Source organism: Fundulus heteroclitus, unplaced genomic scaffold, assembly GCF_011125445.2.
Source record: "Fundulus heteroclitus isolate FHET01 unplaced genomic scaffold, MU-UCD_Fhet_4.1 scaffold_54, whole genome shotgun sequence".
Classification (NCBI taxonomy): domain Eukaryota; kingdom Metazoa; phylum Chordata; class Actinopteri; order Cyprinodontiformes; family Fundulidae; genus Fundulus; species Fundulus heteroclitus.
Window position 1 is genome coordinate 1,472,593 of NW_023396967.1, and position 122,615 is coordinate 1,595,207.

Genomic DNA, 122,615 nt, shown 5'->3' on the forward strand with positions numbered 1-122,615 from the left:
CATTAAACATGTATTATTCCAACAATATCTGTCATGATTTTCATGCTCTTATAATATGTTTCTCACATTTATCATGTTATATTTGTCATGTTATAACAAACATTTGCAATAAAGTAAATAAGTATTTTTGAATTCTGGTAAGTATAAACCTGAAAAATACCCTGTAATATTGTTCAAAGTGATTCTGATACGTACCATTTTGTTTAATCTCATTAAGCATTTAAAAAAAATAATTTATGTTAGCGCTTCTTGCACGTCTTTGCAAGGGGTGCAAAAAAATAAAAAAAATAATAATAATAATAATACATCCGACACCAAATGTCTTCCATTCAGGTTTATTTTTCTTTACTGTCACATTACATCACACAGATCACATTATAAGCATCATACATGTCCATCCATCTTTTCAAGCACTAGTCAAAGGCTTGACATTCACACAAGTACTCATTGAGTGCACCACTGCTCAGAAAGTGTTTTCTCCCTGTGTGTGGGGGGGAAGCAGGGCCCACCCAAATACAGGAGAAACCTTGGCCTCCAGTGAAGACCCAAAGACTGAAGTCACCTTTCCACCAAAAACTCTTCTCAGCACTGAGTGCAGTCAGGCTTTGCTTCCATCATCAGCCTTGAGTTCCTGGATACAGATAGGGGAAATCTAACACATAAAACCCTTCAGTGTTGTATCTCCTAACATACACACAATAATAAAAATAAAGAATATGAAAAGCATGAGCAATGCTAGACATGCACAACAACATCAAACTCAATCAGAAAAATCAATCGACGGGAGAAAAATAAAAGCGTAAGGCTCAGTAAAAACACAACAGCACTGAAAAAAAAAAAAAAAAGGTCATTATAGGATAGGGTTTGACGAAACGCCGGGACAGACAATACAAGCACAAGAGAAGGAGGTGTGGAGCTGCCATTGCAATGCAATACACGGGATTTTGAAGAAAATATATCTTATTTGTTTTGCTGCTGCTGTTTAGTGAACAAAATGAAAAAAAAAAACGGACATTCAAGAAAGCAGCACACCAATTTTAATGTATTTGGAAAGAAAACAAAACGTTTTTATGTTGCACATTTCAAGGGTTTAGTTTAGCTTAATGTACTGGCTAAAGGCCTGGGTGGAACCACAGTGAAGCTGGATAGCACACGAATAGAGAAAGTGATGGGAGACGAATTGCTGCGGTGAAAGAAGAAGCGAGAGGGAAAAGTCACGCTGTCTGTTGGAATGTGCAGGGCAGGATAATAAAAAAATGCCCCAAAAGGTAACAATTTCCATTGTGACCAAAAGGTAGAAAGCTATCCTGACTGAGAACAGCTTCTTTTCACAACCGCAAACAACAGCCATGACAACGAAAAAGTACAAAAACTCAAATGAAACGCCCAAGTTGGCCAAATAAAGAGGACAAATTGGTAAGAGTGGGAACACAAATGTCACCAGAAAGGCATGAAAAAAAATAAAATATGTTGTTCCGCTTTATATATCGTCATTGCACAAAGATAGTAAAGCAATACTGCATGGTTGTGTTATTCCATATGATTTATCAGTGTGGCGACAGATGTTTGTAGGCGTTCAGAAATAAGACAACAAATAAGGACGCACGAAAATCTCTCAAAATGGCTAAACTAGCCAGCCACTACAAGAAAACAACAAAATGAAGTTTTATACGTTGTACATTCAACAGGTTGTCATTTTTTTCTCCCCTTTGCCACTAAGCTACAATATACACTGAATCAGTTCACTATAGTTTCGCAATTGCCTTTAAAGATGAAAAAAAAACATATATTCTGAGCAACAGTAACGTAAAAAAAATTTGAAAAAAATTTCCTTTTCATATAACAGAGATACAACAAAACAACATGTGACAAAGCCTCACAGATCTCTTTATCGTGCTTTATGTACAACAAGGCCCTGAAACTGCAAATCTTATATTGTCACTGCCTGTTGTGTGTGTGCACTTTGCTGTTTCCCCGCACACCCGTCAGCAGTTAGTGTCGATCTCCATCCACCGCTTCACAAGGCAAATGTGTTGGAAGTTTAAACAAGAGGTGCACCGATCAGGCTTTTTCCTGGGCAACGCCGATGGCCAATTATCATTATTATTATTTTTTTTAACTACCTGCTGTGACGTAAAAAGAAAAATGCTGGAGGTTCTTTGATTGTAGTTGTTTTTATTCAATGGAAAAATCAAAGAATTAGCCGGTCATCTCCATTTATGCATCAAAGAATGCTCCAAAGCTTTATTTGAATTTCTTGGTAAACTTCAAAAAGCATTGGTTTATAGTTGTATACATTAAAAATGGAGGGAGTTCTTAGTTTTGATGCATTACAAGTAAAGAAAAAAAAAATGGTTTTCAGTATTTCTTTGATCACAGCCAATCAGAGAAAATTCTTAGCTCTGTCTGTTTGATTGGTGCATCTCTTGTTTAAAAGACAATGATCTCTGCAGAAGTTTTTTCTTTTTTTTTTCTTGGGCCAGGGGCCCAAGCGACACTGTAAATAAAAAAATAATAATAAAAAAACAGTCCTGAAGGGGGGCTTGAGGACCCGATAACCAAGTTCCAATTTGAACAGTGGCGGTTTTTGCTTAAATGGCACCCAGCTACATCCTAAGGAGGTCCTAGTGTCAAAGCGGCATTAAGAATTTATTTTGTTGTGCTTTACCAAACAGAATAAAGTATTGATAAATCTCAGTATATAGTTTTTAAGAACGCCTGTGCAGTTTAGCATAATTCAGTCCAGGTTTTACTCCTCTGAGAATTTCCAATATCAAACCAGGCATGATAAAATAAATGCACACCCAATTCCTTCAAGAAGTGTGAAATAGCCTTTTACTACAGCACCACATTAGAAGTTCTGAATCAGATGGCAACTTCAATCTGCCGCTGTGTACGATCAAAATTACAACTCTGAAAGCAACTAACAAAACTTGTTTTGGGTGCAGCTGAAAAAAAAAAGAAAACAAAATCTGAAAAACTTCCGACCAGCCCCGAGCTGTGGTGCTCTGGGCGGTGAGCTATATTGCCCCCCAGAACGAAAGCCGCCATAAAGAGGAACAGTGTGGCGTAAAGGCCCCATTTCCTCTAAATAGGTTTAATTCTCTGCCAAATGAAGCTCTCGGCACATAAACCTGCTGGTGTTTACTCGGGATGGAGAGACCTAATGGGTGGCTTTGGATACTCTTTAACAACCAAACCAAATGTACTGAAGAAAAAGTGGTATCCAGCACTAACAGTATGTACATGCATGTAATACATCACCATAGTAAAATGTCAAGAAGCAGGAGCCTTTTTAAAATGAAGGAAATAGCACATTTGCAGCAGTGTGTTTAAAAAGCGCATGAACATTGTTGAAAGAAAAAAAAAAAAAACTCCAGGCAATGAACACTTTAAAGCATCTTCTGTTACCGGGATGATAACGTGTAGCTACGTACTGAAGCTGGTGTTTCCCCATCACTGCAACAGGGCTGGGGACTGCTTCCAGTCCTCAGCACTCACAAAGGTAAAGAGACCGACAACTGCCGAGTACCACACTGTACTTCCAGTACCACGCGCCCTCCACCTGCCAGCGCCGCAGTGTTTAGTACAACATCTGACACCGAGCGCGAGACTTTATCCGTTAAGATTGCATGCCGTTAGTGGGGAAACCTCTCGGCGGGAATACTCGACCCCCTTTTTTTTTCTATCCCATCGGACTGTGACTGGATCCCTCCCGACTCATCGAAACAAAAACGAGAAAAAAAACCCTTTCACTTAGAAAAAAAAAAAAAAAAAAATCTGTAAATACAAAAACGTCCATGTATAAAAACATGTCTATGCGCAGTACAGCGTAGTGCAATTTCTTTAAAAAGGTCAGAATACCTTTTCCTTTATGTCTTAACTTTTATTGGCACTTGGTGAATTTGGTGGCTGGAAGAGGCCTGCTGACCTAGCTTATCTGGAACACCACTGATATATAAAGGTTTTACACGGAGCATCAGGAATTCTTAAACTGTGACAATTTCTGCCTAATGTTTGCTTCAGCTCTCACCGACAAAAAAAAGATTACTTTTTTTCCCCTCTTTTCCCTGCAGCTCATCTGACTTGCCGATACTAGGAAACGACACAGGGTTGTTGTTTTTTTTTTATGGCGACAAGAGGTTTGACGTTGCACTTCGCTGTCAGTCAAGACGCCGACTCAAAGACGTGCCAAACAAATAAACACGTCATCTGTGATACTCTGCTGCTGAGCTCTGCTTAGGTGACTGTCTGGAGCACTTGACGAATAAAACACATGCGGCAAAATCTGCGATAGGAAGGCTGCTAATGTACAGCATAAATGTCTCTATAAATTTACATCTACTGTCACGGCCGCGTCTCGGCAAACAACTTGAAAAAAAAAATAAAATAAAATAAAAATCACACAAAGAGAGGGTTTGTTTTGATCTGTTCATGCCTAAATCAAAGATCTAATGCGGGGTGGGGGTATTCATTTTTACAGACTTTAGATTAAGGGCTATAGGAATAAATAGTTCAGGCGGCTATCTTTTTAAAATCAGAACTAGAGTATCATTTGAAATACATGAAAAACAAAAAGTAGACAGTTTTCTTAAACAAATTGAAAAGCTGATTTTGTCAACTCTGAGAAAACTTACACAATTTACTAAGAAGGAATCTGTACAGATAAAACTACTCTGTAGAGAATTGAATGGCAGCTTACTTCTATTTTTGATTTCTCTGTGTTATTAAAAGATAGTTTTTGTTTTAATCCATGTGAACATGGCAATCATAAGTGCTTTTTTAAATTTTACTTTGGACAAGCACGATAAAAAACACACATTTTAAAGAGGTGGACAGCATTTTAGTTTTAATATTAGAAAATATTTTTTTCTTTCCTCTGTATTTCTATTTAACAAAAAAATAATCAGGTGTCAAAATGGGCTCTAAAGTCAACAAATTTTAAGGTACTTCCACCATCTGTAGTTTATCTACAGCTTGTAAACCCTGCCCTTATTTTCATGGTCTCAGTCTGACCTCAGAACTTTTATTCTAAATAAGTAAGACTCCATTTGATAATAATTTAAAAAAATCTAAATTCCTGCTCACTTCCACATAAAACAGGAGATTCCTGCTTTGAGTTAGATTCTTTGTACTTGTTTTCTATTAAAACACAGGACAGCCTGTGAAGTGCAGTCTGATGTTTCCAATGGATCTATAGCTGGTTAACGGTTATTATTAGAGATGCACCGAGAAAGCAGCTGGAGGCCGCAACTGAACGATCTTCAGCTTGACCAGGCCCGACTTCAAAAATCCCATTTAATTACGACCAGTGAACACACCATATGTAAGCGTGACAGGGTTGCTCTGATGACAACACACTTCAGTGTGGAAGTTCTAACTGTGTGAAAAAGATTTAATGTTTGTTGTTTTTTGGTTTGGAGAGGTGTTTAAAAGTGAAGTCAGAGGAATCACAAAAGCTGCTATAACGGAGATTCAGTCTTCGCCAGAAGCCGGTCAGTTTATGATTTGGGCAATTTGTACTTTTACAGACGGTCTTTGTACCCATCTTCTTCATGTATGAAGCACGTCAATCTGTACCTGCCTTGTCAAACTAGCAAAGAACATCTCACAGGAAAGTGTCTCTCTTATACTTCTGAGCTTTCAACCCATGTCTGTTATGAAACATGATGAGTTTGGATATTTTAGAAATCACAGAGTTAAGGTTACAGTCTCCATTCTCCTGGGAATACCCACAATGAGACTACTTATCACCAAGATAAGATGCTAAAATACGTATAAAAAGTCAACTCCAAATCATTTTGATTTTGTTTGAAGTTAGTAAAACTCTGCTAATATAAAAATCTATGACAGCAGCTTTTTGTTTAGAAATACAGTTCTTTCCATTTTTCTTAATTTTTTTTTCCAAAAGAACTAAAATCTGTGTTGACAGGTCAAAGCTTTACAAAAATTGGGGTTTAGAAAGCGGCAACAAAGCCTGACATCGGTGCATCTCTAGTTATTATTCTAAAACTTACAAAGCAACTTATTGTAGAAAACCGTATAAGAAATATATATATATTTAAGTCAATATGATTGGACTACAATCTATGTGTTCTTCCTGCATTCACAATTATAATCAATCAGACTGTTGAGTTAAAAATGTCAAAGGGCTGTTACAGTTTGCATACTGTGGTAAACAATGTCTTCAAGAACATCAGCTGTTAAAGAATGAGCCTCTGTGCATCGGCTAGCGACTGATAACCACAACGCAGGAAAAATGCTTAAATGCTGTCATTCCTCTGATTGCACAATGCAAAATGTGAGTAGATTCAGCAGCTTACTGCTGAATATAAACTATACAGGAAATATATATATATCAACTCTCAGGCAAACTCAGGTTACAGTGATACTTTAAAAGACAACTGATCTCTGAGGGATGCATATATAACAGGATAGGGGCATATATAGTTTATAAACTGTGTGCATATTTCGGAAAAAAAAATATTTCGGGACGTCAAACGAGAACTCTTTGTACCACTTGTTGTGAATGATTTAGTGCAGTATTGCAGATCTAAAAAAGTGTAGAAGGCTGTTATAAATCAGCTTAATGAAAGAAGTCGTTTGATACTAAACTATATTTGGGGTCTATATTTCCAGTAAAAAGGCAGAACACAGTGTTGTTACATCTTACTCTAAAACTGATGACTGTAGGTTGAGAATTTGGCAGATTTGATGAGGACCCTTAAAAAGGGTGACAAAGAGAAACAGATCTGCTACAGTGATTTCACTGAGCGCATTCGGTGTTAACCGTTTAACCTCGGAGAAGAGCCACAGCCCACCAAACAAAAGTAGCTTACAATTAACAACAGAGTATAACAAAAAAAGCTTATTTGTACTCTTCAAACTTTGCTTTGAGTTGAAGAAAGATGGGGAATAAAAGAATCGGATAAACAGCTAACTTGTTTTGTTTTCCTTATTTAACTGTGAGTGAAAATGTCTGAGTCTTAGAAAATGTCTCCAGGTCTGCATAAAGTTGTGATTTTCTCTTTATGTTTTGTTTTTGTATTCTCGTTGTGTTTGGAAACAGAAAAGAGATAAGGCAACCCATTCCCCCTGCTGGCCCACCAGAAGTAGCACTGAGAACTTTGCCCTCATCTTCTCCGTGGAAATAAAAAAAAAAAGTCAACCTCGCCGTCACTCCGACAGCGAGGAGGATCTCGTCTCCCAGAACCAGGGGAAGGCAACTGGATTAGTCGGTGAATCTCTGACAGGCTTTTTTCCATCGACAGGCTGTGCACCACATGTCTCTCTTCTCCATGCCGTACACTTTCCGGCACTTCTTAGCTTCCCCCCGGGGTTTCCTTGGAAACAGCAGATGTGACAGTGTAAGGACATGCACACAGACATCATCCAGCTTCTCGCCCTGACAATAAAGAAAGAAATAACCCCAAACACATCTATATGCAGTGTTCTCAAATACAACTACATCTACATAATTCTGAAAAGCAGAAACTAGTTCTCTTCCAAAACAAGCCAGCATATTTGTGATTTAGTGCGGGAAATCCATTTTCAACAAACTTAAATGTTTTTAACAACTCCGCCTATCAGTGATCTATGAACCCAATTTAACTTTGATTTTTAGCTCATATTTGGCTAATTGTGGATCCTTGACATTATTTTCTTATTCATAAAAATCTGTATTTTTCCCAACAATCAAAGTGTTTTCACCTACATTTTAAGACGTTCGATGCAAAGCTCTGAGTTTTTTCGCACACATATCTCAGAGGAACTATTATCTATCAATAAGTCATATCGAAACAGATTGAACATCAAAGTGTTGGTCTGGCAGTTCTGCAGATAAATCTTAAATATATCGCTGTCCATCCTGCAGAAAATCCTTTTGAGTCAAAATACATGTTGCTGGCTGTCAAGAGAAAATGTCAACCGCTTCGTCCAAAAAAGCAAAGAAACAATCGCAATATTGGTCTGAATTATTCATACTCTGATAATGACAATAAACTAATCTGTTCGGTTTGCAGACCAACAGTGTGATCAGGATTTTATTTAGGTGTCCAAACTAGTTTTCCTCCCGATTGGATCAATGAGAGAATCAATAAATGCTGCATTTACAAAATCAAACATAAAATTGAATGCTTTATTTGGAACTGTTTAGCAGTATCCTTTTAATAAGGAGAAAGTTTTGTTTTTTCTTGGAGTAGTATTTAAAGGAAAAAATACTTTGTCAATGAAATGGAAGATACAATAAGTTCAAATTGTCTAACCTTACTTTATAGCTATTTTTTAAGCATATATAAGGCGATACTTTTAATAACGCATTAGACTTCCTGACTGGGACAACTGTACGAAGAATTGTAAGCTTAACATAAATTGTTATGACAAATTATACTATAATGATTAAATAAACCTTTCTAAACAATCTTATTTTAAATACCATTAACAATGCTCTAAACAATTATAAGAAACTACAACAAATCTAATTGCATCAACTGTAATACCGTAAAAGTCATAACCGTAAACTTAAATTGAGCAATTAAAGCCAAAAAGAATATTAGCTGTTAAACGTGAACATTTCAAACCAGTGGGGTCATTGTAGGAAAGTGTAATAGAAACCCTATAGTATCGGTTTTTCGCAGTAACGATACTACATCTAGAAACGGAGCGTGTGTGGCGGCTGGTGGGAACATACCTGGTTCCTGGTGCTGATTTAGTTGCCGGCGTTGTTAAAGTGTGGCTCTTGGTAACCGCGGTGTGTGTGCTGGCTGCCGGCTGCCGCTTTTCACCGATGCTAACAGTGCGAACATGTGTCACGGGGCCCTGGACAAATGGCAAAACATTAGAAACTTAATGATGCACTGACACAAAGAAGTCTCACGGAGTCTGGCTGAATGGGAAACAAAGCTGAAAAAAAGAATAATTGCGATAAAAATTTTAGGATCTGAAGTCTGTGCTGCAACCATAAACATGGATAATCACAACCTGAAACTGGGCTTGTCAAAGTTATTTCCTGACTTGTAAAATTATCTGTGACAATAAAATTGTGATTTTTAAAACTTGTCAACATTCCCTTGATGAATAATGATATCACACATTTAGCTGTTGCATAAAAGTAGGGCTGTACGATTTTGCCAAAAATAAAAATTTTCTTTCAACCATAATTGCGATTGCAATTTAATTTTGACTTTTCTCTGCATTAACAACAAGCAACAAAAATGGCCTGTAGATAAAGATGTCTGTAAACAAGGACTATTTAAACCAAGAAATGCAACTATTTTTATTCATTAGAATATTATTATTAATCAAGAGAATAGCAGGTCGAGTTGGACATCAATCCTTGTTGAACATAAAGTGCAACCAACAAACAAGTCTATGTATTAAACAGTTTGACTAGTACTTAATGCTATGGTGAGATTCCTGAAGGTTTCTGATAAAAACAGTGTGATTATATAAACTCTAAGACAAATAATAAAATAAGATTATCTCACTGCAGCAACTCTCTTCCCTTCCATGTGGAGCAAACCCACTTTAATCATATCACTGACATCTAAAGGACGCGACTTATCCATTAATTGTTACGTAGCCAAAAATTGCTGACCTCTGCGATTTGGAAACTGCGTTTTTTTTTATTGCAATTATATTACAAATGTGATTAATTGTCCAGGCCAACATAAAAGTTTGAATAAAACAGAAATGTTATTTATTTCTGAGGTTAAAATGATTAAAAACGATAACCCTATTTTACAAGGTGCCTGGGCCATAAACTTTAATTTCATCAACTTTACTTAAACCTTTATTAATTATTTAAAAATGTATTAACTGGGGTTTTGCCATCTCACTGATAATTAAAAAAATTTATATAAAAAATATATATATAACCTTGTGGGGCTGTGAAATGTGCAACTTCTACAAGCGTCTTCTGCAGCCACCTGTTAGCAAGTTAGCACATTTACACACATGCCATCCAACTTTGCAGCGCTGCTGTTCTGAATGCAGCTCATTGTTTGCCCTCCAGTTCCCTGTAGAACTAACATGTTTAACCTAAGTGTAATCTTAATTAAAAATCAAAAGATGTGTGTGTTTTGGAACGGTTTCTTTGTGTTTTCGCAGATCTAAAAACAAAAGGTTTGTGCCTGAGGATATTCAATATGCAATATGTTGTCATACATTTCATTTTTCTATGACTGCCTCATGAGCACAAGATGCAGTTTCAGTGTAAGCCTGCCTTCAGTTCAATAAAACTGAGATGTTTTAAAAACATTTCACATAAAAAAATGGGGTCTTATGAGACGTTTCAATTTCTGAATAACTACAAACCTTTAAAAGATGAAGGGTACAAAAAAACGAATGTTTAATAAGTACGCAGATCTAGCTACTTTAGGGCAGCAAGAACCGATAAAAAAAAACAACCATGTTGTAAAAAAAGAATTTCAAATGGCTGCGAGTGAAAACCGCAGGGAGGCAGTGAAGATTGAGATAAAAAGGTGTGAGACAAAGCCTCACTCACCGGGGCGCCTTTAAAAATGACAGGAGGGGGCTGCCAAGACACACTGATGCCATTCCCAGTCCCAGTCCCAGTTCCAGGCCCGATCCCATTACCACTGTCTATCCCAGCCAGCTCAGCACCCACTGGGATACTCACTGGAGCGGCGGCCTGGAACATGGACAACCACCCCACACAGCCAGGACGGGAACACAAAAGAAACAAGGAGGGACAGGAAATGTGTGGGGAAAAACAGATGAGAGAAGAACAAAGTGGAAACAGATTGTACAGTTATTAGGGAATGCGTTTATTCCAGATTTACTCTTTACTTGTGCTGTTTAGGATGGCTCAAAAAAGCATTACAATGCATCAGAAGACAATGCACAAAATCTGTAATGTAGGGAAAACATTGTAAGTAGAGAGAAGCAGTTAGATAACTACTTTAAAGCAATAAATATGTATAATTTTTTGTTCTCACTGAAACCGAAAGCTCATTCCTGAATGAAACTACTGAAAAGGACTGAGTTCCACTAATGTAGCTTAAAGCGGAGAGGTGTGGAGAAGAAGAGGAAAGGGGGTACAAAAACTCAGATCCCACAAGTACGAATTTGAGCATTACCAGATTTTTTTTTCTGACTTCAAACCTAACATAAAACTCAAAAAATATACTCTTACTTCTCTTTTAAAGTGAATTTTTTTTTCTTCTGTCACCGCTAAACTCCCACATGCTGGAGCAGATAATCTTTCATGGTCTTAGCCACTGATGTCTAAAACTGTCTCTGAGCTCTAAAACTGTATTTCCATATGAAAGACAATCAAATCTGCTGACTGGAGCTGCAGCAGCGATCACACCCCCGAATCTAAACTTTTAAACTCGTGTTGTACGGCGCGTGGCGGGAGTCACCTGGTAGGCATGGTCAGTGCGGATGTGGCAGAGCGCGGAGGGAGCCGACTGACTGAGCAGCGACGAGAGGTGGCTCTGTAAACCGTTCACGCCGATGAGCTCAGAGCGGGACATGTCGCTCAACGGCGGGGGGAAGATGGGCGGAGGGCCGGCTGTGGTGGGGGAGGTAGGTGTAAGGCTGGACAAGCCCTCCGTCAGGCTGTCCATGTTGACTTCAATCTCTGAGTAGTAAAAATCCTCCTCTCCATCGCTGTAATCTGAGTCGCTGTTTCGCCTGCAGATAAAAGTAGTAAGGACGTCTTAAAACATAAAACTCATACTGCTAATGAGTTTTAGTAGTAAAACTCAAAACAAAAATCAAAAAATGTGTTCTCTTACCACCAGGGGGCAGTAAAATTACACAATCCTGTCCGTTTCCTTAATCATACAACCTGGGATTGAAGGAAAAAACCTTTAGCCCTGACCTCCGAGTGTTATCCTAAAATATGTACCGGAACAGCAAAACTGTTTCCTATTGCTTTCAGCAGAAGACAAACATTGTTACAAAACGTATGCATCTTCAAGATTCTGAACAGCGATGTATTTGGGAATAATATTTTTCACTGGTTGTCTTTAACCATTATTGCGTTTCCTTACGCTTTTTCAACTATGCTTCCAGCGCTCTAAGTCACCTTTAAGTGTCTTTGGGCCTGTGATCCGTGTCAGACTCCATCCAACAGGTCAGAAATCTGAGCTACGTTCACACAACAGGCAAACCTGAGCCACATCCGATATTTTTGCCCATATGTGAACCATATGCAACCATTTCATGGCAGTGTGACTGGCCCTATTCTGATCTTTTCACCTGTTCAGACAGAAGTCTGATGGTGGTCACATTTATTTAGTAGTATGAACAACCCAATCCAGTAAAAGATCTGATCTGAGTGTCAAAACCTGCAGGGGTGAACGTAGCCTTATTGATATGCAAAATGTGAACCTGTGAGACTTGAAATACATTAGAAAAAAATAATTGCATGTCAAATGGTATTTTGCAATATTAATACTGTATTAATATTGTTTACACTGATATTGTGATAACAATATATCTGATATATATTGTGCAGCCTTGGTTAGGGACTTATATTTTGATTAAAAAGATGTTAATGACGCTGTACTTTTAAAATTTTGTTGATTTAAACTAATACCTTTATCAAAGATTCTGCAGTAGATTTTCCTCTTTTATTGTCATTAGATTAAAAAGTTAGAATGGGTGGGTCGTGCCACATATAAAACCTCTGGTTTTATTTGTATTTTCCAAGCCTGATTTGTTTGTCTCAGGTTGGGGCTGGACAATAATTCATTAACAATAATTGAATAACAATATATATCGATCGATAGACGTATATCAATGATAGAAAAAAAGAGGATCAATAAAAAGTTCAATAGAACAGTTTTCCTTCCTTTTGCATTCTAGCCTACCATGTAGATTAATTACAGTCATTATATTCTCGTAACCAATCACAAATACTCAGGACTCAGGAACGCTCCGTCACCAGGCTCCGCCCCTTCAAAAAGTTCAGAGAGCATGCATTCTTTTTAAAAAACCTTAAGTTTTGGTAAAAAGTTGAATTAAGGGTTGAGCTTGAGTGTTTGTGTGTTCTTTATCTAAAAATAGGTCTCTAAGCAACAGCATAAAATAGTCAGGGCTGCACTTAAAATACATGTTTTGAATTTGTTGATAATTATCGATGACTTCTATTTTATCAATATGCTGTTTTTCTGCATCGTCCAGCCCTACTCCCAACAAATCTGTTTCCACAAAGATGGACACACCGCACAATTTTTCACAGTCTTTACAGATTTTGAAAAGACTTGAAGCACAGACTGACAGATTTCAGCTGTTTTTTTAACAGCAAATGATGAGGGATCACACGCTACATGATTTGTCAGACCAACCAAACCAACATCACACTCTTGGGAGGGTGACAGACAAAGCCAATCATGTGAAGATAAACAAACACTCCGGTCGGTAGCGGTAATGCACCAGTTTGCTGTTTGTTGACCATTAATAAAACTTTAAGGGAGACGAAAAAGATGAAAAATGAGTCAATAGAGGTGAATGCTTAGATGTATGGATGTACACTCTTTTTAATTAGCTGTTGGAAGCACAGTTCAGACTAGTTCAGAACGGTGCAGACCTCGCCCAACGTGAAATCATGGGTAAAACCAGCAGGCATATCCTGCATTGTGCTCTCAGTTTAAGCAGGCTTTTACAGTCGGGACTGCAAAATGATCCCTAACACTCAATGCTAAATGCCAGACTTAGTAATGATTTGTAGGAAATTTCACAAAAGCAATTTAATTTTGGTATTTAAATTTCCATAAACCGAGATGGTCACTTAGCCATTGTTACAGAGGAATTTTCTCAGTATTATTTGCTTTTCAGACCATAAAGATTCTCATTTAAAATGGCATTTATTCTGAAATATATTTTGATGAATACGAGGCTTATATTCTCAAGAGAAAAAACAGATGCAGTTCACTCTCAACATAAAGAACAACTTTCTACTTCTTTAGTTTAGTCTGTTTGTCATCTTTGCTTCACAGCTTTAATCCCCACGCACATACATCTAAATATTCTAAAGAATTTCTGCAGTAAACCTTCACATGCACAACAAGTCATTTTGACAGCAAATTTACATAAATATGCCGCGGTATGCATAAAACAATAGTTAACTGAGTGTTTGTCTGGATTTGGTGGCATGCAGCTCAACCGCATTCACATTGTGTCGGCCTATTTTATTCAGACTTTAGACATGTGTGCGATCTCCAGGAAGCAGAGAAAGTAGAAATGAAATAGAACCTTGCAAATCAAATGTCTTTTAAAAGCAAATGACAGCGCTTGAAGTCCTGTCAGATATAAAAATGGTCATGTTTACATAGCAAAACTGTTTACGGTAATGACAAAAAAGCAACAACAAAGCTTACTTGTGTGACCCATAGAGGTTATATTACTGTCTTGTGTGTGTGTGTGTGTGTGTGTGTGTGGGTGTGTGTGTGTGTGTGTTTAGGAATGCAGTAAGGATGAAAACTGCAGTGCAATATATACTTATCTTAAGGTAAGGAAAAGAAAAAATATTTAAACCTATTATCTAATGCAGGGGTTCCCAAAGTGGGGGTCGGGAACCTCTTGGGGGTCCTGAGATGATTTGTTGCCAATGTGCTTAAAAGACTTGGTATCTTATACAAAAAATATATACTTTATTCTCATAATTTTATGACTTTAATCTCATAATCCCCCCCACCCAAATACATTTTTTTTTTTTTAAATAACCAGTCGCCATAAGGGGTCACCGGTCTCCAGCACTGTAATTTTGGGGGTCGCAGGCTTAAAAGTTTGGGAACCCCTGATCTAATGTATAATAAAACACTTTATAAAATAGATTTGGTGTTGCTGGTTTAAATAACTTAAGAGTTAAAGGAGACAAGAACTCTCAGCATTCCTGTGATGATTATAAAAACTCACCCCAGGTGGACGGTGCGGATATGTCGCTGGATCCCTGAGGATGTGCTGAGGACCTTTTCACAGTTCTTCCACAAGCACTTAAACATCACCTTCATGGAGTTCTGAAGATAAGAATTAAACACAAGCATACAGTAAGTGTTTATTGGATTAATGAGAGGATGCCAATAGATTAAGATAATAATAACATTTGCAATGTTAAAAAAAGGGCCCTGTGGCATCTGCACATCATACTGGATAAGAGAAAAAAGGTGTGTAGCAACATCTGGCAGAAATGAGCAAAACCATAGAACCAAACAATATTTTTGCAAATCAATAAGGTGTACTTTAGTGAAACTGGACTTTTAAGTGGACTGATGAAGTCCACTTAAAAGATCCACTACACGTCAAAAATCAATTCATAGATTTTAAAAATTTCCCTTGATTTAATCTGATTAGTGATAGGCAGGTAAAATACTAAAAAACATGTTTCCCCCATTACTAAATGCATCAAAACTAAGAACGTCCCATTATTTTTTGTCTCTAAACCCAGCAACCAAGAGTAAGTGCTTTTTTAAATGTACTAAAAATCTGATAAAAATTAGGGATTTATGCTCAGGTGCATAATTGGGAATAATCATCTTTTCTTTCATTTTCTGTTGAATGCAAAACTACTACCTCTTTCAAAGAACATTCAGCACAGTTTTTCCCTTTGCATGTTACAGTTCCAAGATAAAAGTATTTGAGTCGGCCAAAGATGGAACCTCAGACCACAAAGAATATAATCTGAATATAGGCACTGGCCAAGAGATGCCTGATCGGTGCAACGCTGCTTCTGGGGTGATAAGACAATTAAGAGAGAAGTCTAACGTAACAATTTCAGACACATAAAAGGTAAATGGAGAGCAGAGAGATTACCAAACATTAATATGTTTGAAATGCTTTTAGACTGCCTACACTGGAAAATATTTGCTGATAAATGAAATGTCTATTTTGTTAAAGAGGCCATTAAAGACCTCCCTCAGAAATGAATCAAGTCCACTCCTCCTCACATCAGATGTATCCCAAAATACCCAATACTCTGACTTGACTCGTAGGCAAACTGATACGGAGATGGAATACGTGTGGTCTGATTTCAATTAATTTTCCTATCCACATGCCAGCGCTGGCAAAGGTCCCTGGAGCAGATTCAGACCTGCATCTCTGCTGATGAAAGGTGGTGGGTGTGCACACTTTTCATTGCCCTCAAACAGTCCATGAAAAAGAAAATAAAAAGAGCAGAAAAAGAAAGCGTAACAGAACATGTTGCCAATTAATACTCATGTTAAAATTTAACCTAAAATGTTTTCCTCTCCTGTCTAACAAGACAAGCTCTTTAGAGTGCTGAGTAGTGTTTTCTAACTGCTGCTACTCTACCCTGCTGTTTTAAAGGGGAAAAAGGAAATGGCAAAGCTTGTTTTTAATCCCAATAACAATCCCAAATCACCTAATTCCTTTAGAGGTTTTCCTTTTCATGTGGTATTTTAACTAATTTACAATAAGACTTGTCATTGCGATGTTAATCTATCCCCTTAAATCACTGCAAATGCAGATCAGTTAAGAAGCTGATTCAATAAACCCCTGAACCCCACAACATCTTCTACACTGCCTTTATTCACTCCGTCCTACGTTCGTCCATCACTGTGTGGTTTGGTTCATTCAAAAAAAAGGACAGTTCCAAACTACAACAATATATTAGGTAAAAAGAGGGTTGTCAGGCTGACCTTCCCTCCATCCAGGACTCTTATCTATTTATATTTATACTGAGAGCAGAGTTGAACCAAAGTCAAATTCCTTGTTTGTGTGCACAAGCTTGGCAAATAAAGCTGATTCTGATTCTTCTCTTAACAAGGATGTCTAGAATAGGAAAAGATGTTTCTACAGAGCAATGATTAAACTGAACTAATTATTTATGCCATTCAATTTCAAAAAGTGCACAATAAATATGAAAATATTGATATTGTTAATGATGCAACAATAAATTACTTAAAAAGTCATAATTTATTGCACGTTTGTTAAAGGTCTAATGTTTTCATTTGCTCAATATGAGTTTGTGAAGCTAACTTTTTGGTTAGCTACAAGATTAGGGCTCCTTTACATCTTTCTTTTTGCAACCTCGCTGGGTATTGCTAACTCGTTCGGCTCCATCATAGACATATAGACACGGACGGCTTGTTGGGCGCGGAATCGCACGTCGACATAGATGCCTTATTGGAATTGGCATAGTGGAGTGATTCAGAGAAGATGCCTCATTCATTATTACAAGGAATTGTACCGACTGATTTACAGCACAAACCACTGGCATTGCATTTCATAGGTGAGAATGAACATATACTTCTGATTGTATTTATTCATTATAAAGTCATTATAACATTGTATATATATCTCTGTGGGTTCCATTGCCTCTCCTTGTTCACTCATCTTGCACATGCGCAATATCATACTTCCACTTATGTAATCTTGTTGTTGTAAATATACACAAAAAAGTGCTTTGATTGCTAACAAATAGAGTAAAAACTAATTTTAAACACAAAAATAAAATGTATTAAGCCAACAGGGCCCGGTAATTTAACTGAGAAACCTTTGTATGCAACCATAGTGAGCTACTGGCGTAGAAATTCAGAAAGTCATAGTTCTCCTTTAATGTCTTACTGGAGAGCAGGAGAGTAAATTTGGAAACAATTAATTTGTTCCTCGTTAAACATGCCTGCAACAACAGTACAACTGTAGGAGTTGCTCAAGGATTAAATTACCAAAAAACAAAACGGATCAAAATTTCAGGCTACAATATTTACAGCTTTAAATCTCTGTGCTTCACGCTGACGACGTTGCTAGGCGACAGAAGTCAACTTCATACAACATTCATATTTAAGGTTTAAGGTTTCTTATCATCATCTAGAGATGGGTATCGTTAAGGATTTATCGATGATACTACTCCTCTTAACGATACTCCTTATTGATCTGGTATTTCATCGGTACCATTATCAATACAAGTTATTTAATCAAGCAAAAGGGTAAAAAAACAAATAATGATCACTGACTGGTTTGTTTTTTAAACATTTGGGACAGAAGCAAAGAAAATAAAAGTACAAAATAAACATCGTGTATAGAAACAGAGCAATAAAAACAAAATATAAATAACTTTAGGCATAAACAAAAGGCTAAAACACTATATCTTGAATAAAAAGTATGTTGTAGGAGATGACTATCAACACTGGTAAGACAGAAAATGAAAAACGCTCATATGCTCAAAACATAACTCTTTAAAATAATTTCATGTATTACTTTACCTGAATCTAAAGGACATTTATACATGTTTTTATATTATAAATTTTAATCAAAAGATAGCAGAGGCATACACAGTGGATGAGGTGAATAAATGACAGATGCTGCGGGTGAATCAGTTACAGGGCAGGATCTATTTAAGTGTACCCGTCTCAGAGAAAAAAAAAATTACCATTACCCATTAAAGAACATGTTTATAATATATTTACATCCCACTTTGTGATCTAGTGGAAGCTTTGCTCATGCGTGACTCATTTTCAGTGGGGGAACAGACGAGTCGGTCTCGTCTCTCTGACTTCGGCACAGCGAGGCTGACTGAGCGTCAGAGCTTTCGAAGCGTGTGGCGCTCACAGCTGCACTCGCACAGTAAACTCACAACGATCGGTGCTTTCAGTACTTTGCCAAAGTCTCAAACAAGACAGGAAAAAAATAAATAAATTGCTAGATCGATCGCTTGTCGCTTTTGAATAAAATAGTCACTAGAGCGGTCTGAAAAGTTGCTAAATATTTGGCAACAGTGTTGATGAAAGTAAGCGAGGCGAACATGCGAGAGAGCAGAACGTTGGCCCCTCCCATCAGTCCGCTCGGAGAGTGTGCCTCTTAAGGTGGAGAAGATCGGCAAAAACAGTTTTGTGGGGGTTGGAGTCTCCCTGAATAAAATTAATGTGACCTTAGAAATACCGTTGAGAGGACCGATAAGGCCGAAACTTGTCGGTTTACGAGGACCGTCCGATGTGTCCCCAGAGCCATTTTGATACCAGGTTTCGGTACACATTCCCGTTACCGTGACCTGCTGGACTGGAGGTGTAGTGTAGTTTTCTTCACAACAGCCCCATACGTCATTTGGCTGATTTAAATACATTTTCTGTGGCCTTTAAGAGCAGTGGAAACAGAAAGGCCACAAATTGTCCAGCCTTCCTTTTATATGGATATAAAAAAATCCCAGGTATTACATTTCTGGGACTCTCGATGGAAAACGTGCAGAACATACATCACTTGAAGCATCCCAGTGGTCTGGAATGGTCCGACTGCTTTAACGACCTTTACTACCCCCCCCCCCACATAATGTTCTCAGGGCTCTGCAAGCATGTGAGCAAGTAATGCTCCTGCTTTCAGGCATTCAAGTAATAGTTTTGAATGATACCATGCACTACAAAGAAGAAAATGAAGCGAGACTTAAGATAAGTCTTTAAGCTTAATCTGTTCGGGCATGCGGTAGTTTGTCTACAAAATCTGCCTTGGACTATAATCAAGCTACAGCAAAATGGAGAGATTGAGATAAGATTCTGGGTGCAGCACTGGGGCATCTGAGATACCATTTTCTGCAGTGAGCTCACCCTACGTGAAGGGTTACATGGCATGTGCTAAGAACAGGCATGGAAGTTAAGTGAATAAGACTCAAAGTGTCAAGATCTGTCTGTGGTTCCTACAGGGAGAGCGACAGAGAGAGAGTAATCATTTCCACTGATAACAGGAAGGCTATGCGTATCACAGCTTGCTAGTTGCTCTAATTTTGGGCGGCACATGGCGTAGTGGTAGAGGGAACACTCCGTATCAGAAAGGCTGACGCAACTATCTTAGGTTTGATTTTCATCCATAAGACCTTCGATGAATGTCTTCCGCCAACTCCTCTTTGCCTATTTCCTATCTCACTGGGTACATTACGCTAACCTGACCCTAGCCGGATTGATATTGCTCCGCCTAGCTTCACTCACATCCATCTGGGACATCTCCCATAGAGAGCGATTTCTCCAACCAATTTTTATTGTCCAGCCAATCAGGACGCAGGGTTGGAGTTTCATAGATGTGACGTAGTGGAGAAGCGACCGTGACGTGAGACTGTTTTGATTCAGACAACAATGGCGGCTCGCATCGAGGAAGCAAGCGTCAACATTGATGCTGCTATTTCTTCAGTGTTGTCCAATCTACCTAATATTGTTTCATTAAAAGAACATCAGAGAACGCCTCTGAAGGCTTTTGTTGGTGGAAACGATGTTTTCACCCTTCTCCCAACCGGATTTGGCTAGTTTTGTGTTCCGGGGTGCGCCCGTGGCAGAGCGGTTAGCGCGAACCATGTTAGGAGGCCTTTAGTCTTCGACGCGGTCGGCCCGGGATCGACTCCGACCCGCGGCGCTTTGACGCCTGTCTTCCACCCTCTTCCTGTCAGCTCAAGTTTTGTTTTTTCCTGCGTTGCTCTCATCAGTGTCACGGGTTAGCTTCGGTGTGAGTGGCTGAAATAGCACGTCGATAAAGATGACAGACAAGTGGCTTATCCAATCATATGCAAGGATTTTTGATAAGGCCCAGCCTTCTAAAACGCCATTCCTATGGATCCGTCCCAGATGGATGAGTGGAGCTAGGCGGAGCGAAATCCATCTGGCCAGGGTCAGGTTAACATTACGCCCCCAGTGTCATAAAACATGTGGGAAAGTGGCTCTGTTTGAACGTTTTTAGATGACAGATTTGTGTATTTGTCTTTCAATATTCACTTTGTCATGAGTAAGACAGATAGGATGAACAAAAAAATAGCTACTAGTTGCTGTATAGTGTCACGCACTAAGAACTTATTTCCTGAGATCCCCATTTGTTATTTGTACTTTTGTGCTTTACCTTTAGTCCTACAGTGAAGGAATAATTTACCATAGCATTTTTGCACTTTATCATGGCTAACAATAAAGCAAGGACTTCAGATATTCAGTAATCAGATGTGTGTAACACGTGTAATTGAGTCCACACACCGCAGACAAATGGGGACATGCTTGTTATTGGAAACTATCTTAAGTACAGTAACCTTGTGCACAATTAGGCTTGATGTGTTGCATTTAAACTTTATGGGGAAATTTAAAAACATGTGTGAAAAAAGGAAAAATGTAGAATTAAATCTGGTAATCATACGTGTATGTTATCCTCACTTAACATCAGTTGATCAGATGTTGAAGGGGGAGAGAGCCACTCCCCTCTTGTTCGACATTTGACAGCAACCTTGTTTAAATCAACATTTATGGGAAATGTGAGCACAGATTAAAACTGTCCTTGCGCAACAGTGGAGACATCACTCCATCATGTGCTGATGGTTGTAATAGGTTCTGCTTTGCAGAGTGTAGAACTCAGGCAAGCTGAAGGGAGGAGATCTATGCGTTTTAATGCACAGCTGGACCCTGTGATGAGGGACTGTGATTTCCAGATACAAGATTTCCAGATTCTCTACAGAGAATAGAAATAGAAATAGTTTTAAAGGAGCAAATTAAATAATAATTAAATCATTTATTTTAACCGCTGAATGTAGAGTGCAGAAAACCTTTTAACCTTATTTCAAGCATCATAAAAATCTTCACATGAAGCTGAATATATTGTGCATATCCTGCTTTCTTTTCATTAAAGTCAGTTTATAGGACCACACTGCCACACTTCTCCAGTTACTTAATTTACCATTTCAAAATGAATTTTGTGTAATTATTTTTGATGTTTTGTGTCTCCAAAAGGCTCCAATAACAGTAGTCATTCTGTAAACCGTTGTGTTATGTAATGATAAGCAGCGCCTTTTTTTTTTTAAATCAAGAGGTATGTTTGTGTTCATCTCTCCTAGCACCATCCTACCTAATGTCACGACTGCTTATCTAAAGAAAGACAGATTTGGCAGCATGGTCTCAGAAAACCTTACTGTATCATAAAGATATAGAAATATATTTATCAACTCAATAATCTCCATTGCTGCTTTACTCCACAGGGATTGAAAAGAGAAACTCCCACACAGACGGTATATGAACTCTTCTCTGCCAAAGTATGGTAGAAATATAGACATTAATTTCTCCTCCTGCCGCTGCCCTAAGCATAAATTCTCCTTTTCTTCATAACACACTCCATTATTGTTTTCTTAATGTAACTTCTTAAGACATGCTTGATCCCTCCACAAAATCTAAGTCTTTTCCTCCGTTCTTACTGATGCTTCCCATCTTTTCCACTCATATGCCTAGAAACAGTTGGGAAGCTTATTTATAGTTAAACACTTCCACTTTCTGGACTGTCTTGATAGAACAAAAACAAAAAGAAAGGAAGTGAAAGAGTGAAGTCAATCTATTTTTCACACAAGAGGAATGTGGCAGGCTTCATGTCAGCAGCTGTCAAACTGCACAGTGCCGACATTTCTGGAACTTAAGAGCCATTTTTAAAAACACAAAAAAAAACCTCAAAGTTCAAAGTGAAATTTGAGCTAAACTATTCTGAATCATGTCACCTGCTGATTCTAACAATTTTTTACCTTTCGCTTTCGGGGGATAGGGTCCTCAAACATAAAATGAGTGCTCTCTGAGACATCCTCGCTGGCATCATCTCCCTGGGTTGAGTGCAGAAAGCCAGGGTTGGCATCTTTGGAAAGCGGTGGGGACGGTGTGGAGGGCACTGATTGGTCACTGGCATCCCAGCTCCAGTTGCCGCTCGTTGAGCTGCTGTAACTCGCAGACAGAACATCTTTCCATGTTTTGCTGGTTGGCTCTGTGGTGTACAAAATCAAGACAAGGGTTAAAGACACTTGACCTTAGTTTTACCTCAAACTCAAACTTAATACTGATGCTGGATTAGACAGACTTATTTAGGGAAATAGAGAGAAACATGTATCCAAGTTTTGAAACATAAAATGAAATTAACTGATATAAACTGATATCTACTTCCATGGAGCTGAGTTACAGATAATGTTAATTTGTATCATGCATCGCTCCACTCTGTTGTGTTGATAATGTGTTAGCTCTTAATGAAACAAAAAAAAAGAAATACAAGAAGTTATGACTATGCACGATGTAACAGATACACTAACCGTTATATTAACCGTTTATAAAACTCCAGTAAACTGTGTAATCAACCATCATACCCCCTTCTTCTGTACAGCCGTGTGTTAGGCATGCAATTCATAAAGTGTAACTCATGCTAACTTGAACTTCCTCTGATGGGATGATAGCTGAAAACCGCAACAAAACCTTAAAGAGATAGTTCTGACTTTTTGAAAAGGTGTGTGATGGAGAGATTACAAGCTGTGCTAGGCAAGTTAATTTATATAGCACCGTTCATACACTAAGCAATTCAACCAAAGGAACAACAAAAAATTAATAACAAAGGATAAGCAGAAAAGCATTGCATAAAAAGTTTTTTTTTTTTTTTTTATCAAAAGCTGCTTTTGATTAAAAGCAGCTCAGTCCTGATTTAAAGGAAGCACCAGTCTCTGAACATATCAGGTTTTCAGGTTTTCTTGTCCAGGGAACATGGAGTAAGCAAGTCGCTGAAAAGCTGAGGGGTATACATGGTTCATACTTGAAAAGCAACACAAAAGAGTATTTTGGTCCTAGACAATTTAGAGCTTTATAGACCAATGAGAGCATTTTAAAACCTTGTCCATGATAAACAGGGAGCCAGTGCAGTGATCTAAAGGTAGAGTCAGCGATTTTTCCGGATGTTTCCCCAGGACCAAAACTCTGACCAATCCCTGCCCTGGAGGAAATATTTACCCATAAACTAATTTATATTATGGACACATTGACTCAGTCAGTGTAGTAGACTAGGGTCATGTGGTGACACAGAGATATAAAGGTGTCTGTCATCAGCATCATATATGACAGGAGATGCATCAACCTCTCCTTGCTTCATTAGGTCTAGAACCTTTATGTGCTGAATGTTCATAAATGATTTCCATTAAAAGTAAATTTGTTTCACATCATCTGTGTGTAAGGAGTTGTCAAGACAGTCCTAACGTGTGCAATGTTGCAAATTCAAAAGACTTTTTGGAGACAACACTTGGTATGTTGTTATATTTCAGGAGCCATGAATTCAAACCCTACACGGCCATAGTATACTCGGCCAGTTTGATGGACTTTTCAGTGTTTTCTGTGTCCTCACCAGATCTAAACCTTAGTGACCAAGATGCTAAATATCAAGAAGAGTGTAAATTGGGAAAAAGAAAAAAAGACAAAAGTAAGCAAAAAGTCAGATGATCTTAATAGAGATAGTCATCGTAATATTGAAAAAATTATCATATAGCATTTTTATATTTTCCTACTATTGTGCAACTCTATTTTTAATTATTATTGTAATTTGTTACATTAAATAATAGATTTTTTTTTGCCTATTTTGCTTTTATACATGTCTAAATTCTGCTTTAGGCTCTGTGTTTTTTGGTTAAAACGTTAAGTTTTGTCGTGTTTCTACTGTTCATGTGCAGCACAATGATGCACGTTTTCTCTGACAATAGCACAACTTAAAAAACAGGTTCCTGAGTGGAAGGATTCGAAAACATCCCGGTCTCCGTTTTCAGTGTACACAGGACAAACACAATCTGCCTATGTGGGAAAGCCCTGGGCTTTCATGCACGCTCCAACCATTATCAGTAGAAATGAACGTGCAAGCGCCTCAGCCTAACGGCTGCCGACCAGTTCATAAACCACAGCGGTGGTTTTGTAATTCAAAGACACCTGAAGCAACAGCTCAACCTCGTCCTCTGTCCGTATAAACGTTTGTGTCCCTGCCAGTCGCAAAGTTTATTTAGTGTTGCTGCCTTGTTGGATTTCAAAGAACATGTCGCCATTAGCAGCGCGGCATGTAAATTACAGCATTTTCAACGTTCAACTAGTGGGTTGTGCACAGAGGTCACAATTAAAACACCGAAATTTAGATGTATTCGCAGAAACGGTGCACCTTAGTTAGTTAGTTACAAAGCACGGTAAGCCTAATAGGTTCTGTTTGACATGTCACTTGAACTGAAATGAAAAGTGCGATTCCATTAATTAATACTTTCACAAGCGCTGACTATCTAGCTTCATGAGGTAAAACTAATTTTTCTTCAGCCAAACTGAAGTTGATTAATAAGTTATATACTACAGATAATGACTGCTCCGAATCTCTACACCACCTGAAAAAATCTTTAAATTGCTTGCTGTTGTTCTATTTTGTCCAAATAAAAAAATAAGAATGTGAATCTGGCCACCCTCTCCTCATAAAAAGCTACCTCCAGCCCAAAAGGACTTTCACCGTCTGGTTAAACTGGCATGATAAGGGCAACAACAGCAGTGAGAGGACCTGTGCTTAAATGGGTCAAGACTTAATAGCTAGCAATAGGTGAACATGCAACCATCAGAAGATAACAAAATAAAGCTGATAACATCACAAGGTTCTCTCTTCCCTTGGATAAATCAATATTAACATTCAGCAGCTCAACTTGATTCAGGGTAAAGTAACATCAAGCGATTTGGAACCGAGCGCTCCCCCGGCCTCTCATAGCTTAGAGTCAGCACCCCTTGGCAAGTTTTAAAGTAAAATGTCCTTGATTTATTTAACACGGAGGATGAGTCACCGTTTGATCACGCAGCTCCCACTGAGGGAGCTGCAGCTGCAGAGTTGAAAGGAAACTGAAAGGGGCTATGGCGTTACCTGTGGGTACAGAGGAAGGACCGAGCACCAAGGGGGATGTGGACAGGGAGGTCAAGACGGTGGCAGCCATCACCTCCTTATCCGCGTGACCTGAAGGATTCCTGGAAAACATGCAAACATTGACAACGTGTGAGAAAAAAAAACCGACGCATTCATTTCATGTTTGAAGAAAGAACGTTTTCGGCATTATTATGTTCCACAGCTATTTATGCAATCGTGTGTTTGAAAGCAGAGAATCCTCACTTTGTACCCTGTAAAAACTGCAAATATCAGCTGCTACCCAAAAATATCCTCCGTTACATGTTTTGGAATATTAAAGCAAAAAAAAAAAAAATAAATAAATAAAATAAAAAAACAAGAAGCAAACGCATTAACAGACATAGGATCAAGTGAGCCTTGAAAAACTTGCTGCTTGTGTGTATACATGAGGCTCTAATGGAAAGCCTCGAGGGTGAAAGTGCCTTGTGGTGTGCTTTTTTGCACTGCCTGTAAAACATTACTCTCTGAGCTAAAGAGGGATGCCTCCTCCCCTCCAGCCCACTGAGCAACCTTGCCGAGCGGTCCAGCCTCATTCTAACCCTTTATGCTGCCCAGTTGAACCAAGATAAAGGCACGTGGCTCCAACAGAGTGGAGGTTTAACATGCAGCGGTTCCAGAAAGAAAAAAAAAAAAAAAAAAGTTGCAGCGCAGTCACCGAATGCGTCTTGCAAACATGAACCAACTTATCTGCCTCACGCACACACACCGTTTCTCTCTATTGCTTCTATTTGGCAATCTCCACCGCGGTTCCTGCCGTCCTTGAAAGAGAGCTGTGGGGAAAATTGTTTAAGGCTGGGCCAAGACCTCGCCCAAACACTTGTGCACATTTGCACGCCCCCGCATACACAAACGTGCATGCGACGGCGTGCACAGGCACACTCAAACTCACACACACACATAACAGGATTTATTTTCTTAGGTTAAGTTAGGTAGAACAGCAAGATTTCACACCGAATGGAGTCAAGGGGGTGCATTTCAGAACTGCATACGCGTAATATAAACCGATAAAACAAAATGGTTAAAAATCTCAAACTCTTAAGCAAGGAGAAAGGAAGCCTGGAGCTTTAAGAGGTCCTTGTCCCGCCCCCAAACTTCTCCGCTACACAACCAGAGAAAACTGGTTTGAGGCATTCTCTCAGCCAAGCCCTAAGCCCTGGCTGAGCTCCACGGTGAGTTTTAATGCGAGCGCGTGCGCACAGACACACGCAATCAATCACAAACCTCTACAAGCATGTCCAGAAGCCCGCTTTAGGTAATCAAGCCGGTGTCTACCTGCACAAACAACACTCTGTGTGCAAAAGTTTACTTCATGGAGAATGTTACAGGAGTTAAAAAAAAAAAAAAAAAAAAGTTTGGTAAGTGGCTGAGCTCCCACGCTGATGAGAATTTGCTGGATTGGGAGCAAACAGATCCCAGCGGAATGTACCAGATATCTCTCAGAGACGAAGCCTGTGCACTCCACAACGATCCGCACGGCATAAAAGCACTGAAAGACTTTAGTTTTACATCTTAAAATAAAGTCAGAGTGTTCGTATCAAGCAGAAGGAACGCGGGGCAATTATTATACTGTAGAAAAGGACATCCAAACTGCAGCTGAAACACACAGAAATGAGTATGGTAACATATAAACAGCACAAACACACATATGAAGGTACACACACACACACACACACACACACACACACACACAGTCTGGACAAGAGATAAAGAGATAACAAGATTAGCTGTGTCCTGTTTCAGTCATTAGCCATGTTTTCAGTACTAAACAGGGCCAGCCGGGGACACGGTTATGATTTATGGAGCTCATTTCTCTGCTGTTTGTTTCCATTTCATCATCAACACAGGCAACATGTTATCAGAATGAAGAAGTGAATAAACAGGTTTTAGCCTTTAAAAGTGTAAGTAAAGCCTGCTCAAGCCTGTTTTCGGGTTCACTACAGGTCTATAAGTGAGGGGGGGGGGGGGGAATAAGGAAAATAAACAAACTAAAAAGGTTAGCTGGCCTTTTAGTTGAAACCAGAGTTAATCCAAACTATAATATTCCTCCCTCTCATACGCATACGCCTGGAATCGTAGATACCGACACACTACAGACCCCATTACCACCCACCCAGAGCCTAATTTCCTGACATTGAGCACTTTCCTTCCTTTGCTTCCCAGAACAACCGTGATCCTTCACAGTCACCACAACTTAACCACATCTGGTGCACATTTCTCCGTATGGATGCGATGAGCAAAACAACACATGGACATGTTTTAGACATCTTTTTTTTTTTTTTTTTGCACAGAGCCAACTGCTGATTGGCTTTTTTTTTTTTTTAATAAACAGACGAGCTAATTTACGGTTGCTGTTGTCCTGATTTTGATATCCGTGTTTACAGCAGATGGCTGCCACATTCTGCCATCATAAAAGCCAGCTCAGACAGATAACGGCTCAGCCATCGCTGCTTATCGCTCACTCTGGTGAACGCGTGACCGTAAATGACACGGTCCCTTCTCCTCAGCTGTCTGTGGAATAAATAAGAATTATTTAAAGCTTCGGAGTGCGGAACAGGAGGAAGGCACTGAAATAGTAACAATGTCCAAAAATATAAATAAAATGGGTTTATGTCTTCTAATAGGAGGATTTATTTTAAAGAACGTTAAACTGGGCATAGTTTTATTTAGGCCTCCTTAAGGGCTCATATGGAAAGCAGAGATTGCTTTCAACAACGGTGGTCTGTGTGTGTGGTGTCCAAACATGTTTAGGAAGGTGGTGAGGTTAGGTTTTTGGTTTTTGGAGTTCCCAAATTGGGATGTTTGCGAGCACAGTGCACTCAAAGATAATATAATAAACATGACCGTGACTTTAATGAATGTGCCGTACATATATAGTAAGTGGGTACCGTGTTGTTTTGTTGGGTGGAGTGAAATCATTCATGGAGGAAGCTGATAAACTTAACTCCATTAATGACACGAGTGTTTTATGAGGCAACAGGAGAGAAGGCTTATTCCTAATCTATATTGTGTGCGTTTGTTTAAGTGAACTACAGCACCTTCCTAATTTATTAATGCCCCTTGAACTATTTACATTTAGTCAAATTACAAAACTGATCGTGATTGTGGTTTTATGTGCTAGACCAACACAAACATTGCATGACTATAACATGGTGGGAAAAGGATACATGCTTTTATTTTTATTTCACAAATTAAGAAACTTGAAAGCTGTGGCGTGCATTTGTATTCACCTCTCTTTACTAGGATACCTTGAAATATAGCCCAGTTCAATTGCTTTTAGAAGTCTAATTAATAACAGGTAATTTAAAAAAAAAAGTGATTTAATTTCAGTATAAACCCAATGATTCTGTGAAGTCCTCTGAGGCTTGTTAGAGAACATTAGTTAAAAGCATCCTGAAGACTAAAGGGACACAGGAGACAGGTCAGAAATAAAGTTCTGGAGAAGTTTAGAGCAGCCTTAAGGTATAAAACAATATGCAGACTTCAACATTGCAAATTTTTAATCCATCATTCCAAAATGGAAAGAGCATAAGTACCAAGACATAACCGTCCACTTATCCTGACAGACTGGCCAAGGAGAGCATTATTCGCAGAAGCAGCCAAGGCTATAACTTTGGAGGAGCTGCAGAGATCTTCAGCTCAGGTGGGAGACTAAGAAAAATGTGTGGCGTTTTGGCCTGCATGGAAAACCTGAACACACATTCCCCATGGGGAAACAATGTAGTGGCAGCATGATGTTATGGGGGGGGTGTTGTTCTTCAGCAGGGACAGAGAAGCTGGTCAGTTGATATTAGATTAGATTTGATTAGATTCAACTTTATTGTCATTACACAGGTACAGGTACAAGGCAACAAAATGCAGTTTAGGTCTAACCAGAAGTGCAATAGCAGCAAGTGCAGGATAAGCAGTGGTTCCATATGTACAGGACATGGGTTATTACTGAAAAAATATAGAGATGGATACTATTATAGACAGAATTTTACTGATCGATTTGTCCTATGAGTATAATATATAGATAACTAGTATTGTGAACTAGATTTACAGCTGGATATGTACCGAATATAGTATACAAATGTATATGTAAACAATTGTGAATAAACAATTGAAGATGGACGGAGCAATCCTAGAAAAATACCTGTTAGGTGCCACATACATTTGGTTCTACAAAGTATTGATTTCCAATTATGATTTTTAAAAAGTATAATAATCCCAGTAAAATATACTGAAGAATGGGGCTGTGCTGTGGCAAAACGTGAAAAGGTTCAGGTTGTACGACAGCATTCGCAAAGCAGTGAATGTGTGACATTTGGCCCATTTAAGTGCACGAACAAACAGAACCATACAGTCGGTCTCTCACACCCACACACTCAACAGACACACTCTTACCTTCCTTCCTCCTTCAATTTGGACCGGCCTTAGCCAAGAACACACCTCTCTGGCAGCAGCGCAACACATGGGCCGGCTTGAGTCAACATGCCAGGTCCAGGCACATACAGAGACTTCTGCTCTGAGCCGAGCCAAGAAGCAAAGCAGCAGCAGCAACAACAACAACAAGCTCGGAGTTCAGGAAAGGATGAAAACAATGTCCAACCTAGCGTACACCTACGCACTGTATGCAACGGAAAGATAAGATCTGCAGACTGCAAAACCTTTTTGCAAGATTTTTTTTTTAAATATTTATTTATTTTCTCCAACAGCCTATGCAGAGCTCAGTAGAGGAATTAATCTAGCTGCAGACACGGGTGGAAATGGTTGAATTGGATGCTTCAAATAATAATTGCAATGTAATCCGATAACCGTTTGGCTGCCCCCTAAATTAAAAGATCACAAAAAGTGGATAAAGATTTAGGAATTAAAATACTTGCTCTGGATCACTTTACATACAGGGTACATAGAACAAAATGACAGATCAGACGGAGGGTTAGCCTGAGCCGCTGCGACTGAGCGCGCCGCCACTAATGGCCGACCTGACCAGCATGCCTTTTAGTGGTAGGGGAAACCAGAGCGCCCGGAGGAAACCTACATAGATACGGGGAGAACATGCAATATAGAGGGCTGAACCAACACTGTTGTGGGATTTTGACACTAAAAATTACCCTAAACCAGGGGTTTGACTTTCACAAGTGGAGCAGTGCTGCTTTTGCCATAGTGGTCTGCTTGATTTATGAATGTGAATAGTTTCATTATGATTCATGCGGGAAATATCTCAAATGATATGGACACTACAATGGAAAAGTAGGAGAGGAAAGGTAGAAGAAGAAGAAAAAAAGACAAGTGAAAGAAAGAGGAGATAAAAGGAAGAGAATGATAAAACAATTAATGAAAAAAAACATGTACTTTGTTTAATTGAAAATCTGCAGTTCCTATATTGTCCACAAGGGGCGCTGTGTTTAATCAGCAGATGGTAGCACTGAGCTTCTGATGTGGAAAATTGATTTTAATCAATTCTTAATTTTTATTTGTTTGATGTATTTTGTCATGCAGGACAGTGTTTTTAGCTTCCAAAAAATGTGAATAAATGTTTTTCAACATTGTACAATCACTGTGATCAGTTCTTATGCATAATGCACAAGTAAATATTTAACTGAACAAAAGTATTGTTGAAATTGCACATGCTTTTCTCAAAAACGCTGAGGTTATTCATGATATATTATGTAGAAGTGAAATTCATTTAATATAAAAATCAACAAGTCCACTTTTATCAGTTCTATTTAATCTTGCAATGAGTTTACTCATGTGGCTCTCTTGAAATCAGATTAAGCTGTATGCGGCCCCTAAACCAAAATGAGTTTGACACCTCCGCCCTACACCCTCAACACAGCACCTTTAAACCCTAACCTTGGCATCAAATCATATAATTTGTTACATAATGTCATGATGGGTCTTACCGATGAGAGGAAAAAGCCCTGGAATAGTTAGAGGAAGTTTGTCTGAATGGAACGTCTCACAGCCGATTAGATTATTGTGCATAACTCGGGTAACATTTAATGGAATAAAAAAAAACAAAAAAAACGTAGGCTATCCCAAAGCTGCTGAGTTTTTCCACCAAGTCCTCCACTGTTCAGTTTACTGAAGAGTTTTATACTCCTCCTGAGGATTTAAAAGCATTACAATTACACTACAGATGTTATCAAGCAGCTGGGGAAGATGTTGTTATGCATTCAGAGAGAAAGCAGAAGTTTAACCAGCCGCCCTAACGCTTTTAAGCTGTTTTCTTCTCTTTGTTAGGCTTAGATGCTGTTAAAAAAACAAAGCTAATCATTGTGGGGATGTTTGGACTGTAATGAACTCATATCCTGAAAGACCATTTCTCTGAGCACTGGGAGCTTCCTCTAGCTGCTCCACTCTAGGAACAAATTCTTTTAGCCTATACAGCTGGTACTACTAATGTTTTTTTTTTTGTTTGCTTTCCTCTTACCCTATTTACTCTTCATCTCATAAAAGACACTAATAAAATGAAAACAGTGCATTTGGATTTTCTAATCTCATTCATGCGCTTTATTTCTGTTTATAGTTACGTCTTCTGTGACTCAACAACCCCAGGTACCGCTGCTGTTGCATTCAACAACTGTTATTCTTCTACAAACATGAGTTGCATTACTTGTTTGTGGGTCGCACCTTTTTGTCGAAGCCTCTGCTCGGCTTTCCACAGCAAAGGAGTTCCAGCGGCTTGCTCTCGCAGCCTTTTCCTTTTTATGGCGCAATAAAGTTTGAAGCCGCAGACAAGACTTAGATGTGTATCTTGTTTTCCAGGAAAAAAAAGGGCTTGCATCACACAGGCCGCTTGCATGAGGGTTAGTTTAAACGTCAACAGAGAAGAAGAGACAGATGGAAGGCTGCTGGGCGGCTCTATTAGGCTTTATTGTGTGGAATATCCGCTGAACGCGACGGGTCTAGATTTCCCTGTTGTGACACACTGCCAACAATAATCCCTCTTCTTCTTATAAGCTTAGCTCTGGTTGCTTTAAATATCACTTATTCATCCTGTGTGATCATGTGATCAACGCGACCCCCACCAAAAACAACATCATAATGTAGTGTTTGTATGCCTCTCACTGTGTGTGTGTGTGTGTGTGTGTGTGTGTGTGTGTGTGTGTGTGTGTGTGTGTGTGTGTGTGTGTGTGTGTGTGTGTACACTTCCTAATATCCAAAGCAGCTGCATGTGTCTAGCGGTGGCAAGGCAGCTGGTGTTCGACCTTGATGGTTAAAGTTTAAAAACAGTCTCGCCTAAACGCCTAACTAAAAATCAACCATCAAACGCCTCTCTGTTGGAGCCACGATGGCACGTACATCCAGAGCGCTCCCTCTTTATCTATAATGAACACAAACAAAATGCAAATGCACGCCAGGCCAGAGCGCCGCAGAACTAAAAATACGGGGCGGTTTCCAGTTACACGTCGTGGCCAGGTGGAGGTTTTTCATTGTGATTTTTTAGAGACTGTTTTCATCACTTATCCCTATGCCCCCTTAAGAGTTGAAGAGGCAGACAGAAAAGCAACAGAATATTTTTGTTCTCTTATACGTCTCTCTCTCCCTCTCCCTCTCTCATCTTTTCCCTTTCAGCCCGCTCAAAGCTCTACAGATCCAGGCTGCCTGTGGCTTGTTTATAAAGATGAGTCATGATTCGTTATCTCAAATCATAACAAGCCAAAGATGAAGATGATACACGCATTTAAAAAAAGGTGCAGGAGTGGAGTGACAAAGAGCTGGGCCATTGTCAAACTGGAATAGCTCGCGTAACACGGAAATGTCGGGAGGCTACCAGACCTAACAAGGCTGGCGCAGGTGACCGTCGGCTCAGCATGCGGCCTCAAGAGTCGCCTCATTCAAACCCGGTAATTATAGAACACCCACTGCTCGAAATCCTGCGATCCCCTCTGTCTCCCCCCCCCCAATCATGCTGCCTTGACTCCATCAGTGTTATGTAATATCATCTGCTTCCCCAATCTCCAGGTCGGTGGCTAGCTGCGGGCAGATTGTGGTGATTGACAGTAAACAGTCTCCCAGCCGACTCGACACAAGCGACCGCGTCTGCAGTGGGGATCCCGTCGTCTTTCTACATAACCTTAGCTAGAACGTTTTAGAAGAACACCTGATGAATATAAACGCCATTATAAAGAGACATAAGAATTTCACTGTGTTTTGGTACTCATCCTTCACATTGCAGTCTCCACACATGTCAGGCCTTTGCGTAAGCCCATGGGCACAGAAGTCCCCCAGAGGAGGACGGGCTCTTGGGCAGGAGCCGTGTCTCTTTAATGTGGGCTCTCACTGTAGAGGCTATTCAGCCGTAACACAAAAAGGCCTCTCTTTCTCTCTCTTGATCCTCGACTGCAATCCTTTAGGACACAAACAGCTTTGTTTCTGGCAAAATAATACAGGACACACATGGAGCAATAAAGCGCGAGTTCTTCGATGGCAACATTTCTAACTGTAACGTAAAACACATACGTGCATACACACAGTTTAATGCGCAAGCAAATTCACTGGTCGCAATAAATTTGCTCGTTTTGGCCCCCAGGTTAAATAGGCTGCTAGTTCATGTCATTTCAAAAGGTGCTCTTGGCTTTTCCGCCAAAAAGAAATTGTAAATCACTCTAAAATCAACTTTTTTTGCAAATAAAATGTATAAACTGAACCTGAGGGTGCTACTTCAATGTTACTGTGCAATTTTGTTCAATTTTCATGTGAACTTGTTTAGTTCTGCAATATATGTCTTAAAACGATCTTAGTGCTGCCCTCTTAGGGTTAAAAGGAGGCTATTGCAGTGGAATTTTCCTATTGGTTCCAAGGGTACATGCTTTCGTCGCCATAGCCCCGTGTTTGGGTATAAAAGCATCTCAGTCAGACACACGACCCGTTGCCCTTGTGGGGAGTCAGACTCAGGAGTTGGAATGATGAGCATTGAGACCGTTGATCAATACTGTTTAGCATTCCTGCTTTGAATGTTAGCCCATGTAAGCCATGATGCTGCTAACATCACTGTACCTCTCAGATTCTGCACCCATTCTGTCCTCCAACTTTGGCAGTGTACGCTTCGGGCATCACTTAGTCAGAGCCTCGAGTATGAGGCTCAGACTGATAATGCTCAGAACCAGTGGGATCCACAAAGCCTCCGTCAACCTCCTGTGACAAAGGGGGTGAAAAATCCTCCATCTCAAAAGACCAATCTGTGGCAAAACCACTAGATGTTGCCTTGGTCACTTAACGTTTCAACATGTCACTTCCCTTCATCCTGACCCCCCCCCCCCCCGGCACACTTAGCCCTTGTATCTTGGAACCGCCCACTTTGGTTGCATTTTTCTAAATCTGTCTGGGGGACGAAGCTATACCTTTACACCAGGGTGAGTTACAGTTATAAGTTATAACTTTGGCTCCACAAATAAGAAAACGCCCAATGTTAAGCAAATCAAACAAAGCAACAGACCTAAAAATAATCAGCTCAGAAGACGCCTTTATTTATTATGTTGCCAGAGGGAGGACGTCTAACTTTTCCCCCTCGCAGTCAGTTTCGTGCTACAATATCAAAAAGTAGCGAATACAAACTTCCTCTCAACTTTTCGCCATTCCTTTCTACCATCATATCTATTACTAGGGGCATGCAGGGAATTTGTTTTGACCAATAGCTGTAGTTTTTCCCTTCCCAGTTTTCCCATTTATGCCTAGGGCCTGCAAATAAAATAGGCCCATCTGTGTAAAAACCTACAGCTTTCTTGTCTGACAGTCTGTCTTTCTTCCTTCCTGGAGATTCAAGCCACCGTTCCATTTTTGCATTCTTATTATGACATCCATTCAGGTTAGCTGTATCTAAACAAACCAAACTATCCTTGGTTGCATCAGCAGCGGAAAAACTGGATTCATTTATGGACATTCTCAGAGTTTATGAAGTAAATCATATCAATAATATGCCTGTTTTCTTATCTTAGAAAAGCAGAAAGTTCAGATAAAAGAAAATGAAAGCTCATTCACTTAAAAATACAACCTATAAATAAGACAGGGAGGAATAGATTGAAACAGAGAGGAATGTAAACTCTAAAAGCCCTGAATTGTGGTCAGTTGTCTTTCTGCAGCACTTGTGCTCCAATCTTTTTGCTCATTCTTCACGGCCTACTCCCACTTTTGCCTTCTCCTGAGTTTTGCCCTTCTGCCACAAGCCAGAGCAGGTTCTTGCCTGGTTTCCGGTGTTTTGTGAAAGCAAACCATTGCTGTTAGAAATTCACTCTGCTCTGCTCTCTCCCACAAAGCCAAATGTCCACAGGCAAGTGTCAGACACAGAAAGTCGAGAGTCATTAAAAAAACTGATTACAATCTTCATTTTTTTTTTATAGACAGTGAAAGTTAGAAAAAGTAGGCAGAAGAGCCCCCAGCTAAATACTTCAGAAGTAATTTATTTTTTTGATAACACAACATATGATGATGTGTATGCAGTCAGTGTAAGGAAAACAGGAGAACCGAGCACGACACAGTACACTGGAACAGAGTGTAAGTGGATGTTATTTGCTTTGTTTTCATTAAAAATAGCTCACGTGTTTAAAAAAAAAAAGTTCAAATCCAATATTGTTTTGCCTTTTTACAATATAAAGAGTATCAATATAATGACTAAAAGGGTTAAAAGAGAGTACTTGCTAGTCTAATATCATATTCAAAATACTGAGTGATCGTTATAGTTGTGCAAATTAGAATAGTTACATTTTTTGAATAGTTTATTTACTCTATTTGATTCCCACAATTTAGCTTTTGACGTCACGCGCCTGTGATGTATGTTAATGCATAACATTGTTTCCAGGAAGTAGACGACCCTTTATTTGGCACCTGACTACAATGTTTTGCTTCGACCACAAGGCGACCATAAAGCGCCAAAGGAACATTTATGAGAGAATTTGCATAAAAAGTTTTCCCCTTTTTGAATTGCTCATATCTGACTGAAACACTACAGCTAACTTGGATAAATGCATGGTGTGCCTTTTTTTTATATTAAAATGTATCTTTTTTATCTCCACATGGCAGATAGCATTATTCGTAATGTGCCTCTGTTGAACAAGCAGGAAAACAGTTGGCTGTCTGATAATATACTCCAAAACCACAGCATTTTGTCTGCATTTTTGTGGCGCCTGAAGTCTAAACCTTGTGAGATTTCCAGGTCTGTAAGAGAGAGTAACAGAATCGGGGGAAATCTAAGCAGCTGTTTCCATCAGTTAAAGTTGTATTAACCACAGTTAGTAAGTAAATAACTGCACTTCCATAACAATGCAATTAACTCAGTTCTTCAGTATTTAAAGTGATTACCAGCGGATGAGGAATTAATCTCTACGTTGGTTTCTTTAAATTATGACGTTTTTGCCATTTTATTCTTTAATATTTACTTAGTCATTTCTACCAATTGCTGATTTAGTTAAGTCAACGTTGTAGTGACATATAGTACCAGGACAGTTAAATACTTAATCACACTTTCACCTTTATATATATTTATTGTGAATATAACTATTGCTAACAGCACAAAAGGGATTGCTTAATTGTATTTTTTTTTACAATTTGACACAGAATTTCTATAAAAGTCAAATACCTTTAGCAGTTTATGCAGACCTCATGTCTCAAAATCCATTTAAATCTCAGAATGGTCCCTCCATCGGTATCACACAGAACATTCTGATTTTTGCAAATATATAAAGCACTACGTTCTCTATATCCATCCTCTGTGCCAACAAAGGGACCGTTATTAAGATGAATGGAAGCAATAAGAGCACATTATGGAAACACTATAAAGAGACAATGATCATAAAGAGGAGCATTTGTCTGCAGACAGCAGCTGAAAAGCAGAAATCTGCTTCTGCATGACTGTGAGGATATTATACCCTCACTGCTCATACACTTATTCTTAATTACAAAGAAACTGAGACATGACTACTTACTTTCACAAAATTGGAAGAGAATAACTGTGAGCTGGATGCAACTGTGGGGTGCCCTTGTAAGATTTGTGCATTTTTTTTATTTTTTTTTTGCATAGCCAAACCCAAACTGACAGGCAGATGGGAGAGCTTGCCAGACACAACTCTGGCCCAGAGAAAAAGTCGTGTCTTGTAAATGGCTGAAGTGTCCCGTCTGTTGAACAGTCAGCTCTCTCCCTGCCAAGTCTCCTCTCTTTCAGACGTAAACACATAAGCTAGATGCACTTTGATTCGGATTAAAAAGGAGCAAAATGCTTTTGTATATCTTTGCAAAAATCAGTGCATCTAGCTAAGTAGGGCAATCTTTAGTTGAGGCTGTCGTTGCAACGGCCCCTTTGAAATTCAGATATATTTTTTTTTAAATGGCATGTCTAATTTATTAACATTTGACTAGTAATAATCATACAAAATTTGACACGGACCGTCTTTAACACAGGTGAGTTTAATTTTCATCAAATCTTATTGTACTCATTAAAAGACAAAAAAGAAAGACTTATGCATGCTTTTTTTGGCATGAGAACCACCTTAGAGCTAGGAAAGTAATCCATATAATCCAACTACAAGATATATGGACTACTCAAACCCTGAATGTCACTGAAGTATTCTGCCATGATTAAAGATGATTCAAAACACAGTTTGCGATCTGTGAAACCATTTCTCTGCGAAAAGAAAAAAAAAAATTGTGATTTCTAGGTTTCTTCAAAATATAACTAAAATCCCATCTCGTCTCATTTTTTGCGTACTCATCGTTATGCATCGTCTCCTCTTGTGACCTAGATGTTCCACCCATAATCTTCCTTTTACCTCAACAGAAACGATGCAGTTAATTAAAATTATGTTAATTAGGCCGTTTTAAAAAGCAGGGTCGAGACGTTAGACCAGTAGATCCAGAAGACCTAACCCAAAATCAAACGCCAGAAATACCACCAATCGATTGAAAATCAACATAAGTGCTCACATAACTAGTTAAAGTTATAGCCACTAATCTTAATTTCTTATGACCTAAATGTAATCGCCATCAGTGGCAGGAGTTGGGGAGATCGTCCAGCAATTGGAAGGTTGCCGGTTCGATCCCCTGCTCCGACCGTCTTAGTTGTTGTGTCCTCGGGCAAGACCCTTCACCCGCATTGCCTACTGGCGGTGGTCAAAGGGTCTGGTGGTGCAGATGTACAGCAGCCTCGCTTCTGTCAGTCTGCCCCAGGGCGGCTGTGGCTGCTAACATAACTCACCACAGGGTGTGACTGTGTGGGTGAATGAATGAATGAGTGTGAAGCGCTTTGGGGTCGTCGGCCTTGATAAAGCGCTACAAAAGTGCAAGCCATTTACCATCTAGTCATATATCCATCCATTGTCTCTACCCGCCTATCTTTGTAGGATGGGGCTGCCGCCTATCTCCAGAGGTCATTGAGGCGGGTACACCTTGGAAAGGTTGTCAGTTCATCAGAGAGAAACACAGAGACACACAAGGAAAGTAACCATGCCCACACACACTCCAAGAAAGCAATTCACAGAGGCCAATTAAGCTAACATGCAAGTCTTTGGATTGTGGGAGGAAGCTGCTCTACCCCGTGAGAGCACATCTCATCTCTTGAAATTAAAATATGTATGTTTATAGAGTTTCTCATTTCTTTAAAAGGGGCTTTTCCAACAAAAGATACAATTCTCAAATTGAATGACAAATAAAGAACATGAGTAAACGGATCAAATTCAAGGATGAAATACCCATTTCTCTCTGTAGATGACATAAAACTGACGGCTAACATTTGAGGTCTATTGCTTTCCTTATTTCTGTCTCCTCCAGCTTCATTTTTTCCATCTTTTCCTCATGGTGCAATTATGGTGAGCAAAACACAGTGTAAACGCAACCAACTGAGACCGCGGTGTTGATTCTTGGTTCAAACCGGATTGGAGCAGATTGGGCAAGAACGAGGGAAGGTCGAAGCAGTTAAAACATCAGGCTGGATCGTCATCCGTGCTCCCTGATCAGTTACCGACAAGGGACATTTTATAAAACTATTCCCAGCTTGGAATGACTACAACACTCTCTATTACTGTATCAAAGCAAAACAACACACATTTGGGATTTTGTATTAAAGCCCAGTGTGGGTGGAAGTGCAGCTGGCACTTCTGTTTTCAGTATACAGTATGTGAAACCTCTCAGTATTCCTATACTGAACCGCTATGAGACTTCTAGGGGTTATTTGGACACCAATGGGTACATTACTCTGCAACTGAGTGAACGGCTTCACACACTCAAAGCTTTGTGCAGTGGCATGTTGGTGCTGGAACCCAGCACGATTTAAGATTAGGTCCAAAGTACCTTTAGACTCTCCTAGTGACAAACCTGTCTACCTTAATCAAGGCAGCAATCAGCGTCCAGATTATCAGCAATGGTCATCTTAAAAATAAACTGCATATAAATAAATGAGAATCCAGAAGTATTTGGACTATTCCGTTTTATTTTATTGCTTGTAAATTGGGTGACTGCAAAATTTCACGAGGCAAGGAATATGTAATTTCCTACATGGAAGTGTTCATTTAAAGGGTTTAACAAAACCATTTCTAACACAGTGTCTAATTTTCCTAATGAGTGTTACTAGCTGTGTGCATCTTAAAGCAGAGTAGACCATCTGTGAGTTATTTCAGGAAGGTGAATCATGAATACAGACTGCATTAAAAACGCATTTTCGCAAGATAGACTTAAGCCGTTAAAAAGACTTGACTTTGATCGATCTCACTCTGACATGACCACTACTGAAGCTTTTACTGCTTTTGAAAGATCAAAGTTAACATCTTGTACATCAGTCCGAACGGCCACAAAATACAGATCAGACTCAAGATCTAGAGAATTCATTATCTTAGTTTAGGGGATAATGATGAAGAAAATAGCATTATATATCTCCAGAAAAAAAGCTTAGAAGCCAATTGTTCAATAACCTTTTGAGTCAAAATAGACTTTCAGTATTGGAGAAAACAAGACAAACAACAGTTGACTTTGTTCGTTGGTAATATGATGCATGTGAACTTCCTTTAGTTGATTTCAGTTTTAGTAAGTTCGGAAAGTTAGGGGAAACTGAAGTATAAAGTAAGGGCAGTGAAAAATGTGAATTGTGCAATAGATCTTTTTAAAGACAGGATCAAAGTGGTTTACAACCTGGCTGGATGTCTGAATTTGTCGTCTGTACTTTGATATTTTGGCTTTTGATTTTTCCACACAAACTCAACAAAACCAATAACAGCATTCTCATAATGCATTTAAACAGATACTTTTTTTATAGCTCTGTGATTTTATACCTAACAGTGTTTAAGCATACTCAAGCATTTTTTTCTACATTAGACTTAGACTTAGTCTACATTCCTGCGTATACTAAGATATATGCACCCACTCTGAGGTCAAAAGCCTGGTAGATATAATATAAATTCCAGTTGGTGTTCAGAGGCTCAGAACACAAAGGTTGCGTATTGTCACCAAGTTAGGGAGCAACATTTTATCAAATTAACTTCCAAAAACAAGCACATTCCTCAGACTAACAGTGATGCGATTCCAAAATCCCATTGTTCACTAGAACTAAGGTGACCTTATTTTGTTTTTCTCCAGCATCTAATTTTAAATTGTTGAATTAAATAGTTTCAATGTTTAAAATGCGTGGTCAAAGCATTTGAAGACAATTTTTTAAAATGTCAAGACTCTTTATTGCCTTGACAGCTGCTTGTCCTATTGAACAAATGCTATAATTTTGTTAAACTCCTTAGCCTAAACCTGGATTAAGCCACCATCTAGAGTCAAACGTTTTGTAGTACAGAACAAACGCTATATGCTAAAGGTTGTGACGGGACCCCATATGACACAACAGGTGATCCAATGATGCAATAGCCAGAAGTTTAGAGGACAACAGCAATAGGGCATATCTGTGATAATGAAGCCCGACTATGTCAATCTGTGTTTAGATTGCCATCTATCTCATGCGCATTGCCAGATAAGACTAGGAAACACACAAGCGTTTTCATTTGTAAGACTGTCTGATTGCTTGTCTCGTCTGTCAGCGCCATTTGTTGGAGGGCACGGAGATAGGTCATTATCCCAACCAACAAAGCCCTATTGTTAATGACGTGCATGTCTAAACACACACTTGAAGAAACACCCACAAAGCGCAGCGGGTTGCTCAGAACTTACAAGTAACTGGGCTCATGGGCGTGGTGCCTTTTTATTGTGTTTTTTTTTTTTATGTTGATTCAAGCTTTAATCTTCAGAGTGGAGTTTAGGTACAGTCGTTTCAAGCACAAGTACGGAAGATATGTAATCTCTGCACTCCATTTGGGTTGTTTCTTCACCCTTTGATTTACTTACTCCCTCTCAGGCCCTGGCATTTTGACAAATCACTGTCCACAATGTTTAACTTTACCACACTGCATTGACTGAAAAGGCAGAAGTTCACCACTACTCTCTTCCGCAACCAAAGCGAAGGACAGCAATGTCAATAATGCTTCAGGTGGAACCGAGGTCACGGACAGCTGAGGTTTTTTCAGCATGCTGAAACAACGCATCTCCCTTGTCTTAAACGCTGCCCTAGTGAGGTGCAGGTAGCTGATAGGGTTCAGGGTTACCTGCAGACAATAAAAGGGAGAAGATAGATAACTCAGATTTGAAGACAACTTTATTAGACAAATAAAAACTAAATTGTAAGTCAAATCTAAACGCTCACACACTGCAGACAATACCATTCATCTTATGTACAAAGGAAAAATGGGAAATCTAGGAATTTCTTTTGTTGTTGAACTTGTTGGGTTTATTTTTTTATGTGTGTGCATTGTATGTAGATCTACAGTTACAGTTCTCTAACAAACCAATAAATAATAGCTATGGATGGCTCCTCCATAGCACACTGCGCTTATCTAAGCGAGGAGGGTTCAGGTATGTGGAAGTTCATTTCTGAGGGCCAAAGCGCCTGATTATCAAGGTGAACATTCTAAATCTACATTTCTTTAGGGCAACAGACCAAAAATGTTACAACATTTCAAATTATACTTTATTTAAACTGAACGCCGCTCAAACCGTAATCAAAACTGATGATTAACCTGAATCTCTCTGACTATTGTACTGGTAAGTACAGCAGAAACAACAAAGCAGATGTTGTCTTTAATTTACATCAGAATTTGAATCTAGCGGGTTAGAGTACAGCTACACAGTAATATGGAGGAGCTGAGTAAGTGCACACTAGAGTAGCCTTGCCTTTTTTTGTGTGCACAAACTGCGGCGCAGCAAGTTAAAAAGGTTTGTGGGGACATTATAGATGAATCTTGCTATATGGGACAACAGCAACATCTCCTGTTTTGTCTGTACCTGCAGTCAGTAGTATAGGTAGCAAGGGATTCTGGGAAACCCTTAGAGCAACGGCTTCACTGCATTGAAGTGAGGTAGCTATGAATGTCTGTGGATGAACTTAATTTGCCTTTGCTATAAGTGCCTTGGCGTTAATTGTACCCTATTTTCAGCAAGTCTGTTTTATGTCTGTTTTTTATAGATGAAGTTCATGGCTAACTAGATGTAACATGCCATCTTTCTAGACATATAATGTGCTGTGCCTGTAGGCAGTGAAGATTGTTGTTTCATCCTTTGTTTTGACTGCAGGTACGTGTCAGATTAAAAACAAATTTTTTACTGTTAATGATACATAGTGTATAAAAACTACTAGTACTCTATAAATCCCTGAACGGTTTAGCACCAAAATACGTGACAGACTTGTTATCAGTGTATCAACCCTCCAGAGTCTTCTGACTCTTATCTACTCTGCATACCCAGAACCAGAACCAAACAAGGAGAAGCAGCATTTAGTCCCTATGCTCCACTTATCTGGAACAAACTTCCAGAAAACTGTAAAAGTGATAAAACACTGAGTTCTCTTTAAATCAAGGTTAAAAACACTTTGTTAAGGATTGAATTTGACTGTTCTTGTCAAACTGTTTTACTGAAACTGTAAATTAGTTTAAGTTTGTAGTCCAACTGTTTTAAAAATCATTAATATTTGATTTTAGTTTTATTTAGTTTAATTTTTTCTACATTTCATTCCAACTTGCTTTTATTCTGTTTTTATTTTCCTATATTTTAATCATGTAAAGCACTTTGCCCTGTCTTTGTACCGAAATGTGCTTTACAAATAAGTTTGCCTTAGCCTCTGTCCTTCAGGTTCTGAGGGTATCACCTTATTTATTGGTTGTCCCACATGCCAATCATTCTGACGCGCTAACTTAGTGGTTAGCTTTGATGTTAGCCATCATTGTAGCTCCACTGCTCTCACCTTAGACAAGAAGTGAACCGTGTTCATGTTTATGAGAAGATGAGGGTAACCTCAGTAGAAAGAAATAAGACCAGGGTGTATTTTCTTTCACACAATTCCCCCGAGGAGCGGAAGAGCAGAGACGGTCTTGTGTAGGAGCAGTTCTACAAAAAGGGACTTGAAGAAATTTCTGGAAAAATCGCAGACTCTACATTAAATCATTCAGTTGTGGTCAATATACAATGGAACTGCAAGCCTTTGGTCTAAATTCTTTGTTGTTGTTGTCCCCACAGTCCGAATTTATCTCCTGTTGCTCTTTAATGGCAAATCCTAAATCTGACTAATTCTACTTTCTGACAGCTAAAGCAGCAAGATGAACTCCTATGTTTCATCTTGTCTGGATTTCAAGAGGATTTAGTCTACCTTTGAAACAAAGAGAAAACTTTAAAACTAAGTAGGATGTATAATAATGATCAAATCTGATTGCATCCGTTCTTATTGCTTGTTTACATGCATGTCACTGAATCAAAGAAAGCCGGAGTAGTCCAAAGTGCGGTGCCAGCAGCCATAAGCAAAAAATACTGTAAAAATTAGGGAAAACAAAAAAATGAGAGGCAACTGAAGCTGGTGAAAAGGAAGAGGAGGAGGAGCGGCGCACAACAGCTGCCCATTGGTATGAAGACTTTGTTGGCTAGAGGGACAGAAAGGCCCACTGAAGAGAAGGAATGACAGTTGAATGTGTCATCTCTAAACGCTGCTGTGGTAGAACAGGAGGCCTTATGTGAGTGACTATCAGTGTGGGTGCAAAAGACATGAAGCATTTTACTGCAGCAACGCCAGAACTGCTCAAAAGGAGGCTCCTCCCCTTTGATAACGTTTCCTCCTCGTTTTGTCCTTAAGAGAAAACCCCACTGAGGAAAAGATGTACATTATCAAGCATTCACTTACACTGGTGTAACAGTTTAATAGGCAATATGTCGGTGTCAAGTACGTTGTCTATTCAAAAGTACTTTTGGAACACATCAGGCTCCTGTGTGTTTACAATAATTAATTTCCTGCAAGACAGTATTCAGTTAATTTGACGACTGTGTACCTACACACACACACACACACACACACAAAGCAAAGCAAAACAGATTTTGTCACTTCCCGTCACTGTTGACGTATGCTGACTCAGGATGAGAAACCTACTTGCATTAAAAACTGGATTGAATTTGAAGGTATTTAGATGATTTAAATACACTGAATTGAACTGAACTTCTATCAGTTGGCATTCTTTAGTGTTTACTGATTTATTTAGCTACAGACCTGATTCATTGGCTGAAAATGTACTAGATACGAGCTCCTCGCTTGTCCACCCGCCTCTCAATCTGGAGATAATAAAGCTGCGGTGTTAAACGATGACCCGTCAACTTATCGTCTGCCGTTTTAAATCGCCTGCTCAGCTTTGCGACCCAGATCCTGAGCTTGACCTGCCAGACGTGCCAGATGCCTGCTCGCGTCCTGATCCGGGCCCTCCCCTCCTGCATAACTCCATTCATTGGGGGGTGACCTCTCACCCTTGCCTGTCAATGCAAAAGCTTTACCCTCCTTGCGGTTTGGAAGAGAAAAGAAGAAGGAGGGCTGATGAGACACGTGAAAACTAATCATCAAGGCGCAGAAGGAATTTTTTTTTCTCTCTCTCCAGCTAAAGATAACACTGACAAGTTCAAACTACTGAAACGTAAGTAAGCAGCGACCTTAAAAGCAGTGGGTTGCTGTTGTCAGTGATTTGAATGTGGGTTAGACATCCCAGGCTAGGGTGGGGGGTGGGTCGCTGTTTCATTGACTCTGACCTTCAACAACCAGCTGTAATGTCTCCTATGGGAGCAGAGGATTGGTCGTGTAGTGGTCATGGGGAGGTGAGCTGGAAAGGTGGTGGACTTCCCTCTCTGCTGGCCATGCAGTCTCGCTGACTTTTACGCAAACTACATGTCAGTAAATATAGAAGAAATACACCACAAATCCGACCCCCCCTACTCACTGCCGGTTGCTTTGGTGTCCTGTTTATGCCGACTCAGTGTTTTCCATTCATGTTAGCCGACCGCGTACCTGACCAAGGACAGATAAGAGAGACAAGCTCTTCTCATCAAAATAAAAGTAACCCCTCCCTTCTTCATCTGGTCAGGCCATACTGTTTTTTTTTTTTTCTTCCATGTTCATTTCAGCTAGTCTTTGTTGTGTTATCAGGGCCCTGGATCCTATGCTGATGAGTATTGACAGGTCGAAACACACTTTGCTATAGGGTGTGAACGCAAGAGAGACTTAATCAGACACAGGACTCCCGTGGAGGGGGCGCCGTTGACAAAACGGGTGGGGGTTTCACAAGATGTTTAGGAGGTTTTAGTGTTCTTAATCGAACAGGCACACATGTGGGTAGGTATATTGGCTCTTCCTCTCTCATCCTGCGAGGGCTTTGCCCGGACTTGTTGAAGGGATAGTGACCTACTTTACAGCCTTTGCAAACCAACAAGACAAGCCGTGAAGTGCAGAGTTTTTGCACAAGATACAAAAAACGCAGCAAAGCAAACCAACAGGAGACGCACAGAGGGTTGAGCAACTTATTCACAGCAAAGAGTCTCCCTAAGTGCACTTAATCCTGTCACACAAAAATAGTAGGACCTAAGCTGGTTGGAAAACAAATGAAGATGAATGGCTTTGTTGACATTATCTGAAGCAGAGTACAGAGTGCAGCAATAGCCCTGCTGGTCACACCCACAAAACGCAGAAGCAGATAAACTTCAGAAAATTTCAAGCACCACATAACAAAGAAAGAGGAAAAACAAACACCCCAACATTGAGCTGCAACTCTTTCACTGGGAGAACTCCTGTAAGTCAATTTTTCCAAAAAAGATTTCTGTGTAGTGCCTTTGCAAAACATGTCACATTCATTTTAGGGCTGTAACTAACAATGAGCCAGGAATCGGAATTAAGGCAAATTCTCCCTTAATCAGCAAAGTAGTAAGATCCAGAAGAAACAAACTAACAACTAGGACTTTCATCCATTATTTTAAATGACTAATATTAAAGGGCCTACATCATGCAAAACCCCCCTTTTTTGAGCTTTTAGTTATGTTATGATACTAATCCGTCATCAAACATCATTTTTCTGGATTCATGCATGTCAAAGTATTCCTTATGAATTCTGCTCTCTGAACAGCAGGCCTCTTCCTCTTCTAGAAAACAAGTGGTTGATTACGGTCTACATACAGTGCTGATTACCCATGCTATCCAGAAAGTACCTACCTTCACCATGCAGTCCCTGCCCAGTAAACAACACGCTCACAGGTAGCGATGTAAGGGAGAGCGCATACGCTTCTACTCAAAGTTGAGACCAAGTGGCGGACGCAACATGAAGCGGTCCAAATGGAGTGGGATTACTTTTGCACTGTTTGATGAGGATGCAAAACGCTCTTTGTGGGGTCCTGTTTTTAAATGTAAACACTCAACAAGTTCCTTAAGATGTCAGCTAAATAGAGCCGGCTGCAATACGGAGCAGTGTCGACTTCTTAACCAAAACACACTGATGTGCTCTCTGAAGGCGAGGATGTGATGACAAAAGTCGCTAAAAGTCTTAAAATGATAAATAAGACATGAGGCCAATCGATTTTGTGGGGATTATTAGTTTTTCAGATATTTTATTCTCTTCAACTTATTTCTATTCAGTAACCTAAGAGATTTCTGTTTTGTTATAGTTTATAAATATGACCGAGTTTAATAATGTGTGAGAAAACCACAACATTTGTTTATTCAGTCAGTATTTAATACAGGCAACAATAAACTGTTAAAATATAATGATGGGCCTCTTTTGAAAAAAATATATATATAAATGCCATTCATGTTATGGAAAGACTTTCTTGACATAAGAGAAAACTAGTTTTTTTAAGAAAGTGCCCGTTTATCAATTAATCGTTAGTCGGTCGATAAGATCAATCAATTTTAGATTAACTCAATCGATAACTTGCATCTCTAGTCAACACAACTAACAACCAAACATTAACCACTTGTAGCTTCGCCATTTTTGAGCTTGGACTGCAAAATTGAGGCGATAAATAAAAATGGCGGATTCGTGAAATTGGTAAGATGGAAGTCCGTTACCTTATTCAGCAGTTCTGCAGCAAATACTGTGAGGTAAATGTTCAAAAAACGTAATAGAGAATGGAGAAAACCAAGCACCAAGTGCTTGAAAAACGTGACCCAAAGAGTATTATTAAAATATCTACGCAGCACCTGGACAGACTTTAAATTCTAATTTTCAACACTCCCAGAAATTCCGAGTGCACATCAAAATGTATTTAGGTGCTAAAAAATGTATTTTGCACAATATGTCCCCTTTAAAGGCCAGCATGCTTTGATGTACACATGAGGGATAATACACAGTTTATGTGAGCATATTTTTTGAACATATTTTTAAACAATGCCCTGTTTGTGTGAAAATAATTTTGACTATTCAAATTAATGTGGATTCCCTTTGCAACAAGAGTAGTTTTTAATAGTTCAAAATGACCTCTACAGTGAAGGAGAGACTGTGTTGACTGCAGCAGCTTCCTGTCATGAGTCATGTGACCCATGCCGAGCCCCTTGTCTACACAGTAATCCGTTCAGAGAAAAGCTCCACAAGATGCTGCTAAATAAAATATTCATTACAATTGTTGATAATCAAAGCAAGTCGCTGAGTTTATGAGGCAGGATAAATGATTTTGTAAGTTCTGTATTGCTAAATGTAAGTAGTATTAAACACAAATACTAGCATTAGCTTAAGACCTAGCACAGCAAACTTCTCTGCATGAAAAAAAACTGCCAACAGGAGCAAAACATATGTTTGTTGCAGACTGTAGTTGAGTTTAATTAGGTGTATAAATTACAATCAAAAGGCTGTCCAGTTAAACACTCTTGTTGGGGCAAAATATCCATCGCATTCGAGAACAGTCAATGAGTTAATAGAAACAAATCACAGAAGAACTTTAAAGCTCCTGAGTTTTCAGACATTTATTTTTAGTAGGGTATCGGGGTCGCAGAAAATAATTATTTTCTCTAATCACTTAGATTGGTATCAAAGACAACAACTAATTTTAACTTCATACTAAATCACTTTAACAAAATGATGCCAAATGTGAGTTGTTCAGTTGGCATGAGCGCCTGCCACCGTTTTTAGAGGGAGTTAGATGGCCTACGGTAGATTTATCAGGGTTGTCGCAGTGTTTTCAGTAGTTTTAGTAAAACCTCACTACACAGAGCCTTATTAAAAGACAAACGGGTAATCCATTCATAGCAAACCTAGCTTAACGCATTTAAAGTAGGAGCAGAGATGAATCATCACCAAGACACGATTTACCCTTAAAAAAATGAAAGCAAAACAACCAGAAATCTTAGCCAGGTAAAGCCCCTGCAATATTATAAAGGTTCAACGGTGCAACATACAGACTTCCCCATTATGACCACACAGTAACATTATGCAATCTCTCTTACTGTCTGCATAGTGTCAGCGCTGATTATGTTAATGTGGTAGCAGTGTGCTGAGATTGCTAACTGCGCAGAAGGGAAAAAAAACAAAAAAAAAAAACAGCTTTGCATCTGGTCAGCACGTGGACTTAGGAGACAAAAATAGATGCTTTCTTGGCCATCGCAGGCACTATGTTAAATTCAAGAAGTACGTTCTGATTTAAGAGCAGACTCGGTGTTGGAGGCCCCCCTAGAGACTTGCCTGATCAGCGACACATGAAATTCACGTTTTCAGGAGGAAGTAAAGAAGTGTTAAAAACCCCGCTTAACCATGCACGCCCTTTTGCAACTTTCACGAGTTTGTTCAGTGCAGCAGCAATCGTTTTTTAATCATCCGGAACATATCTATTACACTGAGCTCACGGACGATTTTGTTTTTTAAAGTTATTTAGTATTTAAACTGTACATGCTCCAGGCATTCTAATAATCTGTCAGCATCATCTGACAAACAGGTAGGGACTTGACACGAAAAGCAACCAATAGCTGACTAAAAAAAAAGAAGAAAAAAAAAAGAAAAAGATTACCAGTTTTAAGGCTAAACCGGCATCCACTCCCAGTCCTATTCCATGTTACATAATCACTTATCAGTGCACTGGATGCTCGGTCTGTTTGCTCTTCGGACAATGGACTGCATGTGCATGTAGTTGACACCAAGAACACTTTGGATACAACTGGATTGGAAAAAAAAAATCAGGCGAAACAACCAAAAGAACGGCAAACATGAATGCCAACTAATCCAAGCAGAAACAACAAAGTTCATCTTGCTGTCTGAAATAAAAGAAAAAGATAACACACCAACTGGACTCTGTAGAAGAATACCATTTACAAACAGTCCATACAACCTCAGACTAATAAAAAAAAAAAAAACTTTCCCAAAAGCAGTTAACTGACTTATCAGTAGCCTGCCTCCTCCTTTTTTTTTTTTTTTTTCCTTCTGGTCAAGTGATTGAGCAATTCTGGCCTGACTGCAAACTCTGGCTCTCCAAAGGCATACTATTTCGAAACTATTCTAGATGGAGCACTAAACATGCGGTCAGTTAACCAGTACACCCCCGCACCATTCAGACCAAAACCACTGGACGGTTACAGGCAGATGGTGTATTTCACTTCTCTGGAGACCTCATGAACACAAGTCTGAGATGAATGCAAAAAAACAAAACAAAACAAAACAAAAAACTACCAGAGCCAGTTGCTTTTATAACAACAAAGTCACAGCCAAATTAGCCTCAGACGCAAGAGCTGTACACAACGAAATACCTCCGTCTGTCTTAAAGCTAAGCCTTGCGGTCCAGAAACAAAACCAAAAATAAATGAGTCCATGGCTGTTGCTGGCCTCAGTTTTCATACCTGTTTCTGGGGACTGGGATGTGGGAGGAGGGGAGGGGTTGTCTCTCCGCCTGTGGGACATTCTGCCCCTGTGCTGCCCTGAAGCTGTTGGCCAGCTCTGCCTGTTTTCCTGGGTTTCTGATGTCCAAACTTATGGAGCTGCCCGGTAACTGCCTGCCCGTGCCAAGACAGAGGGTGGGACTGGCCCTCTTCAGGATCCCGGTGGAACCAATGTCTTTTTGGTCTCTGGGGCCTGTCTGAAAAATGAAGCAAAACACACACGCTGAACTCCCCTTTCATCGATCCAAGCCGAGAGGATAACTGATTTGTAAAAGTAGAAAGTTCGATTGTCAACTTGTATTTGATCCAAGAAAAACTGCTTTTAATAATGTCGTGGCAAGTTGTTTTTGACTCGTTCTCGTTTAGTTGCATTAGTAGGATCGCTCAAGATTTCAAAGTGAGGTTAAAATGTTAGAAAAACAGTTACTACAGTAACTGCAGAAGTCTTCTTTTAGTGGGAATCTAAATTGGTCGGTAACAGTTGGTAACTAAGGCTGATGGCTAATCCGAGTGGACCCGAATCCAAAGTGGACTTCTAACATATTAAAACACCTCCAAACTCAAAATCACCATAGTGATTTCTAAAAATGCTTCTTATGAATACTTTGACCATCATCATTGCATTGGGCCGCTATTTCTAGTAAAAACCAATTAGTTATTTACATGGGAACTGGAGGTAGAAGGCAGTACAGTTTCCGTGATCGTTCTGTGTGAAATACAAACGGAAAATGAAACATGTAAAGCATCTCGGTTCGACAACTACCTAAGTAATTAGCTAATAGACAAGTAATGCATATTATGCATTCGTTTAATCTGTCAGCCTCACCCATTGAAGGTGATGACAGGGGCAAACACTACTATTGACAATGTGATTAGTCTGTATTTGAAATGCTGTGCAGGATAATCAATCAGGTCATCAACTACTGTAATATTTTTGCCTGCTTGCAGCTCTACTTTTTTTTTTTTTTTAAACAGAAACTTACTCTTACCTGAAAACGTTGTACACGCTTTGTACTTAGCACCCTGCTTGACACAGAAATAATTTTAGTGGCGAACCTCATCCCGCCGCCATGTCCGGTGCAAATAATATTTGGTTTCAGAGCAAAAAGAAACTAATTTATGTTCTCATAACTGGTAATTACCATATTTTTTTAACCATACTTAAAATCCTTAAATTAAAAAAAAAAAAATTATGTTGCACCTTACTATCCGGTGCGCCTAATGGTCCAAAAAAATATATGGTACATCTTAGAAATTTAGAGTTGCTCAAAGTCGGTGGAGGTCAGTTTTGGTCTACGCCGCTCTCAGACTAGCCGTTAGCTCGGGGCTCAGCTAATCTGGATTTATACTAAGTTAGGACGCCAAGAGAGTAATTTTCTGCGGGACGTGCATACGGACTATAACCTTTTAAACTCACTTGGAAAATCCTTAACTTCTTTAACAGAAAGTAATGATCGGTTCTTGTCAAGGCAAAAGCTAAACGCTTACACGTCACCCAAAGACAAGCCAGTGTTTTCATGTAAAACACAAATAAGGGGTGGAAATAGCATGTGGGCATGAAAAAAAGCCATTCACAAAATCTGCAAAGAGGTTTAAAGGGATGGTTCAGATTGACTGAGGTAAATCTACCTGTAATACATAGATGTCAAATAGCATTGAGTTTACAGAACAGTAAATACATCCTCAGATCACAGAAATGCAAACAGCTATTAAGCCTGTTTAGTTGATGTTAGCAAATTCAAACTAATAATGCTAACCAATGACAAACATTGCTAAATCGCCAGATATTAAACTGTGACACTTTCACAAGTTACTACTGAGTTTGTCTGCCTTTACATTGGTTGGCCAACAGTATAAATCGGCCTCATGTGACTCGTAGTTCAACTCCAAGTTTCCAAAAAGTTGAACGAACTTGCGGATTTATTTTTATGGTTTTTTTTGACAGTTTGTCAGTTGTGCAATGGCGTCGAAAATTGTACCTTCCGGTGCTTTCCCAGTTCTCCAGAGGATGTTGACTGGGTGCATCAGCCGATCAGCTGGACTTGTAGAGGTGGCAGGCAATCTCAACAGTAGCATAAGTGACTTAAATGTTGTTTAGCCGAGAGAACAACCACCAACCCTGCAATCGTCTCTCATGAAAGTGTGGGTGCTCATAAACCTGCTAATAAAAGCGTTGTTTCCCCACTTATGTGAACATTTTCAAGTTGAGTTATCCTAAAATGCTAAAAAAAGAGGTAAAAAAGCCAGCCTGTCCGAGTCAGACTGCTGGCATTTCACCACTCTCCCTGGAGACCTCTTCACTTTTCCCACAAACTCCTCATACGACTTGTGAAACTATTACTGATAATATTTTCACAAGACCTCACTTTAAAAAAAAAAAAAAAAAAACTAAACTATCCTTTTAAGTTATTGCCAAAGAGGCCAAGTTAATATAAACCAACATTTTTCAAAACTTTTGCCGCCTGCCCCTCCTTCTCTCTCCTGCAGAAGCCATAAAAAAAGTTCACCCCACCCCAAACAGCACGTACTCATTTTTCCTCCCCTCCTGATCAATCATTAACAACTGCTTGGATGAACCGATGTGCAAAGAAAGGATCCGAGTTGACGTTAGGGCCCAGAAAACAAAGCTCGGCATATAGCATGTGCAAATGGTCACACTATAATAATAATTAAAAAAAATAATCATATTGATTTAACCCAGTTTCCTCCAACACCCCCCCCCCCCCTTCCCTTCCAGTTATCCGTCTGCAGCTCTTCCCCACCCCCTCCCTACAGTAACCATATACCTCAAGGGGGCCCGCCCCCAGAAAGAACCACTAACATAAACACACAGCAAGGCAGCGACTTTAATTCAACGCAAACCTGACTGAATGTTTATAAAAAAAAAAAAAACATATCGTTGATCCTCTTTCTTTTTTACCTATATAGATCACAGCTGGAAAGGACACGACTTTATCATTTGTTATTTTTCATAAAGTAATGACTGAAAATCAAACGTTTGGCTGAAATCAAAGCATTATCAAAGTTACCAAAAAGGGAAAAAAAAAATAATATTCGTGTTTAAAAGTGGAAGCATGTCTGCGTGAAGGAGCCGGGCCTGCGCGCGGCCAGGAAGCTCGCGCTTTAGCTCCGCCCTGAGTCGTGGGGGGAGGGGGGGTAAAACCTTGCAGTTTTACTGTCCCTGCCCCCCTTTTATGCTGTAAACTTTGCTCACAAGAGTGAGCCGCCATTTAAAGCGGTTAAAACGCAACACATATGTGCACACTTTAACGGACGCCTCGGTGAAACCGGGACATCTAAAAAAAAAAAAAAAAGCCACTTTGTGCCACGAGAAAAAACGTAAAAGCAAGCGGACAGCTGCGGCCGCTTCCCCCGCGAGCATCTTGGCCGTTACCGTTACCAGCCATTAAGCGGCATATGTCAAACTATAACCCCGACGTTAAACCCCCACCTCTCTTGCTCTGTGATGCCTGTAGTTGCGTGGGTATACGTGTGACCGTGACAGCTTAAGAGGAGTCACTCACTTTTTCCACGTCCTGTAACACTCCAACACCCGGCAAGTGCCCGCTGCCGGCCGACGAAGTTCGCTCGTTTTTAACCGCCGCCGTCGAGCCTCCGTCCGTCACGTATTTGTAAAAGATGGGCCCCGGCGTGTAGCTGCTTTTTTCCATCGCTGGGACCCGGTTGTTGTAGCGGCCCGGCCGGTAGTTGAAGTCCACGACACCGCCGATGCTTGCCCCGACCGACGACTTTTCCAAAATGCATTTGGACTCCATATTCAGTCAGGGAGAGTGGAGACTAAAGGAATAATGTCGGCTTTCTGTAGGTTTTAGTGCAAAATGCGCGAGTTACATACATTTATCGGGATTGTCGCAGTTTTATAGGAGCTGTCTGAGTCCTAACTTCTATTCTAGTCTACATGTGAAGTTTTTTTTTTTTTTTTTTTCCTTCGCTGCCGTCACCACCGCAGCCCAGGATATCCAAAAAGCCGCCCGGTTAGAAGGATAAAAAGATTGTTTTGCCTCTTTCCTCCAAACCAATGCCACGCCCCCTCTGCTGCGCTCCTATTGGTCCGTAGCGTACATAAACATTTCACTTTGGCACGCGTCCACGTTGAGACTGCTTCTGATTGGCTGTTTCGGTCGCGTCAATCACACTTTTTTCAAAGCAAGTAATGTGTGCGAGCAATAGAGAAGGGGGGCGTGACCGGGCAGGATACCGGCCGGTGTCTGTCGACGAAGACCCGTGAGCAGAGGAAAAACAGCCTTCAGTCCCCAGAAGCAAACTGCGCAATAACGCTTCACCAAATGAAACGGCTACATAGTGGATTTCACATAACAATGGACGAAGTTAAATTTAACTGTTGATCATTCAAAATAAAATAAAATAATAGTTGACTGCAAAAAAAAAAAAAAAAAAAAAAACAGCAACACATTGCTATTTAAGGAAGCTGCTCTGCAAAAAAAGAAAAACTGCAAGTTTCCTTTGGTGAATGAGTGAAATGTGTAATACTTCTAGCTTGGAAATCTTGAAGTTTTCTCTTCTAAAGTACGATAAATGGTGTGATCAGTACATATTTTGTAAAATAGCTGAAGCTTTTTACAAGCAACCATTCTAAGGACATCATTTTGAAAATGTATTGTTTTAAAGTTAATACTCAGACCATTTCTATAAAACTCACGTAGGACAGTTTGGAACCTTTAGAGCAGGGGTGTGGACTTGTTATTGATTTTTATATTAAATGAATTTCACTTTACACAATATATTATGAATAACCTCAGCGTTTTTGAGAAAAGCATGTGCAATTTCAACAATACTTTTACTCAGTTAAAAATTTATTTAAGTGCATTATGCATAAGAACTGATCACAGTGATTGTACAATGTTGAAAAACATTTATTCACATTTTTTGGAACTTAAAAACACTGTCCTGCATGACGAAATACATCAAACAGATAAAAATTAAGAAATGATTTAAAATAAATTTTCCACATCTGAAGCTCAGTTCTACAATCTGCTGATTAAACACCCTCGTGGACAATATAGGAACTGCAGATTTTCAATAAAACGAAGTACATGTTTTTTTCAATAATTGTTTTTTCATTCTCTTCCTTTTATCTCCTCTTTCTTTCAACATTTCTTTTTTTCTTCTTCTTGTTCTTCCTTTCCTCTCCTACTTTCCCATTGTAGTGTAATACATATCATTTGAGATATTTCCCGCATGAATTATAATAAAACTATTCACATTCATAAATCAAGCGGAGCACTATGGCAAAAGCAGTACTGCACCACTTGTGAATGTCAAATCTGATGAGCTCTTTTTGGCATTAAGACAACAATTCTTATTGCCACATTGCCAGACAATGCGGGCCTTATGTTTGACACCCCTGCTTTAGAGCAACATTCCATGGTCCATTTTTCTGCTGGTTTGGAAAGTTGTTATTCAATAACATTACATGCATCCAAAAAGAAGCATCCACGTGTGCATGCATGTAGTGACGTCACCTTTAGGTACAAGGCAGTACCTTTTTTTTATATTAGCGCCTTTCTTTTTAATAAATACCTCCTTTGAAGGTGTTTAGTTGTATTCTGTACAACTGCAGCAAAACACTAGGGTTGTCTGTGAAAGCACTGTACATATTTAGAAAGGTTTAGGAAAAACAGCAAAAACTTGTTAACAGCTTCCAATGAGGACTAGAGCAACCGGATCAGACAGATTTGGAAGATCTTTGTTATTGTGAGCCGAGTATGAAAAACTGTAGGAGTTTACCAATGCATTGAGGTAAGATCATTTTCAGGTTTATGAGCCCAAACTCAAATGGTTAGCCATATTAATCAGAAACTGTTATTACAATCTACATTAGTTAGTTTACCAACAGTTGGATTGTGAATCAGTACATACCAGGGGTTACAAGTCTTTTCCAGCTCGGAACCTGGAAGGTTTAAAGGGAACATATCATGCTTTTCAGTTTTTCCCTTTCACATTCAGTTGTGGTATATTTAAAGTTTAATGGCAATGCTTTGGTCTGAATTCCTCATTAATTTACTTCCGCGTTCCCACTTTGTACCCCTTCTCTGAGGTGTGTCTGAGAGCAACTTGTTTTTATGCGATCTCTTTAAATCTAAACGAGGCACCTCACACCCCTTTTCAAGTTGTAGAGCATTACATTTCACCTGCTGGATAAAATTTTGACTTATCCACTTGTGGCTTCCTTCAGCTTGGACCACAACATTTCTCAGAGAAATAAAAATGGCGGAATTGTGAGACTGGTAAGCTGGAAGCCCATGACCTTGTTTAGCAGCTCCACAGCAAACACTGTGACGCAACTATTAACAAAACACAGTAGCAAACAAAGAAAACTGAATGGCTTTCAAGACATGACCCAAAAATAATATAAAGATATCTATGCACCAGCTGGAGGGACTACATCCACATTTTCTGCATCCACAGAGACTCAAAGTACACAACAAAATGTATGCAATGGCTAAAAAGGTGGATTTTATGTGTGATGTCTGCTTTAAAAGCCACTTTCCTTGCCATCATTGCAGTCAACACCAAAGGGTATAAATAAATAAATTTCATCTGCTTGCAGTAATAAAGAAAAACAATTAAGGTAAAACGAGTTCAATCCATACTCCCACTCTCGCTCCATGGTGTGTCACTGGCAATTGACAAAGCTGTGATACGAGCAGAATGCAGTGCTTGCTCCTTTTCCAAGTGGCAAATATGCAAAGAAACCAAATCAGATTGTAAAATTCAGACAATCATTTTTACAGACTTGCACCAGTTAGTGTTCTTAAAACAGACGGTCTTATTGTCACTGCTTTACCTTGGCCTTCCATGGGAACCTGTGTGGTGCCTTGGGCATCACCGGTGTCAAATTCTGCCTCAAACACATAAGCTTAATCGCCTTGATATTGAATGTCTCAGAATCTATGTCAAACATAGTCAAAAGTCACTCAACCAAAGAATTGGCCAGGTTGTTGTTTCTTTAGTGTGGTTTAAGAAAGAATACAAAATCATTGTATGTTGTGAAGCCCTGTGTTGGGAATCCTTACAGGATTACCCGTCTGTATTTGTACTGTCAGAGTGTATTTGTTAGTGAAAATAAACTACCACCTGTTGCTCAATGATTCAGAATGCACACACCAGCGGTTTCTGCTTTATTGCCTAATCCCGCACAAACACATTTTATTACATCTTTCATTATACCACGATTGAGTTATTAATGTCAGGCGGCGGCAAAGAGGGGAATACCCTGCAGAGCGGCTGCTGCTTAGCTGAATTTCCTTTGCAAAACAATAAGAATGCAGGCGACACACGCATGTTATAATGTGCCACTTTATTAGAAAAGTAAAAACTCACTTTAATATTTTATGAAGGGTAATATAAAACATTACAATCTTTTGCATATCTGCACTGTCACGCTATATTATATATTTTTATTCTTTTATTTTTTTAAAACTAAACCCTGTGCTTTTAAAACATACAACATTGGCTACGGCTGTCACAGCAGTACTGGCCCATATTTATATTTTAAGACAATTAACAGACAGCATCTGTATCTGCATGGAGAGCATGAAATGTTTCTCTTCTTGTGTTTTTTTTTTTTTTTTTCATTCACAAAGTACTATGTGTCTGTGATAGCCATCTTTTTTTCTTTTTTTTTTTTCCGTCAACAAATATACTGTATACTGCATGTTACATCGGAACAACATCAGAACAGCAACACAGTATTTTACACATTTACATCATCGTATTGTTTTGTGCAACGGACATTTGTCTCTGTCAGTGAATAACATCGCTCAACAATGTATCTCAGATCAGTGCATTCATCTCGGGGCAAAATGCAACACATGAGGTGATAGCCACACGGGAAAAAACATGGAGCGTGACGGCAGTTTCCAGTCGATTTTGTTTGAGAGGCCGCATCTCAGCTGTTGACCATTTCTCATGTAACAGACAGACGAGCCGTTGGTGCATTGCTGATATGAGGCTGGGGGTCTGCCTGCCCCCCCCACACCCCACCTCGACCCACTTATTACTTGGAGATCCCCAGGAAAGGACATCAAAGGGCCCTCTTCTGTACAGCGGTAAAAAAGGGGAGTGGCCGTACAAAAAAATCGTGCTTCCCCACCTTGACTGAAGGCGGGATTTCCGTGTGCTTGTCTCGTATATGAATAACAAAAACACATATCAGAGCGGGGGAGAGCCCTGTTGGTCCTTGTCCATTCGCACGGATCTTCATCCGGACTTTCCGCTAGCCGTGCATCCCCCTTAACCCGACTCGGTCCCTCTTTTCTGCTCCCTCTGGGGAAAAGAATAAATAACCCTTCCATTTTCTCCTATAGCGGCACCCATCTATCCTTTCCTGGCTCTTCTGCTCCTTAAAGTTGTTGCTTTGGCGAAACAAAATGCTGCTTTACATTACATGGCAAAAAAGTACAACGTAAAATAGAAACAAGAGATAAGCTACCACAATATTTGTTTTCATCTCCATATATCAAGGCATGCACTTACTTGCTCAAGCAGAAAAGAAAAGTTGCATCAACAACATAAATATACTCTTTTCATGGCAGTGGTGTGAGCTATTTACCCAAATGTATTTTCATTAGTTAGGATAGAAATTAAACAGTGCTTTAAAATACAGTGTGCATTTGTTTTTACATACTTTCCGACACAGTAGCATTTATATATTTCTCTTGATAAATCCTTTTTAAACCCGTCTTCCCTTTGCTTGTTTGTCACACAGCAAGTGAGTAGAATGTAACCTTTATCAGTTCTCCCTTTACAGCTTGTGAAAAAAGTATTTACCCCCCAAATTTCGATTTACAAATGTCTTCTCTTTTAGTTTCTATGTCACACTTGAATGTTTCAGATAATTAAAAAATTTTTAATATCAAACAAGGATACCACGAGTTCATACAAAAAGCAGTTTTCCAATGATAATTTCAATTAATAGGAGGATAGAAAGCTAGCCAAACCAACCTAGCCCTATGTGAAGATAAAGTTACTCCCCCCCATTGTAATATCATAAAATGTCTGTAATTAACTACATTATTTTAGTTTAATTGTATTATCCACACCCAGACCTGCTTACTTTCAGACCAAAATAATTAAGAAATCACTTAAACACAACCTGTTTTACATCATGAAATAGGCTAAAAGATCTAAAAAAAAGTCTAAAGAAATTAAAAAACAGATTAGAATCAAGTTCATTTAAACCTACCAGGCAGGAAAGGGTCACAAAGGCAATTGTGAGGTTTTGGGACTTAAGAGACCTCACAGATGAGGTGAGGTTCCCTGACAAATGAAGAAAAACAGAGAGCAGTGGTGAACATGGTGGTGGTGATGTGGTATTATGGGGCAGCTTTGTTGCTTCAAGACCTAGACAACCCGCTCTCATTGATGGAACCATGATTTCTGCTCTCTAGTAGAAGATCCTAAAGGAGAATGTACGGCTATTAGTTTGTGACCTTAACATTCAAGCACATTTGGCTTATCCAGCAGGACAAAACATCAGCTCAAGTCTAACCTCAGATAAAAAAAAAAAAAGCTTTTGGAATAGATTGGAGTAAATTTGATTGTAATGCTGTGAAATTAGCATAGCTAGGCCAGTAATGCTCAAACATCTCCCACAGAGTTAAAACTAAGAAGACTGATTAAAGTGGCAAAACCGGTTATTGGGTTTAGGAGGCCTTTACCTTTTCATATAGGGCTGCGATGGTATAAATGGCTTTTTACTTTAATGAAAACTGCATTTTATATTTACTCTTTACACCAATAAGAGAGAAAAAAGTGCACAGGGGCAACCACTTTTTCCCCAACACTGCGTCAAACCCCAAATGTCTTGCTTCTTCCTGTGTTCTTTTTTTTTTAATGGTTCCCGAAGCTACATGGGAATTACGCTGTTTGTGATGGAAGAGAAACCAGCACACAAGCCGGACCCGAGACCGGGCAGAAGGAGAGGAACAACTTTTCAAAAGACACTAAATGGTAATATTTGTGTCCAGCTCTATGTTTTCTTTGGAGTCCAGACCCCTCTGTTGCTATTTCAACCACACAAGTCAAGTCTGGCGAGCTACGGGGAGCTCTGGTTTTGACTCAGATCAAATCAAAATCGCGCCTTAATAAACCCTTGACGGGCACAGCCAAGCTCAGCAGTCAGGCAGTTGTCCTGTGCAAAATTACAGTGGCTATAAAATAAGATGTTTACAATCTGCATAGGAAATGACGCTAACTGAACAAGACTAAGCATCCTGCACTGGTACTGACACTCTTTCACTTCTCTTTTTTTTTTTTTAAATATACTTCTCTCATTTATCCCTGCAGTACAGTTAAACTCTCTCGTGGGTAAACGATCACACTGGGCGAATTCTTGCGCAAGCCGTTCGCTGCCCTGGACCTGATCTCATCACCTTGCATGACTCTGCCAAGTATGTGAGCATCTGAGGGGTGCGTGGTGTCAGCATGCCTCCGGCAACAATTTGCCGAATTTGAGGGTTGAGCTTGAACTTTTGTCTTAATTTAAGTACTATGGAGCAAAAGTTGCCTTCTAACTTTGTCACGAGGACTCTTAACCGCCAGCTGACCCTGATGACAATGAGCAGAACGAAGACATCAGCCTTCATTTTTTTCGTCTGTGCGTTTGAGCAGGCCTGCAAATTACAGGCACCGTGTCTGAACGAAGCACCGCAAACCCTCTCCTCCAGACGACAGGTCAGCGAGCGTCATAACCTGTTTAATGTTTGCTTAGGTAGAGCTGAGCACTGCAAATAACTGTGCCTTTGCTGTGCATATTCTCCACCCCAGGATGAGGAATGTATCTGTGCACTGGTGACCCGATTGCATACCTTATGCTCCGTAAACAACCACTTCCATTGCTACTAATGTCTATGTTCATGTCTATTATTGTGTGAGTCTTGCTCAATGCATGCACATTTTTCTTTTTTTTCCCCCCCACCCATATATATATATTAAGTGTTCTTCTCAGGTTTGTGAGTTGAAACACATACTCTTTCAAGAGTACAGTGTTCATATAAAAATAAAGATATAATGGAAAATGATCCACAAGCGAGTGAGTATGGCCAGTGACACAATAATATATATTTATATATATTTATATTTTTTTTGTTTTTGTTCAAATGTATTTGGTCCATTTTTGGGCTGGACTAGGCTTAGGCTGGTTCTGAAGTGCAGACCAATCGAAGGAAGTCTGAACCTGGATTAAGACCCTGTTTGTACCTGATGTCAACACAAAATGGATCCTCACGTTGATTGACTGTAGAGGGCCTGTGTCTATGTACAGCAACCTGCTTGAAGATCCCTGGAATCCGGACCAGTGGATTCTACCAGGGTGTTACAGGCCGGTGACGTACATCTCCATCCCGTCGTTGAAGGTGAAGATGGTGGTAGTGCCAGAGGTGTTGCTTCCCTGTTTTACATCGCTGATGGTCTCATAGAAGTTTTCCCCACCAGGGAGGCCTCTAACAGGAGGGGCAGTGGGCCCTGAGCCTTGTGGTGCTGCTGGTACCGCCTGATGTTGCTGCGGCTGCTGCGGCTGCGGCTGCTGAGGGGTTTGCTTCTTTCTCTTCAAAGTGGCACTACCCCCACCTGTGCTGTTACTGGTTGCCCCCTGCTCACGCTTCCTGTGGGCATCGATACTAGCATAGGCAGGGTCTGACTCGGCCACAGGGGAGGACCAGGACCGGTCCCCCACAGGCTCGTAGCAGGGCTCCTCCTGGGAACGTGCCTGTCCGTGGACTCCTCTGCCTCGACCTCGATTTCCTCTGTCCCCTCCAAAGGATCGCGGGAGGGTCTTTGCTCCGTTGTGCTCCATGGGAGGTTTCTTTTTCTGGGGTTTACACACAATGGAGTAAGTGTCCGCAATCTGTTGACACACAGAGAGAGAGAGAGAGAGAGAGAGAGAGAGAGAGAGAGAGAGAGAGAGAGAGAGAGAGAGAGAGAGAGAGAGAGAGAGAGAGAGAGAGGGGGAACACAGCCTAATGTCAGCTAACGAGTAAACAACAGAACAGTCAAAACCTATCCACTTGCTGATTGTTGTCCTGTAATAAAATGTTTATATGGCCCAATTAACACTAATTATTGACTTTAGGGCCACAACCCCCTTGAACTTCTATATTTTGTCACATTATAGCCACAAAAACTAAACTATTGTTTTGCAATTCTATAGTATATAGACCATGACAAAATAGCACATTACTGAGAAGTGTAAGGAAAAATGGTACATGCTTTGTTTTTAAGGAAAGTTTTATATCCAAACAGTGTAGCATGCATTTGCATTCAGCCCCTCTGGATCAATAATTTGCAGGACCAAATGTCTGTAACAAGACTTGCTGAAAATTTCTCTATCGGATTTAGGTCTGAAATTAAATTTGATGTTACTAACTCACGCAAACATATATAGGCTACTCTTTACAGGTTTTATATCGATAAAAAAATGGTACAAGGTAATATTTTTCTTCCACTTCACAGTTATGAACTACCTTGTGTTGATATGTCACATTAAATCACATTGAAAAACATCTTAATTTGTAGTTGTAACAAGGCAGATATTAAAATATCCAAGGACTAGGAATACTTTTTGCAAGGCAACGCAGAATGCATATGTAACACCACAGTCAGATTTAAATGAACATTTTGCTATATGTCAAAAGTCTTATGTGCTTGAGTTAGTTGTTGCATCTTAGTATGTCAATATCCTTAACATATAACATGTGATTACAAGAGTAAAAGTATTCTGTTGCCAAAATGGGGTCTGGAAATAAGTGCCTGAGCATGGATTGCGTGTGTGTTTGTGCACGGGAGTTTGCACATGCATTAACAGCTCTTGCTCTTTGCACATAACCAAGCAGGATAAGGCAGTGTAAACTGTCTTATCAGTCCGTTGGATTTCTGTTCAGCAACAGAGTTTGTTCTACAGTGGATGAACCTGTTAAAATTTCCCTAAAACAGCTTAGGCAGCATTAAGTGAAAGATCTGGATGAAAGTCAAAGGGGGGAAAAAAAGGGAAAAAAGTTGACTGTTCCTGAAAAAACTTTGTACATATAAAGTTTGCTGCACGGCCAATGCAGGTCTTATTAATGCTCATTCATATGTGCATATGAATACATATATATATGCATATGCAATGCGCATATGCATATGTGGATGCTTCGATATCCAGGGCTCCCAACTGAAAAGCATGTGTGAGGAATTCTGATAAACCAGCTCTCCGACCTCTGGCATTTCTGTGTCAAAATTCCACAAGTGGAGCACAAGAGCAAAGGCTTGTGGGGCATGGGGATGTTTACCCTCAGCGTTCACACCCACACAGGCAGCTCTGCTCTGCTGGGCCTGAGAAACGCCGTCTATGCAGACTCTCTCTTTTTCCAACACACAGATTAACTTTGTTTTTGTCCTGCCCCCCACAAAAAAAATAAAAAATCATGACAGGACTCCTTTTCTTTCTGTGCGCTCACCTTGCGTTCTATGTCACATCGATTGGTTTTGCTGTTGTAAAGTAAATAAAGCGCAAGTGACTGAGACTTCCTCTGTGCATAATATCTCTCGCAGTTTTTCTTCGCTCCTTGTGTTACAGGCAGAGCTGAAGCGGAGCACACACCCCCCTGCCTCCCCCCCTCCCCCCCACACACACAACTTTCTGGTGTGACCTTTTTGGATAAACAAAGACCCCGGCATAAGCTGTAAGTGTGTGCAGACAATGTGCGGTGGGTGTGTGCAAGTGCATGTATTTGTGTGGACATAGAGTGTGCAACTCCGTGCAGCAGAGGAAGGAAGGAAGTCACAAGATGATGGGGATTTCAAAACTGAGCTACAGCTGGTGAGGAAGCCTGCCATTGTGCGTTTTCTGTTCTCCTCCAAGCACACTGTACTTCTTTCTGTTACGCGCTCAGCTTCCATCTTCGACCGAGGCTTTGGTGAGCAACACTATCTGCGCGCACTGACTGTCTGCACCACTCATGCATCTGTTCCTGATCGTCTCTATGAGTTGCAAGGACTGCGAGGAGCTTGCAGCAACAGCAGCAGCAGCAGCAGCAGCAGCAGATTTTCTGGTGGGACATGCTTGATGCAACGTGACTGCTTGGGGAGGGCAGGGCCTCCTAATAGCCACAAAGGGAGTGGAGCAGAAGGGGAGAGCGCCAGAGGAGAGGAGGAGACTTGGTTTGGGAGTGGAAACTCAACACCTTGTGACGGCTGCAACTGACAAACTCCAGAGTATGGGGGCATGTCAGGGCAACGACAAGATCCAAAATGGAAAAACAAAACGACGACGGGCGGAGAAAACATTTAGAAAGAGAAAAAAAAAAATAGAGAAAGAAGTTAGATAGAAACTGTGAGAGACTACAGCAAGTAGTCAAGGCCAGTTGCTCTGTGGTGCATTCCGACTTGCGAAGGAGGAGTTCTGGTAGTGAACAAGAGAGGATTAACCCTTACACTTCTACATAAATCATCATTTTTTTTTTGTTGCTAAACATTGGCTTAAATAAGAAACTCACTAATGCCAGAACACTCTTTAGAACCACAACAATGAATAATATACTAATGCTACCAATACTACTACGAATAATAATAATAATAATAATAATAATAATAATAATAATAATAATAATAATAATAATAATAATAATAATAAAGCAAGATATTTTTCATGTCACTGTTTAAGCTGAGACGGGGATGCAAGGAGCAGTTTGGTGATGAAGTAATGATAAACAGTTGTCTATTTTAGGGACCCCAGTACTATTTAGACTGACTGTCTCTGACCTCTAGGCAGGTTGTTTATAACTCACTCAGCTTCAAATATATACAGCGCCTTGCAAAAAGGATTCGTGCACCTTTGCACTTTGAATTATTCGGTCAAATTACAACCACAATCTTTGATGTAGTTCTTTGGGGGTGGGGGTGGGGTTTTGTGCATGAAAGACAAATATAGAGCAGAGGAAGATTGAAAAGTGAAAGACACGAATCAAAACTTAAATCTGAAAAGTGGGGCTTCCACTGACATCCAGCCTCCCCGAGTCAATGTTTTGTAGAGCAACGTTTAGCTGTCTTTTGAGTTTTACTTCTACCACTACCTATCTATCTACCAATTAAAATTTGCTACAGATTCTCAACTGGATTTAGGTTTCAATTTTGACTAGGCCATTTTAACACATGAACATGTGTATAGTTCAAAGATCGTCACAGATTCCTCCAGAGTTACCATGGACCTCCTGACTGCTTAGTTGTTCTCACCCAGTCAGTCAGTTTAGGAAGACAGGGATGATTCCGGTAAGGAATCTATCTATCTATCTATCTATCTATCTATCTATCTATCTATCTATCTATCTATCTATCTATCTATCTATCTATCTATCTATCTATCTATCTATCTATCTATCTATCTATCTATCTATCTATCTATCTATCTATCTATCTATCTATCTATCTATCTATCTATCTATCTATCTATCTATCTATCTATCTATCTATCTATCCATCTATCTATGATGATGTCATCATATACTGTGTATATATACATACAGTATATATGTATATATACATATATATATAATATATATATATATATATATATATATCTATATATATATATCTATATATATCATATCCTATATCTATTATCTCTATATATCTATCTATATATATATCTATATATCTATATCTTATATATACATACATACATTGTATACATACATACATTGTATATATATATATATATATATATATATATATATATATATATATATATATATATATATATATACATCTTTATCTATTCTAAGCTATGATTAATACTGAACAGAACAGCAGGTGACAGCCAGGCCTGATCTATGCGGATATGTGCTGAAGGCCGACAGATGAGTGGGGGAGTTGGTGGATTGAGGTCAAGGTTCAGGCAGGCGGTGGGGGTTGCAGATCCATGTAACATAACCTCTTTCTGTAAGCAGAAACTGCGTATGACAGGAAGGTCGTGAGGCAGCCGTGTTACGACGATGACGTGCCCATTCAAAAGGATGCCGGCATCCGTAAACACGGCAGAAATCAGAGACTGAATCATCTGTCTGCTTGGAGGAGGCTGATAATTCCAGGTCAGAATGGTATTGATTGTTTCTACTCTCAGCTGCCACCAAACTCACACGTATTCACTCACAAACACACACACATAGAGTAGGCAAACTACCTCCTTTGCGGTTGGAGGCGATGGGTGCCCCGGCTGTCCATTCTCCCCACGGAGCGGTGGTGGGTGCAAGGTGATGATGTCATCATCCTCTGGAGGCTTCCAGATGTACTGCTCCCCGTTTCCTATGAACACTGCTTCCTGATAAACAAAGTGCAATGCTGAGCTCAGATACGTGCTGCTGTGAGGTTTGGATCTGTGAGCCATGGTGCAAATGTGCAACTCAAACCTGTGACACACTCATTTTCGGATGTTTATGCATTATGCATCTAACTTTCTGAATATTATAGTTTACTACTGGAAAGAAATCACATGAACACATAAAATTAATTGATATATTGTCTGACGTGTAAACATTTATGGAAAGGTTAGTAGACTTTTAATTATTAGAGAAATTCTGTTGAGCATTTCAGCATTTTTCCTGATCATGGGTTTTTATTCTAATGTCTGTAACCCATAAAGAGAGAAAGGATGTGCTGTAGGTTCTTATTCAGAGGTAGCAATTTGAAATTTTAATGGCAAAATAATCTTGAAAAATGGTATGGAGTTTTTAGTTTTGCATCACGTAGTTTTTTTTAGGGGTATTTTGTATCAAATAAAGTTAGATGGTTTTGATCTGTTAATTGGTGCATTTCTGTTATTAACAGGACACTCCTGTTGTGTGGCGTGATGTTACTAGTACCTTTGTAAACCTGACTTTAGAGACTCAGCTCTAATACCAGTCTATTATAACGGCATAATTCTATGACAAGTAGAACTTTAAGAAGATTATGTGAAACACACACACACACACACACACAGTTTCTCCTTGCCCTGCGACCAACTGTTTCACAGACTTTTCATGCAAATCTGCAAACTCAAAATGCCCTACTGGCAGCCAGGCAGACCTAGTGAGACAACAGACAGCGCTGCCAAAGCATAACCTCAATTTAAACGTGCTGGTGGGGGTGATTTCTGACGACTTGAGGAGAGCTGGTGATGAGACAGAAATGTGTTTTCAACAGAAAGGATGGACCCTTCTTAGATATTTATCAGCTACATTTAGCAAACCCAGACTGGCGGGTAACAGTTGACATAATTATTTCATTACCTTTAACTTTACCAGAAAAACAGCACTGGTGCCTCTGCTGTGCACGGGTGGCTTAATAGAAACCTGGATGCCATAAACGAATGACCCAACATGACTCTTCTCTTGCAAAACTTTTTTTTTTTTTTTTTATAACTACAGGTCTTAAGAGGAATTAGTAACCAATTAGGAAACACAAATTGGTGGACACACATACTGAGGATGATTAAACTTTTATATGCCAACCCCCCACCATCCCCCAAGCAGCCTGAGTGAGTAATAAAGCTGCGGCAGAGAAAATGGCTTCAATATGTGCACAATATTTATCCTCACTCAGGCTGCTGGCTACCTGTTAGCTTCTAGATAGACTTACTGATGGATTCAACAGGAGCACCCAAACACACACACACACACACACACACACACACACACACACACACACACACACACACACACACACACACACACACACACACACACACACACACACACACACACACACACACACACACACACACACACTGCCAGCCAGGCAGCCAGCCAAACTCTTACATAATCCATGCTTCGACTCTTTGCTCTAATAGTGTGCTGAGCTGCACGGTGGGGAGAAGACAAACATACACACACATACACACACATACACACACACAAACACACACAAACACACACACACTAGTTTAAGAGTTTAGGACTTTCACATTAAAAGTGCAGGTCAACGACATGTCACATCAGCAGTGAAGGCAAAACCTCTTACATGCTTTTATCCTTCATCTTAAAATGACAATTTTTTTTTTTTTTAGCTTTGCTTAACACAGATTCATCTCAATTTACTAGAATCTAGATAATGATTAATGGAATAAAGTTTTTATTTCTGTTCATTCTGCTGATTATGGCTTTAGCTAAGAATAACATCACACCTGCTTTCTCGGAAAATCTGAACAAAGCAGAAGACCAATACAGAACAATAGATTAAGCCACAGATGCTTATTTAAAAATATGTCCATGTACTGTACAATATATGCACTCAATATTTGATTTGGCCTCCTTTTGCTTGAATTACTGCATCAGTGAGACGTGGCGCAGAAGCGATCAGCCTGTGGCTCTGCTGAGGTGTTAATGGTGACCTGTTATGCTTCCTTTTAAACATTTAGGATAGGTCTATGGGCTATACAAAACACCTTCATTACATTTTATGGACAAAATCATTCTCAGAGAATGAGAGGTGTCAAGTAACTGAGTACAAATACTTTGTTACCTCACTTAAGTAGAAATTTTGGTTATTTGTACTTTATTGGAGTAATAATTTTTAACCTACTTTTTACTACTGCTTCTTACATTTTCATGCAATTATCTGTAATGTCTACTCCTTACACTTAAAACAATAGTCTCTTCTATTTTATTTCAGCTTGTTTTTGTTCCGGCGAAAAAAAAAAAAATCTGATAAATAGCGCTACACAGAGTGATTTTGATTGTGGTTGGAGGCAGTACTGCACCAAGTTGTTTAACAAACGCAACCAACAAAAACTTAAGAAGAACGAAACGTAGAAGAACATTGCATTTTTAGGATTATTACTAAGTTTATTATTTTTTTTTCATTTTTTGATTAACCACTAGGATTAATCGTTCTTATTGCCAACACTGTCTGCTCTGACTGTATGCAGACAACCATACAAGGGTAATTGTTATAAGACGGTAATGCAGTAATTTTCATGTCCAGTTTTTTGTTGTTGTTGTTGTAATTTTCTTTTTATTTCTTTTGCAGGTGATTTGATATTTCAAAAGCAAATAGACAGTTGCAACAAACGGAAGAACTTGAAAACACCAACTCCAAAAAAAATACAGAAAAAGTGATGGAGAGGCTTATTTGACAACCATATACCTTGGTACAAACACATTACTGTATCATAAAATAAGGGTAGTGGGTGGGTTTAAGATGTGATTTCACATTAAGTCCGACCTTACACACTTTACATACTCAGGCCATTTTGACCAAATTCTATAAAACTTATCTTCATATATCCATTATATAAATTTCATGCACAATAGCAAGCTAAACTTCAATGGTAGGTGGTTCCACTTTCAGCCATTTTTGTGTGATAGCCTTTTTACTGGCTGCCATAAGAAGACCAAATTATTTTCTATCATCTCTATTCAACTTCTGTTGTACATCACCCTCATGTCCGGTTTTGTTATCTTACATCTGTTGCCTTCACCAATTCCTGTAGCTACGCTTGGATGTTAATTTACATTCCAATCATAAGTAAAAGGTTATTGATGATATATCGCTGAAGTTCAACTTTTTGCACTAATACTTATAGTCCACCAGACATCAGATTTTCTGCTCCATTAAACACATGTTGACGCTCAGTATCTTTAATATATTTGCATTATGCTAAATGGTTTGTTAAATAAAACAGCTAATCCCATATTTCTTCAAAATTAACATCATACTATAGAATTATAGTAAAAATGGACTTTATATATATATATATATGTCTGAGGCGTCCTTAGTGGCATTGCTTTACTTAAATTACTTTTATATTAATGCTTTAAGTAGTTTTGAAGCCGGTACCTTTATATTTTTGCTTGAGTGAAAGGTTTGAGTTTATACTTCTACTTCTACAGACGTATTGTTAAACTCCAGTATCTATATACTTCGACTTCAGTGATAAATGTGATTACTTTTGACACCTCAGCGGATAATGAGATTTTTCCTCCACTGTTTGGCCTATTTTGAGCTCCCTTCAGAATGAGCAGTTTTTACCGCTCTGTCCCTTTTATGCAAATAAGCTGTAGTTGCTGTTCTGCTTGTCTATATTGTGTATTGGGTCTGTTGTCTCTCCTCTACCCCTTGACAATGTCCTGAAAAGGTTACTTTGAGCAACAGTCCAGTCTCTTTTTTTCTCCTGAGCCAGGGGAGACACTTCTGGTGGTGCCCCTGGTTCAGAAGTGGCTTTACACAAACGTTGTGACAGCTGTACACTGATATGTGTTTGCTAGGTGGCACTTTAAGTACCACTGTAATTCCAGCTGCAGTCCATGTCTCACAAATCTCCCCAAACTCTTAAACGAGCTTTCCTTTTACAACCCTCTTAAGTATCGCTGTTGCTTGAGCACATTTTCGTGCCATACTTTTTTCCTTTCAATCAACTTTCCATTAACATGCTTGGATACAGTAACCTGTGAGCAGTCAGCTTCTTCAGCAAAGACACAACACGGCAGTCTTCCTCGCAACTGTGTGGCACATAAAATTGGATGTCTACATGGAAATTATATATATTTCTGAAAACTGTGTTATGCAATTTTCAAATGTTCTGATCGAATTAATTGGATTTCCAGTGGTTGTATGTCATAATTAACTAAATTAACTAAATTAAATGCTTGAAATGCATCACTTTGTAAGTATCAAATTCAATATGCATATTATTTTTCAGTTGAACCAAAGTGAACAAAGTTTTTGATGACAAATTGATGTATTGCATCTGCGTATATGAAGTCAGTGACAGCAAAGCGACGGAATAAAACCATAACAATCAACCACTGAGCCTTGGTTTTAACAGCTTTTGTCGCTCTGCTTAAAGCGAGGGATTCAGCTCTTCTTAATGTGAATAAAACTTAAAGTGCTAAACTTAAAACATAAAAATGCAATTGAGATGGCAAACTGAATTCATTGCATTTCATATAAGCTGTAAAAACTGAAAATATGCGGCGGCAACGGCAGTAAAAATCCAACGACTCTCTATGAGGCTGGTGGACAGGTTAAGGTTTGTGGACACTCCCCTCTAGTGGTCATGAGGCTCTCTTACAGCTGGCAGGACGTGTCTGGTTGAGGAACATAACAGATTGTGTATTTTTGCAGAAGACAGGACTACTTTCTTGTACCTTTGGGAAAGAGTGCAGGTGGAAGGGCTCCAGTGGCTTGCGTGGAATCTCCTGACTGCGATGTAGAGGAAGAGGGGCAGCGGAGGGCGAATCGCTCACACTCGACTGGCTGTCTGACATGCTGTCGGCTCCGTTATTCTCCTTCCGGCTTAACTTGTCCACCTGGAAATGTGACATTTCAGATGATAAAATTACACTGAATGGGTTTAGTAAAAATACCACAACAAATTTCCCTTTTAATGTATGCATAGTGAGTATGAAGGGAGGTGGACTGAACAGCACAGGTTGATTTTAATTGATATTTTTTCAAGTATTTTACCCAATAGCAATCTAGAGTTTGTACACAGATTGCATTTAAAAAAAAATATATATCAAAGTCACTACAGATAACACACCAACTTTGACACCTAACATCAGCCTGACTGCAATATTTCTCTTCAAGAAGTCTGAACTCACTTACAGTTGCATGTCTTTAATTCTCCAAAAAAAAAATCAGCTTTTTCTTTCACAATAGGGGCTTTTTTTTAACCTCGGATAAGACATAGTTTTATGTCTACCTTTTTAAACTTGCGTATGGACGCATATTCAGCTGCAGATGGATCTTGATTGACCAGGGAGTTCACAGAGGACAGAGGGGATCTGCTAACCCCGCTGGCTCCGTTACCTCTCCCCGGCATTGTTCCATTAACCGCGCCGTTTCCTCTGCCGTTCCCTCTACCAACCTGAAAAGGCAAAAAATGACCCACCTGACAATACGTCACAATTTACTACACAGGTTAGTATCTCTCTGATAAATTGCTGCCTCAAACATGAAAGGAGAAAGACAACTGATGCACTGCATCCTGAGAGAGAACCGGTCCTTACACTACACTGATGCCGATTCCCTCTAAACAAATATTCAAATGTCACAGCAGCAACTCCTATATGTTTGAAGCAAATTTGATCACTTATTTGGTTTCCTTAGAAGCAGTTACACCACCTTCCACACTGAATAAATGGACTTGAATTCAATTATTCTATTTTTTCATAGTATGCTTCTGCATTAAAAGATGAATTTGGATTTCACATCTTTATCACATGTGCTAATAAGTGTGGATGGTGTTGTATTACCCGCATATTGCACAGGCAGAAAGCGTATCCTAAATGCTGCTTTATTTATGAGCAACAACATTTAAATGCCTCGCTGCGTAACCTCTGTTGGTACTCACGTTTCCATGGCCGTTGCCATTACGAGCTCCTCCTGCGTGAGTCGGGGGGCTCTGAGCTGCTCTCACCGTCGATGGGGTGCTGCTCGAAGACGTCAGCGGGGCAGAGGGCACCTTGGGGGACGCATCGCTTTCCCGGACCCCGACGCTTTCGTACAGGCCGTCGTCCAGGTAATGGGTGGGTGTCGGGTTGTTGCGCAGACCTACCTCGGTGTAGGTGTGGTCTCTAGCCTCCCCTCCGCCGCCTCCGCCCTCACCTCCCGCTTCCCCTCCTCCTCCTCCTCCGCCTCCACCTCCCCCTCCCTGGCCGGACGCCTGGGGACTGGTGGGGATCTGGGGGAGCTGGCGGCCGTGGGAGGGCCTCAAGTCCGTCTGGGAGCGCCGACTGTGGAGGAGCAGGAGGTCCATGCTGGCTGGACGGCTCTTGCTAACAGCTGCGCAGACAAAGAGGGCGAAGGAGACGGGAGGGAGAACGTTCGAAGGTGCACCACTGATAGCAGCTCGGAAGAGCGTCTTATTTATCATCACATAGAACCCTTTAGTTAGCACTTACAGTTTCCATTGCAGGGAAAGCGATTGATCTCATGCAGCCTGGTGTCAGATTTACTCATGGAGTTCAGTTTTGGATGGCGAAGCGTACCCTGCTGTCACACATACACACGCAGACTTGTTAATGGAGGCATAATACATGCAAACACATGCGTGTGCATCTGTTAGAAGGGAGGTTAGAAGGAGTGGTGCTGAAGTGGGCCGTGACAGGCGTCGTGGCGGCGGTCGGGAGGGGTGGCAATAGCAAAATGAAAGCGTGTCTCACCATATTTACGGATGTCCCTTTCTCTCCGGCCGGGGGGTGCTTGCTCTTGCTTTTTCTGACACGACATCAAAGCGAGGAAGGTCAGCGGAGGCCCGTGGGCAGAAAGAGAAAACACACACACACTCAGAGAAGATAGATACCATCAGCATCCAACTGTGGTCAGGGCATGAAAGTCCTTGGTTGATAACAAGAGCCCGGTCGAACAGTGAACGGAGCGTGACATAAGTTTTTCTCGCCGAGGCAACGGTGGCCTTCACTGAATTTTTTTTTTTTCCCCCAGCGCAACATAAAATCAGATAAAACTCACAAATGTTCTTCTGCACTTTCTTCTGTCCCTGCCTTCAGGTTGAAGACGTGTAAAACAAACGTATTCAGATAAGTGTTATAGCGCGCGCGCACAGATCCCTGGAGGTGGCTGTATCTACAGGAAACAGTTGATATGGAGGCAAAGCAACAAGACAAAGTCAGAGAGGGGAGAAAAGAAAACTGCCGTGCAGGTGTGACTGTGAACAGCGCTCCTCCCTCTGCCTCTTCCCTCTCGCTTCGGAGGATGATGCGCCCCTGCATCACGTAACAAAAGAGATTCTACTGCTGTGCTGCAAAAAACACAGTGAAGCAATAAATAGAATTTCAGGTTTGCAAACAGGTGCAGAGTCCCTGCTGCGTCATCCTATTATGCAAGGTGCTGCAAAGACTGTGTCAGATCCATGTTACTGGAGCAAGATATTGTCTCGCCCAGCGAACTGAGACCGTTTTGTACAAACATATGGTCATCATCCCCCTAAGGGGATTCTGGGAAGGTGAAGAGAGCTCCCCTGGAGATTTTCATAATAAGGCAAAGGAGGAGAGGGGGGGGGGGGTTATAGCAAATGATGACAATGAAGCACAAAGTCAGAGAATGGAGAATATAATGTTTGGGTCAAACAAAGATCTCTGCTAGCTTTGCACATTTACAGGCTGAAATTGACACATTTTCTCTGCAAAATGGATCAAATTCTGTCAGGTTAGATGGGGATAATAGTCTGTGAACGTAAGAGTTTGAATAGATTTTCAACATATGTTAAGTGAGATCCATGTCTGGAATTATCTTTTCCCCAATTCTAACCTCACCTGAACCGTGCCCATGTTCCCTGTCATTGCTGAACAAATACATCCCCACAGCATGATCCTGCCATCGCAATATTTCAACATAGACATTGTGCATTTAGGGTGGTACGAGGTGTCAGTAGTCCTCTCAAAACCAAACGTTTGGTTTTGAGAGGACCTTTGTTCCACCATGTTCACTACATGGCTTCTCGCAAAATTGCAAACAAGACTTTTCAATGCTTTCTTTCAACAGCAGTTCTGTTTTTGCCGCTCTTCTGCGAAACCCAGATTGGTGTAAAGCACAACTAAAAGCTGTCCTGCAAACAAATTCTCCCCGTAGATCCCTGCAGCTCCTTCAGAGTTACAACGGGCCCTTTGGCTGCTTCTCTGATTAATGCCGCCTTTGCTTAGTGTGACAGTTTAGATGGTGGCCTTGCAGTTTTGTGCCATACTCTTTCTACTTTCATCATTTTATAACCTAATCAGGCTTTAAACTTCTCTACAACCTTATCCCCTACCTGTCAGCTCTGTTCTTTGGCCATCATGATGCTGCTTTGTTTTGCTAATGTTCTCTAATTAACTGTTGAGGCCTCCACAGTAGTGTGAATGACACAACGACCCACTGTATTTATAAAGTGAACTTCTGAAATGTATGCTGTCCTTGATCTATCGGATTAAATCACAATGAAATACAATGAAATTTGTGGCTGCAGTGTCAGGAAATAAAAAAAAAAGGCGAGGATGCTTTTGTAAAGCATCCTAAACTTATTAGCCTGAAATTCAGAAGAATGCACTGCAGTTTTAAAATCAACAGAGCAACACCAACACTGGTGGAAATCAGTATTTGTCTCTAACAAACTGATTGTGCGGAAGCAAACTACTAAACATCCAACATGGAGCTTACGTATGTCCTACATTATTCTTTAGATTGGAAAACAGTGCGGTTTTATTTCCATGACATAAGCTGGTTTGACATTTTTCTACATCCATAGCTGCGTATCCCATGGCAACAAAGCTATAATGCAGTTGCTGATTGGTCCCTAAGGAATTTGAAAAAAAAGAAAAAAAAAAGAAGAAAAAGCTCCTCCCTGGAGCCTGATCCTCTTTAAACCGTGGGGTGTCCCAGTGAGTTTGCCTGCTGCCTGTGACTTCGGGCAGCTCTGACTCTGGCTTGCCTCCCCCTCAGTGTCCTGTAAGCATCGGTTCATCTCATCTGACACTCACAGCCATTAACATTCATTACTGCTACTGTGCTCAGAGTAGGGGATAAAAGAGATGGAGAGAGAGCGGACAGAGAGAAAGGAAATAATGGAGGAAGGGAGTTCAGAAGAAGTGGGGAAACTCGGAGAAAGGAGTTGATGATCAGAGGGATCTGAGGGGGCAAGGAAAGCTTTCAGCACAGTTGTTAAAACTTTGGCCGTTATCTCTTTCTTTTTCTCTTCCAGTGTTGTGGAAAAGTATCCAAAAACGCCTTCATAATTTGTCCCTATTCTAACATATAGGAAATAGAAATATATGTTGGTGAACCTACACATTTTCTAGGTCCCTTCACCCAAATAGCTAATCTTACTCCCATTAGTTGAAGTTATTTCAGTGAGATAGTTCATGACATCTACCAATCTCTGACGTCAGTCTGAATTAGGTTTGGCTCACTCCTCACTTTCAGCTGTGAGATGTTTGAGGACTTTCCTGCATGAACAGCCCATTCAAAGTGATCTGAATGTAGGCTATGACTAAGCCCAGTTCTATCCATTTCATTAATCTCAGCCCGTCCTTACTGGATTTAATAGTACGTGTTGGGCCATTGTGATGTTGCAGGGTTCAGTCTTCAACTTTACTTCTTCAGTAGAAATCCTTGTCGCTTGTATGATGGTGATCTGGCCAAGTCGTGCTGCAGCAATGGGTCCCCAAAAACCATGACACTTCTACCTATATGCTTTACTGTATGCATGAGGTTAGTTTCCAAGAATGCTGTATTTTGTTTTTACTCCTAATACATCCACTCATTTCCAAATAATTGAGTAGTTCAACTCAGCTTAACTCAAACTTTATTTATAAAGCACATTTAAAACAACCGGGGTTGACCAAAGTGCTGTACAGAAATCACAGTTGCAGAGCCTAAGATAAAAACTGAAAGCTAAAATACATAAACACAAGGCAAAACAAAAACAAAACAAAAAAAAAAAAACAACTAATTGAGCTTCAACTTCTGCAGTCTGCCTCGGTGCTCTGGGGTGTGTGTGTGTGTGTGTGTGTGTGGGGGGGGGGGGGGGGGGGGGGGTCGTTGGCTCTTCACAACCACTATTAAGCATTTTTCTCATGGATAACCCTTACATAGACAAGTGCACTCTCACAAACACCTACAGGTGCTTGGATTCAGGTATTTACAGACTCACTTCCATACAGAAAACCCCTATTATTATCTTCAGCTGTCACTTTATACACGTCGTATTAATTAACACTGTATATACTTCAGTGATGATATCAAGGCGCTACTTTATTGTATCTGTAATACTTCATCCGCTGGTTGTGCTGTTCTTTTTACATCTTTTACATTTTTTTACAAGCAGACTGGAGTTGTTTTATCACTCTCTCCCTTTTATCTCCTCTTTCTTTCACGTTTTCTACCTTTTTTCCCTTTCTTTCTCTCTTCTACTTTCTTATTGTAGTGTCCATATAACATGAAATACTCCCTGCATAAATTATAATAAAGCTTTTTACATGTATAAATCAAACGTAGCGCTATGGCGAAAGCGGTACGGCTCCACTTGTGAAAGTAAAATTAAAAAACAATTCTTAAGGCCACATTGCCAGACAGAACACTATAAAAAAAAAAAAACGAAAAAAACAAACAAACTTCTACAGTCTTTTTTTGGTTATACAGGCATGCATTTTCATATCGACACCAGCGAGTGCCTGCATATCTCGTGAAGATATTTTTGGATCAATGGAGACTTCTTTTATCATCTTGCGTCCTGCTTTCAGAAATTGCTAGTTTGGAGAGCGAGACTTTTTGCATGTCTGCAGTTGTTTCGAATGTCCTCCAGTTTCAGACTGTTTTTTTTTTTTTTTCTACAGTGGAACGGCTGATTTCAAATTCAATTTAGACTGCTCTAAATCCCTTACCAGACCCATAAGCTGCTACAATCTTCTTTCTGAGGGCCTCAGACAGTTCTTTTCAAATTACCATGTTGTTCCCTCAGTGAGGAGCAAACAAAATTAAATATCATAGCATTAAACTGGGCAAACCTCTTTAAAATGAGTAATGATGTCCTAATCGCAAGTAATTGATGTAGTGTGAATACATTTACTAACAATTAGTACTATACATATACAATGATGAGTTATCATAACATTTTATATGCATAATGTTATGTGTCACTATACTATTGTAAGGGTCTGTACTTGTGCTAGCTCCACAACCAGCTCTTCCCTTGCTACATGTTACAGCCTTACCTTTGGCAACCTACGCAGACAAGGACGATAAGGATGGTGACCACAAAGGCAGACGCTGCTGCGATTGCTCCCAGAACCAGCAGGTTTTGGTAGGTGAGATCTGAATTGCTGTCTTCTTTGTCACCCATGTCACCAACTCTGTCTTGCTCACTTTCAGTCAAGCACCGGCGCTGCAAATTGGACCTTGTGATTAGGTAAACCTGAAAGGACAGAGAGGAGAAAAAAACAACAACACATGAGTGACATAGGAGATTAAATGAAACTCGGGGGGGAAAAAAAGCGCTGCACGAACAGACAGAGAGATGGTGTCATTGTGTGTGTGTGTGAATGTGGACACACTTGCCTCTGGCTTTTTATCACTGTCTCTTTCTGACATATCAGTTTCTATTTTTGACTCTCTCCAATAATGCACAGAAAATAGAACACCTTACAAGGAAGCACACAGCGAGCGTGCCAAAAACGCTTTGATCACACTATTTCTCAGCCTGAGAGAAGTTTGCCTTGGTTAAACAGGAAAAAAAAAAAAAGAAGCAACCGATCTCCTGATAGGTAGCAATAGTGAGACCAGACTCTGCTGTTGTACTTCAGCTGTGGATGTGAACGCAGCCACAGCAGGTCTGAACGAAAAAGACAACATAAGGTATTTTAGTACTTTTCCTACACAGAAGATAGGAAAGCATGTTCATTACAAGTCCCTTTAGCTTTCTGACACAAAAACGTATTCAAAAATCATACACAATTCTCATTTATGCCAGACAAGATAAACTCGGCAGATTTACAAGCTGTTCCTACATTTCTGGATTAGTAGAGAATGATTTGACTGCTATAATGAAAAACCTTTCAATTGCATATATATATATATATATATATATATATATATATATATATATATATATATATATATATATACATCTCTATCTATCTATCTATCTATCTATCTATCTATCTATCTATCTATCTATCTATCTATCTATCTATCTATCTATCTATATGTGTATGTATATATATATATATATATATATATATATATATATATATATATATATATATATATGAATATATAGGTGTAGTTTTAACATTCACAGTATTTCTAAATCTTGCAAAGAAAAAGAAAAAAAAAAAACTGCTCCTAAACCAGGTTATATCTGCAGTGGCTTCCTATTCTCCCTAAACTTTCTCTTAAAGTAGCTCATCTCCTTAGGTTTACCCAGCTGCGCTAACAAGCCGTCATTATTCCAGCGACCCACTGCGCTCGTGCAGTCAGAGCTTCCATAATCACAGATTAAAGGACATAAGCACACGTCAAATCACAAACATAAGAGAGGATTGTGACAAAGCCTGCATTACGTTTTAGCGTCGACTAGAGCATAAACATAGCAGCAGAGTTTCTGCAGATGAAGAGATAATTAGCTGTTGGCTCATTACAGTCTTTAGACTTAAATGGGTTCATTTTATGGGGCTACAAAACATTGTTTATACCAATGATGTAGAATTCCCTGCTCTTATTTCTAGACAGGGGTACGTTTTATTATCAGGAATGAAGTGTGTTACACTTGAAAATAATTATTTGTTCTAGAAATACGCCAGTCAATCAGCCAGAGGTAGGAAGAGGCCAGTTATTTCCTTGTAATCAGAACGTCACATTAGCCAGCATAGTCCGATTTGTGCATCTGAAACTTATTTCCAGGGTTCCTGCTCAGTCTTGAGGAGTCTGGAAAAGTCTGGAATTGGCTTTTATCATTCTCCAAGTCTGCATAGGTATGAAAATAATAAAACTAAGAATAAAAAAATTTAAGTTGCTTGACATGGTTACTTATTCCATCTACAAGATAAAAATAAAAATTTCTGAAATATAATTTTAATGTGATAAAAGCACCCTTTACCATTTCTACGATATGGTCAAAATATGAATTTATTTAAAAGAAAAATCTAAATTACTACAGGATAATTGTATAATTAACTGCAATATTTTAGGTTCCTTTCAAAATAAAGGGCAAAGCCATTTTTAACATGATTGAAGGTAATATGTTGTGGCTCACAGCCAAGAGATGAAATAAACATGTCAGACTGTAGGACTAACCCCTTACAATGACAGCAACTGAAGGAGCATTGCAGCCTTAGCCTTTGGCTCCAAAAAAAGTCTTGTTCCAACTGGAAATCAATTTCGTTTTCCAGCAGCCAAAGGTCCGGTTTGTTGGCAAAGCAGACAAGTAAGTGAAATTTCATTATTTTAGGTAGAACTAAAAAATTGTTTTGTGAAGAACTAAAGGTACATTTTTCAGATGAAAATAGTTTGATGTCACACACAAGCTCTCTGTGTTGTTCTCCAGCCTCTTGCATGTACTTGCATGTCAATAGCTGCCACTCAGGGCTGTTCTTAAATTGGTTTAAAGCAAATTTTTACCTCATTCCAAATTATTTAAGATGAACTTTGGTTCTTAAACACAAACATCTACACTGAACTTTGAAATCTTTGCATTATATAATTGAGGATGGTTTACAACCATTTTTATTGGTCTTTTTGTGCGCATAGTTCATTAGTTTGCTTTATTCAATAATTTTGCTTGGTAGTTTTAGTTAAGTTTCACTAGCCCAGTCAAAGAGTTATTGACTGATGTTTAACTTGAGATTGAATCATTTCTATTAATACATGCTTATATTTTGGAGAGAAGTTGTGACACATTTATTCCATTTATCTGCATAGTTTGCTGTTTGAAAATGCCGGAGCCCCAATCGGTCTTTCATCTATTATCTTATTATCATTGCCAAATTGGGCTGATGTTCAGAAGACAATACCTGGCAGACTGAAGGCTATTTGATTAAATATGCAATAGCTTAAATGTATTTAATTGCACAACAGATAACTAAATAGTAATTGTAAGTAAAATAAATACTATTTCTGGCACAAACCCAACACATTCTATCACCCAAAGAACACCATCCAGACAGTGAAACATGGAGGTGGCAGCATCATGGTGTGGGGGGAGGTTTTTCAGCAACAGGGACAGGGAAACTGGTCCAAATGGATGGTGCTAAATGCAGGGATATTCTGAGCAGAACCTGCCAGTCTGTGGAGGTTTACCTTCAAGCAGAGACCCAAAGCATACTGCAAAACTAACACCGGAATATTGCTGTTCACAAGTAAAAACCATTCAACATGCAGGAGCTGGAGTAGTTTCTCTTTGAGAACTGGGCAAAAATCCCAGTGGCAGTGCACTCTTGTTTTTTTTCTTCATATTTTGAAACATGTTTATGAGAAACAAGAATCGTTCAGGTCCTATTCTAAACCCAGGGAACCAAAAAAAAAAAAAAAAAATAATTGATAACTTCCTCACACACAACTCACACACAACTGTATGCGTTCGTGGGGGAGAGATTGTGGGATACACCACCACAGCATCTGAGGCTGGCTTTCTGTTTTTGGAGATAAAATTGCATCTTTTTTTTTTAATAATTATTTCTTCTCCTTTTGATCCCTCAACTTTCTCTCTCTTTTTTTTTTCCAGATCCCCGCCCTTCATCTCCCTCTCTGTCTGCCTGCTTGACCCTGCAGATATGTGAGGCAATGCACAGCGAATGAATTAACAGAGCGGCGGCCTTAGACAGCCCTTTATGGCACAGACAGACAGGCAGGCAGGCAGAGGGAGTACATCACAGGGGAAAGATGGGGGGGGGGGGGGGGGAGTTGGTGAATGAAAAGGGGAGAGAAAGGGAGAGGTAGTCAGACAGGAGCGAGTGAGTGGGATGAAAGTTGGTAGAGGAAGCACGGAGGACAGGGAAAGAGGGGAGCTCACTTAAAACATGAAGGAGGGGAGAGGAGGAGAGGGGATCATAAACAGTGGGGGAGGGAAGAGAGGAAAGAGGAAAAAGCGGGCAAGCCATGGGAGAATGTGAGAAGAAAAAAAAAAAAAAAAAGGAGGAGGAAACGAGAAGCAGGTCATCAGCGGTCTGTTTCTCTCTACGATTTTGTCAGCCTCCTCCTAAAAAATTCAGAAGAGAAACACAGACGAAGGGGTTGCCTTTCTGCGAGTGCGATGTGAGACAGGAGCACATGTCTGTACAGCACGCCAACCTCACAAGTGGCGAACAGGACCGAGGAACGAGGGGGAGACGGGTGCTGCACGACGCCCCTGCAGCTGCACACGCTCAGCAGTGCAACACGTTCAGGGAGCGGGAGTGTTTATTCCAGCATCCGTCTTCATTTCACAGCGTTACCGGCAAAAATTATGACAGTCGTAACGACAGCATGTTATGAGTGATGGCAGGGGTGGTGATGACACTGATAATGCCTACTGGGGGGGTGAGGGGGGGGGACTGTGATGAAGATGCCAATGATGATGGTGATGGTGGTGATGAAGAAGGGTGCAGCTGCTAATACTGATGGTAATGAGGGTGATAATGAGGTCAAAGTGAGCGCTGCGCAGACACACTGCGGGACGGATGCGAGCAGCAGAAGAAAGGAGGATGCAGCAGTGCAGCTCAACCACAGGGTGGAAGGTTTCCTCTGAGATCACACACGCCCAGCACGAACCAGAACAGACGCGCGCGCAGAGAAAGCACACGGCATAAAATGAGAGATTTTCGCAAATCTAACTGTGATCTTTTTGTTTTCGCAAACCACTTTTACTAACCTTGCATGTCAACAAGGAGAGAGTGCCGTGTTTGAATATCTGTCAAACTTTAGTCAATTAACAGCTTCTACTCTTTATAGCTTTTGGCTATAAAATCTGTTTTTTTTTATGTCTATAAAACAAGTTTGACAAATTAAGTGATAGCATGGACGTTTAAGAAGAATAAATCTTAAGTTGTCATTGTAATTGTACATTCCAACAAAATGTGCCTTCTGCATAAAAGCCATCTGTTACGGAGTAGTGGGCATCTGTTTATTTATTTATTTATTTATTTACAGCTAAGGGTCTTGCTCAGGGACCCAAAGTGGAAGTCTGTAGGAATCGAACCGGTTACTTGCAGCCTTTTCAGAAGGCAAGCATGCAGCTCTAACTACTAGGCGAAAGACTCCCAGTACAACTTCTGCCCTGAAAAGGGCTTGAACTTGCGACCTCTTGTGCTAGATGGCTTAACTAGCAGGATAACTAAGCTCACCTGACATTGTGCGTAGGTGGAAAGTCCATACACCTTGTCAGCAGAGGCAAGCAAATAGTACTCCACCACCTTGATTTCTGAATGAAATGCAACATTTACTTTCATCTGTAATTTTATTTCTTCCCCTTCCATTTCCATTATTCTGCTTGCAAACAGCCCTCTGTGAACAGGTTCCTTAGGAGTAGCTTTTTATGTACCACCCTGGTGGGGTATCAATGAATGTCTGCTGGACAACTGCCAAGTTGTCTCCCGCTTGATTTTGTTGGCCTCAACATAGCATTTCTGCATTGAAAATAATTTTTCATTGGTATGAAGAAATATTTTTGTTGTCTCGGAAACTGAGTTTCTTGTTTTTATTAGCTGTAAGCCATAATCATCGAAATTATCAAAAACAAAGGCTTAAAATACATAATATGGTGTGTGTGAATTTATGTGAAACAAGTTATACATTGGAACTGAATTATTAAAAAAGCACTTTTAAATCGAGCTCACTCTTACTAACTCAGTTGCTTTTTAAGCATAAATAGCTCATATTCTCGCAAATATAACAGTCTAACCAGATCCAAAAATGCCCCATTGTCTATTAAGATTATTCAAAAAACACAGTGACACAATAAAAATAAAATCGCAAATAAAAAAACAGTATGTTAGATTAACAAGCCACTCTATGAACAGTTATTGTAAATATGAAGCATCTCACTAGCATTAAGCAGGACTTTTACCAAAGTGGGACATTCTCTTTAAAGGTTTAAATATAGGCCTAACCTGATTAAGCTGCGCTTCGAGGATGACATTAACTTTCGTATTTACATTGCGTTTCCATGAGTGCTTCCAATGGTCAGGAACATGTTGGCTCAGCTTCCTGTGTCAGAAAGGCTCTTACTGGAAAGGCAAAGCACCCGGTCATAAGTGACTTCAGCTCCAGCCAGAAGCAGCAGAAAGCACAAAGTGGGCAGCTCTGCACTGTGCTTAGTACAAAAGCATTTTAAGGTTAACTTTAGCTTTTACAGGTGTTTCCCTAAAGTCATGCAAAATGTATGAAATCTTAGAGCTGACTTTGTACGCTAGAAGGCTCTCTTCTATAATGTACAGCTTTCCCTCCTGATTTTGATTGACAAGCTTTGCAAAATTGAATTTTGTGAATTTCGTAAGCAGGTTTTGTCAAATTCAGAAAAACATATATTGTGGTAACTAAGGAAGCTAATCTGTGGCACTCACACAAGTGTACTTGATAATGTTAGGAGAAAAAAAAAAAGCTTTTAAATGCTGAAATCCACATCAGATGGTCTGTACTGGCACCCATCATGGTCAAAAGACACTCAGTTTTACACAAGAGAGGCCATCTGCTTTGCTTTAAACATGTTGGAAGCTAGGATGTCCTAAACAGATCCAAAGTATTGTTCCTATTAAGGCCTTTTTTAAGTTGTCGTTATTGGAGGAAAAAGTGGATTAAATATGTCTGGAGCTAAATCATCAACAAAGAATATCAAAACAGAGAGCATAGATGCTAAAGCAAGCCTAGCACATCAGAAAACTTGTTGTTAAAGCATTGTAACAGCTTTCTTAATCTTGCTGACCCTGTGTTGTAGCAACATATTATGTCCTACAGGACATCCTGAACGTCAACAACTGATTAAAAGTGGAATGCTATTTTATGATTTGTTTTTTAAAGTTTTGTTCCACATTTTCTTCTTGAATTTTGATCTGTGTGTCTTCTCTCGTAATAACATTGTATCTACGGCTTGCCTACTAAGGCAAGACTTAAATACACGGCAGGGGTATTCAGGAAGTCTATCATCAGACCAGAAAAGTCATGTTATTATTGGGTAATATGTTATATGTCCATCAAGAAAGCTAAAATCTGTGTTACAACAGAGATTACATGATCATTTTAATATAGCTTATGAGGAGAGATCATCTGTATTTTAAAGAAGAAAATGTTACAATATTTAATTGGCTTTTTGCTTTTGGAAATAAAACAGTTTAAACAATGTTCAGGATTTTTATTCGGCCTTGAGAAGAAAAAAAGGAAGAAAAACGAAACACATGCACACGTCCATCACACTCACATTGTTTCAGAGTGTTTTCAACAAATTACTCTTCAGAAGTCCACACAGTATATTGTGCAAGCTTTTTCAATCAAATGAATCCTGTGCAGCTTTTGCAAAGTTAAATGAAATACAAAATGCCGATCTTTTGTCAAAGTACTTAAACTTTTTGACACATGCCCAACTTGTCCTTGGTATCCATTCAAGAAATTGAAGAAGTAAAATAAACACCTCAAAGATCATTCTGGAAGGACTGGTTGTGAAGGACTGAGAAGGTACTTTTAGATCTGAGTGGAGGCCTTGAGTCACAAGACCAACAAACTTTGGATTTGGGTTGGAGGTAACATTTGAACATTTCCGTTTGTCTTTTCTTTCTTTGGCGTTTGTGTGTCCCTTGCTCTCTGACACACTGTAGACTTTAGGTTTGCACGGTTTGGTTTCGCTTGAACAGCACAAGCTCATGGTTAGGTTCAGGAAGTGTAACTGCTTGGTTGGAGTTAAGAGCACTATCCTCATGTTGAAATCTAATGCTAAACGCTTATGTCTCCATTAGCAGCTGAAGACAGAAGATCCCAACCATATAAACAAATATAATTATGATAGTAATTAGGAACATGCATTTGTTCTGCTTTTATCTCAACAGTTTTCTACCGTGGTTATTACATTTCTATCTAAGTTTTGCTTTAATCTTGCTGGTACTGGGCTGATGTACCACTGTCAAACCTGTCAACATAATCAAGGTGAAAGGAATCTTCATTTTAAATCGTCTTGGTACTAAAAGGTTCTTCAGAAATAAACCTGCCTTGCCTTAAATGACTGTTGAAAGCTAGCAGAATGCTTCTATTATTAAATCCGTCCGAAAACTTGCTCATGATATCTCAAAACCTCAAAAAAATGGTAATTCTTCAGTGAAGTAAGACTACTACTGCAGGTTAGTGAGATCTGCATCAAAACACCCATGGAGTTTATCTAGATAGAGAAGTGATACATTCCTATAACACCAATGCACAGACCTAATTCTCAAGAATCTATTTATAGCATTTACTAACATTCAAGTGGTTTCATGAATTACCGGAAATGTTTCTTTCATCTCACCTCCTGGTGTGTTCACGTTATACGACAACCTTTTAGTTGTGACTAATCCAGTTTAAGCAATGTGAGAGACTGGATTAAAGAACATGCATAGGTCCATATCAGTATACTAGAACGTAATATGAATATATTATATAGATTTATCACACATAGAGTGATATGCTTCAAACTTTTATTTCTGTTCATTTTTATGATTACGGCTTACTTATTTTAGAATAAAAAGCTGAATATAACATAATGCCAATTTTAAAAGTATGTTTAATACGAAAATGTTTGTCTACTAAACAAATATGTATATGTGTAGGTTTTATGTACAGTATTTGCACTCAGTAGTTGGGTGGGGCTATTTTTTCTCGCACTGCTGCATTACTGCATTGCTCCATGGAGGCAATCAGCTTGTGCCTCCGCTGAGGTCTTACAGACGTTCTGGTTGCCTTAATAGTGACCGTCAGCTCGTCTGCAGTGTTGGATATGTTGTCTCGGTTCTTCCTCTTGAAAATACTCCATGGCTTCTCTGTGTTTCTTTTTTTTTCTCCAGCTTCTGAGAAGTGGCTTACCACAAGGAGCGCCACAGTCGTAGCCCATGCCCTGTATGTGTCTATGTTTTCTGGCTCTTGAAGCACTTCCTCCAGCTGCAGTAAACACCTTGTGGATCTCTCACAATCTGTTGCTTTTGAAGCCTCTACAGGCTGTGGATAGCCCTGTTGCATGTGCACCTTTTTCTACCACAGTTTTTCCTTCCACTCAACTTTCCCTCTGGATATAGACATATAGTATATGTGTGTGTGCGTGTGTCTGGGAGAGAAAGAGCGCGTTTCACTTTTAGGTTTACCTGCTGAAATAAATTAACTCTAAAACTGTATTAAGCTTTACCTATTTTTCCTTTTTTTTTTTCGTCCGTCCTTTAAACTATCCCTTAACGTTGTTCCTCGGGACTCACACTAGCAGCATTTCTGCAGTTTTCATAATTACAGCAAGACTTTGACCAGGCTGAAATCATCCTGAGCTCAGCCCCAGTCGTCACGTGAAAAGTCCATCTTGGTGGATTTCACTACCACTACAGAGGAGTTTGTGTACTGTCTGTGCTCATCGTGCCAAGAAACCATTAAAAGGCCAACAGCTCTGACTTGCCTGTGTGAAAAATGTTCACTCACATCACCTCCCCACCACTGATCTGTGAGTACCTGTAAAACAGTCGAGCCCACTTTACGCTCCACTTCTGAGTCAGTCAATCACGCTAACTGCAGATCGGTCAGTGACACGCACATAATCTGCTATGGGCAAAAATAAATGGTCGACAGAAGAGACGGGCGGGGGAAGGTGGGGGCGAGAACTACCTCAAACATTTTCCAAGTTCATCTACATATTAGACAAAAAAAAAGGTGGTTGTATCCACAGTGGTCTGCTGCTTGGTGGGAGGTTGCTGCAATGTGCATACCAGCATGAAGTGAAGGCGTCGGGTAGCTAGAGAGGTAGGAAAGGAGAAAGCATGAGGTAAAGTGGGCTAAAGCTTCACCCCATGACATTTCTGCTATCAGCCACAAGGTCCATCACTAAACCACAGATGCCTACACATTGGAGAAAAAGACTTTGCGCAGGCACTTGGAAATTCAATATGCAATTTATTGCCTTCCCCTAAGTGACCTGCTACAAGCGGTCACATCCGATGAACATAACCTGCAGACCTATTGGTCCAGCATTAACGGTCTGATCTTATAAACAGAACAAATATGATTTGGAATCTGCTAAAAGCCTCCAGCAGCATCTGTCTCCTAATGAGTTAGTATTGATGTTGCAAGTAAAGGGTTATCTCTTAATAACAAACACACATTCAAATGGCATATGATCTACATGTTTTTACTCTTTATTGTTTTTTTCTCCTTGTGTTCTCAAGTGATTGGTCCTCAAAGGAAACTGACTGAGGCTACTGGTTGGCCATTGGTCGCTTTCCAATATCAAGAAGGTTATTTTAGAAAGTCGTTTAAAGAACAAAGACAAAATTCTTCTTCATATAATTCTTACAATTTAAAGTACCTTTAAAGAAATGCCAGACGAAGTGACATGCTTATGTTCTCTGACTGTTAAAGCGGAGGCTAATGAAACATTTCCCCTTCCCCAGCAGATGCTGCACACTGCCAGTGACAGAAAGCTTTTTTCACCTTTCCATAACTTGTAAAAAAAAAAAAAAAAAAAAGAATAAATAAATAAAGATTGTTGTTTATAAATATTAACAATCTCACAGAATGGCATGCTATGGAAACTGAAGGAGCATCATCTTGCTAATGTAACACAGCTTTTTTTTATCTATTAATTTATTTTGTGGAAAAGCACAAAAGCTGATCTGAGACATTTTTTCGCTTTATTGCAGATGTAAATTTGTTGAAAAACACATATATATAGACTCAAATATTATTTTTTCCTTACTCGATCCTTTTTGGATTTACAGACATAGATGTCCACTAAATATCAAGATAAATATCCAGTTTCCACACAGCAACTACGTAAATATGTGTAAAAATAGCATTAAAGGAAATTAATCTTTACCTACTTTTTTTTTAGCCTGATCAGAACATTAATGAACTTTTAATGTACTTTTCGACACTTCCTCTTTCCCTGGCTTAAAAATCTGATGTGACACAGGGGCCTATTTTTAATTATTCCCTCTTCAGAATGGGAAATACAAGAGACCATGTAGCTCAAGCGGAGCAGATGTTTGTTGATCTCAAGTCAGGAGATAGCTACAAGAAAACAGCAATAATGAACAAGTAAAAAAGTAATGTAAAAAGGCTGGACGATGAACAAAGTTCACCTTGGCCCACAAACTAAAGAGCAGAATGGAAAAGTGGGTAAATAGGAACCTCCACTGTGCACAGTTAGAAAACTGCAGCAAAGACTGGCCCCTTTATAATACAGTTACAATTTATACCAGCACATTTGTGTATTTTAGGCTGTACAATTCACATTTGTTCATAATGTTTTTTTCACATTTTATTTTTTTCCACAGATGTATAATATATGTAACTATTTTTGGATATTGTTTTTTTTATGCGTATCTATGTGTTTCTTCTGTTTTGTTCTGATCTATCTTGTGATCACGACGTCTCCAAGACAGCAATTTATTTTGAGATTTTTTTATACATGTTGTATTAAAGGTGGTAATAACGGTGAACGAAAAATGAAGACTTAATTGCTAGCCTTTCTTATATAAATCAAAAGTAAGCAGAATAGACCATTTTAAAACTGCAAACTCTAAAACTCTCTGAAATTCCTTCCACAGTCCAAAAACATGAATGTTTGGTCAATTGGTGTCCAGCGCGTAACCTACCTCTTGGTCAATGACTGCTTGAGACAGTCATCAGCTCCCTGCAACCCACACGGATAGCTGTGTATAGATAATGGACGGATGTCATGAAGGAATACCAGATCAGTATATATATATATATATATATATATATATATATATATATATATATATATATATATATATATATATATATATAGATATATATATATATAATATATATATATATATATCTATATATACTATATCTATATATATATATATATATATATATATATATATATATATATACACACCACACACACACAGACACACACATATGAGTGTGTGTGTATATTCTTCAGGGCACTAAATGTTAACTAGATAAACATTTACAAAATCTACTGTCTTCTATTCTTAGGAGAGAACTGTTGGCAGCTCTGCTGCTGCTGCTGCTGCTGCTGGGTGCAGAAAAAATGTTTGTTTCCTCTGTTCCATGCGCTGCGGCGCGGCTAAGATGCCCTCAAATGGCAGCCCTTAGTTCTTTTATTTTTAGAGTTACACAGGATCTTGACATTTCAGTTGTTTGCCTCATCCTTTTGTCGCATGGCGAAATCTTTCCACCATAATACAACAAAAGAAAATTCCCATTGGTTGCTCAACAGATTTCTTTGTTTTCTCTGAGTTTCGGGCTGTGTGTGCGTGTTTGTCTGGCTGTATGTGTGTGTGTGTGTGTGTGTGTGTGATTTAACTGCTGAGTGCCGGATGTGCAAAGCAATAACATCTACAATAAATGGGGGCTAAATGATAAAGTGTGATAAATGAAACTGTTAGCGTACACAGCCTGCAACCCAACACTGAATGAGGGCATGAACTGGGGATGTGTATGTAAATCTGAGAGCTGATGGGAAGCAAATTTCCTGTGAATATAAAAAATGGGAATGCACAGGGGGTGCTTATGAAAACAGTTAGGCTAGATACATTTTGTTCCATCTCTGCTTATAAAGAGCACAGAGGACACCTCCAACAAGAGACCACATAAGCTGCAAACGCAGTATTGTGCTGATCCTAGAGACTTAGAGAAGGCAAGACCCCATTTTCCTCTCACTTGACTCGACTTAATTAACCAGAATGAGTCAGAAGCAACATTCAGGATTAAGATTTATCCTTATGGGATCAGGAATTCTTCCCTTTCTCCGTCTCTCTCCCTCGTCGCCGCCCTCCCTCTCTTTTTTATGGTTGACTTCAGTGCTAACTTCCTGCTCATTACTTTAATGAAGCCTCCACTGTGAGTTTATGCTCGCGAGTGCAGCAGGCTTTTTAACTCCGCAGTTTGGGAATCACGGGCACAAACACAAACGCATGCATGCAGCCACACAGAATCGAACTAAAGCATACATTATGCATGTGAGTTGTTGGGCGAAACAGGGTGCCTTGTCAAAAACATGCCAAAAATCGCCCCATATTTTCCCTAGCATGTGTCAAGTCTTCTAACTGAATAGCAGACGCAATTAAACATTAAGTTACACAATTCAAAGTGAATGGAAAGCAATGGGAAGAACGACAGTTTTTCCTCCACTGAAGTATCAGATGAACTCCCTACCTAACTGTAACACACTGAAAAAAAGAGTCTGACAAGAGAGCTGTATCCAACTCCAGCTCTCTGCTTTTGCTTCAGATGCATTATTCATCTGTGTGCCAATTTGGAGGAGCCCTCCCAATCCCCCATTTGGCACCAAAAAGACGAGAAACGAGAGGGAGACAGGCAGGCGACAGAAACCAGAAGTCACAGCGATGTTGGTTGGGGGGGGGGATAGAGAAAGAGATGGAGAGAAGGAAGACCAGAACAAAAGGATGAGTGAGAGGGGAAAGCAGTATCAGGATGGGTTGAGTCTAAAGTTGTGATGTAGTGAAACATTTAAACAGGATTTCAAATGATCCACGGATGGCATTCCTCAGTTGGTCTAAATATGTCTCCGTAGAGATTAATGATTGTTTTCCAAAGTAAAGGCAAAGGGAGACCACGGCCCAAGAGCGTGGAGCTCAAGTATTTATCTTGACCCATTGTTAATCTCACGTGTTGCTGGAAAAGACACGGCCAAACGCAGGACAGAGCGCTTTCACAACTGCATACCAACAACTCATTTTTGTCCCTTCACATCACAGCTCTCTCCAGAGTCCGCATTACGTCACCGTCATCCCTGCTTCTAGTGGTCGACCCCCCACTAGGCCTGCAGCTGCTCCGACGGCCATCCTCAGATACAACACCCGCAAACGTCCAGCGTCTTTCTCGTCCGTCCCGTCCAGGTCTGCTACCTATTATGGCAGTGGTCTGTCACGCAACTTGGGCGACGTTTCTTAAAGACATCACAGCTGAGCTAAAAATAAGTTGAGCACTAGTAGCGGCACCTCCTCTTTGGGATGAATGTGTGTGTGTGTGTGTGTGTGTGTGTGTCTGTGTGAGGGGGAGTGGGGAGCGTTTATGTGTGGGCTGGATCAGCAGGATTGCCGTTTAATCTGCCATCGTCTCCCCACAACCAAGCTCGGAGCTTTTAGACCTAACAGCTGGTTGGTTCTACCCCCACCCCCAGCCCCAGCCCCTTGTTAGAGCTGCACCTCACTAAGTACCGTTTTTCATTACTTTTGCTTTGGACACCAACCACCACCTCTAAGCCCCACCTGCACACCGGCCTCAAGCTGCTTTATCTCAGATAAGTGACATAATCGTCACAATTTTGCACCTTTTCCATCGACACGATCGTTTCTACTGTAGTGTTATGAAACAGCGGTAATGAATGCCTCTTCTGCTGCTGCTGCAAGGGGCGTTGGCTCCTCTGCTGAAGGATCTGTCAGACTCCGGAGCTGCTCTGAGGATTTGCCTGTCAGATTTGGCCTTATTTGTCAGTTTCCTGTGATTCGGCTCCCTCAGCTTTGTTGTGTCACCAGTCGGATTGGTTCAGAGGGCTCCTGGGAGATGCTAACACGGAGAGTATATGGCAGGCCTCGGAGCTGATCTACATCAGGTCAGTCCTCTCCAAGACAGATGGAATGCCTAGGCTCCGTCTAATCTAAACGATAGAGAGGAGGATTTAAACAGCTGAAGTCAGATATGCAGGGATGCTTTCATGACAAACTCTATGTTGCAGTGACGCTATAGCTTATTTAGCTTTAAAGGGGATCACTCTTCAGGGAATTTGAAAAATGCGTCTACTCTGTCCATTAACACCTCAGTATGCAAACAACATACAATAGCGTACTTCAATAAAGTTTGAATAAAGTGATCAAAATGAACATCATAATTTTAGAAGAATCTTTAGGCCAAGCTATTCTGCTTCCCAATAAGCTCCCATTTCAGAGGCTGCATCCTTAGGAGGGCTAACCCTGATGACCTCAATGCAGAGCCAGGGGATGGTGAGTTGAAGGGTTGGTGATGAGACGGTATTGGACCACATTTCAAGCAGAGAGAAGCATGTCATGAAAGTGTAAATCAGCAAGTTAAGTTGGGGGTCTCGGGCGGTGGCCTCCTTGGTGCGGTGTTGTCTGTGTGGGTGCTCGTGCCATGTCCTCGAGTGACGGGGCGTGGCTCCTAGGGATCTGTCAAGCTAGGTGGGGGCCAGGATGGGGCTAAATTGGGCTCGGCTGGGAATACGTCCAGTTTGGGATGGTAATGTGCCCTCTCTTCCTTGTCCCTTCTGAGTTCAAGTTACCATGTCAGGGAGGCTCTAGGGTCTTTCCTACTTTGATGCCAGGGGTTTGTGCCGGTGCTATGGGGTCCGGATCCCAAGATTTGCCTGCACAGTGAAAAATGGCTGCATGATTGGGGTCTGGGGGTGGTTGGTGACCTACATTTCACCCTGTGCTTGTTGTTTGGTCTGGAGGCTGCTGCTCCAGTGCTTCACTGACGACCTACCTGTGTGGGGTGGTGCCTTGTGTCTGTCTGCCTGGGGCGGCCCCAGTCCTCAAGGTGCCATGTCCACCTGTTTGCTTCAACATGAATGACTCAATGCCCTCAACAAGGCTTTCTTAGGCTGCGTTCACACTGCAGGTCTTAATGCTCAATTCCGATTTTTTTGTGAAATCTGATTTTTTTGCGTGGTCGTTTACATTTCCAAATATATGCGACTTGTATGCGACCTCCTGTGTGAACTGAATGCGTTCAACCGAAGTGTCCCGCATGGGCACTCGAGGACGCCATGACGTCACACGTAGCAAGCGTCTTCAGTGTTTGCAGAAGTAAACAAGGATTATAATGCTAGCGCGCATTTTGCGGTCATTAATTTATTTTCTAACCGGAGCTTTCCCTCCATTGACTGCTCTTCTCATTGTTGTCCGCTATGGGTGTCGTCTTTCTTCCCGCTTCTGCGTAGCAGGACGCAGAATAGTGACGTTTGTCAAGTATCGGTGATGTACAGGTCGGATAAATGCGACCCGGCCGTACAGACACAGGTCGCATTTGAAAAGATCAGATACGTATCGGATTCAGGACCACATATCCAATTCGATCTGTGTTGTTCAGACTGTCATAAAACGATCAGATACAGGTCGCATATGGGAAAAAAAAAAATCGGAATTGGGTCACTTCAGGCTGCAGTGTGAACGTAGCCTTAGATAGATTACTGTTTACCTATATGGGCATTATTTGTTATATAGTTATAGAATGATATTTTATATAGGCATGCGCCTTATATAAATACAATGAATTGACCTGATTCCATTAAATAATTAATAAATTAACTGACATGTAAAGAACATTTTCATCAGTGTTTTTCTCTTGTTCTATATGTACCTGAGCCTTTATCACAGGCCACTTACAGCAGGAATAAGAGCTCAGACTATTGACAGGTGGACGATTACATCTACAAATGTCATTGCCCTGATGATTTCAGAATCCCACCTCTTCAAATTATTCACATGCGTCGAGAAGAACCCCCCGCCCCCCAAAAAAAAAACAAAAAACGTTACAAATGTCACGAAAGCAAACAAGAGCGCACGCACAGTACACGTGTAGACCCACATGGCAGCACCAGTTCCCAGGTCTCTGGTGGCAAGTAATGTTTTCACACTTATGCGAGAGATTGCTATTTCTGCACGGAGCCAGATAACTCAATTATTCATCGCAGATGCTGGCGCACTCACTTTACCTCTGTAAGCACGGAGGTGGGGTGTGTCTCGCTCTGAGTGTGCACGGCTGAGTGTGCGCTTGTGCTCATGAGAGAGAGGCTCACTTCGAACTGCTGACGCGCCATGCCACACAGTGAGAACGCAAAGTGGGAAGAGGAGAAAAGGAAGAAGGAGCTGTCATAAACATGGCAATCAAAGCGATATGAAGCGGGAGGTGAGGATCAAAGAGCCCGGGGGAGAGAAGGCGAGGAATTAGCTCCCTTATCTTCTCTCAAAGCCAACCGTGCACATTCCAATCCTTCTGAGCTCAATCAACAGTTACAAAGAAAAAGACGTTTTACATTACGAGAATAAACTTAAACTTGATAAAGTTAAGCCTTTATGCATGGGAAGGCTTTATAAGCACCTTGTGGAGTTTTTGACATAAAGCAATTTTTTTTTCTGTCTGATACTGATACTGACATCCCATGTGCACTCAGTCCCAAGCAGGTATCTGAAGTTAGGCAACCATTTCTAACACAATAGATGTGAAGAACTCCAGCATTTCACAGATTTATGTCATGAAATCTCCCGGGTACATGCATTTTCCATCATTGTTTGGTTGAGTTTAATAATCAAACATCGAGATGGAATCGATATCAGAATCTGTGAATTACAAGCAACGTTCAGATGAGCTAAAAAACTTCTAATATCACATGGTGGAACAAATATATACATACAATGCCTTTTATGCATTCCAATCATAGTTTTATTGCCGTTCCTAAAGATGTGGCTGATAATGTTTTCACAAATACAAATTAAACTCAATTCCTCACACACCGTGTAGACATATTTTTCTTTTCTGAAAACAAACTTAACTTAATCTTTGTAACTGGGTTTTGAATCACACTTAAGAGTTTTCAAGCATAACTACACTATTTATGGGTATACCCCAGCATCTTATTTGGATTTAGTTTTTTACTTTGACTAGGCCACTTCAAACCTCTTTTTTTGAGTGGATTTGGTGGTGTGCTTCATAATAATTTTTCTGCTGCATAACCTAAACACTTGAGCAGTTTCCTACAGGACTTTATTGTAGAGAGCTGAATTCTTGGTTTTCTCAATTTTGGAAATGTTATTAAATAATAACACTGACCTTAAAGCTATAGTTGGTAAGAAACACTTTTTGTTATACTGGGTAAAATCGTCTTTCTATCCTTAAAGTACTTAATACATTATGTATTCACAAAAAGGAGGTTAAAAAAATCATTCTCTGTGGGATCTGCAGGCCTGTAAAAACTCTTTTTTTTTTTTTTGCCGTTTGATCCAAAGGGCATGAATTTGTTAAAGTTTTCTTCCTGCTCTCACCGTAGACTTTGAACATGGCTGAGAGTCACAAGAAGTGAACCGCGTTCATGTTTATGAGAAGAAGAGGAATGTCTCAGTAGAAAGAAATAAGACCAGAGAGGATTTGAGAGAGATTTTCTGTTACCCAATCCCCCTGAAGAGCGGAAGAGAAAGGTTAGACGGTCTTGCACATGCGCAGTTATTCAAAAAGGGACTTGGGGAAACTTCCAGAATAATCACTGACCCTAGCTTTAACTAAGGCAAGATAGGTCTTCAGCAGTTTAGATCTTATTCTGGGTTCTTGTGTGACCACATGGATGAGTTGACTCTGGGATATCAATTTTTGAATAATGGTTCTCACTGGAGTTCACTTGAGTCCCAAAGTCTACGAAAGAGCTTTGTAATCCTTTTCAGACTGATAGATTTCAGGAACTTTGTTCCTCATCTGTTGTTGTGTTTCTTTGGATCTGGGTGTGATGTTTGTTTTAGATCTTTTAGCCTACTTTATGTTGTCAGACAGGTTCTATTTCAGGTTTCCAGGATTCTGCAGGCAGTAATTGTGCCTGGGCGTAGGTAATGAAATCGGAGAAAATAAATTAGTAAATAAACATTTCCCTTTATAGTCCCACAAAGGGAAAATTTTGTTTCTGCATTTGACCCATCCCTCAGGGAAGCGATTCCCAACCCCAGTCCTTGAGTACCCCTGTCCTGCAGGTTTTAGATGTGTCCAGCTCACCTGATTCAAATAATTGCATGATCTCCTCTGTATGCCATGAAGTGCTGCAGAAGCCTCCTAATCCTCCATTCAGTTAACTCAGATGTGTGGCAGCAAAGAAATACCTAAAATATGCAGGGCAGGCATACTTGCGGACCACGGTTGGGAACCACTGCTTTAGGGAGTAGTGTGCAGCTGACACTGAGTGGCACATTGGGGAGAAAAGTTAGTTATAAAAGGTAATTCTAACAAGAGGGTGACTGCATTTTTAAATATGTCCGGTTAGTTTGGGTACCTATTTTCCCTCAATTAATTAAAATATTTAAAAACAGCATTTTGTACAGCTACCAAAATTATTCATGATTCTGGCAGATTTATGATTATAGCAATCCTTTCATTTTACCAACATTCTTCTTCTGACTAGAAATAATCTAAATATTCTAGAGACACTCAGCCAGAGACCTAACTTGAATTCAATTGAAAATCTATGAAAGGAGCTAATAATTAGGTTAATGTAAAAAAAAGTTAGAGGGCTCAAAAATATATTTAATACTTACACAGGCATTCCTCTGATTAAGTAGAAGGTATTTCCGACATAAATACATTTTAAATTTTGTAACAAATTGTAAATGAAACAGAAAATTTTTATTTTGTTATTATTTGGTATTATTGTTATTTTGCTTCCAAAGATGAAACCCCTTATAGATTCTACTATTTTTAGCAATCCAACAACCCTTTTGGTTATATGCAAATAATTTTAAAACTAACTCTGCCAGGAGTATGAATCATTTTTGTCCTTACCTGTAGGACTGCACAATATTTGTTTGATCTCAGAATTCATTTCATCATCTGAAACATGTGTCAACATAAAAATAAAATAGAACAAATCTGTGAGAGAAAAAAAAACTTTTTCACAGCTTTGTAGGTCTAAATCTATAAAACATTAGGGCAAGTCTAATAAGGGCTAAGATTAGCCTCACTGTTGAAATTAGGTCTATTGCATCAGTGATTTTTAAAGTAAACTTCAGAAATACTGACCTCTGCAGGACACAGCAGCTGGGCTCAGCCTAGAGCATAAGTCAAGATTAAAGCGCTTCAACATAGGTTCAACCAGCCCTACATCTTGAAGCTAATGAAACAGCGACCATACTATCAACCCAATAATTTGTATGTGTGCCAGGTGTTAGCAGGGTTGCACAGGGGAACACAGCAACAAACAGAACACTGTCTTTTTGGAGGAAGAAACAACACAAGGGAAATCCACACGTGTACGGGGAGAACATGCAAACTACATGCATCCCCTGGGCGACATCTAAACCAGAAAGGAAACTGTGCCACCGTGCAACCCAAACTCGCTCTATGGCTTCGGCAGCAAGAGAAAGACGAGGCAAAAAAGACGCTGGCTGAGGCGATAAGATGTGTGTATTTATTCCCATACCATAATGATTATGTGGCACACCGAATGTTGGGTCTATCGGCAGACACTCACTTAGCCACAGACCGTTAGACAGCGGAGAGTAAAGGCCGAGGTTCAGCGTTAAGTTCACAGCTGCTGAGTGCTGGCCCTGGAGCCAATTTATCACCCCTGACACCATATGGAGCTCAAGAAAAGTCCTGAGCAAACACATTGCATAAACATGGCCTTTAGGCAGAGACATTATGTCAACATATGCACATACATATTGCCCATGCAAAGCCAAACAAACAAAAAGTAGAGACAGTGACATGCTCACAGAATAAATCTAGACACAACATTGTCTACATAATTTAGGCATTCTCTGCACTGTCTTACAGACAAAAGAACATAAAAAAAATCCCCGTACAAGACCAACACAAAGCTCTTTAATATAGTGGTTCTGTAGCTCGCCCTGTGCTGCTGCCCCTATTTCCCTGAGGACAACTTTTGCAAGCCAATTGGTGCCGTTACACGTGTTGACAGTTCCGTGCAACCGTTTACGGCAGCGCACCCGTCCAGCACGTAACGCAGAGATTTTCAGGTTCAGCCATTTTACGGTAATAAACAGCTAAATCCAAAACCACGCAGACGGACTCAATTCACAGCGTTTTCCACCCACTTGCGCACTTTAATCTTTGGGGCCAGCAGTATCTGTGAGTGATTTATTCAGAACCAATCCCTGCGGGGTCTTAGAGGATCGAGCCGATGCTCCACATGATCACACCACCCGCTTTCTGTGTCAGCGAATTACAAACCCGGCCCCCCCTGGCTGAAATTTGACTGGCCCGCACACGTCTGTTTGCGAGTAGCCTAATGAGGGACAGAGTGAGAGATGGATGTTGACTTATGAGGAGAGAGGGGGAGACATAGGAAGAACAAACTGGCACTGTGATGAGTGGATACTGTAAGTCAGCACCCTGTCTGCTGAACACACCCCCGTGGTTTAGGGTGAGTCACTCTCTGCACTTGCAAGCATGCATCCATTCTGGAGTCGCTCTAGACATGCGGTGGAACTTGTTCTGCTCGAGTATTCATGATTCCCCTCATATTATGTTGGTGAAGTTTGTTTCGGAGGAATTTTAACTGCAGACCAAGATGTGTGGTGCATTTGTATTCAGCCACTTTGAGAGAATCTTTTTGTTAGAACCACCTTTAGCTGCAATTACAACTATAAGTCTTCTGGGGTATGTCTCTACCAGCACATCTACATGCTAAAATCTTTGAACAATCTTTTTTTCAAAATAGCTCGAACTCAGTCAGATTGGATTGAGAGTGTCTGTAAATCACATTTTTAAGTCTTTCCACAGATTATTGGTTGGATTTAAATCAGGACTTTGACTGGACCATTCCAACGTGCTCATGCTTTGATCTCAGCCATTCCATTGTAGCCCTGCCAGCAGGTAAAACCACCAGTGCAGTCTAAAGTATCTCTAAGCCTCCTACTCGTTTTCTGCAATGACGGTCCAGTATTTGGCTCGATGCATCGCCCCATCAACTCTGACTAGCTTCCCAGTATCTGCTGAAGAAAAGCACTCCCAGATCACGATGCTCTCACAATCATGTTTTACCATGGCAATGGTGTGTTCTGGGTGATGTTCAGTGTTAGTTTTCTGCCACAAGTTATTGTGCATTGTGGGCCAAAGAGTTCAATTTTGGTCTCATTTGACCAAAGCATGTTCTTTTACATGTTTACAGTAAACATGTACAGTAAACCCTAAATGAGTTATGGCAAACTATCAATCGGTATTAGAGTAAAAGGGGCAAAATGCAAATGCATGCTGCATTTCTCAATTGTTTATTTGTAATATACTAGAAAAAGTACATTTTCTTTTTCTCCCACATACACAATAATGCACTAGGTTTTGTTGATTCATACCATAACATCTTAAAAAACACTTTTCCTGAAGTTTTTGGTGGTGGTACGAATACTTTTGCAAGCCACTTACACATTTTGTAACACCCAGTGCAAGCGAAACAGACTTCAAACGCTCAGCAAAAAACTAAGCTCTGACACAACAAAGTCAAAGCGCGACACACCCTCAACCGCCACACTAGCATCCTCCATTCACCGCCTTGTTCTTAGCATCATCCAGATGGCTGTGTCTAATTCCACTGGATGCTCTATTTCCATTTGAAAGGTGGTTAGCGCCCATTGAGCAACGTTATCACGGCTGTGCAGACACAGAGAGCCTCCGCTGCTCCTCCCCGGCTGAAGACGGAGGAGCCATCGATTTGATTCAGTCTTAAAAGCCAGGTCAGCCTCGACAATGGCGGCCAGTGGAAAAACCATTACCCCTGGTGAATTCTGAAACGTTAACCTACATACATGTTTCCCCATCACTCTCCTGCCTCCTCTGACTATCCTACACAACAGCGCAGATGGAGAAGGCTCTGTGGGCTGCTTGTCAATGGACTCTGAAGGCTCTTCTCTTGGTGAGTCACGCTGCCTTTCTTTACACTCGTTGTCCAAGGCCACCTACCATACACCTCCACTCCCGCACAGCTGCTGCCAGGTTACTACGCCTTCTCATCCACTCACACTGTCAGAAACTGCAGAAAAGTCACAGATAACAAATCTCTGCGAGTTGAATAGCTTGTTGCTATAGTAAAAATGACATTAGCTGCAGCTGCTTGGAGCTGTAACCCACAACTGTTCGTTGGGATATCATTATGTCTTGTCAGTTGTCTCTGTCAGTACTGTTAAGAATGAAATACTCTTGTCAAGGCAATTCATGTTTGCTCATTATACCTCACCAGTTTTGATCAAACAGTCACCAAGCAAAGATAAGATAACCTTGAAGTTATCTCCATGTGAACCGAAAGGCAGGCACACTGTCAAACCAGAGTTCCAGTATGATTAACGTCTGCTTTTTGTTAATATTAAGCTTTCTCAGACGACTACACTGACGATGCAAGAAAAGCGGGCCTTTGTGTTGCAACAGCAGTAAGTCATCTAGCTTAATTAATTCATTAATTATTAATCATTGGCTTGAAACGCCATCACCTGAATGTAAATATAACTGCTAGGAGGAACAAAACAAGCCAAAGTGCAAAGCCCGGCCGCCTTTTATTCAAACATCTCCTTACTAACAACTCAGAGCAGGTCAAAGCCATAACAAACACATAAGAACTTAGGAAGTTGATGTGAAAGCATTATTTTCTGATGGTATTGTGTTTTCAAAAGCAAATGAAATGAAAGGCAGAAACAGAAAAATGTGATTGGGGCGAAAAAGAAGTCATTATCTTGTATACGTTTTCCCCTCTTGAATGAAACTACTTTAAATCCATGGTGAGAAATGAGATCGTTGTGCACCATTACACCCCAGCTGGCCCACCAGCCAACTATACAACTGTGCAACTTTTTGGGTTTGCCTCGGTGTACAAATTGGGGGTGTATGTGCTGCTTTAGCGTATAAATACTTAACCTATTCATGCCAATGACAAAATGAAACCCAAGGTGCTAAAGCAGAGGTGTCTAAACTTTTGTGCAAAGTTCAAAGCATGTGTGGGCCTCAAAAATGTGACTTTCATGATTTAAAATGCAAATTTTGTAATATAAATATATACACAAATATTATTTTCAGCATTGCGTCCTGTGGAGTTTACACTTGCTACATATTATTGTTTGTTTGTGAGAAAAAAAATCCTTTGGTCATTGTTCACCAACAAGAACAGAATATTGCCCATTCTTAAAAAAAATGTTCATTAAACCCAGCTACTTTTGAGTTAAAAATATATTAAAAACTTGGTTAATATAAGGCAAATACTTTGTGCTATGATATCTAAAATATTCCATCGAAAGAAGGTTTTAATTTGTCAGTCAAAATCTTGCTTCAACCACATGAACATCTTGTGCCCTTGGGCCACACCTTTGACACCCCTGCTCTGCAGAGCAGAGACAATAGAAATCTGTCAATGTTAATGCATTTCTCTATGAAATTCTGCCAACGTTTCATTACATACAGGTAGAGAAATGGACTGCCCTTCAAAAAGTTGATCCTTTATTGCCTTATTATAGATCGTTGCCTTAGAAATGAACAGTTAAACCACTGATCACAATTACGCTCACGAAAAAACAACAAAGCAACAGGGTTTTCAACTTTATTAGCGAGTCAATGTGTCCCTGTTGGTCCTGTGATGGAATGGTGGCCTGTCCAGGGTGTACTCCACCTCAGTCAAAGCTAGGTTAGGCTCAAACTTACGACATAAGAAAGGTAGGAAGGTATTAGGTTTTAAGAATATGAGTGTAGATTTGCTAATTGCGGGCTGCCCCTTCCTTCTCCAAACAAAGTCGGCATGTTTTTATTTGTGTTTGTCCTCCAGTAAATTAGACTAAAAATGATGTTGTACAGATAAAGTTTCCAATTATCTTTGACGTCTGACCTGCCAGCTTCTGTTTTTGACACATTAGGAATTACTAATTTCCTTTCATAGGACAATGGAAGGCATATCAAGATCAAAGCAGATGATGTCTCTACCCTGTATGTGATTTGCATTAATGTTAAAGAGTGAGTTCTACTTTTGATGCATTTAATAAATAGAAAAAAAGTCTGATGTTTCTCTATAATAAGCATATCACCGTTGAAAGACAATGAAAAGTATATTGTCTAACTCTAGCTGGAAAAACGGGAGCATCACGAGCAGAAATCAAGCTCAAAGCACACCCTAACATTTAATTTACACCTGGATCTGTAACAACTGCCAGAGCCGACAAACCAAATGTATGCCATTCTTTTGATCGAGGGCCGCACAAAATCATTCCTAGGGCTGCAAACGGCCCCTAGGCTGCGCTTTGGACACCCTTTACTTGTTTTAAACCATCACAACAACAGTACTGATTAAAAAGAATCCCGTGTGTGATTACAATGTGCAAACACTACATTATAAATCATATTATAGAGACATCAGCGCTCAGCATGGAGGGAGTTAATGAAATGAGTAGTGATTTCAGATTGCCTGACCCGTTGGTCTTATAGATTTGATGATTTACATATTTTTGAGTGTCAGTGGGGTCAATAAAGTTCAGGCGGCCTGCTAATTTAATTAGTGCACAGTTTGGTTAATTGGTTTGGCAAAACATCCCCAACAGTGACCACAGACTCAGCTTTCTTTTGTTTTGTGGAGTAAAAGAAGGGAAAGTGTGTGTTTTGGGATGTTTTTTTTTTTCATTAAACGAGTGGAAGCCTATACTGTCAAAACACACAAGCAGATGCACAAATAGGTTGGCTTGCACAGGGACTAAGTGAATCAGATCAGCGAAGACAGAGGTGTGCAGATTGCCTATCAAATTAAGGGCAAAAAGCGATTATGGCTTTTACAAAAACACCAATCTGCTTTCATGAGCGCTCATGAAAAGAAGGGAGAAAAAAAAGACAGAAATCGCTTGGGACTGCAGCTCTCTTTTATGTCGAGGTGAATACATAAATAACAAAATTAAATCAAAAATAGCCTAAAAATAGGCCCTTCGCTCACTAATATTCTTGTACAAAAGCAGAGGATGCTGCATGTTCAAAGTTTTTTTTTTTTTCATGCTACCTGTCTTCGTATTTATAGTGTAAATAGGAATATTTGACAACATCTGTATGCACATTTTTTATTGTATGTGCCAAGATAAAAACAATTATTACATGCAGCGGATGAACAATGCAATGTGGAAAAGCAGTAGTCTGTAAAATGGTTGTTATCTGTCAGGCTTTTGATGTGCAGCTTGCTTCCGCAGCTATACCCCATTATCTGATGGTGGCTTTGAGCAACCTGCAAGGTGTTGGGTGGGGTGGCAGGGGTGGGGGGGGGGGTTTCAGGGCTCTAAAGCAAGACATTTTCAAGGTTTTCAGACACCCAGCAATCTCAACTCCGGTTGTGTCACATCGCTTCCTTGCTCAACACATTCTGCTGCCTCTTAAAATAGCTCAGGGTTTCTCTGACACCAGGCTCTTGACTTAACACAAAGATACACGGAGAGCATGGGTGCGGAAGGAGAGAGAGAGAGAGCGACGAAAAAGAGACTATACGTCAGTGCAAGCAAACCACAACACGCACACAAACCAGCTGCAAGATGTGGAGAAGATTGGTTATGATTCTATGGTGCCTTGCAGACATATTCGTGTGAAAATGGAAAGCGTATGGGACGACTGCAAATATACAGAGACATGGCCATTCACACAAAAGTACAAGGAGAGCATTCTTGAAAGAAGCAGCCAAGACATCCACCAAAAAAACCTGGAGGAGCTGCATAAATCCACAGCTCGGGTAGGAGAATTTGTAATCAGGACAACAATTAGTCAGGAACTCTACAAATCTGGCAAGAAGAAAACCGTCGCTGAAAGAAAGCCTTGAATACGCCTGCTTGCAGTTTGCCAAAACCCCATGTAGGGGAGACAACAAACATGCGGATGAAGGCGCTCTGTTTCGACGAGACAAAAAAATAAACCCAATGCAAAACCCTCTGTGTGGCTCAATGCACCAAAACACACCATTCCCAGGGTTAAACATGTCTTGCTTTTGCAGGACAGGAAAGCTGGTTAGTGTTGATAGGAGGGAGGATGGAGCTAAACACTTACCAATTCAGGTAGAGAGTCTTACTGAGTCACAAGTTCTCATTTTCAAGAGAGACCTGTCGAAGAATATTCATTTGTTAGAATGACCCAGTCAAAGTCTAGACCTAAATCCGATTAAGAATCTGTACAAAACCTGATAATTACTGTTCAAAGATTCTCCTCTATGTGCTTGACTAATTGAGCTGTTTGGCAAAGAAGAATTGACGAAAAATAATAACTCTCTACTATATTCCCAATCTCTCTTAATGAACTGAATAAACCCTTCTGTTGTTTTTGTTTTGTTACTGCTGTAAATGATTCTTTAAAGCTGAACCCAGCCTCTGGAGTAGAGTTCAGATGATGTGATATCTCTTTCCACGAGCTCCTCTTATTAAGGAGCACCACTAAAAGCCAGAGGATTCTCTTACTAAACCAATCAATACGGGATCTGCCTTGCCGTCATCCCCTGAGCCCTCGACTCCACCCTTCATTCTTCCTCTAACTTTCTCTGTCCCCACAGGCTCTCTCATTCATGGCAAGCTCAGTTTGAGGCAGAGACTTTTTTTTTTTCATCAAAAAAAGCCTAAGACAGATCTGATTCCCAAACGCCTCGCCATCTCAGGGACCCCAGGAGTTGAAACTGGTGAGACGAGTCCTCTGAGGGTGCAGAGCAAAGGAGCGAACTCTGTGATAATGAATAAATAAAGGGAGCATTCAGCATGACTGCCCCACTGTCATCTTTGAGTGCAGAAGCTGATCCTGCATCAGCGACACCTGTGTGACTGCCAGAGGAATCGATACGCAGTTACAGTTGCAAAGTTGAACTCGACAACCAGCTTTTGTGCCTTTGACAGGAAGAGGACCCTATAAGTGCAGAAATGATTGGACAAGATGCTCCGAAATGTGCAGAGCCACACGCCTGTGATGCAATATTAATTTATTGTCAGAATGTGTCCCAAATTTACCTAGCGTCACTGCACTTTCGTTTTCAAATAAGCACATGTGGCACATACACAAACACAACCAAATTGTCGCAGTCTGTATTCATGATTTATAGCTTGGTTAGGGTTAACATCTTTCGACTGGATGACATGATCCCATGTGTAAGCTCTGTGCATTAAATCATCCAAATTCATCAATGCCTGTACAATCACACACATCCATATGACATTTGCAATTGCGTGACAAACAGCACCAATCTGACAATCAACAACGAGCTTAACCATGGTGACCCATGCAGGAATATTGGAGAAAGCAATTTTCGCACATTTTGCACATGACTGCTGCCATCTATGGTGCACCCAACCACCCAAATGAAATGCATCAGCAGCATAATAAAGAAAAACATGGCTGTTATTTCCACCAGTGTAAGACTTTTACTTTTTTTATTTGACTACTTGGAAGTGATACAGGTGCTTGTCTTTAAAGGCACAGTGTGTAACTAATTTGGCTTATTAGTAGCAAAAATCACATATTGCTTTCATAAATACATACACTGCCAAAGACAATCGCATCAAAAATGAAAGCATACTCATAGTTTAGAATGTGTAGTTTATTAATACATAGTGTGAGGTGCACCAAATGGAGGATGCCATGTTGCATTGCCATTTCTGATTACAATAGCTGAAAAGGGACAAACGTGTTAGCCTTTTGCGTTTTATCTGTATATGAAGACATTTTGTTGGTGAGTATAAAACAAGCAAAGACAACTGTAGATCATTCTCCTTGCCGTTTTCAGTTGAAATGGAGGACCATCCATACTCTTTGCCCAGCTAGATGGTAGAGAATGTAACCAAGAATAGAAAAAGATGTGATAACCAGGAGAAAACAAGAGGCTACATGGCGTAGCTGTTACCAAGTGGAGACAATTCATGAGGGAACGGGTCTTCAAAACAGATCCGGAGGTTACAGGCGTTATGCTGGAAAGGTAAGTTAATTCAATATGACAGTGAAGTTTATTTTGGCTTTGTGTTAGAAACAGGGCGGCGTAGTCCAACTACTCTGTCCTCACGGCAGAGACGGCTAGTTTGTTTGTTAGCCAACAATAAACGAGCTTCATTGCAACAGTTATCGCCAGCAGGGGACCGTACGCTTCTGTCAGCCATATTTTTCTGAGAGATTTCCCACGTGTTTCATCGTTTATTTTGACATTTTTGAACTTGTGCAGGATGTTGACATTGTCACATCTACTACACTCCGCAGCTTCTGTGGCAGTTATTGTGCTGTTAACGGCGAGGCGCCAGGGCGCACTTCTCTGTCGTTTGTAAATAATTTAGCGCACCACTACATGGGAGTAAATCTTACACACTGGGGCTAGTATGAAAACCTATAACTGGTCTGCAAGCAACCCAACAGTAAGCATATATTTAACAAGTATCTAGCCTTTACCTAAAATTATAAAACTGTCACTGTCAAATAACCTCAGCTTCTATTTCTTGGTAGGTTTAGATCCAACCCAACGTGTAGAACTGCAAAACAATAAAATCTGTTAGGAGCAGAAATGTAAAAAACATAAATAAAATAAATAAAAAAGGTGCTGTAACATGGTTGTATAAGTTTGCTAACCCTTACACTGATACGTTTGTGAGGAACCTTCTGAGTTATATTCAACATTGAGTCCTGTTGAGTTCACACCTGCCATCAATCATGATGAATATGAATGAACTGTAACAAAGATCAGCTGTCCAAGTAGGACTTTCTATATACTCTACATTTACATTCTTTAACTTAAAGCAGGGGTGTCCAAACTTTTTGCCACGTGGGCCAAAGTTCTCAAGTCAAAAGTACTCGAGGGCCAAAAAATGGATAATAACGATAAAAATAACCCAAAAATTATGTTAATTTTGTTACCTGCTTTACAAAATGTGATAATTTTAATTAAACAAATTATTCAGATTTTCTGAAGGAAAAGGATGTTAAATCCCAGTGGATCCAAAGTTTCCAAACGTGTTTTACACATTTGCTTTAAAAGACGGTCACCCAGTTCGCAAATTATGTTAGACTCGATTGAAAAGAAAAACTGAATTATCTTTGGTCTAGCAATATGAGAACAGGATATAGGCTGGTATTTCTTTCAAAACACTTGCTCTAGTTAGCTAATTTTAATAAATGATTTGAAAAAAAACAGCTTTTAATTCACAAAAGTTTGCATTTCAGTTAAAGTCCTCAGACGGATATGGTTGTATATTTACTATGAAATTAAATAGTATGTAAAAAGTCACAGTTTTCAGAGAGGTATGAACAGATCAAAAGAACATGATCAAAGAAAAGTATGAGTCATGGGAAGGAAACCTAAAAATCTACAGCATTGTACTATATAGTATGCCATGGCCCGCTGAAACAGTCATCAATAATTGGAGAAAATTGAGGACAGCATAGACATGACAAATGATGAAAGCGGAAAGCAACACTGAAGGACCAAAAGGAATTTCAAACAAGGACTGGTTCTGTTCTACGCATTTTAACCATATACTGCATTCTCTATATATCTAGACTAAGGAATCGGGCTGCAAGATAAAAGCCATTTCTTCCAAAAAACAAAGGACAACACAGGCAGATCTGGCTAAATATTCTCTCTAAAACCTGTAACATTTGTCCAAAGCCACAGAACAATAAATTTATGAGAGGAAAATGTAACTTGAGTGTGGTCTAGCCATGCCCTGCAATAGACTGGTGACCTGTCTACCCCACAAGGGGTAGACGTGTTAGAAAATGGATGGATGGTCTAGCCATGATCCAGTGCTAAATTTGACAAAACATCTGTGGGATCACCTTTAAAGGGCTATGATAACGCCCTTTTAAGGGCTCGCAATATCATGGATTGGCAGAAATTTTGCAGAATAAAGTAGGAAAATACTACTCAATCAAGTCAATATGTATTAAAGTTTTGTTTCCTTCATAGCCACATTACACTGTTGCCATATGTTAAGGCTCCGTATTTCTTTCTTTCTTATTTTTTTTAAGTGTAAAGTGACGCTGAAAGAGCATATTAGACAGGTTTGTAACATGCATCCTTGTCTTGAAGCAAGAGCATGCTTTTTTCATTAGTTTGTTGTTGTTTTTTTGTTATTTTTTTTGGTTATCTTTTTGAGGAGAATGCGGATGTGACATAAAGGATAAAAAAAGAAGCAGCAATTGAGAGGAGCATCCCATCCCTGCTAATGAGATCCCGAAGGTTTGCTCTGATTGTGCAGATTACACTGTTTTGGGGAGAAATACTTCTCCGCCCACAATGAGCGACAAACTTTGACTTGAAGTAATAAAAAGCTGAAAAAAAACGTATACACTGGCAGAGCTGTGGCTGAGAGGATCTTTTCAAGCATGGCCCTGAACACTGAATGGAGCAAATTCAGCAACGAAACCAAGAGTGACGTGAACAGAGTGTCATGGATTCACAGAACTGAGGTCAAGGCAAGTCAAATATCCTAAGGCTGAAATATACAGAATAGAGTTCCTTAAAATAGAGATTTTGTACAGTATATCCTGCAGAAGGAGGAAAATGTCAGAAATGATAACCAAGATTCTGCTCAGTATGAGGAAAGAAATGCCCTGATTCACATGTAGAAATGCAACTGCATTTTGAGTTTAACTTTTTGGACATATTAAACCCCCCACTCCATTTTTAACCACTATGATACAAATATATTTTCAATGGATAGCTAAGAATTACATTTTCCTAACAATAAGATTATTTAATAAATAACGGCAAAAGGACCATCTTTATCAAACGTAGCCATGTTTAAATATTTTATTACTCAGACACATGGTATCACAGGTTATTCTGAACTATTCACTCAGATGTACACTAAAGAAACACTTAAAACTTTCTGAAATCTTATCCGTATTTATTTAAAAAAATCAACAATCTATGTGCAGGGAGGAAATGAGGAGCTATTGTACAACAATGTGTGGACCAAGGTCTGGTATCAGGGTAAGGCAGGGCAAGTTCATTTATAAAGCACTTTTCAGTAATAAGATGATCCAAAGTGCTCTACATGAACAGAAATAACATTACAGAGGGAAATATTACATAGGAAAAGAAAAACATTACATTAACAAAGGAATAAGCCAAGTAAATCCTTGACTAGACTTCTTTCATAGATTATCAAATATACATAAAGCATAAAATCAAAGTACTTTATTGTTTCAATTCATAATAAAAAATAAACTAGTTAAATACTTGTGGGTTTCTGATCTGAAGTAATTTTGTCCAACTTTTTTAAAACTGCAACTATAATAATTTATTTTGTTTTATTGTTTCACTGGAACAAGCTTCATCACTAACATGCTAAAGCTTAATTGTTTCTATTCATATATTACCCAACTGTTAATGTAGATCATGTGTATGCTAATGTGTCTGTGAACTATGGCAGATAGCTCTAACAGCCAAAGTCATTTAAAGTGGTGGAACGTTATCAAGCAGTTCAGTAAGACTCTGTTTCAGATCACAGATGTCACAGAGCATCTTGTTTACATAACATACAGCAGAAAATAAGATATTCAGCCTTTCAAGGCCAAACGGGGAAGCTAGATTCTGATAACAGCAGCTTATACCAAAGTCATTAATTAAATTAGAGAAAGTTTAGTTTTTCAGAACATCCACCCTCACCAAATTATGCACACTGCTGCTCAGCTTGCTGATAGAAGGCCCTGACATTTTTCTCATATTCACAATAAAAACAATTTTTTGGTCTTTATTGTGAACTGTTTGGCAAATATTTCTGGCCATCAGAAACATGAGCGTGCGTGTTGTGTAAAACTAAAGAAACACCATGAGTTCTTTACGTACTGTTTTAGACATATAGTTGACCCGACTAATTAACCAGCTGATATAAGCATGTTAAACACCCAAAATTACTGTATAAAGAGTAGCAAAAAGTATTATATTCACCACATCAAGAAAACACTGTGGATTTTTAAGACATAGTTTTGCAATGATCTATGTATGAACCCCCAAATTAATAATGAATAAATGTCATGGTTATAATTTTTAAAAGTAAGAAATTTTTATTCAGCTATTACTGCTGTTACTATTATAAATATTAATATTATTACAAATCTCACTGTGTATTGACAAACATTGGAAAATTATGAGTGCAACTACCAATGCTTGCCTATATTGGCATGCAAATATGAAAAGCACTGTACTATAATAAATATATTGGATGATCCTATTTTCTATGAAAATAAAATATAATTGAGTTAATATCTACGAGGCTAGAAATGGTGGTGGTGGTGAGGGGGGGGGGGGGGGGGGGTGTTTAGAAATAAATATAGATGTTCACCCGTTCCTTTGAACATGTAAATATTTTTGTACTTTACTGTTGTTTTTTAGTTATTTTTTTGTAACTTTACTATTCCTTTTGATATATGTTCAGTAAAATAAAAATTCCAATAACTGATGTCTAGAGATATTTTAGGAGCAACATGAATAATTGTTGTTCCTGTTTTAAATAAGCTGAATTTAATTTTATATATTTTGCTTAAAATGTTTGTGCTAATACCATAAAACTGTGGCATGGTATTAAGGTTATCGTACAGTTAGTACACATGGGACACAAGTAGCACTTTCAGGGTGGTGTTCTGTGGTAAGAAAAGTCTGTTTAGGCCACCAGATATTCACTACTGTTAACATATTTTAAAACGTTTTTTGAACATCGGTTTCAACAAGCTAATAAATCCAAAGAAAGTTAAAATGTATAAATGCACGTTATATTAAACTCTGAAACTGAACACACCAAGAAAAGGGGCCAACTCTCCACAGAAAAATATTCTAATAGTCTAAAATAAAGTGAAATCATGGTTGCAACTTTTCTGCCTGATTGTAAACAATTCCCCAATGTACAATAGTTGTCTATTTTATGAAAGTCAAGATGCCTGGTGAGCAGCAGTAAGGTTTAAACACCAGCAGCTGGTTTAAGCTTCAATGGAGGGAAATTGAACCTCTTAGGCTGCATGACAGGTGGATAAATGGAAGCTGAAGATGTACAGCAGCATCTGTGCCGCCTTAGAAACAGCAACAAGGTTCTGAGAAAGCGTTATTTAATGTTTCTGCATTACGAGCGCATTGCAAATTAAGAAAAAGGGGTGGGGGAGATAACAGCATAACTATGTAAATCATTGCTTCCTCTTTGCTTTATTTACTCAACTGGCTTCTGTATGGAGTTGTGTTCAGAGTCGTTTTGCTGAAACGCTGCTCAGACACCAATCAATAGTTATGAATTACAGTGCTCCCGCTTTTATGGCAGCCGATTGCCACTCTGAGCCTGAAATGCATTTAGCTCAGATCGAGACAGATACTGCACTGCCACCAGAACTCTACAATTACAAAGCTCAACAGCTATCGCAGTGAAAAGCTTGAGTTTTCACAATGTTTACATGTTGAACAAACAAGAAGAGTCCCCTTTTTCATGTTCCTTCCTTCTGTTTCCACAGAAATTGAATAAGAGTGAGCATTTTAAAGAAAACTAAGAATTTTAGTCTTTAGCCCTTTGGTTACAGATCCATGGCACTAATCCTGGATGGCAGGCCAGTTTGAAGCCCAGCGCTCCCGAGTCCAGGCCAGGGCACATCTGTCCGGCTGACTGGCCAATCTTCATGGCCCTGTGTGTTCGCTGAGCTATCACACGTACGCAAACAGACAGCTGACACGTACACAAGCATGTGCACGGACACACTGCGAGGATTCATGGACCATTTACTCTGTGATCTGCGAAGCTCACATCGCAATTTTGCACCTTTTTACAAATAACCAAAGGCCACGGACAATTGCTGACATTTTCAAAACCCTCAATGTGCTCAGTGTGCACTCCCCCCTTCTCTGTGTGGCGGCAGGATGACAGTCCAGAGATGATATTTTATTTAAAGACAGAATGATAAAATGACTGTGAACGAAACTGGCAGTCAGCATGCAACAAAAGTGTGAGCAGAAGGCACCAATAGTTTTTTTTGGCCACATTAGAGATGAGTATGACGTGAGAAAAGAATGATTGTGTGCCGGGTGGGGATTATCAGCGTGTAGGAGAGAGTTTCCTTGAAAGGAAAGGTACCTCGACAGGCAAAAATGGCTGGTGCATTCTCAGTTTCTGATTGGCTCACAGCCTTTTCGAGAAAGCCAACAGAGTTTCAAGATACATATACATTTTTAAAAGAATTGTATTCATCCTGACGCATTTAGGAAAAACCTAACCTTCACATTTCAGGGCTGTGGATCACCTAGGAAGTACAAACTAAACACACGTCGCACCATTAGAGCAGGGCAGACTGGAACTGGTTGTAATACGTATTGCTCTTGCATCAGTTGTTCATCGTCAAACGCTACTACAATAATAATTATTTTGTTAAATTAAAGCTCAAAGCTTAAATCAGGTATCCTGTTCATCTTTGCAATTAAGTGTAACAAAGAGTAATTGACAATCAAAGGCAATCTGACACCGTGTGACAACCAACTCCATAGCAGGGTGGGCCGTACCTGCCGTTAACAATGGGATTTCAGTAAAAATGGCAAACAACCACCCACATGATTTGGGCTTTCCAGTGAAAAAGTGATTCAGATTAAAGTTGTTACCATCAGCATTATTATAAGAGTATTTTTTTTTTTTTTATGAGTAATACTATGCGAGCGTTAGGGTAATACAAATAACTTCACACTCAGTTTTATGAGTGTTTAACCATTGTAATATTCACAGACTTTTGGGTCAATGTTGACAGAAGTTCCTTATAGTGGGGCAGCAACGAGCAATGTGATAACCAGCAACAGCCAGCCCTACAATCATCTGAGCTGTCTTGATCGAAAAACTTTTTTTTTGTTTGTTTTACTTAAAAGGAAAGTTTGTAGGCTTTGGGGTGATCTGTAGTAACCCAATAGCATATCTCAGTGATTTTCTGAAAAAGCTTAGAAATCCTCATAGAATTAAAAGGCTAACAGCTAGTTAGAGAGCCCCACCCTCCTTGCTTTACGTCAATTTACTTTTTTTAAAACAACTCAAATGATATAAACGTTCCTATGCACAGGATTCAACATTATATTAGCAAATATTAACCATTTATCACTCGACAAACTGTTGCTTTTTTCTCATGTGAACACCTTTAGGATTAGGATGTAAGGTTACGGTGGTTAAGGTTGCCCAGACGAGGGTCAGCCGGGATGATTTCCAAACAACTACATCTGTAAAATGAGCTGTGTTCCAATTGCACACATGGTAGCCTGAGAAGAAAGTGAAGTTGTTTTCAACTCTTTGCGGACAAAAAGCGGATCCAGCTTGATACGGCTCACAGTGTCAACTGTTGCACAACTGTGGATAATTATTATCTGCCGGTACAACATTGTATCCCACAGATATTTTCCGTATGAGTCGTTTTAACTTACTAACAGCAGAGAAAAGGGTTTCCTTTTGGCTAGTTGTCATGTGGCTTTCCGACCCGAAGCAGCATGTGCTGGGCAGTGAACCTTGTTTAATGCAGCGCAGTTTAATGTAGCAGAGCACAAAAATAGTTCAAAATAACGAGTGGATAACGGCTATGATTTATTTTCTAAGACGTAGTGGTATTAGTGATGAGGATGCATTTGTAACCTGTCAAAAATTGTTATTAGATGCTATAACCATGAGTATTGTGAGCCTTAAAAATAACTCAGTTTCCAAACTGAACGGCTGCTCCCTGCTTGGTCAAAAACAGTCTGATAGATGATTTGTGTTAATTTGCCATGTACCATTGTCAAAGTTGTTCAACTTTGATCCCTGCAGAGCGCAGGTTCCACTGAGCCGCATGCACCTCCATGCCGAGGAGGGCACTGCGCACCCCTTCTGCTTTGCTAAGCAGCTCCAAACTGTCGTTGCGTTGCACATGCAACACCAATAACACCAGAGCTGAGAATTTCATCCTTTTTCTGAAACCTCAGGGCGATGTGACGTCTGTCTGTGACAGGTAATATAGCTATTCCTGATATGAACTTCACAGAACCGCGTTTCCAAATATCTGACCTGACTATTTAACCTTGAAAAAAAGAATTACGGGGAAGGATTTATATGTAGTTTGTCCTAGTGGCTAGCGGCTGGAGCCTTCCTTTGTGGAGTTTGCATGTTGTCCCTGTGCCTGCTTGGCTTTTCTCCTCCTGCTCCCAGAGTTTGAAACAAGCTTGTTAGGTTAATTATTTGCTCTAAACGGATGTTTGATGTGATGCTGGCCTTGCAGTGCATTTGTCTCCTGAGACTAACTCCAATTGTCCACAAACCTGAACAGCTTTAGGCCGATACAGAAAGCCCATGAATGAATTACCAATTTACTTTTATAATAATTTTACCACAACTAATTTTTTAGAAGGCTTTCCAGTGGTAGCACTGCTGCCTTGCAGCAAGAACCCCGGCCTGGGCTCTTTCTTCATGGCATTCCCTGTGCATGGATGGGTTCTCTCCTTGTACTCCGACTTCCCCCCACAATCCAAAAACATGACTGTTTGGTTAACTTGTCTCTTTACATTTCCCTTAGATGTAAATGTTTGTGCATGCATGGTTGTTTATCCCGTGTCTCTGTGTTGCCCTGTGATGGATAGCCAACCTGTCCAGGGTGTACCCCACCTCTTACCCAATGATCACTGGTCCCATCCCCCACAACCCTGCACAGAAGAGGGTATAGATAATGGATGGGTGAATTGATAGTTTTTGAAATCCAAATCTGACAGGTTGTCTGCTCTGAGCCCCTTGTGCCCAGAGGGATGCTGTCGGCTTTGCAAGTCAGCCCATTTTCAACAGACGCTCAGTGAATCTGGAGATCTGGTCAGTGCTCAGATGTTGCATGTTTTGATTTTAGCAGTGCCCATGCATCCCAGCATGGGAGGTGATGGGATAAGCAGTCGAGGAAAAAGGGACGGAAAGCACTTCTGCTATTTTAACCCTTGTATCTTATGCAGGTGAATGAAAACAATCCTAGCAAATAGACAATTGGATGCTGGTCAGCATAGACGGAGCGACAAGAGCTTTATGTAATGGGTTGAGCAATTATCTATTAATAGATGGTTTATCATGTCCAGTGGAAAGCATTTAGTTTTTTTATTCTAAACCTCTAAAAAAGTAGTTAAATATCCAAACAAATAATAAAAGTGTGGCATGCATTTTTATCCAGCCCCTTTTTACTGTGATGTCCCTAAATAAAATGAAGTTTAACCAACTTCCTACGGTCACCTGATTAGTAAAAAAAGTTGACTTTAATGTATCTTATTCTCAGTATAAATCCAGCATTTTATGAAGGCTTTGGAGACTACTTAGAGAACTTTAAAGAACAAACAGTGCTATGAAGAATATGGAATATAGGTGGGTCAAGGTAGAAATTGAGGAAAGGTATCAGTAATAAAACAATATTCCAAGCGTTGAACATCTCACAGAGCGCTGTTCAATCTGCAATATCAACCACATAAGTCTGCTTTGATGCAGTAATCAGTAGGATATTATGTTGCAGGTGTCAGGCATTCATGTTCTGCATATGGTTAATGTAGCTGGCCAGTAAGATAGATTGTGTGCATCAGCATGAGATGGAACCAACGGCCTGTTCTATCACCCTCAACTTAAAACCCGACTCAACCTTAAAAAAAGTGGTTATTTGGCTTTGGGGAAAAGAAAAACCCGAGGAACGCTTTAAGCATACTTGACAGGCTTGATGTTTAATACATACCAAAAGGGGGGAATTTAGAAATCCCTCTGAAAAATATGCACCTGTAAAAAGGAGATGGTTTAGTTTTGTCAGTTTGTGGAGAAACCGAGTGGATCGCGTGGGTGGGCTGGCTGCAAACATAATTTCTCAAGAGTCAAACAAGACCCGGAGCTCCTACACAAATTTGAAAAAATAAAATTAAGAAAAATCAAGATCCAAGAGTTAAGCACCTCTCGTCAAAACGTGCTTTATGAGGAGCAGGGAGCAGCCTAATCCCCTTCAGGCAGAACATTTACGCCACATAAGATTAATACATGACGCTTCAGTCTGGAGTGCCAGTGCTGAACTTGATCATGTCAGCTGAAAAGCCTCTCCCATCTAGGAGTGTGGTGTAATTCTGAGCATCGCTCCTCAATAAGGCAGGTGAACGGGCCTCAGGGGTGACCCTACTGCTTAAGTCAACACAATGAGTGTAATGAGGTGAGCTACACACACACATATACACACACATCCACCTAGCAGACAGAGACCTTTGCAGAATAGTAAGTGGATTTTTATTCATCTGCATGCACTTGGCCTCATGTAGAAGTTCCTCTCACACCCACACCCACATACTTAGCAGAACAGCACGCATTGCATGAAGACCCTGTATGAATTTCACCACAAAATATGACAATAATATCACTCAGATCAGCAAAGCAAAAGAAGGAGGACACATTTAAACCCCGTGTTGATACATTTTGTGGGAAGGGGTGGGGGATTATTTAAATAATCCAAAATGCAACTCATAAACGGGGAGAATTTAACACAAACTGCTATTCGAAGCTGCTTCTGCTGTTTGAGACGTGTGCATCATTTCTGTGCACATCACAGCCAGAGTCCATAATTAATCTGCCCGAGTGTGTGAGCTGGACTGGTGCCGTCCTCCTATCAGCGCGGACACCAACCCACGCCCTCCGGGCCATCATTGGATTAATGATGAGTGCCTGTGATAGAGGAAGCCCCTCACAAAGGCTTTATTAATTAGCCACTAAGACCGCTGTGTGCAACACATGTTCACTCTAATCAAAACTTTAAAGAGACACGATCGACCCCGCAATCCCTCCTCCTCCCCCCTCCTGCTGAAGCGCACTGCATGGCGTTCAGCCCCGATGATGTGTGCGCGCATCACCGCGAGTTGCCGGCGTGCGCACGGGCTGAGCGCACTATTTCTTCTAGTTAGCAGCCTGTTTAAGTCGCGGTTGATCTGCTGGACGCGTGCACCTCAAGAGGGCACGCTAATGAATGATCAGACAGGTGGGATCGATGTAGTTGGGAGAATTGACAGGTGTTTTTTAAGGAAACTAAGAGCCCATTCAACTGTCGCGTTAGAGACTCGGATATGAAGAGATGCGCTGGGCGCTACTCACCCGCCCCCGGTGGTATTAGAGCAGCATCCCGGTCTCTCACGGCCAGCTCTTCGGATGAGTTCTCCTGGGACAGCGCGCCTTGATCCTCACTACCATTCTCCGTAACGCTCCTCACAGCCTGCCCTTATTCGTCTCCTCTGCCATTACATTTATTTAAAAAAAGGAAATTAAATAAAACAATAAAACGCTGCATTGCTCGGACCAGCTTTTAATTGTCGTTTGCAGCCGTGCGTCCTCTGCGATCAGGGCTGAGGTGACAGCAGCGGATTTCTATTTGAGGGGATGCTGACGCGCAAGCGGAGGGGCTCGCCTCCTGCCTCTTTCATCTGGCTCCATCAGCTCTCGGTTGGGCAGCACCATGTGACTTACAGCGCCGTCAAGGCGCTTCCAGGAGCGCCATTCATTTCCTGTTGAGACCGTCAAAATAAAAACGCCATCGGGTATTACAGGACCGGTATTACAAGAAGCATGGTTTACAATCTTGCATACATTTGCTCACATTAGTTCACCTTATTGTAATCCTGCCTACTTTTATTCAACACATTTAACTGTTGTAGGTGTTTTACATGCAAACTATCTGATCCCCCAAAAATGATCAAAAAACAACAACAACAAAAAAAAAAAATCCCAAACTGGGGAATTTCTGAAACAACGCTGCAGTTATAATTTTTGATAATGAATAACAGAGATCCATGTCCAAGTCAAAGCAAACATTTATAGTGCCGCTGGTTAGATGTGACATGTTAATTACTTTTATTTGTAATTCAGCACTTAAATGGCTTAACTTCAGTTTGAATGAAGTCTATTAATTCTTAGTCTCTGAAATGATGCTGCAACTTGCACGAGGAAGTAATATTTAAGACTAATTCACCCTTAGACATTCTGACTTTGAAAAGTGGTAAAGTGTAGAAGTGATAATCGACATAAGCAATACCTTTTTTGAAGTCTACTCATAAGACAGTGAAACAGAATGATCGCATTTATATACAGGAAAATTTGTTGATGCCTGTAATGAGGACACACTTCTATTCCTAAAAATGTGGGTTTAATTAGTAAATTATCCCCCCCCCCCCCCTCAAAAAAAGGGTCTTTGAAAGAGGAACTTAAATTTTAGCACTGACATCAATATAAAATAACTGCAAACTGACTGGTTAACAGAACAAACATCTGTTTCAGATTTGAAGGGCAGAACTTCGATGCAGCAGCTTGTTTATCTTTCCATTGATATTCAAGACTTAGTTGTGCTTCGCATAAATTCAAGGTTCCCAATACTAAATGCAGCAAAGGGTCTCCGTTTAAGTAGACTGAATGGCTAATGAAATGCCTGAAAGCACCCGTCATTCTAAGGTTTAAAGTTTGAACGTTTACTTTGAAACATGATTGTAATGGAAGGATTATTACTATCTTTCGTGATACCAACAAATCTGTTAATATATTTTAAAGATATCACCACGTCTTTAAAAAAAAACAACTACCCTTTTTTAAAGTTGTATTTGTTTACTCACATAAAATCCCCCACTACAGGCTTGCTAGCACACATTAGACAGTTGTTTTTTATGAACTCAATGCTCAGGAGAAATAAAACAATGTTTCAATAGGTAACAGATAGATTTGGCCACATCTGTATATATTTACTTTGTGGATTTAATGCGAAATGAATAGATTGACATGTGATTATAGTGCTGTAAGTATGTGGACCATCTTGATTGATCTAATTTTTTGCTGTAAATTCACCAGAAGGCCGCCACAGCTCATGATTGTGCTTTTATTTTGAAGTAGACCTTCTGTATGTCCCCTTTTCTCCAGTTTCTGTTTCCATTGGCTGACGCACAGTTCAATCTGAGAACGACCTCAGAAAGAAGGCCCCCAAGTGGCAAACATCAGAATAACACCAGATGTTAAAAGGATTCCACCAATATTTCCTCACCAAAGAACAATCCAGTCATAAATTATTGACAGCCTCCTCATATCATCCTTTGTATTTATTCTTCGTCAACCCCAGGACGTTGGTGGAACAAAAAAGAAAAATCAGAACAGAATTTGCCTGCTTGTTATACCCAGTGGCACATGTATGATATTAAAGTTTCATAAGATGGACCTAAATAAAGAAAGCATTCGTGTGCTTCTTCGACAAGCAGAGAAGGCAACAATCTGGAGCCAAGTCAGCAAGTTTGTGCTAATACTGATGTCCTGAACGCTGACGAGAGCAGCTTGCTTTTCATTCTGATTTACTTATAAAGCAGACTTCAGCCAATAAAGAAAATGACCTGTTTCTGTCACCCAAAGCAGGCCCTCGTGAAACTTTGAGTGAAATGATTTTATAATCCAGGCTGAAATACTCTGAGATAAATTCTAGGTCACCGCAATCATTTTCTGAAAATCGATTTATTCAAACTCCTACGTGTGAGAGCGGATATAATCAGCTCCGCTCTCACATTTCTGCCTCAGAAAGGATGAAATGGATGTTTGATCATCAGCAAACAGACTTGTCTTGAGTGTGCCTGCACAAGGGATCCTGACTGGTCTGCTTAATCTCCAAAACGTGCAAGAAAAAAAAAAGAGAGAGAGAAAGAGAGAAACAGACAGCCAGAGTGGAAACAAGAAGCGACAGTCTAAAATGCTTTCAAAGAGAAGAAAAGAAAAAACTCTGTCCTTCGAAGGTCTTTTTTTTCTATTGTTGTCCACCATGAGACAGACTCTCAGGTCTCCTCCACAAAGCAGGTCCCCTCCAAGCAGAACGCCACTGGCTGTCCTGTCACTTCACATTAGCGTCTTTGTTGAGAACAGCAGCCCTGGAGGGCTGCACTTGTCATGAAAGAAGTGCCCCCCCCCCCCAAACACACACACACACACACACACACACATGAACAAAGAGTATGGAGAAAAGAAGGTGTCAGGCAAAATGGGAACACAGTAGAACCATCAGGCTTTCAAACAGTCAGAACTATAACAGTGACCTTATTTCAGCTATCACCCAACACACACACACACACACACACACACACACACACACACACACACACACACACACACACACACACACACACACACACACACACACACACACACACACACACACACACACACACATTCACGCATGCATCGTGTTCTGGTACACACTGAGATGTTCTCATAAGAAATGCAGCTGTGCGGGATTTGAACATCATGCATGCAGGAGTGGTTAGAGCTGTGTTCTGCTGGTGGGCCTACTTCCTGCTCTGACTTGCATAAAATAAAATGCCCCTGGTCTTCTAAAGACCCACCTTATGAAATAAGACTGAAAATGCATTTTTTTAAAACTGTTTACCATAGTTTCTGAAAGCAAATTATTATTATTAGCATATCATTATTCGTCAGTGACATGCTGCCAACATATACAGTGGCACCAACATTTGTTTGCAGCTCTGGTAAAGAAGGTTGGGTGAAAAAAGCTCACTGTTTGAAAAGCAATAATAAGAGTGGAGCGACCAAGTCTCCAAAACAAACCTTAAACTATATCAACCGACTGGTTGTTTGGATATGACAACAGGAACAAGTATTTCTTGTACTACCACAACTAATGTAAACATGTGAATTCTGCTGAGCTCTACTGAGGCGTTAAGTGATGTGCCTTGGCCAAATGAGACCAAGACTGTGCTTTTCAGCATTAAACACCCTAGGTTGATGGGATTTAAAACAAAGCGATGGTGTTGTATAAATAATGCCCACTGTTAAGTATGGTGGGTGATCTGTGATGCTGTGGGCCTGTTTGTCTTTCAAAGGTCCTGGGAACCTTTTCAAAATGCATGGTTTGATAAACTCATTACAGGGTTTTTTTTTTTTTACGATTGCATAAACCACAAAAAACAAAAGAATTACATAATTATCGACACCTTACACTCAAGGACCAAAACATTGGACCAGATTCTCACCACTATACACACAAAGTCATCCACACACTTAGAACAATGCACACAGGGATTTGCAGAACACTTGTCTGCGTTAGACACTGAAGTATATCTTAATATCTGTTCTTACAGTTCCAAAGCACCGACTGACAAATGGCCACAACTCATGTTGATTAAACTCGCCAATCAGGTGTACAGACACATTACTGCTTTATTGTCGAGACACCGATCAGGTTTGAGCACTACAAAAATGCAGCAGGCGAGTTCACCTGAATGGAAGAAGACAGAGGAAGAAGGGGGGTGGGGGAGAAGCTGTGGAGGTGAGCAGGGAGGTAGATCTGAACCAGGAGGAGAACATCCTACTGTTTCCAACTTGTCAATATCAGCGTATTGCAACGATGGACCTCATTCAGATGGTTCTTCCCACGTTTTCTTGCCAATGAGGATATTGCCTGAGATGTTCTTCTTTTCTTGGCCAGTCCAGCTAGGTGTAGAGATGATAGTATTTTC

The 122,615-nt window shown here is 40.0% G+C and overlaps 2 protein-coding genes across 4 annotated transcripts; both read right to left on the reverse strand.

Moving 5' to 3' along the window:
• Nucleotides 1–319: 319 nt before the first annotated feature.
• si:rp71-79p20.2 (zinc finger protein 704) lies at nucleotides 320–54,809 on the reverse strand. 2 transcript variants are annotated; one of them, XM_036132772.1, is made up of 9 exons: nucleotides 54,307–54,809; nucleotides 50,744–50,979; nucleotides 25,600–25,700; nucleotides 22,448–22,680; nucleotides 14,890–14,990; nucleotides 11,385–11,658; nucleotides 10,505–10,651; nucleotides 8,690–8,817; nucleotides 320–7,343 (listed from the first exon to the last, which is right to left on the reverse strand). In XM_036132772.1, the coding sequence occupies exons 1-9, from the start codon at nucleotides 54,556–54,558 to the stop codon at nucleotides 7,232–7,234; spliced, it is 1,584 nt and encodes a 527-aa protein (XP_035988665.1). In that variant the 5' UTR covers nucleotides 54,559–54,809; the 3' UTR covers nucleotides 320–7,231. The 2 variants fall into 2 exon arrangements, with proteins under 2 accessions (XP_035988665.1, XP_012717779.3); XM_012862325.3 differs by lacking the exon at nucleotides 10,505–10,651 and having other exon boundaries at nucleotides 54,307–54,807.
• Nucleotides 54,810–58,105: 3,296 nt separating this feature from the next.
• On the reverse strand, nucleotides 58,106–118,567 carry LOC105926125 (WAS/WASL-interacting protein family member 1). Of its 2 annotated transcripts, none has more exons than XM_036132774.1 (9): nucleotides 118,219–118,567; nucleotides 78,490–78,689; nucleotides 73,948–74,002; nucleotides 73,687–73,774; nucleotides 73,137–73,567; nucleotides 72,486–72,650; nucleotides 71,929–72,090; nucleotides 66,984–67,121; nucleotides 58,106–62,672 (listed from the first exon to the last, which is right to left on the reverse strand). In XM_036132774.1, the coding sequence occupies exons 2-9, from the start codon at nucleotides 78,615–78,617 to the stop codon at nucleotides 62,142–62,144; spliced, it is 1,698 nt and encodes a 565-aa protein (XP_035988667.1). In that variant the 5' UTR covers nucleotides 78,618–78,689; nucleotides 118,219–118,567; the 3' UTR covers nucleotides 58,106–62,141. The 2 variants fall into 2 exon arrangements, with proteins under 2 accessions (XP_035988667.1, XP_012717793.2); XM_012862339.3 differs by having other exon boundaries at nucleotides 73,687–73,777.
• Between the last annotated feature and the right edge of the window lie 4,048 nt (nucleotides 118,568–122,615).

Coding starts and splice junctions, on each gene's coding strand:
- LOC105926125 (XM_012862339.3), bottom strand. CDS start 78,617: ATGGGTGACAAAGAAGACAGCAATTCAGATCTCACCTACCAAAACCTG. Junction 73,568..73,686: donor CTTTCCCTGCAATGGAAACT/GTAAGTGCTAAC, acceptor TTGTCTGCGCAG/CTGTTAGCAAGAGCCGTCCA. Junction 72,651..73,136: donor ATGGCAACGGCCATGGAAAC/GTGAGTACCAAC, acceptor TTGCCTTTTCAG/GTTGGTAGAGGGAACGGCAG.
- si:rp71-79p20.2 (XM_036132772.1), bottom strand. CDS start 54,558: ATGGAGTCCAAATGCATTTTGGAAAAGTCGTCGGTCGGGGCAAGCATC. Junction 8,818..10,504: donor TCATTTTTAAAGGCGCCCCG/GTGAGTGAGGCT, acceptor CCATTTGTCCAG/GGCCCCGTGACACATGTTCG. Junction 7,344..8,689: donor AAATCAGCACCAGGAACCAG/GTATGTTCCCAC, acceptor GCTGTTTCCAAG/GAAACCCCGGGGGGAAGCTA.